General features: G+C 42.8%; 4 protein-coding genes across 7 annotated transcripts in view; all 4 read right to left on the bottom strand.

Moving 5' to 3' along the window:
• The window catches only part of igf1ra (insulin-like growth factor 1a receptor), a 130,464-nt gene extending 73,479 nt beyond the window's left edge, over window positions 1-56,985 (bottom strand). Inside the window, exons 1-2 of the mRNA XM_061678275.1 lie at window positions 56,015-56,985; window positions 38,818-39,384 (exon numbers count right to left, since the gene is read on the bottom strand). Of these exons, the coding sequence (XP_061534259.1) occupies window positions 38,818-39,384; window positions 56,015-56,126 (679 nt within the window). The 5' untranslated portion in view covers window positions 56,127-56,985. The remainder of the gene's footprint in view (window positions 1-38,817; window positions 39,385-56,014) is intronic.
• A 25,874-nt stretch (window positions 56,986-82,859) lies between these two features.
• LOC133403347 (high-affinity choline transporter 1-like) lies at window positions 82,860-101,947 on the bottom strand. Of its 4 annotated transcripts, none has more exons than XM_061678271.1 (10): window positions 101,874-101,923; window positions 101,569-101,667; window positions 101,190-101,392; window positions 100,989-101,102; window positions 95,635-95,790; window positions 93,924-94,072; window positions 93,641-93,787; window positions 84,981-85,134; window positions 84,634-84,851; window positions 82,860-84,558 (listed from the first exon to the last, which is right to left on the bottom strand). In XM_061678271.1, exons 3-10 carry the CDS (start codon window positions 101,371-101,373, stop codon window positions 84,040-84,042), a joined length of 1,641 nt encoding a protein of 546 aa, XP_061534255.1. In that variant the 5' UTR covers window positions 101,374-101,392; window positions 101,569-101,667; window positions 101,874-101,923; the 3' UTR covers window positions 82,860-84,039. The 4 variants fall into 4 exon arrangements, with proteins under 4 accessions (XP_061534255.1, XP_061534257.1, XP_061534256.1 ...); XM_061678273.1 differs by having other exon boundaries at window positions 101,190-101,389; XM_061678272.1 differs by lacking the exon at window positions 101,569-101,667 and having other exon boundaries at window positions 101,874-101,947.
• Window positions 101,948-110,825: 8,878 nt separating this feature from the next.
• On the bottom strand, window positions 110,826-127,699 carry LOC133403346 (high affinity choline transporter 1-like). The gene is made up of 9 exons (XM_061678270.1): window positions 127,463-127,699; window positions 123,353-123,554; window positions 123,155-123,268; window positions 115,747-115,902; window positions 115,464-115,612; window positions 115,175-115,321; window positions 114,475-114,628; window positions 112,283-112,500; window positions 110,826-112,198 (listed from the first exon to the last, which is right to left on the bottom strand). The coding sequence occupies exons 1-9, from the start codon at window positions 127,658-127,660 to the stop codon at window positions 111,674-111,676; spliced, it is 1,863 nt and encodes a 620-aa protein (XP_061534254.1). The 5' UTR covers window positions 127,661-127,699; the 3' UTR covers window positions 110,826-111,673.
• Window positions 127,700-133,450: 5,751 nt separating this feature from the next.
• cfap161 (cilia and flagella associated protein 161) lies at window positions 133,451-143,894 on the bottom strand. Its single transcript, XM_061676763.1, has 7 exons — window positions 143,784-143,894; window positions 140,976-141,065; window positions 140,681-140,895; window positions 140,527-140,608; window positions 139,417-139,575; window positions 139,240-139,313; window positions 133,451-136,819 (listed from the first exon to the last, which is right to left on the bottom strand). Exons 1-7 carry the CDS (start codon window positions 143,874-143,876, stop codon window positions 136,591-136,593), a joined length of 942 nt encoding a protein of 313 aa, XP_061532747.1. The 5' UTR covers window positions 143,877-143,894; the 3' UTR covers window positions 133,451-136,590.
• Window positions 143,895-144,179: the final 285 nt, after the last annotated feature.

Below are 144,179 nucleotides of genomic sequence, written 5' to 3'. Positions count from 1 at the left end.
TTCAACTGCACCCTCCTCCAAGCCATCTAGCATAACTTTGAAATGCTCCCCTACTCCTCCTGACCCCCTCACACCAGCTTGACCACCACAATTGAATGACAATGAATGTGGAACATGGCCGAATGTCATGAGACCCCCGATGACTGATCGGCAGGATCCCAAACCCCAACCCAATTGGGCTAAGAGTCCATTGAGCCACTGGTTTAAGTAATGAATATTTACACACCTAGTAACACATACAGACAGACAATAACAATACTCAGGGGCATATATTATTCTTAATCTGTGAAAAAGTTTAATAAAGTTTTATTGTGTCTTTCTTCTACTCTTTTTTTAGCTGAGTGTAATATACAGCTCCATGCATGCATCGCACCACACTGTCCCCAAGAGGCCAAGGCGCGTACATTAGGAACAGCAGATACAGTCATGGCTTTGCATAAAGAGAGTCAAATGTTTTTCCCCCTGACTGTCTGACATGAAATCAGACTAAAATGTTCCTGTTTTAGGTCAATTAGATTACCGACATTATTTCTATTTGCTAAATGATAGAATATTAAGAGAAGGATTTCTTTAAAAAATAGTCACCCTAGGGGCTACAATGTTTTTAGCCATGGCTGTATTTAGTTTATTTATTGTTGTTTATTTCTATTTTTAATAAATTAGTATTTTACTTGTTACTAATTTTCTGGTTGTTCTATTAAGTTATATTTAAAGTTGAGTTTTGGTAGTTAAATAAATACTAAGTTCTTAAATCAATGAAAAATTGTGTTTATTAATCGTGATTTCAATATCAATCAAATTAATCTTGATCATTACTTCTTCCATAAACTCTCAGCCCTAGGGAGTACCAAGGCTGTTGACCACTCAACGTAGGGCTCTTTCACACATAGGGGAGGGAATATTGCCAGAAACGGCAGCTCCTTTAACCACCAGCATGATCTAACTGACGCAGGCACGTGCAGCCAGACACACAAATACACCCAAGTGCTGTTGGCGGTCGAAAGACGTGAGGACTTGAACAGGAGCCACAATGAACTGAGCTGCCCGGAAGCCACACTGGCTGGAGCTCTCTGATGGAGCGCCAGTCGGAATGCCGACGTCAGCCCGCAAGGATTTGACATGACGTCACAGCTTTGAGGCAGCATTATCATTGTCACAGAGATGCTATAAGCATTTGTTAGCTCTCAAATAACCCTTGAAGCATTCCTGGTGACCACAATATGGCCAACTAAAAGAGTACTGTCTGTTCAATAATAAACCACATTTGGCACAAAACAATTGCTTCCACCAAGGCCAAAAGTAAAAAAAAAAAACATGCCTCTCTGACTACTTTGATTGAGAAAAAAATAAAGTAAAATCACAATGTGCCTGGAGATCCAGTATTGTTAAACTCTCATTCTTTAGATCGTGGTAATGTGCATGTGTTCTCTTCTGGATTGTGTGTGTCGTTATCACAAAGGGCCCCAAGTCATCCATAACTTCGTAATTGTAATAGGATGATTTGCCAAATCTCTGTAATGTCCATTCAACCATTTTCTATAGCCTTTGTCCTCATTAGGGTTACAGATACTGGAGCTTATCTCAGCTGACTCTAGGCAAGAACCAGGGTACACCCTGGACTGGTCACCAGTGGATTGCAGGGGACATGTAGACAAACAACCATTCACGCACACAAAAATAAATAAATAAATAAAAATAAAATGTAAAAAACATCACACCTTATGCAGATTTTAATGTTTCATGCACTCATTTCATTATAAACAAGTGATATTTTTGTGAGGTGCTGATATTATTTTTGTCCACAGGTCATGATCCGCACATTTTACATCTTAGTATCAATGACCATGAACGAGTATTTGAATTTAAAAAGCTAGTCTGTTCTGTCAAGTGACGTGGATGTGGAAATATGCAGACATGTTATTGATGGGCGATTTACTGGCTATAGCATTAGTCACTATGGCTTACAGTGAAGGGCTCATTGAGGCTACCGGCAGGTTTTTTTTAAGAAGGTGGTCTTCATTACTATATTTTGTCACCATTTGTTTAATAAAGCGATTGTAAGAGCAGCAACGGCTGCATCGATCCTAATTCTATCTGTACCACCTGTTATGGATTACAATTCGTTCTAACAACCAGTGGTGTGCTCCAAAAAACACTGCGGGAAGTAGCACTGGCAGAAGAAGAAGAAGACTTCCTACTTCCAGCATGCTTTGCCATGCTTTTTGTAAATATTGTAGTTGTAGTAAAGCAAGCTAAACATTGCCTTTTACTTGCATTTGTTCCTGTCCGTATTCATTTGTTTTCATTTGCCTGCCTTAGCTATACGTTGGGCTGGGTTGTTATGTGTGCATTCTATTGCATAAAACCCTGACTGTGGATTGTGTGTAAAACAGTGGCCTTCCGGTCATGTTCACTATATCACCAAGTTACCTGGTGGCATACCAACTGTGTAAGTTGCTGTTGCTTTTCCTGCAAGCCAAAAGAGCCTCAGTTGTCTTTGTGATGATTAGCACCACACTATATTAAATCATAATTTTACCGGAGACGTGCAGTTGAGTAGTGGTCAAACTATCAAAAATAAATTGTAATAATTACTGAACTGAACACAAAAAAAGTGAACCGTGATATAGTAAGGGACAACTGTACACCAAAAATTACAAGTCCATAGACCATTCTCCTGATCACATGGTGGACCCTTCACCATCTCAGTAGCACTTTTACTGGTTCCACTCTCTCAGGGGCACCCAGCATGAGGAAAAGAAGGGCAAATGGTCCAGCATTCCACAAGCCTACGTGCTACATGACACAACCACACAAGGTCTAGCGCTCTGCAGAGCAAGCAGCTCCCCACCCACCACGACACCCTCTCAGCACACTCTGTCACACTCAATCACAACAAACTTCACCACACCTGGCATTGAGTAGCCCACACATTTTACATTTACTGACTTCTTGGTTTTGGCCTTTAAGTGTCCAAACAAGATTTCAGACCGACATACAATTAAAAGAGCATAGAATTATTGGACCAACAACAGCATGAAAACAATTTTCAAATTGGGGCTGTTGACCAATGAGTAATAAAGAGGGCGCTAATGGGCTTAAGTCAAAGCCCCGACTGCCCACTGCTTTCCTAAGCCTGTTTGACCAGCTGTCTGTCTGCCTGAAGACAGACTCAAAAGCCACTCGTGCACACCCAAACACTTGACAGAGGGACATCTAAGTGCGCCCCGACTTCCTGCCACCCCACCTCCCCATCTGCTGTACCAACTGTCAAAATCCAATCGCAACAACAGCAAAGAACACATATGCTCGACTACTGCCTTCGACTTCAGATCACACTTTGTTCCAGAAACATCTGATGGAGTTTTTATTGACAATGACAGGATATTTGTACAAATGGACAAGATTGTCTCAGCTTGGGGTTGAAGTCTTAAATTATGATCAGTGTAAGAACGAGAAGGACGATAATGTGTATCATATGCTATGGCCTTCACATCATCAGATTTGACCCAAACTGCTAAAGCATGTTCACAGACAATTGTTTATGAGATGGTGATCTGAGTTTCAGTGGATGAAATACGAATTCAATGTACTGTATACCCCAGGTCAACAATTACATTCCTTAGGTTTTTAGATTCAGGGCTGAATTTCTTCTGATAGCTAAGATCTTCTCTCCATCAATGAATCTCCATCTGCGAAGCTAGTATTTTGCTACTCTGCAAAGCAGCTTATAACTTTAATCTGTTAACTGTCATTTTATTAGTAGCCTGGAGCGCGGGTGTTTGAGCACAAGCTCATTCAGCGTGCACGTGTGTGTGTGTGTGCGTGCGTGTGTGTGTGTGTGTGTGTGTGTGTGCCTAAGCAGCGCCATCTCTCCCATAGTGGCGTCGTTATGGGGCTGGCAAGGAACAGGTTCACTCAGTGGAATCAAGTCTGTTAGATCTCCCTCATCATCTGCTCCTTCGATCGCCCTGCTTCCCCAGCCTACGTTTCCACTGGTGCTAACCAGATAGAGCTGAAAGATGAATGACTACATGAATTGCCTGTGATAGCTCGGGGATCTGGCTGTGTGCGTGGGAGGGGAACACTGCAAGGGTCGTGTGAGTGCCTACGCCCGTGTCCGCACATAAAAGTTTGGACGACGCTTGACGGGTATGTCATCCCTATGCTCCCGCTGCCCTCTCGCCCTAATTGAAGCCCATAATGCAACAACGGGCTCTTAACCCCACTTAGTCTCGACACATGTACGCGTCTCTTCTCTCCTGGGCCCCCGTTAGTAAACCACAAGTCTCGCCTGGCCCTCTCGGATTGCTGCAGCTGTCAGAGCAGTCCCAAAGGATTCTGGCCTGCTTCCTCAGTTTACCAAAGAGACACTCCTCTCTGGCCTTCTCGCTCTCTGGCTGCACACATTTTGGTCTTTGGTTCTTCCTTTCCAGTGAGGGGGAAGGGGGTTAAGCTGTTAAGTGGTCAAACTATCAAATACATAAACACAGCTACTACTGCTGCATGCATCCAGGTGTCCCACAACAAAACATGATTTTGCTGAGACAGACGATGATGATGCAATCAAATCAGTGAGCGTTACACAGCCAGGCACCTTTTTCCTACTCTAATCCAGACACAGTAATTGGTAGAAATTTAGAGTTTGTTGAAATCCTGCTGTTTTACCATGAGTTCATGTCATGCAAAAACAAACAGAGAGGGATAGGTCAGGGTTTGCACAAGAACATTTTCCACAACATAGTACTTTGACTTGACTGTACTTGCAAAATAGGAGTTAAAAAAAAAAAAATCAACAACAATAGAATGAGGAGACACATTTGATTCCATAGGAGACTGAGGGCCGATGAGGCAACATGACGAATGTGAAGTATATTATAAGCACAGTCATACCTGTCCTTCCAATTTCTATAGCGATTGTCCTCATTATGATTGCGGGTGAGCTGGAGCCTATTCCAGCTGACCTTGTACAAGAGGCGGACTGCAACCTGGACTGGTCACAAAATAGAGCTGGAGTCCTATTCCATTGTTCCTCACTACGGCATTCAGACAACCGGGACTGTTTTAAACACTCCGAATTTTTCAGGGCACATTTTGACATACAATCATTCATACATTCACACCTATGGACAATGTATAGCACAGGTGTCAAAGTCAAGGCCCAGTGGCCAGATCTGGCCATCGACAGCATTTTATGTGAACTAAGAAATCATAATTCTTGCTAAAAATCTGTAACAAAATTTGAAATTGTCATATGTAATAAATAATAATGTTGAGATATTGCAAGCATTTTTTTTGTTAGCAAACCCTTTTAGAGTAACTTGAACAATAGTTAAACTATTATTCTTAACTTCTGATTTCAAAACTAATTATCCATCAATTTGTTGTTTATATGTATTAATATGATGAGGCGATTAAGCATTTATATGGCTTCAAAGTAATCACGGCCCTCTTAGGAAAACTATAACTACATTATGGCCCGCGACAAAAATGGGTTTGACACCCCTGATTTATAGTATTCAATCAAACTAACACGCAAGTTTATGGAAAGTGGGCGGAGGCCACAGTACCCAGAGAAAACCCATGCAAGATTTGAACCTCAGAACTGTGAGGCAAACATGCTAACCACTAGTTAACTATGATGCCAGTCATCTCTGGCTCCTCAAGTATTGGCAGTGACACATCTGCTTGACCAGTGAGTGAAAGGCAGTGGTTTTCGTGTCATCCAATGGGCACGTTTAGAACCCCCATTGATTTGGTCCTAAAAATAGTATCTTTTATGTTGGAAAAGTATCAACAACAAGTACAGCCTTGCCAATATGCTGAAGTGGGGCAGGCTGCAGTGCATATTTGTTGTACCTTTCTCCAGAAGGTACCACTAATCCAGTTATAGATTTAAGCAAGGGGAATGATTCCAAGCAATCCATCTCCCTTCATCCTGGGATCACCGAGCCAGAATGCTTCCTGTCAACTCAGTGGAGACTTGAAAGGCATCTTCAGTCTAAATATTTGTAGAAATCTGTGGAATTCGACAAAGCCAATTATTCCTGACCTGCCTGCAGTTAGACCTGATTTCTAGCTCTGTTAATATGATCCTGTGTGAAACACTTGAAACTCTGGTGTGAGACACGTGATAGTTTTTGAGTTTCCAGTAGAAGGCTGGCAATGTGTTCTTGCGGCCATGCAGGCAAACTGGCACAATGAAGAGCTTAGTAGTAGATGCCACTGTGGCAGGCCATCCAAAGAACCTCTCAAATATCTCTGGGGTAAGGGAGGAATGTAGATGAGCCAACCAAGAGCAACAACAGTTGAGCCATAGGCACCATGTGACTCCAGAGAAAAAACATTATCATGTTTGGCTTTTTAGCCAACTTTGGTTTGGTAAATTGGAGGCTGGAGGCTATCCTGTCATGTGGGCACATAAACTCAGCGGTGGCTGAGGTAGAAAAATTTACACACTTTTTCACATACTAAAGAAAGAAGGCTAAACCTAACCCTGCTTTTATCATTGCTTAATCACTGTTAGCTCCAAGAAAAATTACTGGGGTGGGGATTTCTATTTCTATTTCTATATATATATATATATATATATATATAGGCTTATTGATCCAAGATGGCGCCTACCAGTGTGGTCGCCTTGGTAACGCGCTCTCTAGTATTGTCTTTGTTTTTGTGTTTTTCGACCGTCTTTGGAGACCTTACACGACTCACTTACACAAGGGGAGACCTGCTAACCATCAAGGAGGCTACTCCGGACTTTCTGTCACCAACTTTCGAAAATCCGCTCAGTTTTTTCCCCAAGTTACTCACCGGAGCGGCGTCCGCGGTTTTCGGCGCATGGATGCGGAAGCGGCGCCACAGAGGAAAACGAGCCGGCATTCAGGTGAAACTCCGCAAGAGAGGACACAGATTGGCGTTCCCGTCGATCCACCTCGCGAATGTACGCTCCCTACCCAACAAAATGGACGAGCTTCATCTTCTGTTAAAGACCAGTAAAGACTTCGGACGTTCCGCGGCCATGTGCTTCACGGAGACCTGGCTTTGCGACGCTGTACCCGATGGCGCCGTCATGCTTCCCGGCTTCAACATTCATCGAGCGGACCGCGACATGGAATCATCGGGAAAAACGAAGGGCGGCGGGATATGCCTCCATATAAACGAAAAATGGTGTACGGACATCACGGTGCTCAGCACACACTGCAGCCCGCATTTGGAGTCGCTGTTTTTGAACTGTAAACCATTTTACTCGCCACGTGAGTTTGCATCGTTTATACTGGCTGGAGTCTATATTACACCGCAAGCTAACACGAACGCCGCATTGCTAACGCTCGCCGAACAAGTCAACGAAATTGAAAAAAAACACCCTGACTCACCCCTCATTATTCTCGGGGACTTTAACAAAGCTAAACTCAACCACGAACTCCCTAAATACAAGCAGCACATCGACTGTCCTACCAGGGAAAATAATACTTTAGACCACTGCTACACTACGGTAAAAAACGCATACCGTGCTATACCTCGTGCAGCCCTGGGCTCGTCTGATCACTGCTTAATTCACTTAATACCGACGTACAAGCAAGAACTTAAATGTGCGAAGCCTACAGTGAAAACAGTCAAAAAGTGGACCAATGAAGCAAAGATGGAACTTCAAAGCTGTTTAGACTGCACAGACTGGAGTGTCTTTGAAAATTCAGCTGGCAGCCTGGATGAATATACGGACACTGTCACATCCTATATCAGTTTCTGTGAAGAGGTTTGTGTACCAACAAAATCATTTCGGACATTCAACAACAACAAGCCGTGGTTCACTGCTAAACTTAAGCAGCTTCGCCAAGCTAAGGAAGATGCATATCAGAGCGGGGACAGGGCCCTGTATAATCGAGCTAGAAACCAGCTTACTAAAGAAATTAACATTGCAAAGAGGATCTATGCAGCAAAGTTGGAAAAACAGTTTAGCGCGAACGACTCGAAATCAGTCTGGCGTGCATTCCAATCGCTGACTAATTACAAGCGACGATCTCCCCAAGCTGAGAACAATAGCACACTAGCCAACGAGTACCTTCTTGAGTACCTTCTATTACAGATTTGAAAAGGACAGTTTCACTCCACACACCCACCCGGCCGCACCCGCGACCACAACCACACCTCTGACTTCTGCGTTAACCATCCATGAACAGGATGTGAGACGCATCTTCAAACAACAGAAGATTAACAAAGCAACAGGACCGGACCATGTGTCCCCATCCTGCCTCAAAGTCTGCGCGGACCAGCTCGCTCCAGTCTTCACTCAGATCTTTAACAGATCTTTGGAAATGTGCGAAGTTCCATCCTGCTTCAAACGCTCCACCATCATTCCAGTCCCCAAGAAACCTGCAATCTCTGGTCTGAATGACTACAGGCCTGTCGCTTTGACATCTGTGGTCATGAAGTCCTTTGAACGTCTCGTGCTGGACCACCTCAAGAGTGTCACAGGTCCCCTGCTGGACCCCCTGCAGTTTGCCTACCAAGCGAACAGGCCTGCGGATGATGCAGTCAACATGGGACTGCACTTCATCCTAGAACACCTCGACAGTGCAGGGACCTACGCGAGGATCCTGTTCGTGGACTCCAGCTCAGCGTTCAACACCATCATCCCTGAACTCCTTTCAACCAAGCTTCTCCAGCTCAGCGTCTCACCTGCCATCTGCCAGTGGATTTACAGCTTTCTGACGGGCAGGACACAGCAGGTGAGGCTGGGGGAGGCCACCTCATCCGCACGCAGCATCAGCACTGGGGCGCCCCAAGGTTGTGTCCTCTCTCCGATGCTCTTCTCTCTCTACACGAACGACTGCACCTCAGCGAACCCGACTGTCAAGCTCCTGAAGTTTGCAGATGACACCACTGTCATCGGCCTCATCAAGGACGGTGACGAGTCTGCATATCGACAGGAAGCGGAGCGGCTGGAGCTGTGGTGCGGGCGACACAACCTGGAGCTGAACACGCTCAAGACGGTAGAGATGATCGTGGACTTCAGGAGGCATCCTTCGCCACAGCTGCCCCTCACGTTGTCCAGCTGCCTTGTGTCAACCGTCGAGACCTTCAAGTTCCTGGGAATTACAATCTCTCAGGACCTGAAGTAGGCGAACAACATCAACTCCGTGCTCAAAAAGGCCCAGCAGAGGATGTACTTCCTGCGGCTTCTGAGAAAGCACGGCCTGCCACCGGAGCTGCTGAGACAGTTCTACACAGCGGTCATCGAATCGGTCCGGTGTTCTTCCATCACAGTCTGGTTTGGTGCTGCTACAAAAAAGGACAAACTCCGACTGCAACGGATAATCAAAACTGCTGAAAGGATTGTCGGTACCCCCCTACCCACCATTGAGGACTTGCACGCTGCCAGAACTAAGACAAGGGCGTGCAAAATCCTCCGGGACCGTCTGCACCCCGGTCACCAGCTCTTCCAGCTCCTTCCCTCAGGTAGGCGCTACCGATCAACGCAAACTAGAACTAGTAGACATTCCAACAGCTTCTTCCCTCTTGCGATCAACTTCTTAAACACCTAACCTATAATTCCATTACAACAAGCTGGCAATTTTTTGACTTGAGTTCGTTGTCACATTTCTGTGGGGCCAATTATGTATTACTCGTGCACTCACTGTAGTTGTCTCGCCATGCTGCACTATTTGCATATACTGGCCACTCATGCCAGAGTAGCATCTGCTCCATTTGCACACGGATTGAGGAGTATCTGTAACATTTGCACAACCAACATTGTCCCAGATGATCGCACTACTCGTCACTTTAAACCGCATACACTCCTTGAAGTCTCAGCGCCCTTTGCACAATGGTCATTTGCAATATTAGTCGTTCGAACTGCTCTAAGTGCTAGAGGACTCTGCATCTTTTTGCACAATTGTTTTTTGTCAATGTCTTTATGTCCCCAAAGTGTTCTGTAAATTGACTGTTTGTTGTACTAGAGCGGGTCCAACTACCGGAGACAAATTCCTTGTGTGTTTTGGACATACTTGGCAAATAAAGATGATTCTGATTCTGATTCTGATTAGTTGGAGGTCCTTGAGCGCATTGCAAGTGACGTTTCAGTAGCTCGCACGCCATCGTAGATTCTTCATTTGAGCCCATTCCCAGTCAAATACCTGTGGTTGGCTCTGAAAAGACATGTCTACACAGGAACATGACGTTGGAGATTAAATGAGAAACCAAACGGTTATTACAGAGCCATGCCTGACATGATAAGTAGTTTGGTTCATGGTGCCTGCCTTAAAGGGCTCATCCATGAATTCCACTTGATGGCATACTGAAACAAAAGCCACTGTTTTCATTGAGCGGTACAGTCCAGTTCAATTTGACGTGGAGCAGTTTGGAACAATAAACCCTGATCTGATATTTCTGCCAACATGATGGATGGAGATAGGAACATCCATTGTTAGCAGTGTGAGAGCATACCTATTATGGTGATTCTTTTGACTTCACAAGTCTGTTTTTTTCTGCCACACATCTTTAACTATTAAAGTGATTGTTTTGACTACATAAGCATGTGACTAAACACAACCTTAACTGTCAGTGTCACTCTTGAATGGAAAAGCATGTTCTTGCCATGCCATGCATAGTATTAACTTTGTGATTGTTTCGACTACATGGCTGTGTGATTGTTTTGCCACACATAGCTTTAACTGTGAGAGTCACTGGTTTCAATGCATGCGTGTGTCATTGTAATGTCCCACAGAGCTGTAACTGCGTGAGTGATTATTTTTACTCCACAGGTGTGTGTTATGCCTCACCTTGCTTTAACTGTGAGAGTGATTGTTTAGACGACACAAGCGTATGGTTGTTATGCCACACATAGCTTTCACTGTGAGGTTGCTTGTTTTAACTACATTGAGCAACACATACAGTGGGAGGAAAAAGTATGTGAACTTTTTGGAATTTCTTACATTTGTGCATAAATTGGTCATAAAATGTAGTCTGATCATCTAAATTACAAGAATAAACAAACGAACTCTGATTAAACTAATACCACAGAAACAATTATATGTTTTCATATTTTTAATGAAAATAACATTTAAACATTCACAGGACAGGCCGGGAAAAGTAAGTGAAGCCTTAGATTTAATGCGGTAGCAATAACCTCAACAAGAGGGTGGTTGTTGCAACAGGACACTGATCCAAAATACAGAAGCAATTAAACAATAGAATGGCTTCAGAAGAAGAAAATACATGTTCTGGACTGGCTCAGTCAATGTCCTAACCTCAACCCAATTGAAATGCTGCGGCATGACATCAAGAAAGCTATTCACCCACGACATCCGAGGAATCCTGTTGAACTGCAACAGTTTTGAAAAGAAGAATGGTCCAAAATTGATCTTGATCGTTGTGCACGTCTGATTTGCAACTACAGGAAACATTTGTTTTGACGTTGCTGGCAAAGGAAGTTCAAGCATATTAAATCCAAGGGTACACTTACCTTTTTTTACCTCTGTGTCCTGTGAATGTTTACATGTTGTTTTCAATAAAAATATGAATTGTTTGTATGGTATTAGTTTAAGCAGAATGTTTGTTTAATCTTGTGATCTAGATGAAGATCAGATGACATTTTATGACTATGCAAAAATTTAAGAAATTCCCAATGTTTCACATATTTTTCCTCCCACTGTAGTTTTAATATACCTTAAGTAATCCTAATACACCGATTGTAATCTTAATATTCCACACGTAGCTTCAATATACACACATAGCCTTAACATCCCATATTTAGCTGGCAACAGCAGTGCCATTGTTGTGACCTCATTTGGGAAAGGAGACAAACTCTTTTCTCATGAATTTTTTCTTCCATTACAATTCATCTTCACTTGCACGTACGTAAAACTATACAATACAATATAAGTTAACCAATATGCATCATGTTTTACAGCGCGTCTTACAACTTCCTGAGACGCATTAAGAAATTATTTTTTAACAGGACTCCGATATTACATCTACGCCCTTGTGAACTGCTATTGAAAACATTGAAACATTGGAGCTGACTTGCATTTTTCTCTTTGTCGTTTTGCATAAGCGGGACAAAAGTTCCCACCGGCTGAGAGATGGTCCTCCCGGAGGCTGAGGACTAGACAGGCGAAGAAAAGAGGGCACTTGCTCTTGAGTGAGTGATGGGGAAATAAAGAGCCTTCTTCCAAGAAATCCTCCCAGCGAGGGTCAGACAGTGACGAGAACCTCGACACCCCCTTACCTCATTTACCCTCTTTCCCTCCATACACACACGCTGTGCCAAACAAAAGTCCTGAGCGAAAACACTGTCTGCATGTCTCACATGTATTCAGAACAACACATAGTTTCACCAGACAGACGTGACAGTGATAAATGAATAATGGAAAAACCGTGACAATATGTAAGAAAATGGATCATCTAAGCATATAATCTCTCCATTGTCTTCCCGCTTTCTTTCTCATTATTGGTGCATTTCCTCCTCTCTCTCACGGACACAGGAATCTCCAGAATGTAACAACACCAGCAGGGAGACCAGCCGCAACACTGAACTTGGCTAACCTAATGGCAAAAAGGAAAAGGAGCATATACACTGTAGCTCCGCTGTAGCTCCGCAGTCTCCACTTTGCCGCAGTGGTCTGTTTTCTTGCTACCCTCAGTTGAATACCCTCTCCTGTTGAATAAAATGATCTTCTTACCAATATTAGAAACAACAAAATTAAAAAATAACCATACCCTATTGCTCCGCAGTCTCAATTTTCCTGCAGCGGTCCAGTTTTCTTGGTGCCTTCAGTCTCCTGTCGAATAAAATTATCTCCTTACCAACTGTTTAGCTGAGAAAAATAGTGGACCCTGTTGTTCCCCAGTCTCCACTCTACTAAATTGGTGTCTTTTCTTTCTACCCTCACTCTGCTCTTGAATGAAATTATCTCCAAATCAACAGTTAAAAGATAAATTAACATAGCCTGTTGTTCCACAGTCTCCACTTTTCACAGCGGTCTATTTGTTTCCAACCTTAGTCTCCTCTGGAATAAAATCATCTCTTATTAACAGTTTGAATGACAAAACTTTCAGATTCAGATTTGGAAAATTTTATTTATTGTCGCTGTGAAATTATGCCAAGGACCCCTTTTTTCTTGGTGCCCTCTGTCTCCTCTCAAATATGTTTTCTTTCTTACCAACAGTTTAGATGACAAAATGAGTGTACATTGTTGCCCCAAAGTCTCCACTTTACCACGGTAGTTTGTTTTCTTGCTACCCTCAGTCTCCTCTCGAACAGAAATGTCTCCTTACAATAAGTTTAAATTACCCAATAAGCGTACCCTGTTAGTCCACAGTCTCTCCTTTGTCGCATTGGTCTATTTGCTTTCTACCCACTGTACCCTCTCAAATAAAATTGTCTCTTTACTGGCAGTTTAATTGAAAAAAAATTGCAAATCCTGATGCTCTGCAGTGTCCACTTTAAAGCAGCAGTCTGTTGGTCTTTCTGTTCTCAGTTGCCTCTTGAATTAAATTGTCTTCTGACCCACAGCCACAAAATAAAATAAAAAACAGGGTGATTCTCCGTCACTGTTCTGCTGTTTGTTAGCATGTTCTAATTTTGACTGATGCGTTCAATGCAGCATGCCTTTTTGCAATTTTTGCGGATACTAATTGGAAGTGGGAGTGGAGCAGCTACTGTTCATTGTAAAAGTGAAAACATACAATCCATTCCCCTAAATAAAATCCTCATGTCTTGTTTACTTCAAGTTGAGACCTTTTTCCTGTGTAGATCCACCGGAGCGAGACGCTTTAAAAAGTCAATTAGTAGATTTACAATCTTTTTGCCTGAGGTCTCAGGCAAAAAGACAAGAACAAATGAGGAGAGTCGTTTACACAGAGTAAAGACCGCCTCCATGTGCAATGAAAAGCAATAGATCCAATAACCCAGAGTCATTATGTCTCGGCCATCGATTCAGAGGCGACGGCAGAAATAATAACTTACACATATTAAACTTGACGCCAAAGTGTCAATACCGTACAGCAGACACCTAATGGCTTTGCCAATGTAATTGTAGTTTTACAGTCAGTTGAGGGCATAATGAGCTGCGATCTTGGCTCTGGTGTTTCTAAAGAGCATGCTATGGAACGCCAAGTGTCCAATGTCAATAAAGACTCAATGATTTTACTTAAGACTAAAATAACACAATAAAGACAATATAAAGACGCTCATAATAGGGGATACGACTTAACATTTATATAAGTCGACAAAAAAAAAAGTCCAGTCGATGTCGACTAGTCACATTATTTATCTGTAATCTTTTTATTTCTAAATCAAAGGAGGTGGGAATGCGATACAATAAGAAACAAACAAATAAAAGAAAAAGTGAGCCTGACTATCAGTGGCCCGAAGTGAAAATAGGTCAAATAAATCAATCTGATTGACTGTAACCTTCCAGCTGTTGTGTTGGAAAACTCCCTCGGCTGATGCACATGACAGAATTGGATGGAGGATGCCAAGCGATTGAGTGGAAAACGCACTGGAGTCTGGAAGTGTTTTAATAAGCTGGAAACTATTTCCAACAGGCTTTACAGCGGCAATGCTGACCGGAGACAAAGGCCTCCATTGTCAGGGCGCGCAGTGTATTTTTCTTCACCCCATCGGATTCACTCACCAAGAGGGGGCAAGGAGCAGGCGACAGACCTGAGAGCGCACATAACCCCCCCATTACCCCATTGTCCCCTTTAGGCTGCTCGTCACCCATCCCTACATGTCTGCACACATAGACGCAGCCGCCTCCACCACAAAAGACAGACAGCGCGGGACCTCCCTCGTTGAGTCATAAAAGGAGCACGCCGCTGTCATAAAAGGAGCCTCCCGTAGGAGCCCACTGCCAATATCCTGATTCAATCTATACAGGATGATGAAACCAGTGTGGGCCAGTCATCGGCGAAGAATTTACACCAGTAAAACCGCCTCGCATTCCCGCAACAGGCGAGTCTGTGAGCTGACCAAAAGGAAAATGAAAGACAGACACAGATGCATTACATCCAGCTTTCTTTGTGTCCACAACATTGGCATCACCTGCACAATCCAAAAAGAGCACAAGTGCAACAAAAAATTGTACCTGTTTTTTTTTTCTCATACTTTAAATCAGGTCCAAATGTCTCTTAGCCCACCTATTTTTTTGTAATCATTTTAAAGTAAGAAAATCTAGAAAAAAATATTGAAAAAAAAAAAACTGGATGAAACTTTTTCTCCTGGCTTTATTTTTGGTCTTTTTAAATTGTATTTCTCTTCTTGCCTTCATATGTTTTATAATTACTCGATATTGAAATTTATTGCTGAAATGTCTTTTCTTGCAAAACTTACACATTGCCATTGAATTTGATTTACTGTAGGTCATACCAAACACGTACAGTGGCTGAAATAAGTATTTAACACGTCACCATTTGTCTCACTAAATATATTTCCAAAGGTGCTATCGACATGAAAATTTCATCAGATCACCAAAACCCAAGTAATCCATACATACAAAGTAGAACAAATAATATCGGAAATTAAATGATCTGAAATAATGTGAAATGACACAGGGGAAAAGTATTGAACACACCAACTTGTATTTATTTAATACTTTGTATAAAAGCCTTTGTTTGCAATGACAACTTCAAGATGCCTCCTGTATGGAGAAACTAGTCGTATACATTGCTCTGGTGTGATTTTGGCCCATTCCTCCACACAAGCAGTCTTCAAATCTTGAAGGTTCCGTAGGCTTCTTCTATGGACCTTGAGTTTCAGTTCTTTCCATAGATTTTCGATTGCATTCAAGTCAGGTGATTGGCTGTGCCATTCATGCAGTTTGATTTTTGTTCTTTGAAACCAATTGAAGGTTTCCTTGGCAGTATGTTTTGGATCATTATCCTGATGAAATGTCCATCCTCATTTCATTTTCATCATCCTCGTAGATGGCAGCAGATTTTTGTCAAGAATGGCTCGATACATTTGCACATTCATCCTTCCTTCAATAATGTGAAGTTTACCAGTACCATTTGCTGAAAATCAGCAACACCACACCATCGTGTTCCCACCTCCGAACTTCACTGTTGGTATGGTGTTTTTAGGGTGATGTGCAATGCGCCATCTCTCCTCCAAACGTGGTGTGCATTATGGCATCCAAAGAGTTCACTTTTGCTCTCATCAGACCAGACTATATTCTCCCAGTATTTAACTGGCTTGTCCAAATGTTGTTCAGCAAACCTTAAACAAGCTTTGACATGCTTTGTTTTTTGCGTGGTGAGCGTGCATACAGGCCATGGCGGCGGAGCGCATTACTCACTGTTTTCCTTGTGACAACAGTACCTGCTAATTCCAGGTCTTTTTGAAGCTCTGCACAGGTGGTCCTTGGCTCTTGGACAACTCTTCTGATTATCAGAATCAGAATCATCTTTATTTGCCAAGTATGTCCAAAAAACACACAAGGAATTTGTCTCCGGAAGTTGGAGCCGCTCGAGTACGACAACAGACAGTCAATTGACAGAGAACACTTTTGAGACATAAAGACATTGACAAAAACAGTCACTGAGCAATAAAGGGCTCCTAGTTATCTGGTAATGCCGGTACAATTATTTTTGTTTGTTTTTGACAACTGTGCAAAATGCACTTAGAGCCGTTTGAATGACTAATATAGCAATAGTCCGGTGCAATGACCATTGTGCAAAGGGCGCAGAGACTTCAAGGAATGTATGCAGTTTAAAGTGACTAGTCGTGCGATAATCTGAGACAATGTTGATTGTGCAAATGTTGCAGACACTCCTCAGTCAGTGTGCAAATGGGGCAGATGCTACTCTGGCATCAGTGGCCAGTATTGGTCAACAACGGATATGCAAGTAGTGCAGCGTGGCGAGACTACTACAGTGACTGCACGAGTAATGTATAATTGGCCCAACAGAAATGTGACAACAAACTCAAGACCAAAAAACTGGCAGCATGTTGCAATGGAATCGTAGGTTAGCTGTTTAAGAAGTTGATTGCAAGAGGGAAGAAGCTGTTGGAATGTCTGCTAGTTCTAGTTTTGCATTGATCGGTAGCGCCTACCTGAAGAAAGGAGCTGGAAGAGTCGGTGACCGGGATGTGGAGGGTCCGAGAGGATTTTGCACGCTCTTGTCTTAGTTCTGGCAGCGTGCAAGTCCTCAAGGGTGGGTAGGGGGGTACCGACAATCTTTTCAGCAGTTTTGATTGTCCGTTGCAGTCTGAGTTTGTCCTTTTTTGTAGCAGCACCAAACCAGACTGTGTTGGAAGAACACAGGACTGATTCTATGACCGCTGAGTAGAACGTGGTCGGTGGTGTGGCTGGGTGGGTGTGGGGTGTGAACGTGTCCTTTTCAAATCTGCAGTAGAAGGTATTCAAGTCGTTGGCTAGTGTGCTATTGTTCTCAGCTTGGGGGGGATCGTCGCTTGTAATTGGTCAGCGATTGGAATGCATGCCAGACTGATTTAAAGTCGTTAGCACTAAACTGTTTTTCCAACTTTGCTGCATAGTTCCTCTTTGCATTGTTAATTTCTTTAGTCAGCTGGTTTCTAGCTCGATTATACAGGGCCCTGTCCCCGCTTTGATATTCGTCCTCCTTAGCTTGGCAAAGTTGCTTAAGTTTGGCAGTGAACCACGGCTTGTTGTTATTGAATGTGAGAAATGACTTTGTAGGTACACACACCTCTTCACCAAAACTGATATATGATGTGACAGTGTCCGTATATTCATCCAGGCTGCCAGCTGAATTTTCAAAGACACTCCAGTCTGTGCAGTCTAAACAGCTTTGTAGTTCTATCTTTGCTTTATTGGTCCACTTTTTCACTGTTTTCACTGTAGGCTTTGCACATTTAAGTTCTGCCTGTATGTCGGTATTAAGTGAATTAAGCAGTGATCAGACGAGCCCAGGGCTGCACGAGGTTTGGCACGGTATGTGTTATTTAGCGTAGTATAGCAGTGGTCCAAAATGTTATTTTCCCTGGTAAGACAGTGGATGTGCTGCTTGTATTTAGGGAGTTCGTGGTTGAGTTTAGCTTTATTAAAGTCCCCGAGAATAATGAGGGGTGAGTCCGGGTGGTTTTTTTCAATTTCGTTTACTTGTTCGGCGAGCATTAGCAGTGCGGCGTTTGTGTTAGCTTGAGGCGGAATGTAGACACCAGCGAGAATGAATGATGCAAACTCACGAGGAGAGTAGAATTATTCTTTGCACTCCTCTGTCAGAAATCTTGCGAGGAGAACCTGATCTCGGCAAATTTATGGTGGTATGATTGGCTTTCCACTTACATATTATGGCCCCTACCGTGCTCACTGGAACATTCAGAAGCTTAGATATGCGCCTGTAACCAATGCCATCGTTATGTTTTGCAGCAATTACTTTGCGATGGTCTTGAGACACCTCTTTGCTCTTACCCATCATGAGATGTGTCTTGACTCACACCTTGGCAATGAGACCTTTTTGTAGGCCATCAATTCAGACTGAATCAGCCGATATTCATTTTCATTCATTTGATTATTGATCGATTTTAGGTGATGTCTTGGCTTTCCATGCCTTTTTGGACCTCCCTTTTTTTTTCATGTATTCAATACTTTTTTCCTGTGTCATTTCACATAATTATACACAACTTGATTTCTGGTTTCATTTGTTTTAATTTCTTTGTATGTATGGATTACTTCGGTTGTCCCAACATCTGGTGCAAATTTCATGTCAATAGCACCTTTGTAAATATGTTTAGTGAGAAAAAGGTGACGTGTTAAATGCTTATTTCAGCCACTGTAAATGATAAGGTTTCGTTTTCAATTTATGTAATAGGTGTCATAATACCATCATAATATACTCTAAGGATTGAGGACTACAGTACTCTTTTCATCCTTTTATTTAGTCTTGCTGAAATTAGCCTGTTATGAAGGCGTTCTGAGCCACTTACAGTGCCACCCTCTCTACAGCGGGGCCAACAGTTCCCAGATATCTTAGCCTATATTTGTAAAATATTTTCCAAAATTGGATAAAAATTATACATTTTTCTTGTTTTAAATTTTTAAAAATCGCATCTGATCTTTTATATCGCCGACAGTACACAGTGAAGTCCGAATTTGGAGGTTATAATTACTGTAACATTGACACTAATTTCCATTAGTACTTAGTTTCACATGAAATGTTAGCATTCAACTAGCAGCCTTTTGTTATATGGTTTGGTTGAACATTTGTTTTAAAATACAATGTAAAATTCTCATTTGCTTTATTGTGTCAGTTTTTCAGTAAAATTAAATTGCGAGTGACGAACAGCTTGCAGCTAGCACACTGTGCCTCTTGGGAGAATTGTGTGACCGAGAGAGCCTGTTATACAATAGTCTCTCATTTCTTGACAGTGAGAGTTACAACGGGTATAAAAAACACTTTAACTGCATTTTAATAGGTTCAAGTGTTTAAAATATTAAAAATGTGTTCAAAGCGTGTAAGAGGGGTACATATATGTAGAAATAATGTTTTTTAGATGGTCTCTCTAATAGGGCTGGGCAATATGGCAAGTTGAGTGTAAAAATTATAATGGAAGTGTTACTGGATGGGCTTGAAGCTAAATTTATTAATAGAAATACATAAAACAGTGAAAAACAAAAGCAAAGATACAATAACAAAATATTTATTGTAGAGATCTCAAATGGGTGAACTGAATAAAAGGCATGTTTTGTTTTTGCATGTAAAGTTATAATGAGGCTTGTCTCAGGTTCACCTCTCATGTTGTGGCTTCATTCACTGATTTTCTGGTAATTCTGAGGCATTGTGGGTTATTTCGCAATAAAGACATGGCAGACATGGTTCAGCGAAAATTGCTTTGATTCGTACAAATGTAACAGTTTTTCCCCTCGTTTCTGGTAGCGGTCATAGAGCACACAGTCCATAAATCAACACAATCAATGAAAGACTTTGGCTTTGTGCTTGCTGCCTTTTTTGATACCCACGGGGGCAAACGCAACTGCCAGGCAAGCTTATGGACCAAATATGGAGGTGTCTGTCTCCACAGCAACAGCCATGTGTGCCTCTAGACAGCCTGGGGGTGTATTTACGTGTCGCGACATGAGCTGATATTTACACGTGGATGCATGTGAAAAGTAGAGAGCGATCTAAGGACTCTGTATGTGCATGTTTTCTATCTATCTATCTATCTATCTATCTATCTATCCATCCATCCATCTATCTGTTGTGGCATCTGTCTATCAAGCATCTTTCCAGCAAGCTATCTATCCATCTACCTATCTATCCTACCAAGCTATCTGTCAGTCCATCTATTTATCCATCCATTCATTTATCTTGCAATAAAGGAATCAAGGAATAAATAATAATGACACTTTCAAATATGTTCCCTCAAATTTAAACATAATGAACGTGCTCATAAAAACTATTTATGATCATCGACTTCAAGTAACCACTCGCCCTGAATCACTTCCTCCACTGAGGCCAACATGACTGGGAACTGACTCACCACTTGAGGATTTTTCTTGTCATTAAACCAGTGGCCGAAGAAGAGCGAGGTGTAAAAACTTTAAAAGCATTCCAGGTCTGTCATACTGCTTCCTGAGCCCCTTCACCAAGCTGAGGGGGCAGCTGCCTTGTTTTTTATGACGTCCACAAGGACTCCAGACGAACGCGATGCCAATTATCCCAACTCTCCTGGGAGCGGCCCCAGACTCAAGCATGGCAAATAGCTCTTCTTCTCCATGCCAGTCATACGTACAATACGACTAAAGGTGCCAATCTAGAGGCTCCTAATTGGACTCAAAGTACAAATAATGCTTCTTAAATTGTATACATCTGGGAAAAAAATTTTTTTTGTTTGTTTTCAACAAACTAACCCATGAGAAGTTGAATTAAGCTACAATTAGCAATGAATGGGTTCTTGTAACCCCTTCTCATGGGGAATCCTTGACTAATTGTGTTTGATACCTTGGGGCGCATTTGGGCCAATTCCTTAGTAGGAGTTTGTCAAAGTACAAGCCCTGGAATTCGCAAAAATGGCTTCTTCGAACAAAAGTGGCTAACTTTCGACATTATCATCAAACGTTGACACGATGCTGCACGCACATTAAATGGCATAGCCAAAAAAGTTTCATAATTGACTGAAGTTTGGCTAGAATAACTGCTTCCTAATGGTTCATTTGGCCGAATTCCCTTGTTGAGGTTCGTCAAAGTACAAGTCCTGGAATTCGCCCCAAAATGGCCGACCGTTTGTTCAAATTCATGCATGGGTCCTTGAGGCTTCTTCGTGTATTTTCATCAATTTTGTGTTGATCAGTAAACTGCTTCTGTGGGCAAACCTTTTGTAGCTTTCCAAGGGGCACTACTGGGGGAGTTTGGAGGAGTCCTGAAAAATTTGTAAATATTTTCACCATGTGCTTTCCTTTTGAGGCCCCCCAAAAGGTGATTCATTCAACAGAAGAAGAAGAATAAACACAAAGATTCAAACTAACAAAACGTATGTCAAACAACAGACATTGGCATGGTCTTACAGCCGAGCAGCAAGTGTAAATTTGAATATAAGTGACTCACAAAGCCAGAGCCTCATGAGGATAGCGGGTGAGCTGGGGTCTATCCCTGCTGACTTTGGACAAGAGATGGGGTACGCCTTGGACTCATCGCCGGCCAATCACATGGCACATATAGACAATCATTCACACTCACATTCACACCTATGGACAATTTAGAGTCTTCATGCAAAGTCAACACATGAAGGCCGGAGCTGAGATTCAAGTCCAAACCGCAGAACTGTCATGCTGACGTGCTAAGCACTAACAACTGTGCTGTGAGGTATAATAGAATTACAGGAATTTAATTGAAAGCTCTATTGTATTTTCTCTTTGACCTTTTCCCACATGTGTGCAATCCAATCTGGTAAAATGATAAAGCATCCCATGGAATGTCAATATTTCATAAAACCAACAGTCTGTTATTTACAAATGGTTTCATAAAATAAGACCTTTTAAGTAAATACGAACAAGTAGGGAAAGAAGTGTGTGTGTGTGGGGGACTGGAACAAAATCCTCATTTAGGTAACATTTACCCAACTCCATCGATTGAGGTCCATATAAAGTAGTTTCTGCAGAAAAACAGAAAATTGAAACCCTACTGTGGATGAGAAAACATTAGCTAGACAAAATTCCAGAGGCTTTCCTGAACAGGAGCATCAACACCATGATCCCACACACAGGGGGAGGAGGAAAGGCGGAAGAGAATAGCATGAATTACATGGGGAGGCAGGTGGAATGTAAAAACAACACGTTTTGCACAAGCAAGCGCATGCCTTGTCTGGACGAACCGAGTCACCTTTTTACAGTGTAAACAGAACACAATAGTAGTATTCCCAGGAACATCTTATTTTCACGTAATAAATTAAACCTACTGGGGTATAGAAGGAAGAGTATTCAAGGCAAGTTGCCTTGATGCAACTTCCTCTGCTGTGAAAATACAAATCACCCCTCATGGGAAGGCGTGTTGGTGGAATTGAGGAGGTCTTCGAAGTATTCTCCCCACCGACTCACAACATCCCCACTATACACAGTGTTGATGGTGCACTGCTTCGCCCTCCTGAGACGCCAGATGGTGGACGAGAATTTCCTCGAAACCGTCCAGAAGTCTTTCTCCATGGCCTCGCCGAACACATCCCATGTTTTTGCTTTAGCGACCACCAAAGCTGCATTCCGCTTGGCCAGCCGGTACCCATCAGCTGCCTCAGGAGTCCCCCAGGCCAAAAAGGCCCGATAGTCCTCCTTGATGCTTGACGGCATCACCAACGGGTTTGGGGATTGCCGCCACGCCAGGCACCGACTACCTTACGGCCACAGCTCCGGTCGGCTGCCTCAGCAATGGAGGCGCGGAACATGGTCCACTCGGACTCGATGTTCCCCGCCTCCCCCGGAACATGAGCAAAGTTCTGTCGGAGGTGGGAGTTGAAAATCCTTCTGACAGGGGATTCTGCCAGACGTTCCCGGCAGACCCTCACAATACGTTTGGGCCTGCCACGTCAGACCCTCACAATACGTTTGGGCCTGCCACGTCAGACCGGCATCTTCCCCCAACATCAGAGCCAACTCACCACCAGGTGGTGGTCAGTTGACAGCTCTGCCCCTCTCTTCACACAAGAGTTCAAGACATGCGGCCGCAAGTCCGATGACACGACCACAAAGTCGATCATCGAACTGCGGCCTAGGGTGCCCTGGTTATAAGTGCACGTGTGGACACCCTTATGCTTGAACATGGTGTTTGTTATGGACAATCCGTGATGAGCACAGAAGTCCAATAACAAAACACCGCTCGAGTTTTGATGGGGGGGGGGGGGTCTTTCCTCCCAATCACTCCCTTCCAGATCTCACTGTCATTGCCCACGTGAGTATTGAAGTCCCCCAGCAGAATGATGGAGTCCCCAGCGGGAGCGCTCTCCAGCACCCACTCTAAGGACTCCAAAAAAGGGTCGGTACTCTCAACTGCTGTTTGGTGCATAGGCACAAACAACAGTCAGGATCCGTCCCCCCACCCGAAGGCGGAGGGAGGCTACCCGCCGAGACGGGGGCAATAAGTATACCCACACCTGCTCGGCGCCTCTCACCGTGGGCAACTCCAGAGTGGAAGCGAGTCCAACCCCTCTCAAGAGGACTGGTAATAGAGCCCAAGCCGTGTGTGGAGGCGAGCCCGACTATATCTAGTCGGAACCTCTTGACCTCGCACACCAGCTAAGGCCCGCAGGGGACCTCCTGGCTCCCCCATGGGAAGAGGAAGAGGCGACCGCAGTGGGACGCAAGGAACAGAGAGAAGAGGAGGAAGCAGGCCCGAGAATCGACAGCGGGGCCCCACCGCTCCCACCAGCAGCCAGAGCGGGGGACCCAGGCGGGTGCCAGCCGGCACCGCCCCAGCACCCACCGAATATGGGCGAGCCACCATCACACCACCATTACTCCCCAGGAGGTCGCCCCAGTGGTTCCCCCAACCCCGAGATCAGGAAAGAGTGAAAAAAGTTCCGCCTTGCTGATCGGTGATCGGCTCCAAAAATCCTGATCGTGTAAAGCTTAGAAAAAGGTGTACTTTCATTCCAATATGATATGTAAAGTCTAATATTACAAATGTATGTATAATACAATAAATTTTCAGTATTCACCCAAGAATCATAACGTCCTTATGGCCGCCGGAACACATTCCTTCTTAGATAGCTACTTTGCATCGTTACGGATGCTAGCTAGTTCCTGCCACGAGCTCTCGCGGGTAGCTCCTGCAGCTGCTAGCATCTCCAGAAATGCCCCACAACAAAGGCAAGCGAACATCAGATGGACTTTCCACTATTATTCAACACCTTGATTCATCCAATGCACTGGACTGAGAGGTGAGCACTCAGCATTAGCCTAGCAGACTTTCGTTGGTTTGACCAGTCCAGGGTGTACGTCACCTCTTGTCCAAAGTCAACTGGGATAGGCTCCAATTACCAGTTAGAAAATTGATGGATGAATAATCACTGTATCATGACATTATAGCTGGTGCAAAATGGCAACAATATTTTGTGTTTCCTTCAGCAAATAGTGCTTTTTTTTTGTTTGTTTTTTGTTTGGTTTTGCTTCCAATTTCATGGAAAATAAATCCAGTTCCAGGGATGTCCAAACATTATCCACTCAGGGCTACATACAGAAAATTGGAAGGTTGAGGAGGCGAGTTTGTGTTTCGGAAACTTGCCAAAATCAATTCAATACACTGGATGTCAACATATGCTAACCAGTTAAATGTATTGAAAGAAAAACAGAGTACACATCTCAGCATGGTGTTATCAGTGACACAGCAAAAAGTTATTTTTATTATAATTAGTCTGAAATCTTGTAACATTCAAAATGTTTTTATTTTAAAAACTGGGATATCTTGGCACATTCAACTCTTATCATTTGTAAAATGAATCATTTTTATTTCTTAAGTAAAAACAATTGTGTGAAACCTTGTAACTCCATCCATGCATCCATTTTCTTTACCGCTTATCCTCACTAGGGTCGCGGGCTGCTGGAGCCTATCCCAGCTATCTTCGGGCGGGACGCGGGGTACACCCTGAACTGGTCGCCAGCCAATCGCAGGGCACATAGAAACAAACAACCATTCGCACTCACATTAGCACCTACGGGCAATTTAGAGTCTTCAATCAACCTACCACGCATGTTTTTGGGAAGTGGGAGGAAACTGGAGTGCCCAGAGAAAACCCACGCAGGCACGGGGAGTACATGCAAACTCCACACAGGCGGGGGTGGGATTTGAACCCCGGTCCACAGAACTGTGAGGCAGATGTGGTAACCAACTGTCCAACGTGCCGGCACCTTGTAATTTTAATAAAAATAAATACAAGTGTGATACAATGTAACTATCCTTGACACCCCCCCCCCCCCAAAAAAAAATAAAATAAAATAAATAAATGTGGGCTGCAAATGGCCCCCCCAGGCCAGACTTTGGACAGCTGTGGTGGCCTGCTAATAATCTACATCCTGTGATTTAAAAAAAAATATTTATGAAAGATGAATGAGGATGGCGGCAGCTCCCAGGTGACACAGCCTTTCCCTGTTCTGCAGGCAGAGCTGGAGTTCCAGTGGAAGGGCATGGTCGGACCTCTAGAGACCTCCATATTTATCTGACACAGTAACAAGGCTGCGGCACGTTGCAGTACAGCTGCAAAGGTTTCCAATGTGCAAACATCACTGCAACGGCTCATCCCCTATTGGGACCCGGGAAGGGATGACGGGTGGAATGTGATCACTCTGTGACTCATCGTTTTAACAGAAAAGAATAATGCCTGCCTCATCAGCAACACTTCACAAAACACACATTTCAAAGTTGTGAGCTGACACCTTCCACTTCAAATCCCCCCCCCCCCCCCCGAGTTCCAAAAAGGAACAACTGGTGATCTCTGTTGTGTTTGTTTTCCACCGGCTTACTGAGGCAGCTCGCCAAGGAGCTGATGCCCCTGCCAAAAGAGCTGGGGCGGCCGCCACCTGTGCCCATTAGCCTGTGTGGTGAAAACTGCACCGGACCCCCGAGGGATCCCTCCAAATAAGAATAAAGAGAAAAAGGAAGCGGGAGGTGAAGGTAATTTTGAACAGCATTAGACAATGTACAGTAGACTACTTCATGGATTATCTTCCGACTTGGACGGATGCAGCCCAAGAGTCATTCCTTCACATCCATACAATGTTCTCTGTAACTGTAAATAATCAGAAGCACTGGCATTCATGCAATTTAACAAACCATCCTTCTCTGTCATTCCGGTCTGTAGAAGGAAAGATGGAAAATGGCACGTTGAGGGCAGACTAAGGTGAAGTTGGTTAGATATGGTTAGGTATTGGTTAGACAAACACAGTCTACTAAACTCATAAATCCATTTAATATAGCGCTTAACCCGGGTAGGGCCGCAGTTTAAATTATTTACTGCTAGTAACAAAATACATAGCTCTAGACATTGTCTATCAGGGTTTCATCTATTAATAGTTCACTTAGAAGTGATATCCAATACAGAAACACAATTTGACGCTAATGAATGTCGGTGCTAAAGGCTAACTCGCTAGCTAACCCATCGTGGTAAACAGTGTTTGTTTTCATTAGGGTCGAGTGTGAGCTGGAACTTATCGCAGCTGACTCTGGGAGAGATGGGGTACACCCTGGACTGGACATCAGCGAATCGCAGGGCACATGTACAAACTCTGTAGACAAAACAAGCATTCACACTCTTACATTAAAACGAAGAGCTCTCATTGAACCTAACATGCATCTTGTGGGCACGTGAGATGAAGCTGGAGTACCTGGAGAAAAGCGACACAAGCACACAGAGGAGGGCCTGCGCAGAGATTTGAACCCGGGATCTCTCAACGGTGGGGCAGACATGGGATACCGTGACTCCTTTATCGGAAATTTTCCAATCAAAATCCACACAAGAAAACAGATCCTGATCAGTGGTACAAACAAGGTATCAGGGTATGAGTAGCCATCATTTTTACACCCGTTTCTAATGCTAGTGTGAACACAACATGATGACAGCTGTCCTGGCTGGCCCATCAATTTTACAGAGCAATAAACTAAAGACAGAGATGCTACTCTCCCTTATTGCAAGTCTGTGTACCACCCAAATGAAAAGCAGCTCCTTCCCTCAGGTAGGCGCTACCGATCAATGCAAACGAGAACTAGCAGACATTCCAAGAGCTTCTTCCCTTTTGCAATCAACTTCTTAAACACCTAACCTACAATTCCATTGCAACATGCTGGCAATTTCTTGTCTTTTTGTCTTGAGTTTGTTGTCACATTTCTGTCAGGCCAATTATATATTACTCGTGCACTCACTGTAGTAATCTCACCACGCTGCACTATTTGCATATCTGTTGTTGACCAATACTGGCCACTCATGCCAGAGTAGCATCTGCTCCATTTGCACACTGATTGAGGAGTATTTGCAACATTTGCACAATCAACGTTGTCCCACACTATCGTAATACTCGCTTGAAGTCTCGGCTCCCTTTGCATAATGGTCATTGCTCCGGACTATTGCAGTATTAGTCATTCGAACTGCTTTAAGTGCTAGAGGACTCTGCATCTTTTTGCACAATTGTCAAAAAAAAAAAATGGACCGGCATTACCAGATAACTAGCAACCCTTTATTGCTCAGTGACTGTTTTTCTCAATGTCTTTATGTCTCAAAAGTGTTCTATGTCAATTGACTGTCTGTTGTCGTACTAGAGCGGGTCCACCTACCGGAGACAAATTCCTTGTGTGTTTTTTGGACATACTTGGTAAATAAAGATGATTCGGATTCTGACATTATTATAGTTATCAGGAACAACTGTTAAACATCGTTTCTTTAATTACGAATTGTGATCTACAAAGTAGGGTTGTCCTGATCTGATCACGTGATCATAAATCTGAGCCCATCACGTATTTTTCAGCTGATCATATCTGCTGAAAAATACAGGCACAGAAATCTGCACAGGCATGTGACGTCACTGCCACATTGGCCCAGCAATGTGTGAATGACTGTGTTGTGGGTGGGGAGTCAGGATGGACAAGAAGGCTGAGAGGCAGACATAAAAACCAACCAACCAACCACCCCACCACCACCACCACCCCTCGTGCTTCCTGCCATTTAAAGCAGGACTGAGGGGAGAACTACCGCAGAGTCAAGAGCCCCTGCAGCTCTGGAAGAGGAAGTTATGCGAGTGAAGCAGATTTATGAATGAGTGGTGCAAGCAAAAGGATGAGTCACGGCCTCAACATTGCGCAACCAGACAGCACCGCAGCTTCTGGAGGCCTCCAAAAGGCAACACTTTTGGGGTCTGACACAGACAGTCATTTTTGTGTGCTCTTGCATACGGTCAAGCTCAATTTAATAGACGGAAAAAGAAAACAGCCAATCAAGCCAGAGAACCTTTGACAGAAGTTATTTCTAGGGTATAAAAAGGAGCAGTTATCAATGCATGCTGTTCATATTTAGACACGCATTACAACTGTGTCATCGTGAATGATTTGCTAACATACTATCAAATTCAAACATATCCAACAGTCAAATTTAAAAATTATTTAAAAGCAACTCAAATCAATCTCTAATTGCTATAGACAGCCCTTATGATTGTTATCTTACAGTAGTGTTCTCTTATTTGCACTCAGATTCTTTACAGGGGTGATTGGTAATACACAGCCAATCTCACCACACACCAAAAGCACTGGCTGACTCACAACTCCTGTCCTGTTGGGCCCTATTTTCTTTTTCAGGCATTGATAAATCATATAGAGTCACACCACTGCATGACTAAGGCCTGGTACACACAAATATTTTTATGTGCGAGACCCCACACAAAGATAAAAAAAAAAATAATAATAAAATAAAATACAGGCCTTCAACAGTTTTGGTCATGTGTGTGGTGTGCTCTGAGAATCTCAACAGAGCAGACCACGCACATAAAGATTCTATTCCACCGCGGATCTCAAATTCTCGCGTGATCACACATAATCTCACAAAACCCAAGAAGAAACACTTCCGGATACACACCGATGTTTTCCGAATGTTCCCGAAGGTTGCTGGAGCCTAGAGCCTTGAAAAATGGCGATGTTCTCACAAAACAACTTGCTTTGGAAGATCCTTTGAGGAACCCACTTTTATACAGTACATAAAACAACATAGGATAAGACATTTTTGTTTCATTGATGGTTGCTGCCATGTTCGTCAGTCTTGGGTGCTTCTTTGATTGGCTACATTCTGTTCCACGTCACCATTCTCAGCGTCATGACTCAGGAGAAGTAGGAGTTCCTCAAACACAGGAAGAGTTTTGGCCGTAAATATTGAACACGTTCATTATTTAAGATTGACAACCCCGACCTATTTCGGACCGTAAAATCTGAACAAATCCACTCTTAACACACATCAAACCGAATGACAATCTTACAGGATAATCTTATAAGATTTAAAATTGTCTCACATTTGACGTAAAATCGGCACAAAAACGAAGTGCTCCCCGGGCACTTCAGCTGCCCCCTGCTCCAGTGTGTTCCACTAACAAGTGTGTGTGCTCACTGTGATGGGTAAAATGCAGAGAGCATATTTTGTGTGCATCCATGCATGTTCATGACAATAAAGGTGATTCTTCTTCTTGTTCTTAATTTTATTGCAAATCGATCAAGAAGGCGACGCCGTAGGTGTTTTGTATTATAAAGATGGCAGTACTGAGGAACCAAAGGGAAAACTGAGTATGTCCTCACAGCATGTGACTTAAACGGACCAATCACGAGAGATGATCTCCGCGGCATTATGCGCGCAGCGACAATTTGTGCCGTGTACGGGTCAAGTGTCGCATAGGGGCGCGACCCAATGCGTCGGTCACGTGACACAATGCGGGCCCTGTCGCCCGCGCGAGCACAGGAGTATAAAGAGGCCTTTAGGTATCGGATGGCGGTAAAAGATTACCCTGAGTGATTATCCTGTTGTGGGAGTGTGTTAAGAGGGATTTTTCCTCCCCGATCTGCTCGGAAAACCGCCGAGACCAACAATTGTTAATGTTAAACCTGTTCAAGGATGGCAAATCCTTATGTGTGTAGTCAACACAGAGTTGGACAATAACCGATTTTTCCTCATCATGTGTGGGATTTCTCACATTTAAAAAATCATTTATGATGTTAAAAATCGGTATGTGTGTACCTCGCTAAAGTGAATAGATTCATCTGTTCACGACGATTACGCTACATAACTGAACCCCACCAGAGTTTGTTTTTCAAATGGGACCACATCAGATGTTCAGACTGGAACACCCCTTGGAGCTATCATCACCATGTCAACACACAGTAAAAAGATGGCTTAGGTGGCTTAGGTTCTAGGTACTGTGTCGTGGAGGGTAACAAAGGAGTCACAAGGCATTACAAACAAGGCCAGCCAGGTCAGAATTACTGGAGAAGGACATGCACATCACGTTATATATGTTAACTTCATGACTCCATTGTATAGGGTACCCAAGTAAAAACACTTGATCCACCGTCTCAAGGGGAGGCCTCGCTCAGAAAAGATGACTGAACAGATTAGTCAGATGTCTGTCCGGTGGCAGGCGTGGATGACGGATGTAGTGGAGGATCTTTGGCATTAACACTGGCAGCCTGCCCACGCTGCCGGCGAAATGGAGCGAAGTGCAAACGGTGGCTGTGTGGGCAATGAGATATGGATGTACAATTGCACATTTTCTAGTCTGAACTTTCAGACGTTTTCCCTGTTTTCTCTAAAGTATTGTCAGAGTTGCGTGGAATGCCTGTACAGACTTTCAGCATACATTTACATTAAGACATTTTATTATCATTATTAGTGCAAGGAAAAACTTATTCGTCGATCGAATTAATTTTCGGATTCCAATTGAAAAAAATAATCCTGAATCCGAATTTTCGCATTCAAATGGAAATTAATGAAATCACGTGTTCTATTCTGACAGGAGCTGCAATGAAGCGAAGTCATCCGGCCACGTCCTTTGTTTACTTCCGCCGCCATTTTACTTACAGTGCATGAGCAATTCTACAGTAGCCACTGTAGCGTTCTCATACGTACCGTATTATGGTGCCTGCTCCCCTGAGATGAGAATCTCCGCGGAACAAAGCATCCGATGAGGAGGAGCTGCCGGAATGTTCATGGCAGACTGCAAGTTAATTCACAAACTTGAAACCTCATATTTCTGTATCGTCATAAACCTAAGACCCCTTGTATACTGCCAACTTGATAGACGCGAGAAAAAAACTCAGCATTGAACGTCTCAGTCGGTAAGAGACACAATAACAAACAACAATGGAGGGAAATCAGGGTGTCCTTTTTTAATTCTTGTTAAAAAGACATTTCATTCAAGGAGACTAAGGGCCGCTGCAGCAAAGTGGAGACCGTCACTGTGGAACATAATACTGCACAGCTAAGGCACAGCAACAGCGTGTGTCTTCAAAATCTTCAAATGACACTGCAAATCTGCACAAGCAATAAGAAACCAGCAAGGAATTACTTGGACTCGGACAAGATTGGACAGGATCTGGCGATATTGAATAAAAATTAGGATAATAATAATAATAATCAGCAGACCAAAACAAAATATCAAAAAGATGACCAGAATTAGTTGAGGCTCCGTATTCCTTCACGACTCAGCGAGCGGTAATCCTACTTGAAAGAAGAAGAAAAAAAAAAGTCTCATTCCAACAAAGCGGAAACACATAAAATTCGTAGCACCCTTTATAACATGCCTGAAGGGAGCACGGTCTCAGTACAGAAAGAATAAATCATGTGGAAGCCCCATAACGAGCAAAAAAAAAAAACCACACAAAATTAAGAATCCTCAACAAACAGATAAAGATCATTATAAAAAAAAACATCTTAAGAAATATTTGCTCAATAGTTTTGGTAAAATATGTTTTTTGTGGCACACACACAAAACAAGACACTACCACATTCCTCCTAGAAAAATAAAAAAAATAAAAATAATTCCCATACTACAAAATGATCTTTGGTCAAAGCATTCAGCCCAGAGATATCTAGTGGCTCTCTGACAAGGAAGATGTAAACATGATTAAATGCAAAAAAAGTCTCTTGGGTCAGTGCAGAAGCTCTTTTAACAGCCAAGGCTACAAAATGCTTCAACGCTGTAGACACTTTCTTTTGGCTTCAAGACAAGGACACACAGACATGCACAAAAAAAAAAGCCAACCAATGATTGTCTTCCTGTGTAAAAATATAAAATTTTCTTACTAACCAGACTCCAAGAGAGAGATTTCTTCAAAGATATCTAAATGAAACATTAAGGACGTGAGGTTACTTAATCACCAATTAACTAATTAAATGATGAAGAGTTTGGAACCGGGGTTTTACCCGGCCCCACCTGTGTGGAGTTTGCATGTTCTCCCCGTGCCTGCATGGTTTTTCTCCGGGCACTCCGGTTTCCTCCCACATCCCAAAAACATGCATTAATTGGGGACTCTAAATTGCCCGTAGGTGTGACTGTGAGTGCGAATGGTTGTTTGTTTGTATGTGCCCTGCGATTGGCTGGCAACCAGTTCAGGGTGTACCCCGCCTCCTGCCCGATGATAGCTCGGATAGGCTCCAGCAAGCCCGTGACCCTAGTGAGGAGAAGCGGTTCAGAAAATGGATGGATGGAAGAGTTTGGAACATACAGAAATTCAACACCATGCTGGCATTGAAACAGGAGTTCAAAACATTCAGAGAGGGACTGGCCAATCTCATTTAAAAAAACATTTTTTTTTTTTATTCCAATAATTATCTAAGGAAATGCAGTCAAATGTCTATCAGTAGGAAAATGAAAAAACATCTATTTGATGACACCCGTGTTTGTGTGGATTTCAATGGGCAGACTTTGGTTCAGTTCTGGACCCAGGCACCTTTCCCTATCACCTCACCTATACACATCAATTTGCTGCATACCTATTGTTACATTATTTTTGACAAGCACTTTGGGGGTATTACAGTAGTTTTATTCTTACCTATGCAACCTTTGGGTTTCACGGTTGTCTTTTTTTAACCTGCACAACTTTGGCGGTATTTACGGTTATTTTACTTTTACCTGCACAAAGTTAGGAGTTTTTATGTCAAAATTTTACCTCCGCAACATTTGACATTTTGACTGCAGAATTATTTTAGCCTACACCCCTTTTTGGCAGATTTCCTGATCGTTATAAATAGTGAATGGCATACTCGTATATAGCGCTTTATCGACACCATCACAGTGCACAAAGCAGAGGCTCACATTCACCTATTCACGCACACATTCACACACCGATGGGCGGCTGCTGTCATGCAAGGCACTTCCATGCTCACTGGGAGCAATTTAGGGTTCAGTGTTTTGTCCAAGGGCACTTCGACAGTAGATAGTGGGAGATGGGATTCGAACCGCTGACCCGTCAGTCACTGCACAACCCACTCTCAACTGATCCACAGCCACCCAATTATGGTACTATATAAATGTATGCATCCAGAAACTATGCAGACCAATCACGTGCAATGTACTGTAACTTCACCCACCTGACACTAGCCGGCCAATTAAATGGTTTACTATCATGAATATTCTTATTGATTTGTGAGTGCAGTGAAAGGGTGTTTGCAAGGCAGGCAAGCGGAGAGGAAAGTGAATTATATTCGTATTATATTATTATCACATATTGCAACAGCCTAGAGCCGTATGCATGTTTTGGGAACGTAGGTGGAACCACGAGTACCCATAGAAAACCCATGCAAGCACAGGGAGAACATTCAAACTTCACACAGTAAAGCCAGAGCTGAGATTCAAACCCGGAACCTTTGGAATGTGAGGCAGACAAGGTAACCACTAGTAGCTTGTTCTGTCCCACATAATTTCTATACGAAAAAAGTAATTTGGATTGTTTCTTATGTAATATTTTGATTTCGTGAGATGGTGAATTTTCATCAAAATTGTAAAATAAAATGTTTTGCAATTTGAATTGAATTGCTGCAATATATTGAGTTTTCCCACATTATTCTTTATTTCATTTAATGAGATGCACCTGTATATAGACCTCTGCCTGAAGAAAGTTTCCTGAACTTCTCTAACTTTCAATTGAGGACCCCTGGTCTAAAATATAGACCTCTGCCTGAAGAAAGTTTCCTGAACTTCTCTAACTTTCAATTGAGGACCCCTGGTCTAAAGGGTGTGAAGTGGTTTGCCGAAGGACCTACTCTGAGAAGCGGGTCTGCCTAATTGTGAACGGCCTCTCGACAATGTAGCTTTGGCCTCATTTAACGGCCCGTCTGAGGCAAACACAGGACCTGAGGGGGGCTATTTGAAGCAGGCCAGACACTTTTTAGTCACGGGATCCCCCCCACTACCGCCCGCCCTCCTGTTTTCCCCCCACTCCAAACTCAAAGCAAACAGCGTGTAATGTCAGAGGATCCAGGGCCTCAGCAAACAAGCCAGTTGGCCGGCGCCGCAGTGACGAGAGGAGGGCTCGGACGAGAGATGTCTGACAGGCGGAGATGTTAACAGCTCCTGATAAGCGGCGTGGAGGAGACGAGCGAGGGGGAGAATAGAGCAGGAAGTAGCAGAGGAGCGACTGACAAGGACAATCCCAGATCCAGGGAGGGGAGCGAGGGTTTACCGCAAGGCTGTTTTTCACTCCTCCCAACCACTTGCATTTTATAAAAAAAAAATAAAAAAAATGTCCTCGAGGTTATTTAAGGAAATTTAGTCAAATGCCCATCTGTAGGCCAAATGCATTTTAAAAATAAAACATCTAGATTTTAAAGCATCAGTTTTGTGCGGGCATGGTCTAAAGCACACATTCTCAATAGGCAGACTCCTTTCTATATGAACCCAGACGTATTAGGAGATCATGTTTGATCAACAATTACTACAGTCTAATTTTTATTTCAGCGACTTTGTTGTTTTTTACACTAATCTTATTTTAACCTGCACAACTTTTGGTTGTTTTAAGGTTGTTCTAGTTTTATATGCGCAACTTTTTCGGTTGTTTTACAGATGTTTTATTTTTATCCGTGCAACCTGGGGTGTTTTACGGTTATTCTATTTTTACCTGTGCAACTTTTAGCATGTTTACGCGAAACTTATTTAAACTTGCACAACTTTTAGGGGTTTTACAGTCGTCTTATTTGAACGTGCATGCCTTGGAGGTTTTAATGGTTGTCTTATTTTAACCTGCACAATTTTTGGAGTTTTTACGGTTCTCTTATTTTTAGCAGTACAACTTTTGAGGGTTTTACATTAGTCTTATTTTAACCCGCGCGACTTTAGTTTTCTTACAGCTGTTTTATTTTTGTCCATGCAACTTTTGGAGTTTTTAAGGTAGTCTTATTTGAGATTTTTACTTTAGTTTTATTTTTACCTGCAGAACTTGTTGCATTTTCCCAACAAATTTATTTTAACATTAACAGCATTTAGGTTTTTCTCAGTTGGAGGCAGCAGAGGAGCGACTTGAGTCTCCTCCGAGTTCTCACTTTGGCAAGAGCTTATTGTCAAGCTAGTATACTTGACATTTGTCTGACATTTCCCCCCTCGGAGGCTCTTTTCATGCGGTCCGTCAGTCACAGCCTGTCCACACATCACTCCCACTCAGGTCCATCGCCCCGATAGAGCATTAACCCGCATTATTGTGTCCACCATCATTTGGCAAAGTGTTGTGTTGTCTGGTCAGTGGACAAACATGTGGCAAGCAGACTTGCACAGTTACTCTGTGAAGAAGCTGTGGAAGGCCTATAGGTTACAGCAGTGTCCTAGGCAGACAACAGGCCTCCTCACTTCATGGAGTGTAATTAAAGAGGAAACTGGGCCATATTGACGAGGAAAACCGCCACATGCCCTTGAAGGAAGGAAGAGCTGCACTGGAGAAAAATAAGCCAATAATGTTGGGGCGTGCATGCGTGCGCAGGAAAGACAAGGTCGTTACATTAAGTCTTTAAAAGCAGCCACCACAAGGAATTTTCAGTTGTTTTTCCCCCTACATTTGTGACATGAAATTCACTTTACAGGGGATATATTATGGGGTATTGACTATTGAATAGCTTGTTCACATAGCTTGTTCAAATTTTCTGGAGTGCGTGCCTACCGATTTCCCTAAATGTACCTGTGAGTGACTCTGTCTGAATTATGTCAGATTGTGATGTAACAGTGGTGTTAACTTACATGATACCACCCCACACTCAGTTTCTCCTCAGCCATGACTTGACAACTAGGCTTGGTGAAGATCCACCCATTTCAAATAACAGGCGAACAACATGGAAACTCTATCGTGTCAAAGCCAATAACAAAAAGCAGAGATGCTTGTTGGATGCACAGACCAGCTTCCGATCAGCGGCGCATACTTGATTGTTCAATGAGGTTGTCAATGTGGTGTATCCACTTCAAGTGTGATTCGGCGGCTTTGTGATGAAGTTCTGTCTCCATGAGTGAAAATGCAGTTGATGTTTTTCTTGTCTTTATTTCACAGTTTGCACTCATTTTTCATGACTCGGGACTCACCAAGTTGCCACCCCCTAGTCGTCATGGTAACAAAAGCTGTTCTCGTGTTGGCAAACCCTGTAGCAGGTGAGCAGTGGTTCATTTGCGTAAGTACCGCCGCCTAAAAACTGACTGATTTCAGCCAGGCTTGAAAAATATTTATCCTTTACAAACGTAAAGTGTGCTATGATACTTAATCCTTGGAATATTTTGACATTTAAGACACTGGAAACAGTTTTAAATTGCAAAAAAAAAGAAAAAGAAAATGCATAATATGGGAATGTGGGATGAATGTCAGCTCCGGCCTTCCTGTGTGAAGTCGGGCTCATTGAAGACTTTAAAATTGTCTTTTAATTGGTTGTTTGGCTATATGTGACCTGTAATTGGCTGGTGATCAATCCAGGATGTACTCAACATCTCACCCAAATTCAGCTGGGATAGGGTCCGGCTCACTCGCAACTCTAATGAGGACAAGCGGTATAGAAAATGGATGGGTATGATAGGTCTCCTTCAAGGTACATTTCCAACTTATTATTAAAGACACATAATACAGCTCTGTTGTTGCTATGGTCATTGTTCAAGCTGCAGTCCGTCCTATGACTGCTTCTTATTTTCCCACAGTGTCCCTCCCTCAAGTCTTTATCGACAGCCTTGAGACTTCAAGGGCCCTCAAGATGAATGCATTTAGCCTGACCTCGGCCTGGGCCTCTGAGAACTGCTTCAAAACATCCTCCTGCATGACGGAACAACAGAGAGTTTCACAATATAATAGCACAGATGTACCTCCCGCACGGAAGAAACCGACAGGACGCCAAGGTCACGTCAACTCAAGAGCACCAATAACAAGATGTTAGGAGTTTGTAAATATGGGAAACATTGAACAACATTTATTTTCAAGCAGCATAAAACTTTGAATTTTATCGCTGATGTTTTATAGGTCAAAAGCTGCATGCGGATCAGCCACCCACATTCACAAATCAACTGAATGCACCATAAAGTCCATCAGGAAACACGGGAGAAGTCACTAGGGAAAGGATGCGAGCTTGAGTTCCACTATCTGTTCTGAGGGCTGCATGGAGGAAAGGACGGGAGTAGTTCTTTGAGACTCGCGACCGACCATGGGAGCAGTAAGCAGGTCTCCAAAAGAAACGACTCAGAAACATTCTTCCCATGGACAAAGGAGCTGAAGGTAAAGACCGAATTTGGAGGGCGAAAAAAACAAAAAAACAAATCGAGATTAATTTATTTAGTAGGCTATATCTTGATGTTAGATATCAAGACTTCTTCCACCAAACTCCTTGGTGATTGGAAATGTCTTTGGGATGATTCCAAATGGACAAATACTGTTTGCGTATAAAGGCTTTTGAAACTAAATTAAAGGACCCCTGACAGAAACCCATCCTTGGCCCCTTTATGGTGCAACAAAAAAAGTGTGTGACCCTCCCCGTACGCTTGAATAATCATTCCTGACCCTGACCTCTAGAAGACAATGTTGCAAACAGCGCATGGGTGGCCAAAGGAAGCAAGTCGAGGAAGGGAAACACAATATGCTTAGAAGAAAGGACTCCAAAACAACATCAGCCAATCAAATACTTGAAATGATTGTCTAACTTTGACGCCATCCTCCACCCAGATTAAATGTAGCATCGCCCATTTGTCGCAGATACCCGCTTCTGCATGGGGCCCATTTGGAAGAATTCTCTCGAAGGATTCCCCTGAGCCCCTCCCTAACATACAAATGTCTTGGTAACTTTCCTTGACACCAATTAATGCTTTTCCATTAGCCAGAGCTTTGCATATTAGGGCCTTAAAGAAAGAGCACAAAACCGCAATGAAAGCAGCGAATAGTTTTTTTTTCTGACATATGATTGAGGATCCACAGAGTAAAACATGAATAGTTGAATTTGTGAAAAGTGAACCATAATTACAGTAGGTGGGGGTTCTCCAAGTCATATGACCCTCCTCTACACATGGCCCGACCACTGGACCAGAGTTAAAACAGGGATGACCCTCCCTGGGATACTTCAATATATACCCCCTTTCATAAATCGTAAAAAGGAAGAAAAAAAGTCTCTAAGGCAAATATTTAACTGACAAGGTCCAGACAGGTAAACTAGCTGTTTTCTTGGCAGAGCAGCGGAGGCCTCTCTAATACCTGCGGCTCTATACCGCTGCACTCCATAAATAGTTGGATCCAATGGAACGAGGAGTACCTATAATGAACAGAGCGGAGATGTTTGCACTGGCTCGGCGAGGACAGAAATGAAGGGAAAACACGGCGCAGCTCGGAGGGATTTGTCCACTGCTGTTCGCTGTGATTCGAAGAACAAAAACCAGTAATAGCGCTTACCTTTCTGGCATCGGTTGGAGGTCCAGCAGCGGTACTCCTGTTTGTTATTGAAGGTTGTCTGCTGACACAACGGGTTGTCCTCCATGATGCCCGGACAGACGTTGTCGCACTCCTTGGCCTTCTTATTCCCACTCACAATGTTGTTGAACTCGGCATCCATGATGAGAGACCAGTCCACCGAGTCCAAGTAGCACAGCTCGGGGTTCTTCTCGATCCGGATGGCCCCGCGGGTGACGTTCCTCAGGTTGTACAGGCCAATGTCCTTCAGGCTGGTCATCTCATAGATCACCAGGGCGTAGTTGTAGAAGAGGTTGCGTCCGCGGATGACACTCAGGTTGGGGAACAGCGTGCTCAGGCTGTCCAGGCCCGGCACGCGGAACAGCAGCAAGTAGTCGGTGATGACGGTCAGCTTGGGGAAGCTGAGTGAGCGGAACACCTCCTGGTTCTTGGTCTTGCTGTTGTTGGTCTTGATGAGGAGGATCTGCAGGTAGCCCTCCACCACCGTGCAGTTCTCCAGGCGCTTGAACTCACTGATGTCGTTCCGGATGTCGATGCTGGGACCGCAGACTGCAAAACAGCGGAGGAAGGCGTGTCAACGAAACAATGATGGACAAATGTCAGCAGAAAGGGAATACAGTGCCTTGACTTAGGACTTTATTTCATTTCAGACTTAGGACTTTATTTCATTCTGCGACCAAGCTCGTAAACTCAATTATCTCCATGAAAACAAATTGAAATGCGATTAATCATTTCCAGCCCCCCCCCCCAAAAAAATAAAGCACTATATTGTATAAACACAAAACATAATAAAAGAGAATGTAAAAAAAGATTTTTTTATCACGTTTAATTACTGTATGTATTGTAATATTCATGTATTGGATGTGTACAGTCCGGTTGGGTGGTTAACCTCCGTATGTGCATCTGGGCATGAGTTGTGGCCTACAGCAGCCCCTTGTGAGTGTTTTCATTTTCTATTTGTGAGTCTGACCCTCTGTCCTGTTAAATAAACGGCTGAAAGTGAAATGGAGACTGTGGCTCTCCTTGCCCACATACGAGGGCCTTACATTACCCTAATTGCTATTTTTTTTCTCACAGTGTATCTAAAGCTTGCTCGTACCTCTTTTTTGGCTCCTAACACGAAGGCTTATAACTCGAAAAACCCGTAACTCAAGGTACAACTGTAATGTTATCGATTCACTAATTCACCTATTTGCCTTTTCTAAGGCTTTTCTGAGTAGTGGTAGTAGTTGTACAGTGTCAAAGAAGTACAGTGGACCCCCTCTATTCGGAAAGATAAGGACTGAACCCAACTGCGAATAGTGAAACTCTGCGAATAATTGACGCTCATTATTATTTTTTTTCTTCCACCAAAAAAACGTGAATAATCAGAGAATCGGGGGAAAAAGTACCACAAATATAAGATGGGCTTTCCATGAATAACTGGGGATACTGTAGGTTCCCTCAAAAAAAAAAAAAAAAACCCATGAATAGGTGAATAGGCATGTGCTTGTATATGCAAATTTTGAGTGCATATTTCAAAAATAAAATCATCTGTAAAACATTTATTTTTAAGGGTAATCTTGTAAAATGAGTTTTGAATTACATTAAAGCATTTTGAGCATCACAACTTGTGCTATGAAAATAGGTAAGTCTAAGCATTTTTAGAGTGGGGCATCAATTATTGTATCAATCCTAAATTCGACTATCATAATTTTTAATCTGAATAATCTTCTGGGAGCGTATAATCCCGTTAGTTTAGACTGCCGGTGTCAAACTCAAGGCCCAAGAGCCAGTTCTGCCCCCACCACATCATTTTAGTGGACTACTAAGGCAAATAAAGTGTTTACTTCATGTTTCATTTCTAAATGGCTTTGCTCTTTTCATTTTGGCATTAAAATCTGGACTGAAATTGCAGTTTTTCTTCACTTCACACAACCAAGCATTTTTTGTTTCCAGCATTGTTGGATGCATAGATTATCGATTATTTGTAAATTAGCAACTCGACCTCACTCACTATTCAAGTGTCTGGGTTTATGCCTAGTACACACATCAGGACTTTTCAAATCTTAAAAGGTTTTTTATCTGTGACAAACCCCACATATGAAAATAAGAAATTCTGGAGTTAACAGTTTTGGTTGTATTGGGTGTGGTGTGCTCCGATAATATCAACACAGAACACCGCACACAAAGATTATTTTCCAGCGTCGATCTTGAAATCTCACGTGATCACACGTGATCTTACGATACCGAAGCAGAAAAAGAAACACTTCCTTTGCGCTGATGATGCCCGAACATTCCCAAAGGTTACTGGACCCGGAGTCTTCTAAAATGGCAATGTCCCCAAAAAAACGACTTGCTTTGGAAAATATTTTTTTGCCATCTGGGGAAAAAGCAAAATCAGGTAAGACATGCTTATTTTTTTTATTTATGATCCTTTCTTTTTATTGAGTGATGGTACTTCTTGATTGGCTACATTCTGTTCCACATCACTATTGTTGGCGTCATGACTCTGGAAAAGTCGACTCTCCCTCACACACATGAAGACTTTTGGTCATAAATATTGAACACGTTCATTATTTAAGATTGTCACCACAGACCTGTTTCGGACCCTAAAATCAAGACGAATCCACTCTTAACACACATTCGACCTGAGGACAATCTTATAGGATAATCTTATAAAACGTAAGATTGCATGCTGTTTGACCTGCTTGGTCGGGAAGGGGCAAAATCGGCACAAAAACAGGCTGGTTGTCTTTATGTGTGTACCGGGCCTTGGGCACAGCTCAGGTGAGGAGTGGCTGATTTGCATGACACGGGACTGCGCCCTCAAAACTTTAGCATGAGGCAAAGGGTGGTATGCTGCAGTTGTTGATCCTTGGGGTGTTTTGACAAAAGCATGCCACATGCATGCTATTATGACACCTGCAAACTGTTTTCAATTGTGAAAAAAACATCACAGGTTTCCTTTAAAATTAGCAACAGGTAATTTGTTGGCTATGGCATCACCTATACTAAATAAATTGATTTCCTCTCAGTAAAACTATTCCAAAATTCATCCATCCATCCATTTTCTGAGCCGCTTCTCCTCACTAGGGTTGCGGGCGTGCTGGAGCCTATCCCAGCAGTCATCAGGCAGGAGGCGGGGTACACCCTGAACTGGTTGCCAGCCAATCGCAGGGCACATAGAAACAAACAACCATTCGCACTCACAGTCACACCTACGGGCAATTTAGAGTCTCCAATTGATGCATGTTTTTGGGATGTTGGAGGAAACCGGAGTGCCTGGAGAAAACCCACGCAGGCACGGGGAGAACATGCAAACTCCACACAGACGGGGCCGGGGATTGAACCCGGGTCCTCAGAACTGTGAGGCTGACGCTCGAACCAGTCGTCCACCGTGCCGGGACTTCCAAAATTCAGACAAATGGAAATTACTTTTTAGATCTGTATTCAAGAAGCTCGCAGTCAGCGTGATAAAGTGAAGCTGTTATTGACGTGTTAAACATGTCGATGCACTCTCAGCATTGTGTAGTAGTAACATTGCGGAAGTCAGGTAGACCTCACTCGCTCGTCGTCACTTGACCGTGTACCTGTTGTTGTCCCACAAACACAAGCACACACAAAGACGTTAACAATAAAGGCGCCATTCATTATGGATGCCATGTGACTCTCCCTTTCGTTGGCCCTATCGATTACGACACATGGGAATTAACGTTGGACTGTTTTCTCATAACTTAATGGGCGCTCAAAAGAAAAAAAATAATTTATATAGTTTTTCCCGTCCCACAGCTTTAAACGCATTTAGATTGATCAAAAACCACTTCAACTTATTAAAACACTTTTTGTACAGTATATCTACATTAAAATGACAAAAGCTTAAAGAACAAGACATCAGCTATGCTATTTGCATTGCATTGAATGCTTTTTAATTTATTTATTTTTATTCAATTAATTCAATTTAGATTTTTAAAAAATTCGGGGGGTGGGAACCCTCATTTGCTATTTTCTGTGATGTAAAATTAACAGTAATTATAATCTACATAATATGTCCATCCCGGTTTGCCACCGTTCTACAATTGGGATTTAAAGAAAATCAAGCAATATTAACAGCATTTTCAAAAGCAATTGAACCATTGAGCGCCCGAGGGCGCTCAATGGTTCACATCGAAGGTCGGCACTCAAAAAGCGACGACGCATGAGCTCCTTGCTTAAACCTGTTATGTTCTTACATAGGCTTAACTGCTGAACAGTTTAACAGCGTGTGTGTCCCAGGAGTGCGGCTAGACTTGACCGAGCTATCAAGTCAAAACCCAGAGCGTCAACATAAACATAACATCCGTTATTGACACGCAAATATGCTTGAATGAGCTGAATTAAATTGCGAGAATGATGACACCACTACCATACAAAGCAAATGGAGTGGGATTTGCTCGCTGCAATCAAACTTGAGGCCTCGGGCTCCACTTCTTTTGTTTCCTTTACAGTTTTCCGGGTAGGAGAAAGGGAGGGAGAAGGGGATGGAGCCTCTCACACAAAGCCTAATTTGTTTGTTCGGAAAGCGAAAGTCTCACCCCCACTTCCTGATTTGGCCATTATTATTACAATCGAGGTTGGTGTAGCAGTCTGGAGGGGCTGGAAAGGCTGCACTGGGCAGTGGTGGGTCGTCAGGGCTAGTGAGGCCTTCTCTGCTGGCCTAAATATTATCAGAAGCACTGACCAACATCAACAAAACTATACATACTATAATAAAGATCCAATATAAAATTCTAATTTGTTCCATTAAATTGTATTCATTTATTATATTATAGTATATTGGTAGAAGGATGATGAGGATGGAGCTGCCAGGCAAGAGAGCTAGAGGAAGATCAAAGAGAAGGTTGATGGATGTGGTGAGGGAAGACATGAGGGCAGTTGGTGTTTGAGAGGAGAATGCAGGAGATCGGCTTACATGGAAAAGGATGACGCGGTGTGGCGACCCCTAAAGGGGCAAGCCGAAAGGAAAAGAAGTATTTAACCCAACCTCAAAGCTAATGATAAAATTGCATCTATGATGCAGCGCCTTAACCTGTTAAGCAAAGGATTTAACAAACTGTGTAGCAACACGTAGACAGAGACTATAACAGGACTCACAGTCATGAAAGGCCATTCAACTGATGTCGTGTGACAAAAACTGTTTAACTCTTTTTCATTCTATTTAATTCTGTCATTACTCTATGCTTTTATAAAGTACAATATTATGGAGTGCTTTTTTCCCCTCATTAAAATACACATTACAAAATGGGTTTTTGTTTTTTGGAGGGGATGACTGGAACAGATTAATTGCATTTCGCTTCATTTCAATGGGAAAGATGATTTGAGATATGCATATTTTGAGTTACGAGTGAGGTCACGGAACACATTTAGCTTGGATGTCAAGCCACTACTGTACTGGCAAAGGGACTATTTCAACCAATCAGATTTTAAATGTTCCCCACAATAACATCAGAATAAAATAGCTACAAGAGAGAAAACACTATAGTACCAAAATGAAAACACAACTTGTGAAAAAAGTTGCAATGTTATGAGAAAGTCCTAATGTTAATGAGAAAAAAAGCGGTAATAATATACTGTAGGTCAGTTTTCTATTGAGATGAAATAGAATCCTAAAAGGAAAGGATGAAGAAGAAGAATGGAAGTAAAAGCCATCTCCCTCTTTCCCTCCCCCCTCTCTCCTAATTAGGCAGGTTAACCACCAAGGAATTCCAATCATTTCCTTGAAACAGGGATGGAGGAGGCCGAAACTTAAACCGGCAGGTAGAATCGCTTTTTTTCCCCCCTATGCTTATAGAAAAATGCAAATAACAATGACATTATTTAAAATAGGTTTTGTGCTATTTTCCCTTCTAATACCAACAAGCTTTGAAACAGTTTATATATATATATATATATATATATATATATATATATATATATAATAACAGCTCTGAAAGAAACACTTACCCTTTTTGGTATTTTGACAATTTTTTATTTTTCTGCTAATGGATGTTTATGAGATACGATTTTAGTGCATTCCATGACCACTCTCGTATCTCAAATCATATTTCCCTGTTGATATTGATAGAAATGCAGTTAATTCGTTCCAGCCTCCCCCCAAAAGAACACTTTTGTACTGTGTGTTTAATAAGGACACTAGCATTGTAACGTTGCCCTTAAAAACAAAGTAATTACAATTAAATAGAATACAAAGTATTAAACAGTTTGTGCATCATGATGAATTTATTACAGCTCCTTCTGACTTATGACTTGACCACCAGGGGCAGTGTAATACAGTCATGCAGACACAAACAAAGAGTTTCAAAACTTTGAGTGATTCAGTAAGCTGCAGTAATAATGTTAGTTGTTTTTTTGCAGAGGATAAAGAATATAGTTTTGGTATTGTCTGTGTACACGTGTTGCTACACCATGTGTTTAAATATCTATTGCTTATTGTGGTGTAACATTGCCACGTAGCTGCTCTTAGTTAGTCCGTCCATGCCGTTTCTTGTTATGTGTGAGCATTAAGCTAGAGGAATTTAAGGCAATGTTATGTGGTTGTTTAAAATACACAACCTGCAATTCTCTTTGTTTTATGTTGCCTTTGCTTTGTTTTTTTGAGTGAGTTTTGTTGATGCTGTTAAAATGTTAAATGATGCTGTTGTTGTTAAGGGAGTTGAGTTCATTGCAGTCATACAACGCTCATATTCATGCAAGTCAAAGCAAAAAGATCGGCTGAACGACAGCTTGTATTTAGAAAAACCCGTGGGGTCGCTCGTATCTCAAGGCACCACTGTATTTGGGAGTTATTTTTATCAGTAGTTTATACAATAAAACTAAAATGTTCATTTTATTCAAACATATACTTATAAATAGCAAAGCTGAGAAACTGATAACTTTGGCGTGGTTTAATTTTTTTTTCCCAGTGCTGTATACAGTATGTGAAAATTATGCCTACATACGTATATTATAATATGTATTTCGAATTGCACTTCTTGATAGAAAATCTATCCTGGGTAATGGTGAAGGGGTAGGATTTAAATAAGTTTTAACTTCTTTCGACTCCTTTTCAAAGACATCAATACACGTTTCCAGGAAGGAATATTTAAATTGTACATTTTTCTTTTTTTTTTGCTTGCTCAAAATAAAAACTTTTAAAATCAATCAATCAAAGCTCCACAATAAAATTGATATTTCTCGTTTTTTTGAAGATCATGTACAAATAAGTGCTTCCTTTCTGAGAAATGTCACTTTTGTCAAGACATATGTAAAAAAACAACCCTGAATAAATTAACATTTTAAATGAGCCGTCAAAATGGATAGCATCATTGGTCGACGGTCACACCGCACTTGCTCAGCATGAAGGGTCCGTGTGGCAGCAGGCAAGGATCCCAATGTGTGCTTACTGACGTCACCGCTCTCAAATAGAATTTTTTTTTATTCAAGGACACATACACAATGAATGGGAAAGCCGGCGGCAAGTGCAGTGTGAAAAAGCCTTAACTCTGCAGAACCTCCACCTTTATCACAGTCAATATCAAAAAGTGATAAAGTTACTGGAAAATTTAAAATCAATGAAGCGCCCATCCCACACGCTCACTGATTGACATACACAGGAAGAAATGTAATGCTTCTCGTCTCTATTTGCGCTTCACACCGCTGAGTAAACAGACCTATCTTGTTGGAGTAATGGGATCTGTCTGCTCATGTTTATGATTGATAAACCTTGACCCCACACCCGCCACAGCCCCTCCTACAAGCTCCGTGTGTCCCTCACAAACTCAAACATAGCCCTCTTTTGCAAGCCTGCATGTAAATTAAAAGCAAGCTTAATGGCCACCTAATCTGATTTGAATTGGGTAAACAGGGGGCTATTTTTAAACTAAATTAGTATCCCTTACAGTGGGCGACGTCGTCAGTGTCAAATATAGACTTCGGGACAGCGAATGTAATTTTGCACTATTTGTCATCACTCCGCTGACACCGAGCATTCTGGGAAAACACATAATTGCATCCTTCGCCGGGTATGCAGCTGTAAAGTGGAACGAGATTAGGAAGGACATTCTTCTCTCGTGCAGTGTTAAGCTCAAGGACAGTCGTTTGTTTTCGGGCATCGATCAAGTCAAGGTGCAAGTCTGCAGCAGCAACTTTGTAGTGCATTGATTCTTTTTTTTCTAACTGAAAATGCATTTAATAAAATAACACTCGGTTGCGAGAGGACAAATAACAACAAACAAATAGCAAATATATGCGTAACAAAACTTGTTAATCGACAAAAAAGGCATAATGTATCATGAGAAATCACTTCTGAGAGTAAAACAGTAATCTTAAATGAGAATGATCGATGAGAATTCTGACGGAAAAAAAGTAATAAAATCATACGGTAAAGTTGTATTGGTTTTGAAAAAATCTTCTTTTCCCATTGAAATCCCATTAATCCGTTGCAGTTTTCCCTCCCAAAAAGTTTTTTAAAAAGGAAAATAACAATCTATAATGTTTTACTTTATCAAAACATATTGTAATAACATAATTAAATATAATTTAAAGAATTAAACAGTTTGTGCATCATGATGAATTCATTGTGGCTCTTTTTTGTGTGTGTGCGACTTGATCAACAGGGACCAGTGTAATACATTCATGCTGACAAACGAAGAAGCGTTTCACAACTACTGTGACTCAGTTTGTTGCAGTATTATTAGTCATCTTTTCCCGTGACTGCTATATTGTTTGTCTACATGCATTGATGGATCGTTTGTGTACAAATATGCATTGTTTAAAGCATTATAACACTGCCACATAGATGCTGTCCGTTAGCCCATCCATGGCGTTTCCCGTCAGCATTAAGCTATTCAAACCAAAAAATGACAGCTTGTATCTCCAAAAACGTGTAAATTGACAGAGGTGGGTAGTAACGCGCTACATTTACTCCGTTACATTTATTCAAGTAACATTTTCCATCAACTGCACTTGTCAGAGAACTTTACATGCACCGTACATTTAACTTTTACTTGAATATTTATGTGAAGAAGGATCGATACTTTTAGTCCGTTACAATGATCAACACGCCATTCGTTACTTTTATTGATTCATTCTTGCGTGTGCGCGTCTATTTTTAGACTCCATCTTCGACTTCTGCATAGGGTGCCCGTTGCGCCAATCAAACGGGATCACTAATGTCATTTGACTCCAATTCACCAATCAGACGACACAAGGCAGTCACATGACCGCACAATAGCCTTCGCGAGCCAATCAAAATGACTCATTTTTGGAGAAAAAAACAGCCGCGTGACTGTTTATTTTACAGACTCCAAAAAACAACAGCTTTATCGTGCAGCTCTTAAATTGTGACTGCCCAAACTTGGATATTCCAGCCCACTTCTAACTTGAGAAAACACCTTGCGGTAAGTTGCAGATGTTTCTATTGTTGCTTTGGCAGTGGATATGGCAAAAGTAGCACTATCCCTATGGTGTCGCACGCGCACACACAATCACTTAGTCCCAAAAACATGCATGGTAGGTTGATTGAAGACTCTAAATTGCCCGTGAGTAAGAATGGTTGTTTGTTTCTATGTGGCCTGCGATTGGCTGACGACCGGTTCAGGTCGCCTCCCGCCCGAAGATAGCTTGGATAGGCTCCAGCGGCCCGCTGCCCTAGTGAGGATAAGCGGTAAAGAAAATGGATGGATGGATGATATTCATGCTCTGATTTATTTTATTTTTTTTAATTTAAAAAATTTTAAAATCAGAAGTTATCATAATTTCACATGTATAATGCGCATTTTCATAGAGGTTATGGAAAAGGTGTAGCCTACACTTTCATTCCAATATGACGGGTACGTATGACTGCATATACCGTATGTACAGTTGTGCTCATAAGTTTACATACACTGGCAGAATTTGTGAATTTTTTTTTTGTTTAAATATGACTGAACAACAACCATCATTCGTTTCTTTATGGTTATGTTTTGTTTAATGATCATGCTTTTCTGAAACGCTTGACAGTTTAATTTGAATCCCATAAAAATAAAATTAAATATGTTATGCCCTTAATGTTTTCTTTAAAGAATTGTACCCATCTTACAAATTCTGTCTGAGTAATCAAACATATGACCACAACTGTGTGTTTTCTCATTTACTAAATAAAAGTAAGGCTGTGAATTTCAAAATAAGAGCAAGTAAATACAAAAGTTCAAAGTTTTCTCAAGTTAGAAGTGGGCTGTTCAAATAAAGTGCTTAACTTCAGAATAATTCTTTGAAAAAATGCTTCATGTTTTGATCATATAGGTAGAAGCAAAATCATGCATTGTAAAAATTCATTATACATAGGTAGAAAGGTTTTCTAGAATTTTGAGTTCAACTTTGGGGGTGCGCATTATACGCGAGAAATTACGGTACTCACAAGTTACTCATTACTTGAGGAGTTTTTTCATGGAGTACTTTCTTACTCAAGTAAATATTTGGATGACTACTTTTTACTTTTACTTGAGTCATATTATTCTAAAGTAACAGGACTCTTACTTGAGTACAATATTTGGTAGCACTATAGTACAAAATTTGTTGTGAGAAAATTATGTCATGAAAATAAAGTTGTATTGTATATATATTGTGTAATACTAATGTTACAAGACTAAAGTTAAACATTTATGAGAAAAAAAATCCCTTAACATACAATTAAAAACAAATAAACTTCTGAGCGTAAACTGCAATATCAAAAGAATGAACTTGTTTTCTTACGAGAAAAAAAAGTGGTGTCATACGAGAAAAAAGCTATATTGGTACAAGGATAAAGACAGAATATTACAAAAAAAACTTTGAAAGAGAAAAATGTTTTGATGTGGGAAAAAAACTTTTCATGTTATAAAAATAAAGTTCAATTGTAAGTGTAAAATCCTAATGTACCAAGAATAAAGTTATGCGTTATGAGATAAAAAAAATCTGTTTTAGCAGCCCCCTGAGGGAAACAAGAGCTATGAAGTAGCCCGCAATGAAAATGATTTTGATACCCCCGTCCACATATGTTAGTTGTGACGTCAGCGGATTACAAACGCACAAAAGAATGCAGCAAGTGTTTTGAAAAGAGTTCAAAAGCTGCACTCGCGGATTCCCACATGTACCACGTCACCATTTGATTCTTCTACACATGTAAGAATGCGACGGAAAAGGAAGAGCCGAGGACGTGGCCGTGTAGCGGGAACGTCACGGCGGACCGGTCCCGTCCCCTCAGCACCTGCCACATCAGCTGGCTCTAATCCTCGGCATACTGGAAGTCATCTGACCGCCGGTCTGGTGGGCCACTTCCCCTCAGCGGACCTCACTTCAAACACCGGGAGTTGGGGGGGGGGGGCGAGCAGGGGCCATACCGCAACCCAAAACAGTAACAAGATACTCAGACACGGCAAAGATCCTCCATCTGTCAGGAAGGCCAGCACGTATGTGAAATATTTCCATTCCACCTCATACTCGATCACTACTTCATACACTGTTAAATAACTAGAAGGATTTGTAGTACGGAAGGACAGTAGTACCTTAACTTGGAAGTTCAAGTCATTTTGTGACCTAGCTTGTAACTTAACTTACCTGTACTATATATCAATGAAGTTTCCACATTGAAAATAATTGAAAGACCATTCATAGTTCCTAAAAATCATGTGATGCTCCAAAAGCATGTGCTTTTAAGAAGAAAGAAAAAAAATTACCATTGTCCATCCATCCATCCATTTTCTTTACGTTATTAGTTATCCTCACGAGGGTCGCGGGCTGCTGGAGCCTATCCCAGCTATCTTCGGGCAGGAGGCGGGGTACAACCTGAACTGGTCACCAGCCAATCGCAGGGCACATAGAAACAAACAACCATTCGCACTCACATTCAAACCTACGGGCAATTTAGAGTCTTCAATCAACCTACCACGCATGTTTTTGGGATGTGGGAGGAAACCGGAGTGCCTGGAGAAAACCCACCCAGGCACGGGGAGAACATCCAAACACCACACAGGCAGGGCCGGGATTTGAACCCCTGTCCCCAGAACTTTGAGGCAGATGTGATAACCAGTCATTCACCGTGCCGGCAAAATTAGCATTGCATTTTATAAAAAACATAATAACAGAGAATAAAGAGAAATAATCTGCTTTTATAACTTGCAATTATTGTGCCTACTGTGGTATTCTTGTGTTGAATGTGTGTATTTAGGGCCCATGACTTTGCTAGAAAGAAAACAATGCAAAAGATAAAATAAAAACCATCAAACTCGTCCTAAAAACTAATTAAAACTAACTGAATTTGAAAAATTAAATTTCAAAATGAAATAAAATATAAAACTAATCCAAAACTATCATGACTTTGGTTTGTCAGGCTAGTTTCAGCAAAGCTAGAAAACCAGCACTCAAAGTATGCTATAATTCTTGATCCTTGGGCTATTTTGTTTTAAAGAACTGTGGAAAAAAAATGCATATGTCTCCCTTCATCTATTTACATGTGAGACATAACACTTTCTATGAGGGCTACAACCAACGATTTTAATAATCAACTAATCTGCTGATTATTTTTTTGATTAATTGATGAATCGGAATAAAAAACGCTTTAAAATGTCCATCCATGTGTTCAAAAAAAGGACATCATTTCAAATTGACTTGATTATAATTCAGTTACTGGTTTGGTCCGTAACGTCAGAAAATAGGCAAACATTTTGATAATTTTTTTCCAAAGTAAAAGATGATGTTTGTAAATGTCTTATTTTGATGATACACAAAGATAATCAGTCTGTTTTATAATTATATTTAAGATAATTATGAATATGTACTGCTTTACTCTTATTATTATGAATATAATTATTAATATTTACTGTTGAGAGGCTGAAATTCTGAGGATTTGGACAATTTTAAGATACACAAGTTCTCTAAACCAATGAATCGATTATCAAAAATCATTATCGATTAATTTGATAAGCGATTTGTTGTCGATTAATCGTTGCACCTCTAGTTTCGAGCCTAATGATCTCATCTTGGACATGAGCTTGGCTTTCAAGTGACACAACGAGAAGTAGCTTCCAGTCATCTTGCACAATACGCCGCAGGCCATAAAAGCGGTTGGCGACGAGGATGCACCGAACCGACCGAGGAGAACGCTCCACTTCAAATCAAGTGTTTAATTAAGCATTGAAAAGCTCAGCTGGCAACCTGGGAGGACAGCGCTTGGCGTCAACTGACGAGCCCACACACGCGCGCACACGCAGACGCACACACACACAACAGAGTAGTAGCACAGGGAACTACAAAAGACAACAAAAACAACTCACGCCCCCAAAAAAAAAAACAACAATGGTTGGGAACATTGGTATCTCATTTTTAGATTTTAAGAGGAAAGAAATTAAAGGCAGCTTCTGCAAAGTGTATAAAGTGGAGTTTAACACTGCAGCATCCAGAGCTAAGGCAGCAGCTGAGTGAGATAGCGAAAGGGTCCGAAAATCATATAAAATTAGGGATGGACGAGCATGGATACCAGCCTTATTTCAAAGTATCGGATACCCCCGCTCCGCTCAAAAAAACTCAATACGTCGACAGTGAGTTTAGCCTTGGTAGATCGCGTGCTGGTCATTTTCTTTTTATTTGAGCACCCCTGGTCTAGTGAGTGGCATCAGGAGCTGTAGTCAGTTTGGCCGGTTATAGTTCAGTGTGAGCTTTGGGACGCGAGTTATGGAGTACCGCAGCTCCTTGTGAGTGTTGTCATTTGTTTTTTTGATTGTTTGTCAATTAACGGCTGAAAGAGTATCTGCAGTTTCATACATGCTTTTTATTATCGCTAAGAAATATTTTTTGTGAGGTGGAGGTATTATATATGGCCACTTGGGTTCGCCAACCACACATTTGACATCTTAGTAACTATAACGTTGAACTAGCGTATATGCCTTTACAAGGTGGGTCTCTCTATTTAGTCACATGGATGGAACTGATGCGGATGTGCTACTGACGGGCGATTTCCAGGCTGTAGTATAAGCCAATCTGCTAAACGTTGCTCTTTACTTGCATTTGTTCCTGTCCGTATTGTCTGAGTGTGTGCATTGTTCATACATCGGGCTAGGTTGCTATGTGAGCATTTTATGTCATGAATCCCTGACTATGTTTTGTGTGTTAAAACATTGGCCTTTCAGTCATGTTCGCTGTAGGGGCAAGTTACCTGTTGACACACTAAATGGTTAAGTTACTGTTGCTCAGTAAAGCTTCTTCTTCTGCAAGTTAAAAGAGCCACATTTGTCCTTGTGTGACTCATTAGTACCGCACTATATTCAATTAGCTAATGATGATTACTTTAGCGGAGACGTGCAGTTGCGTAATTGCACTATAGTTCAATAAAAAAAATCTGCGATGCACTGAACCTGCAATAACGGAACCGTGATGTAGCAAGGGATGACTGTAACTGCTTTAAAAATGTTCAGCTTTCTACAGATTGCTGTTGTTTTGGTTCTGAATGTGAAGAGCTGCTCAGTACACGAGTGCATCTATTCTGGTGTGATACAGGAACACCCCAGAATCCTGGAAAATCCTACACTATTTGATTTATCGCTTTTAACCAAAAGCTGTGAGTTTTTCAAAAAACTAAGCTTGATGAAGCAGTTTTAGCATGTTTAACAAATTAAAGGTGAAGAATTTCAAAGTGGCCCCCATATCCTTTGATTTTTCTGTATGCAGGCCTCGCAGGAAGAATTTGGACACCCCTCCATTGAACCAACCTATTTTAACTCCTTTACACCTTTCTACTACAGTGAAAAGTGGGCTTTCGTTGCCTTTCATTTTCAAAACGAAGTCAACTGATATTGGAGCCCTCATTAAGGCGAACAGAGGTGCTTAGCAACGTGCTAACCGCCTTGTGATTATTTAAACAATCATTCTAGTTCTTCCAGTGCGACGTATCTCTTTCATGAATAATTGAGCGGGGAACACTAGGGAAATGGGGCACCTCACAGAACCCGACAAGAGGACGCCCGTACTCCAATAACCCTGCGATGCTATTGGTGAAACACAGGCGGCCATCGAGTTTATAATCACTAATAGTAGTGGCCAATTAAAGGCTTCACATGCACGCACACGCACGTACACACACACTTCTTACGGTACAATGAACAGAAACACGTCTGTTTTAACCCATAGCTATTTTTAAACATTCTATTTCCAAGGTCTTGTCGGTGCTCCCCCATCACAGGCTTCCTTTTGCCGCATTCTTGGACGCTGCGGCGAGGAAAGTTGACTGCGGTCACAGTTGAAAGGGTGATTAATTCAATTTTATCGGAAAGCTCACATTAGTGAAATGAGCAGAGCGGCAAAATAAAGGAATACATGTTTTAACCGCCGTTGCCAAGCAAATATCTCAGAATTTTCAACTAAAAGTTAAAAGAAGAACAAAAGGCTACTATTAAAACTACTCCTCTCCAAGAACTGATGTATCATGCACCAGGGAGTGCCAAGATCTCTAAGAGATTGCTTGGACTGTATGGGAAGAGAGGAAAAACATGCTGCATTAAACACATCGCACGAAATGACGAGAGCAAAACAAACAACATACATGGAGAAGATTGAGGAGGAGACTGAGGTTTCCTGTCTTTAACACCATGGAGTTATGGAGACAGATCTTAGTCAAGTGGACTCTGAGGGCTGCTGCAGCAAAGTGGAGACTGTGGAGGATAATACTGCCATGAAAACAAAAGGCAGACTACACCGCGGACCTCTCACCGGCCAATCACAGGCCACATACAACACCAGTAGCGGAGAATGAGGGTCTCCTGAATTAGGTGACTAAAGGTGGTTGCAGTAAAGTGGAGACTGTGGAGCATAATACTGCTATTAAAGTGAAAGGGAGACTGCACTGGGGACTAGCTGCCAGCCAATCACAGGGTACATACATACTGTAGAACAACAATTCTCACGAATGAGGGTCTCCTGAATTAGGAAAGTGAGGACTGCTGCAGCAAAGTGGAGAATATGGAATCCAATACTGCAGCGTCCTGAGCGAAGGCACAGCAAACAGTGTCCGCTAACATTAGCATGGCACAGGGCATAGCTCCACATGCCTCCGTTTTGGCTGGTTGGTTCTGGTTTGAAACATCACTACTGCGAAAAACACGCCACATTGAACACATCAGTCAACAAACAACTTTTCGTTTTTCCTCTTCGGGCGAAAGGCAGACGATACCATGGAATGGTTACTCATGTTCTGTAGAGACAGGCAACACCAATAGCGGAGAATGAGGGTCTCCTGAAATCAAAGACTGAGGGCCGCTGCAGCAAAGGGAAGACTGCGACGTATACATACTGGATATTACACCCCTGCGTTTTTGTCATTTCTAGTCATTTCTGTATCCGCAAATGTTACAATGACAAATCTGCTCAACATATGGGCAGCCAAGCAGTGGTCTAAACCTAAATTACGAGACTGAGGGCCGTTGCAGCAATGTGGAAACTGCGGGATAGAGTGAGGGTAACAGCGAAGGGGTCATGTGTTTTTTTTACCTAATCTTTCATCATTTGGAAGAGGGGGAAAAAAGGTGAAATGTGGGTCAACTGTTAGCATGGAGGCTGAATTTTCAACCAAAAGGAAATGATGCACTTCACTCAGGGCAATTTAGAGATAAGAATGTTATGTTGACATAAAACGTGATCTGGTGTTGTCGAAAGGTTGATTCTGCTCGTAGATTTAATACAGCATCACAGTCGATGTGTGACTAGGAGGAGAGCAGATGTGTGTCATTGAACGCAGCAAAATGGCCACATGGACCGGGTGGTACTAACCTTCATCCTCGGCTTTTCAGAGCGAGGTTAACGTGGCGTGTGTGACCTATTACCATATCTATTTGAAATGATCATCATCATCATCATCATTCTCATCCGCATCACAATTATAATAGTAACACATGGTTAGTGAAACGCGACCTTGCGCACGGTGAAAAACAATTCTGCCACGATTGAACGGGGTTTGAACGCACCACCATGGGCAGCCAATACGCATTCCATTTAAAGTCACATTTTTCCATTTATAATAATAATAATAATGTAATGTTGAATGTATATGTAAAGATTTATAACTGATGTTCGCTTTAATTTTAAATTGAGTTTTCTGAATAGCTCGTGTTTACTAAGATGTGTTCCGTTGGATTTAAAAAAATATATAATATTTAAAAAGAAAAAAAGACATACTTACTCTCGCCATATGAGGTCCACATGCACATGGTGGAAAGGGTCGTCAACACAGCCCAAAACAAGACAGTGCTGCTGCCCATTAGTAGTTTGTCAGCCCTCATGTTCCTTATCATTTAAAAAAAATCTAAATATGATAACAATTAATACATTTAAAAATGTAAATAAATCCAAGAGAACGTTAAGACTAACGACAGATCTCCGGAAAAAATGGGGGGAAGAAATAAAGAAAGAAATGTAGTCCAAATGGCGTGAGTTGACTTCTTGTCCACTGGGATTTTAAATAGAAATAAATTAAGGGGTGAAAGGATAAAAAAAAATGTGGGCGAAAAAGGTCGTATTATTTCCTCCAAAGTGCACTGACTGCTATGGACGCAGCAACACGACGATGGTAATCCCCGTCTTCAGTCTCCATGTCTTCTTCCAACAACAACAACAAGGCCTCAGAATGGGGTTCTATCCACATTATATCAGCACTTCAATTCGACTCTCATCACCACCATCCTCATCATCAGCAGGCGTGAAAGCCTCTCGCGTGGAGCAGAGAGGGAAACAAAAAACACCCAAGAAGAAAAAGAAGGGTGGCAACTGCGTGATGGTACTATGGGGTCAAAAAAATAATAATAAATGAATGAAAAGCCTGCCTGGAGGGTGTCTTTACACCGGGAAGCCAAGTGAGCAGCACCGGTGTTTGGGTGCCCGTCGTGGTCCTGCCTGTGGAGGTTGAAGGGTGGGCTTGGGTGGAAATGTGCCACGCAAAAAAAAAAAAAAAAAAAAAAAAAAAAAAAAAAAAAAAACAGAATGGGGCTGGAAAGCGTGGGTACGCTCACGTCTTTTTCCACTACGGACGTCTTTTTGGTTTTTCGTCGTCGAGAGAAAATGAGGGGGGGGGGACAAGTCCACGTCGCAGCTGCTCAAATCCCACGGTGAGAGTGTGCGACTGGGTCCTCCGTGGAATATCTGCTGTAAACAAGAGTCGGCTTCTGTCGCGCGTACACGCACACGCACACGCACAGTGCTTCGGATAAGGTGGCCGGGTGGAAAAAGCGTAGTGGATTTGGGACCCAGAGATGGCTTCCCTTCCCATCGCCGCGACGTCAGTAAAGGCAGCACGATTTGAGCGTTTATTCGGTATACGGCTCTTTTTTTTTCAGGGCACTCGAAGAATAACTAGGGCGTACTGTATGGTGTGTGCTGTGTGTATGTTTGAAAAGGTGCTATGTGAATAAAGTTAGGATTATTATTATTATTATTATTAATTAAGTGCAGTAGTAGATGGACTAGTGTAGCGTTGGTAACGTTTCCATAACTAATGCCACTTTTGGCCTTCTATTATGACCTTAAGATGAATTTTAAGGATATCAAATTTGTATATCCATAATATCCAATAAATGCTCAAACACCTTTGATATCCTACATATCAAACAAATGCTTTCCATAAGGCTGTTTAAGCATTTATTTGATATCAAGGATATCTTGCTTGAGGTCCATGTACGAGTACGCTTTGTCCTCATTAGTAGAACAACTCTGTCTTACAAGTAATGTTTTTTTCTACTATTAGTGCCACTTTTGGCCTACTAGTACGACCTGAAGCTGAATATCAAAGATATCGAATGTGGTATGTATAATCAAATAAATGCTCCACCGGCTTTCTATAAAGAAGTTTGAGCATTAATTCAATATCCAGCATAGAGGTTACATAATACACTCATTGTAAGACACTAGTAAGACAATTTAATGCACTAGTAGACTGGGCTGCACTAGTATAATGACGAGGACACGCTAATAGAATGACTGTGTCTTACTAGTAACATTTTCTCCACGACTAGTGCAACTTTTGGCCTAGTAGTACGCAATTAATCCTTACGAGTGTATTACTGCGCTGCACTAGGAACACTAGTAGGCCCAATTAGTGTGCATGTGTGACACACGAGTAGCCTCCTGGACCCTACTAGTAGCGCCAAAGTGCACACTAATAGTTTTACCTCACTAGTAACATGTAGATGTCCTACCAGTATGCCAAAGTTGTCCTACTAGTGTGCAGAAATGTCATAGTAGTAGTAGAAGGCAGTAGTGGAAATAATGTTACAAGTTCTATTAGTGCACCCTAATTGTTTACTAGTGAGGACAAAGAGTATACTAGTACATGAACCTTAAGATGGATATCAAAGCTACTGAATAAATAATTAAACAGCTTACCATAGCATGATGCCAGAGTAGTTAGCACATCAGTCTCTATTTTAACAAATGTGAATGTGAATCAGAATCAGAATCATCTTTATTTTCCATGTCAAAAACACACAAGGAATTGGTCTCCGGTAGTTGGAGCCGCTCTAGTACAACAACAGACAGTCAATTGACAGAGAATACTTTTGAGACATAAAGACATACAAAAAAACACAGTCACTGAGCAATAAAAGGTTACCAGTAATGTGGCAATGCAAGTAAAAAATTTTGACAATTGTGCAAAAAGATGCAGAGTCCTCTAGCAATCAGAGCAGTTTGAAATGACTAATAGAACAATAGTCCGGTGCATTAGCCCTTATGCTAAGGGCACAGAGACTTCAAGAAATGTATGCAGTTTCTGCAGTTTGTTTAAAGTGACTAGTAGTGCGATAATCTGGGACAATGTCGATTGTGCAAATGTTGCAGATGAGTGGCCGGTATTGGTCAACAACAAATATGCAAATAGTGCAGCGAGGCGAGACTACTACAGTGAGTACACAAGTAATGTATAATTGGGCCGTCAGAGATGTGACAACAAACTCAAGACAAAATTGGCAGCATGTTGCAATGGAGTTGGAAGTTAACTGTTTAAGAAGTTAATGGCAAGAGGGAAGAAGCTGTTGGAATGTCAGCTAATTTTAGTTTGCATTGTTTGGTAGCGCCTACCTGAGGGAAGGAGCTGGAAGAGGTGGTGACCAGGATTGCATGCGCTTGTCTGTGTTCTAGCAGCGTGCAAGGTAGGTGGATACCGACAATCCTTTCAGCAGTTTTGATTGTCCGTTGCAGTCGGAGTTTGTCCTTTTTTGTAGCAGCACCAAACCAGACTGTGATGGAAGAACACAGGACTGATTCGATGACCGCTGTGTAGAACCGCCTTAGCAGCTCCCATGGCAAGCCGTGCTTTCTCAGAAGCTGCAGGAAGTACATCCTCTGCTTGGCCCTTTTGAGGATGGAGTTGATGTTCAGGTCCTGAGAGACTGTAATTCCCAGGAACGTGAAGGTCACGACGGTTGACACAAGGCAGTTGGACAGCGTGAGGGGAAGCTGTGGCGAAGGATGCCTCTCTAAGTCCACGATCATCTCTACAGTCTTGAGCGTGTCCAGCTCCAGGTTGTGTCGGCCGCACCAAAGCTCCAGCCGCTCCGCTTCCTGTCGATTTGCAGACTCGTCACTGTCTTTGATGAGACCGATGACAGTTGGGTCGTCTGCAAACTTCAGGAGTTTGACAGTCGGGTGTGTTGAGGTGCAGTCGTTCGTGTAGAGAGAGAAGAGCAGCGGAGAGAGGACACAACCTTGGGGTGCCCCAGTGCTGATGCTGCGTGTGGATGAGGTGGCCTCCCCCAGCCTCACCTGCTGTGTCCTGCCCTTCAGAAAGCTGTAAATCCACTGGCAGATGGCAGGTGAGACACTGAGCTGGAGAAGGATGGAGGAAAGGAATTCAGGGATGATGGTGTTGAACACAGAGCTGAAGTCCACGAACAGGATCCTCGAGTTGGTCCCCGTGCCGTCGAGGTGTTCTAGGATGAAGTGCAGTCCCATGTTGATGGGTTGCTGGTTGATTGTCTAAGGGTGTCCTGCGATTGGACAGCAACCAGTCCAGGGCAGGGTGTACGCAGTCCCTGCCTCTTGCCCAAAATCCTCTGGCAAAGGCTTCAGCTACAAAACAAATGGATGGATGGATTCCCATTGATGCGACCTCAGCAAAAATGTGTTCCATTTCAGCATCTAACACCTACAGTCTGCTTTTTCTTTCTTTGTATTTAGTACATATGACATATAAATTTTTGTGTGCATTTTACCTATAACCTGGTTGTAATAAAGTGAACCCCTCTCAGCACTTCAGTGGGGCAGCGGTTGCAAAGTTGCCATGGCACAGCCAACCACCACGAGCTCCAAGTAAAATGTGACACGGAGTCTTTCAAAGATAACAAGCAACCCAGAAAGTATGACTGACGGATTTGTCCTGTTTTCTATGCAGGACAGGATTTGTCCGACGTTTTGTATGACGTCGAGGGTGCACCCATGCAGGAGTATTGTGTCATGTACTGTAATTGTGAATTACTTTGGCTTTCATACATTTACTTGTAAAGGTCTTGGATACTAATTCATTCATCAGTTTTTTTTTTATATCAACCCACTTACTTGTTATTGTTATATATTCTATAATTATGAAGAGTTTAATGCAACCTCACTATGACTCAATGTTCTCCATACTGTTAATTACACTGGGTTGCAATTTGATTTTAAATTGTAAATTGCCTAGATTTTTTTCAACAGATTTAAGACTGACATCAAAAATGACATCCGTTTCTCTTGTTTTTAACAACGCATTAATCAAATGTTACAAACTTCTCTTACTGTAAACTGAATAGTAGACAAAAGTAAAATGAAGTGCCCGTACATTGAATGTTTAGTTATCATTGTTAAAACTTCAGGGCATGAAGTTCCGTTTATTTGAACCTCTAAAGCGAAACTACCTGTACATGTAAACAAAAACGTAAAGGAAACGTGGCCATAGTTCAAAAAGTTGACCAGATTGAGCAAAAAACAATGTGATATTTGGATTCAAATCGTTAAAATTGTCCTAAATCAGCTATAAATATTAGACAATAAATGTGTTGTTAATTATCGTAGATAACACCGGTAGCGTTATGTACAATAATTTGTTCAAAAATAATGTAATTTTAGACTAACACGGTTCCTTGAAAATGGTCTACTTTCGCCCTCTACTGTACTTCTGACATCACTACAGTTCCATGCACACAGTAGTTGATATTGTCTCTGTACAAGCATGACAGTGTTTCCCAACCTTTATTGAGCAAAGGCACATATTTTATATTGGAAACATCTCACGGCACACTACCAAACAAAAATATCTCAAAAAGCATAAACTGAAACGTGACGATCTCGTCTCAATCTACTCACAAATTTTACTTGTGAGAACGAAATCTTGGCGACACGGGTTAATTGTACCTTCTGCCAGGTAGTGCAAGAGAATTTCATTATTCTGCCTGTCACTATTTATGTGCCACTGGCATAAAAACATGAATATACATTATTTGGAGTAAATAAATAATTTTTCAGTAATTAAGTGAAACCTGATCATGTCCCACGGCATACCTGATGGTCACTCACAGCACAGTGGTTGGGAATTATATAAACCAATAAGTCATGCTATGTATTTGGAATAATATTTATTACTTTTAAGTGCAAGCGGTACAGTGAGCAACTGGTTAGGACATCTGCCTCACAGTTCTGAGGACCCGGCTTCAAACCCGACCTTTCCTGTGTGGAGTTTCTATGTTCTCCCTGTGCCTGCGTGGGTTTTCTCTGGGTACTCCGGTTTCCTCCCACTTTCCAAAAACATGCACGGTAGATTAATTGAACTCTAAATTGGTGTGAATGGGAGTGCGAATGGTTGTTTGTCCATATGTGGACCTGCGATTGGCTGGTGACCAGTTCAGGGTGTAACCCACCTCCCGTCCATAGTTAGCTGAGCTAGGTGCCAGCACATCTGCGATCCTAGTGATAGATAAGCAGTTCAGAAAATGGATGGATGTACAAAAAGGTCAAATAGATTCATAAGAGGTCACAGAATAGGAATACGTATATACAGCAAATGACATCATTGGATAAATTCTACTGCGGGATAGTATGAGTTGCCTTGAAGGAGACATACAGTTTTGCATTTTTTTTTTCCACATGAATCATCCGATGTCTCAGGAAGGGTAAGCAGTCCGCCATCAACGCTACGTGTAGAGGGGATGGGGCGCTGCTGACCTCGACTCGGGACATTATTGGCTGCTTGGGAGAATAATTCAAAGACATCCTCAGGTCCATCGAAACACCTTCGATGGACCTGAAACACCTTCCAATGCAGAGTAACCCTAAGCAGAGTTTGGGGACCCTGATGTTGCCTAGGTGGTTAAGACGTTCTAGCACTTCTTCAACAGCAGATTGGTGTGGTAGTTCCCCTTTTTAAAAAGGGGTTGTGTTCCAAGTACAGCAGGATTCCAGTCCTCAACCTCCCTGGAACTAGGGACTATTCAGGGATTTTGAGGAGGAGCGTCCACTGGGAACGTCTACCTCAGATTCAGGAGTAGCAGTGTGGTTTTCGTTTTTGTCCTGGCCGTGAAACAGTGGACAGTTGAATGTGTCCCACGAGCGGTCCTGTGGTGGGTGCTGGAGGAGTATGGGGCGGCGGAACGAGTTTGAAAATTTGGGGGGGGTGCACAGTCATTTTGGAGCACTTTTTCCCGCTCCAAGAGATGAAATGAAAGGCCAATGTATCAACATTTCCATCCTCAACTATGGTCAGGAGCTGTGGGTAATGACAGAAAGAAAAAAGTCACAAATACAATACTTGAGTTGTAAAATTTGAATTAAATAGAATAATTGTTTTGGGGGGAATGAACTTGCGGCTCGTGCTGGACCACCTCAAGAGCATCACAGGTCCCCTGGTGGACCCCCTGCAGTTTGCCTACCGAGCAAACAGGTCTGCGGATGATGCAGATAACATTGGACTACACTTCATCCTTGAATACCTCAACAGCGCGGGGTCTTACGCAAGGATCCTGTTTATGGACTTCAGCTCTGTGTTCAACACCATTATCCCTGAATTCCTTTCCTCCAAGCTTCTCCAGCTCAGCGTCTCGCCTGCCATCTGCCAGTGGATTTACAGCTTTCTGAAGGGCAGGATACAGCAGGGGGAGGCCATCTCATCCACCTGCAGCATCAGCACTGCAGCACCCCAAGGTTGTGTCCTCTCTCCGCTGCTCTTCTCTCTCTACACGAACGACTGCACCTCAACGCACCCTGAAGTTTGCAGATGACACCACTGTCATTGGCCTCATCAAGGACGGTGACGAGTCTGCATATCGACAGTAAGTGGAGTGGCTGGAGCTGTGGTGCGGCCGACACAACCTGGAGCTGAACACGCTCAAGACTGTAGAGATGATCGTGGACTTCAGGAGGCATCCTTCGCCACAGCTGCCCCTCCCGCTGTCCAGCTGCCTTGTGTCAACCGTCGAGACCTTCAAGTTCCTGGGAATTACAGTCTCTCAGGACCTGAAGTGAGCGATAAAAATCAACTCCGTCAACAAAAAGACCCAGCAGAGGATGTACTTCCTACGGCTTCTGAGAAAGCACGACCTACCACGGGAGCTGCTGAGGCAGTTCTACACAGCGGTCATCGAATTAGTCCTGTGTTCTTCCATCACAGTCTGGTTTGGTGCGGCTACAAAAAAGGACAAATTCCGACTGAAACGGACAATCAAAACTGCTGAAAAGATTGTCAGTAACCCCCACCCACACTTGAGGACTTGCACGTTGCCAGAACTAAGACAAGAGCGTGTAAAATCCTCTCTGACCCTCCACATCCCGGTCACCGGCTCTTCCAGCTCCTTCACTCAGGTAGGCGCTACCGATCAATGCAAACTCGAACTAGCAGACATTCCAACAGCTTCTTCCCTCTTGCCATCAACTTCTTAAATAGCTAACCTACAATTCCATTGCAACGTGCTGCCAATTTTTTTTGTCTTGAGTTTTGTCATCACATTTCTGGCAAATTATACATTACTTGTGCACTCACTGTAGTAGTCTCACCACGCTGCACTATTTGCCAATCTGTTGTTGACCAATACTGGGCACTCATGCCAGAGTAGCATCTGCACCACTTGCACACTGATTGAGAAGTATCTGCAACATTTGCACAATTGACATTGTCCCAAATTATCGCACTACAAAATGCACTTTAAACTGCATACATTCCTTGTGTCATGGCCCTGTGTTTCAAGTTGTTTTTCTTTGTGTTGCAGTGTCTGGGTGGGCGTGGACATCGGTGACGCACCTGTCATGCATTGTAATCATCAGCCTTTTTAGGGGGCACTGTGACAGTGTGCGGGCGTCGGAATATTCACTCGTTTTTGCCCCGTGTTTGCCGCCGTTCTGACCGCTGTCCAAATTTAGGTTCAATACGATTATACCACACGGACCGTTTGTCGTGTCTCCCTGCGTTATCTGTTTTTGATTCTCTCTGGTTGTGAGTTCCTTTAGTTTCGTATGTCTCGCCATAACATGCGCTGCCATTTAAGTAAAATTGTTCGGACCTCTGACCTAGAGTCTATGTTTTGGGATCTGCCCTTACGGCATTGCCGATCGTGACACCTTGAAGTCTCGGCGCCCTTTGCACAATGGTCATTTAACCGCACTATTGCTATATTAGTCATCCAAACTGCTCGAAGTGCTAGAGGACACGGCATCTTTTTGCACAATTGTCAAAAAAACAAAAACAAATTTGTACCGGCATTACCAGATTACTAGCAACCTTTTATTGCGCAGTGACTGTTTTTCTCAATGTCTTTATGTCTCAAAAGTGTTCTCGTCAATTGACTGTCTGTTGTCGTACGAGAGTGGCTCCAACTACCGGAGACAAATTCCTTGTGTGTATTTTGGACATACTTGGCAAAGTAAAGATGATTCTGATTCTGATTTTGTGATTTTGCCTCAAGTCAGTTGATTATGGTAAAACAAAGCACAAAGATTTTAGGCAATAAAATGGTTTTTTTTATCAACGAACTACAACAACAGGAAAAAAAATTATGTATAAAAATAATAAAATAATTCTTCTACTACCACAATTGTTTCAGAAAAAAAGTCACGAGTGCAAAATAACAAAAAAAAAGCAGCAATGTAACAAAAATATATATATGTCAACATCACAACAGCAAATACCTTCCATTGCACGATATTGTGAAAAATAACGTGAGTAGTGCAAATAAAGTTTAAACTACAACCCTAATTCCAATGAAGTTGGGACGTTGTGTTAAACAAATAAAAACACGGTACCTACTAGTACCTGCACTCTTTTACTACGAAGCCACGCTGTTGTAACACATGCAGAATGTGGTTTGGCAATGTCTTGCTGAAATAAGCAGGGGCGTCCATGAAAAAGACGTTGCTTGGATGGCATCATATGTTTCTCCAAAACCTGTATGTACCTTTCAGCATTAATGGTGCCTTCGCAGATGTGTAAGTTACCCATGCCATTGGCACTAACACAGCCCCATACCATCACAGATGCTGGCTTTTGAACTTTGCATCCATAACAGTCCGGATGGTTCTTTTCCTCTTTGGCCCGGAGGACACGATGTCCACAATTTCCATAAAAAATTTGAAATGTGGCCTCGTCGGACCACAGAACACTTTTCCACTTTGCATCAGTCCATCTTAGATGAGCTCGTGCCCAGAGAAGCCTGCAGCGTTTCTGGGTGTTGTTCATAAATGGCTTTTGCTTTGCATAGTAGACTTTCAAGTTGCACTTACGGATGTAGCGCCAAACTGTATTTACTGACATTGGTTTTCTGAAGTGTTCCTGAGCCCATGTGGTGATATCCTTTACATATTGATGTCGGTTTTTGATGCAGTGCCGTCTGAGGGATCGAAGGTCACGAGCATTGAATGTTGGTTTTCGGCCTTGCCGCTTACATGCAGTGATTTCTCCAGATTCTCTGAACCTTTTGATGATATTATGGACCAAAAATGATGAAATCCCTACATTATTTGCAATTGTACGTTGAGGAACATTGTCCTTAAAGTGTTCGACTATTTTCTCACGCACTTGTTCACAAAGAGGTTAACCTCATCCCATCTTTGCTTGTGAATGACTGAGCAATTCAGGGAAGCTCCTTTTATACCCAATCATGGCACCCACCTGTTCCCAATTAGCCTGTTCACCTGTGGGATGTTCCAAACAGGTGTTTGATGAGCATTCCTCAACTTTCTGAGTCTTTTTTGCCACCTCTCCCAGCTTTTTTGGAACATGTTGCAGCCATAAAATTCTAAGTTAATGATTATTTGCTAAAAACAATAAAGTTTATCAGTTTGAACATTAAATATCTTGTCTTTGTAGTGTATTCAATTAAATATAGGTTGAACATGATTTGCAAATCATTCTATTATGTTTTTATTTATGATGAACACAACGTCCCAACTTCATTGGAATTGGGGTTGTATATTTTTCAAGAATTTAGGTGGGAAAAAATATATATTAAAGAGTTACAGACACCTGTTTTTGGCTGTCAAATGCATTTAACTCATTCACTGCCAGCCAGACGTCAAAGCAGAGTTCCCCATATTGCCAGCTATTTTAAAGCATTTTGACAGCTCTTTCAAGACCCACAGTATATTGTAGAAGTAGAGTAGATACTCTTCTTTAAAAGAAAATTTTATTTAAGGAGACAATGCTCTTTAACTGCTCATCCTTGTCATGGTTTTTAAAATAGATTTGTATGGTCTTGGTCTTATCTCTGTCTCGGCTTATCTCGTTCTTGGTCTTGCCTCGGTCTCGACTCCCAAAATCTTGGTCTTGTCTTGGTGCGTTCTGGTCTCGGGCAAGTCTTGGTCTCAGATAGTATGGTAAAAAAAAAAACCATGGCAGGTAGACTTCTTATGTTCCTCACTTAGGGATGCTGTGATGAGACTCCTGACGTGTGGTTCCTGTTTGTTTCCTTTTAGCAACATGGGTGAGTGGAGGTTACATGATGGTGACTGCAGAGGCTGTTTACTCGCCAGCTTGTTTGAGATTTCAACCCTCTTGCGTATCTTCTCAATTTTCTTATTGGTAAGTATCTGAAATTGAGATTGACCGATGAAGCAGTCTAGCTCAAAGTCAGCTGGGATTCGCTCCAGATCACCCATCATCCTAATGAGGACAAGTTGGAGAGAAAATGGATGAGTGGAAGTATCTGAAACTATGAGGCTTAAAGTAGGCTCGGTGTGGTTTTGAGGCTGCTTTCTTAAATGCGGCATGAGGTCCTGAATTTGTGCTAGGAACAACGAAAGCTCAAGATGTACCACCTCGTGGAAGAAAGCTTGGTCTCAGCAACAGGTCACGGGTCTACCAACAGGATAATGACCCAAAACACGCAGCTAAAAAGAGCCCGAGGAGCCCTGATCTCTCTGTGGAGTGTGGAGAAGGCACACCCCTCAAACCTGAGAAACATGCATCAGTTTGCACTGGAGGAGGTCAAATATCTTTCGGCAGGTTTAAACATGGGTAAGACAATTTTGGACCACACATATAATTAAGCACATGTTGGTACACTTCCCCATAAAATAAAAACTGTGAAACACAAAGGAGGCTCTTTCATGTTCTGTTGCTGCATTATCTCATTCAAGGAGCTGGCCAAAATGCATTTCATCTCATTGAAATACTCAAACCATTTGATTGCATTGATTGCGTCATAAGGTTCTGTAACAAAATATGAAGTTAAGGATACCATAAATTTTGTCCAGGCATTTTCACTAGTTTCCTTTTTAATAATTCAAATGCCCCAAAATAAAGCAATGGCTGATTTTCAAAGCAATAATGACCTTGTAGCATCTTCTTGGCTTAAAACAAAGTGTATTTTTCCCCACTACCAAATGTGCTCAACCCAGCCTCTAGTGAATAAACTCTCTGAGGTTTGTTCTATGCTGCTCAATATTAAAAGTAACAAAATGTTAAAAAATTACTCTGGCCATAAACACTTTGACCAAGCAATAGTCCTGGAGTCATGAGTTGCACCTTTCCAACAGGCAACTGACTGACAGAAAGTGCGAGAAGTCTCGTCTCGGGCACACAATGTACTGCTAATACTTCTTTCACTACACATACGAAATCTGTCTCGTAAAATTACATGACAAAGTAATTCAGATCGTTCCTATAAAAAAAGGAATTGTCTGGCTGGCCTCTGTATGGCTTGAATACAGCAATATAATACATATACCGTATTTTCACGACCATAAGGCGCACTTAAAAGGCTTACATTTTCTCCAAAATGGACGGGGCGCCTTATAACGCGGCGTGCCTTGTGTGTGCACCGAGTTCCAACATCTATAAATGTTGTTGTGTGATGAGCGCTCCACTTTTTTTTTAGCATTTCCTGCCGACACGTTGCTTACACAGAGGAAAAGCGGACGTCGAGCAGCCGCGAGAGAATTCAAGATCAATGAATCCATGGTTCGCAAGTGGAGGAAGCAGGAAAACCAGCTTCGCCAAGTCAAGAAGACAAAGCTGAGTTTCCGCGGGAAAAAAAGAAAAACAAAACGCGGAAACAAGGCGAGGTGGCCCGAGTTGGAAGACCAACTCGAGCAATGGATTAATGACCAAAAAGCAGCCAAGGAGAAGCGTCTCAACTCACCATTCAACTGAGTGCAATAACTCGGGGCTTGCCATCATTTCGGGAGGCTTGACGAACCGCGAGACATCGGTGTAAACAGGGCGTTCAAAGTGAAGTGACTGGCGTGGGAGCCATGGATGACAGATGGTGAACACAGCTTTACTAAGACTAGGAGGCAGCGCCGGGTGAGTTACACCACAATTTGTGAATGGATTGTGGATGCTTGTTCGAGCTTTCGCATGGCAACAAGACTGACTCGAACCTGGCGTGTTTGATTGAGAACTTGCCCAGCTGTTCATTTCGGATACAGAAGATGAGGACTTAGATTGATTTGTTGATGAGGATTGATCAAAAAATAACGTGAGTACATTGTTAAATACTTCAATAAAGTACAACCGAACTCAGTTTTGGCCCCGCTGCCTTGTTAAATACAGTGTTTTAGCGTGCATGCATGCTACCGTATATTTTAAGCTATCGTATATTTTACCATGCCTGCGCCCAATAACACGGTGCGCCTTATGTATGTGTTAAATATAGAAATAGACCCCGTAATGGAGACTGCTCCTTTTAATACGGTGCACCCTATGGTCGTGAAAATACAGTAATAGATTATATAATATAAATTTGTGGAACAAAGGACAGGACCCAAAATGCACGACTCCAATACAAATGGACAGTTTCAAAAGAGAGGTTTAATAAACGAGCAGAGGCCGGTACACAGGCAGGCAATTCGAAAAAGGCAACAGTATCCAAAAAACATGAGGCAAAGAGGTAAGGTCAAAAATCAGAACAGGGTCTAGTCTTACTATGAGTTGGTGTCGTGGAAACAAGGAATGCTGGAATGTGACAACAAGGTACAACGAACTGGTGACCAGTAAGATTGAGACACGAGGTTAAATGCATTGGGGTAATTAGGCTAAACGGGGCACAGGTGGGGAACATGCTCTCAGGAGCAGGTGTGTACGAGACAGGGAAAAGACAACAACCAGAACATACACCCATGACAGTACCCCCCCCCCCTCCCCCAAGCCCCTTAACGGCCGGCCCCAGACGGCCCCGGAGCCCCAGAATGCACAACATGGAAGTCCCGAATGAGGGAGTCATCCACGATAAACCCAGACGGCACCCATGAACGTTCCTCAGGCCCGTAGCCCTCTCAGTCCATCAGATATTGAAACCGCCTCCCCCTTCGACAAGACGACAACAGCCGCCTCACCATGAAGACATGGCCCCATCCACGAAACGGGGGTGAGGAGGGGGCCTGGAAGGCGGGACCAGAGGGTACTCCCAGGCGGGCTTGAGCAGGCTGACGTGTAATGCAGGACCCGCATCAACCTTGGGAGCCTAAGCTTCATGGTGACAGGGTTGATGACCTTTGTGATGGGGAAGGGCCCAACGAACCTGGGACCGAGCTTCCGGGATTCCGCCTGGAGTGGAGTATGCTTGGTGGAGAGCCAAACACGCTGAAAACGGCCAAGAGTGTACTTAGTTACAGTCTCCAACCATTTTCTAAGCCCACTCTGTCCGTACCCTCTCTTTTTATTTCTTTAGGGCAGTTCCCTTGTTACATATGAGTTTCAACAATAAAAAGGTGGGGGCATACATGCTTGTTTCAACTCATGTGATCATGACATAACATTCTTTGTTGTGGTTGAGACAGTAGAAGAATTATATACTTCTTATCAAGACACAGAAAAACTCCTCTCAAATTTGTCCTTGCACCTGCAAGCACATACAACTCATCCTGTGGGAGAAAGGTTTGCAGTGATAAAACATTTCTCTAAGTAGAAGCAAGCAGAAAAGCACAACACATGATAACTTATTTAAATTTTTCCATCAAGCGCTCCCGCTGGGGACTCCCTTCGTTCTGCTGGGGGACTTCAATACTCACATGAACGTGATTGGGAGGAACGGCTGCCCCCCCGATCAGAACCCGAGCGGTGTTCTGTTATTGGACTTCTGTGCTCATCACGGATTGTCCACAACGAACACCATGTTCAAGCATAAGGCATAAGCTGGGTAGGATGCCCGGTGGCGTCCGTTGTGGGGGTACTGTCATGGTCTGGCCCTGCAGTTCCGTTGTTGGAGCTTGGGTGGCACTTTGAGCCCCTCTCGCCATCTCTCTCTCCCCCTCTCCCTTTTCCCAGTAATCAGCACCACCTCGGCCGCGCACCTGTTGCCAATCAGCACTCTACTATGCCTGCATTTAAGCGTGCCTTGATCTAAGACTCCACTGCCAGAGTATTAACGTTCTCCCGTGGTACACCAGCTCTCTGACCAACATGTAAGCTACGCCAGTCGTCGCTACACTTCTGACCTCTGTGTTTCTCCTTGTCCTCAGTACTCCTTCCGTGTTCCCCGCCGTGTTGACCTCTTCCACCACGCCGCCAAGCCATCCGTCTGCCGCACGTTCCCTGTCTCGACAATCCGTCAGTACGCCTCAAGGATCCATCTCCATATCCTCTTCAATAAACCTTTCACCACAAAGCTCTCAACCTTCGCTTGCTTCTGGGTCCAGTGAAAATCGAATCGTGACAAATAGATTACTAGGAAAGTTATTTTTTGTATCAGAATGCTTGAATTAAAGCACTGTACGATTACACTGTGATAATATGGAATTTATTTTGTTTTGTAATATTAGAATAGATACATTGTTAATATAGTCAGCCAAAGCTGCGAGGAATGCAAAGTTATCAATGTCCTTTCAAATCTCAATACATATTGCAGGTTTTAAAAAAATAAAAAATATATCGCAATGTCATTTTTTTTCCATTATCGTGCAGCCCTAGACAGTATGGGGAGCAAAGTACTGTACTTTCAGTGACTCACATGTTGGATGAAAACAAACACGCTGAAGATGGGTCTTCCAGCATGACTGACCCAAAACATAGTGCCAGGGTCACAAAAGCATAGGAAAAAAAAGCGATCGGGATGGCGTTGATGCTTCAAGTTTCAGAGCGGCAAGCAAAGAAATATGAGGGAATTAGAGAGTTTCTATATAAAGGAGTGGGCCAAAATCTTTCCTGAGCCACATGCAAACTTGGTGACCAACTACAAGAAACATCTCATTGCTGTGCTTGCCACAAAGTTTTCTCCAGTAAGTACTAATTAGTTTTGCTTGGGGGCCAAATACTAATTTCACTCAACAGAATGCACGACATTTGATTACTTTTTTATAGTGTGTTTTTATGCATTTCTCAATGATATTCTGACCATTACCATACACCAAAAGAATAGAAATTGTATTCTGATTATTCCCCCCATTGTCGGTCCTTGCCTGAGCACCAAAATTTCAGAACATTATGAAATCCAAACGACAATAAAACTAAACGTGGGCGACTGTTGATTTCTTTGTGAGACTTACAAAATTCAGAAGGTCATTATTCCCCCCACTGTATGTGTAAATGTAATAGCGCTAACAAACCAATGTGCTCAGTGTGAAAGGCCCGCACGGCAGAGCGCAAGGACAATAAGGCAGCCCAGTGCGGCCAGTGCCGACCGTGCCCAACTGGAAAGCTGAAAGTGCCGACGTAGCAGCCCACAAGGAAGTCGGGAGGCTTTCCACGCAACTCGGCAATATGTATTTGTCATCGTTGCAAAAGAAAGCCCCGGCTTTGCTTATTTTAAGGAATAGTACTGACACAGCAGCTAAAAAAAAAAAATTGGGACTTAACTCATTTCACAGCAGGATCTCTGAGTTTATAAACCCATTTGTGAGCTATACTGTAGTTCCATGAAAAATGCTTTGAGGTGTATTTCAGGCTGAGCAGGGAGCAGCTTGAAAGCCTACTGCAGAGACGTCTCTGTACATCATTTTTCTATTGTCCCAAAGCTCGCATAGTGGGACACCGCATTTATTATGACTTCCTCCATTTGCTCCTTGCCCATTTACAGTACAAGTTCACCAAAACAGCACTCAGAAATCACTCCGCCAGCCTCTCTCCTAGTGAAGGAGCTTTCTGACGTCACGGCAACACCACACCAGAATGGAAAATTTTTCTATTCGAGTGCGTGTCGTGTCCCGTCAGCTGCCCTCTGCACTTGCCGTGACACAGGATTCAGTGGTCACGCCCTTTAGCACATACACAACAAATGGGAAAGTCAACGGCCGCTTGCACGTGGCGAAGTGCGGTGTAAAAAAAAAAAAAAAAAAGGCCTTTAAGAATATGGGAGAATATGCCCCATTATGAATATAATGATGAATATATGTTGCAGCACCTGAGGGCAATTAGCACACGAAGATTTAGTTAAGTGGTGAGGAAGTGTGTGGGCACTTTTCTTTTCACAGACACATGGCACAAAGTTGGTGGTGGGGCCATTTCTTCTTTTGTTGGATAACTTTGCCTGTTTATTTCCACAGTGGCCCTGCTCCATGCATCAGTAGCATGCTGACACATTTATTAGCTTTGTTTGTTTTAGTTTGGGCTGGTGACCACTGGTAGCCCACTTTATTCATTGTGTCTTTGTTAATCTATATTTCTACCTTTTTCTTAGGTTAGGGGGACACTGCTGGATACTGTGATTTGGGCTGGTCCAGTGTTGACGACATTTATTTCCTTTTTGTCACGGTCTCCAGTCCTTTTTGTTTGTTTGTTTGACTTTATTTTTGGTGCAAAATAAAGCTTGTGGTATGTCACCTCACCTCTTTTGTTTCATGGTGTCCTTTTATATGTTGCAGTCTCCTAATAAGCCAAATGCAGCCCTATGGGTGGCACAAGTCAGTGCAAACTGTAGGCCGGTCCCAAGCCCGGATAAATGCAGAGGGTTGCGTCAGGAAGGGCATCCGGCTTAAAACCTTGCCAAACAAATATGAGCGTTCATCCAAAGAATTCCATACCGGATCGGTCGTGGCCCGGGTTAACAACGTCCGCCACCGGCGCCGTCAACCTGCGGGGCGCCGTTGGAAATTCAGCTACTGTGGGTCGAAGTCAAAGAAGAAGAGGAGGTGGAAAGCGGGTTCTTCGGCAGAAAGAGAAGAGGAAAACACAGAGCCTAGAACTGAATGTGGGGACTTTGAATGTTGGGACTATGACAGGAAGATCTCGGGAGTTGGTTGACATGATGATGAGGAGAAAGGTTGATATATTGTGTGTCCAGGAGACCAGGTGGAAAGGCAGTAAGGCTAGAAGTTTAGGGGCAGGGTTTAAATTATTTTACCATGGTGTCGATGGGAAGAGAAATGGAGTCGGGGTTATTTTAAAAGAAGAGTTGGCTAAGAATGTCTTGGAGGTGAAAAGAGTATCAGATCGAGTGATGAGGCTGAAATTTGTAATTGAGGGTGTTATGTGTAATGTGATTAGTGGCTATGCCCCACAGGTAGGATGTGACCTAGAGGTGAAAGAGAAATTCTGGAAGGAGCTAGATGATGTAGTTCTTAGCATCCCAGTCAGAGAGAGAGTCGTAATTGGTGCAGATTGTAATGGACATGTTGGTGAAGGTAATAGGGGTGATGAAGAAGTGATGGGTAAATACGGCATCCAGGAAAGGAACTTGGAGGGACAGATGGTGGTAGACTTTGCAACAAGGATGCAAATGGCTGTAGTGAACACTTTTTTCCAGAAGAGGCACGAACATAGGGTGACCTATAAGAGCGGAGGTAGAAGCACACAGGTGGATTACATCTTGTGCAGACGATGTAATCTGAAAGAGGTTACCAACTGTAAGGTAGTGGTAGGGGAGAGTGTGGCTAGACAGCATAGGATGGTGGTGTGTAAGATGACTCTGGTGGTGGGGAGGAAAATTAGGAAGACAAAGGCAGAGAAGAGAACCATGTGGTGGAAGCTGAGACAGGACGAGTGTTGTGCAGCTTTTCGGGAAGAGGTGATACAGGCTCTCGGTGGACGGCAGGAGCTTCCAGAAGACTGGATCACTGCAGCCAAGGTGATCAGAGAAGCAGGCAGGAGAGTACTTGGTGTATCTTCTGGCAGGAAAGGAGAGAAGGAGACTTGGTGGTGGAACCTCACAGTACAGGAAATCATACAAGGAAAGAGGTTAGCTAAGAAGAAGTGGGACACTGAGAGGACCGAGGAGAGGCGAAAGGAATACATTGAGATGCGACACAGGGCAAAGGTAGAGGTGGCAAAGGCAAAACAAGAGGCATATGATGACATTTATGGCAGGTTGGACACTAAAGAAGGAGAAAAGGATCTATACAGGCTGGCCAGACAGAGGGACAGAGATGGGAAGGATGTGCAGCAGGTTAGGGTGATTAAGGATAGAGATGGAAATATGTTGACTGGTGCCAGCAGTGTGCTTGCTAGATGGAAAGAATACTTCGAGGAGTTGATGAATGAGGAAAATGATAGAGAAGGGAGAGTAGAAGAGGTAAGTGTGGTGGACCAGGAAGTGGCAATGATTAGTAAGGGGGAAGTTAGAAAGGCATTAAAGAGGATGAAAAATGGAAAGGCAGTTGGTCCTGATGACATTCCTGTGGAGGTATGGAAGCATCTAGGAGAGGTGGCTGTGAAGTTTTTGACCAGCTTGTTCAATAGAATTCTAGTGCGTGAGAAGATGCCTGAGGAATGGAGGAAAAGTGTACTGGTGCCCATTTTTAAGAACAAAGGTGATGTGCAGAGCTGTGGCAACTATAGAGGAATAAAGTTGATGAGCCACACAATGAAGTTATGGGAAAGAGTAGTGGAGGATAGACTCAGGACAGAAGTGAGTATTTGCGAGCAACAGTATGGTTTCATGCCTAGAAAGAGTACCACAGATGCATTATTTGCCTTGAGGATGTTGATGGAAAAGTACAGAGAAGGTCAGAAGGAGCTACATTGTGTCTTTGTAGATCTAGAGAAAGCCTATGACAGAGTACCCAGAGAAGAACTGTGGTACTGCATGCGGAAGTCTGGAGTGGCAGAGAAGTATGTTAGAATAATACAGGACATGTACGAGGGCAGCAGAACAGCGGTGAGGTGTGCTGTAGGTGTGACAGAAGAATTTAAGGTGGACGTGGGACTGCATCAGGGATCAGCCCTGAGCCCCTTCCTTTTTGCAGTGGTGATGGATAGGCTGACAGATGAGGTTAGACTGGAATCCCCGTGGACCATGATGTTTGCAGATGACATTGTGATCTGCAGTGAAAGCAGGGAGCAGCTGGAGGAACAGTTAGAGGGATGGAGGCATGCACTGGAAAGAAGAGGAATGAAGATTAGCCGAAGTAAAACAGAATATATGTGCATGAATGAGAGGGCTGGTGGGGGAAGAATGAGGCTACAGGGAGAAGCGATAGCAAGGGTGGAGGACTTTAAATACTTGGGGTCAACCGTCCAGAGCAATGGTGAGTGTGGTCAGGAAGTGAAGAAACGGGTCAAAGCAGGTTGGAACGGGTGGAGGAAGGTGTCAGGTGTGTTATGTGACAGAAGAGTCTCTGCTAGGATGAAGGGCAAAGTTTATAAAACAGTAGTGAGGCCAGCCATGATGTACGGATTAGAGACAGTGGCACTGAAGAGACAACAGGAAGCAGAGCTGGAGGTGGCGGAAATGAAGATGTTGAGGTTCGCTCTTGGAGTGACCAGGTTGGATAAAATTAGAAATGAGCTCATCAGAGGGACAGCCAAGGTTCGATGTTTTGGAGACAAAGTTAGAGAGCGCAGACTTCAATGGTTTGGACACGTCCAGAGGAGAAATAGTGAGTATATTGGAAGAAGGATGATGAGGATGGAGCTGCCAGGCAAGAGAGCTCGAGGAAGACCAAAGAGAAAGTTGATGGATGTCGTGAGGGAAGACATGATGGCAGTTGGTGTTCGAGAGGAGGATGCAGGAGATAGGCTTACATGGAAAAGGATGACGCGCTGTGGCGACCCCTAACGGGACAAGCCGAAAGGAAAAGAAGAAGTCTCCTAATAAGCCAAGGAGTCCATAACAGTTATGGTTTCCCAGAAAGGGCCATTACGACTGTCAAACCATACACAATACAGTACTGTAAATGTATAATCCATATATTATTACATACTGTATGCTCAGAGTGGGGTAGTAACATGCTGCATTTAAATATTTGGTACAATTGTACTTGTCAGAATAGATTCAATACAAGGTACTCTTTACTCATACTCGAGTATTTTTTATTAAGAAGGAATCCTACACGAAACTCCCTAACATTGAGCTACATTGCATTCGCTAGTTTTGATTGCGTCACGACAGAGTTGAGACACACACTCAGTTTGAAAGTACAAACATGTTGTGCAAGCATCAACCAGTCACGAGCTTTCATTGAGTGAATCGTACATGGTGAACCACACAAAACACCAATTCAACTTGTGCAATAAGATGATGCAAAACAAGTTAAAACACAGACACAACTACTATTGCACAATGGGGAAATGCAAACAACAGTAACAGTAATGATAAAACATGCAATTAGGTAGCTAATTTCAGGTAAGTTATCATTTCAATTAAATTATCAGAAAATTACAATGTTGCCACACATAATGAAGTTGTGTGTTGCTGTAGGAAAAACCAAGTGTGCCAGTTGCCCATCTCCAGTCTTGACCTTAACTTGCTGGCTTAAAGACTATCTAAAATTGATATCAATGAAACAGGCAACTGCTGTTTTGCAAGCTCTAGGCAATGATCATAAAAATGTTTTGAATCACATTGTGTCATTCTTGGTTAAGTAATAAATGGATGGAGACACGCTACGACATGCATTTATAATGACACGCTGCTATATTTAATTACGCTGGATCTATATCGCTGCCGTTGAGCCGAAAAATCCTAAATCTAAATTTTGTAAATTTTTTTGTAAATTTTTCCAAATTATTGACTGCTCTTAAGTGTGGCGGCACGGTGGCCGACTGGTTAGAGCGTCGGCCTCACAGTTCTGAGGATCCGGGTTCAAATCCCGGCCCCGCCTGTGTGGAGTTTGCATGTTCTCCCCGTGCCTGCGTGGGTTTTCTCCGGGCACTCTGGTTTCCTCCCACATCCCAAAAACATGCATTAATTGGAGACTCTAAATTGCCCGTAGGCATGACTGTAAGTGCGAATGGTTGTTTGTTTCTATGTGCCCTGCGATTGGCTGGCAACCAGTTCAGGGTGTACCCCGCCTCCTGCACAATGACAGCTGGGATAGGCTCCGGCACGCCCGCGACCCTAGTGAGGAGAAGCGGCTCAGAAAATGGATGGATGGATGGATCATAAGTGTTGAAAATAGCTTACTCTCTTTGACAATGCAATCCTAATATTTTTTTGGGCGGTACGAGGATTTCACCCGACGGCAGCAATTTGTTTCTTTATTTCATAGAAAGTGCCAGGAGCTGGAATATAGGTCCAAATTGCACATATACTGGGTATATGTTCCTGTTGCTGTGTGTGTCCATGTGGGTTGCGATGTTGCATTGTAAACAGAAAAAGAAAACAATTCTGAAAAAAGATGGAGATAAGTCATCTCTTCAGCACAGTAGTTGTGACTTTTCTCCACTTTTATTAACAAGTAGTTCTTCTTCTTTTCCTTTCGGCTTGTCCCGTTAGGGGTCGCCACAGCGCGTCATCCTTTTCCATGTAAGCCTATCTCCTGCATCCTCCTCTCGAACACCAACTGCCATCATGTCTTCCCTCACGACATCCATCAACCTTCTCTTTGGTCTTCCTCGAGCTCTCTTGCCTGGCAGCTCCATCCTCATCATCCTTCTTCCAATATACTCACTATTTCTCTTCTGGACGTGTCCAAACCATTGAAGTCTGCGCTCTCTAACTTTGTCTCCAAAACATCGAACCTTGGCTGTCCCTCTGATGAGCTCATTTCTAATTTTATCCAACCTGGTCACTCCAAGAGCGAACCTCAACATCTTCATTTCCGCCACCTCCAACTCTGCTTCCTGTTGTCTCTTCAGTGCCACGGTCTCTAATCCGTACATCATAGCTGGCCTCACTACTGTTCTATAAACTTTGCCCTTCATCCTAGCAGAGACTCTTCTGTCACATAACACACCTGACACCTTCCTCCACCCGTTCCAACCTGCTTTGACCCGTTTCTTCACTTCCTGACCACACTCACCATTGCTCTGGACGGTTGACCCCAAGTATTTAAAGTCCTCCACCCTTGCTATCGCTTCTCCCTGTAGCCTCATTGTTCCCCCACCAGCCCTCTCATTCATGCACATATATTCTGTTTTACTTCGGCTAATCTTCATTCCTCTTCTTTCCAGTGCATGCCTCCATCTTTCTAACTATTCCTCCAGCTGCTCCCTGCTTTCACTGCAGATCACAATGTCATCTGCAAACATCATGGTCCACGGGGATTCCAGTCTAACCTCATCTGTCAGCCTATCCATCACCACTGCAAAAAGGAAGGGGCTCAGGGCTGATCCCTGATGCAGTCCCACGTCCACCTTAAATTCTTCTGTCACACCTACAGCACATCTCACCGCTGTTCTGCTGCCCTCGTACATGTCCTGTATTATTCTAACATACTTCTCTGCCACTCCAAACTTACGCATGCAGTACCACAGTTCCTCTCTGGGTACTCTGTCATAGGCTTTCTCTAGATCTACAAAGACACAATGTAGCTCCTTCTGACCTTCTCTGTACTTTTCCATCAACATCCTCAAGGCAAATAATGCCTCAAGGCAAATAATGTTATTAACAAGTAGTTAAAAACAAGATATCCATTGCAAAGCAGCCCTTTTTTCAAGCCTCCATATTTTCAAGTGCGTAAACGAAGTCACTCTGTATTTACGTCACGACAGCATGCACAGACAGAACACAGGCTGACTATTCCGATTGAACCATTTTTACACCTTTTGATCTGTTCAGGGAAAGGAATATTCTACCCCCGTGAAACCGAATGAGCTTGTTTTTTCTGACTGAGGTGTTTATAGAGAGCATTTTACGCGGTTCGGGCTTCAAACCCAATTCTAATCCGAATACAAGAGCCATATGAACTCGGCTAATCCTGAAAAATCTGACTTTTTGCTTTATTACCTAGCTGTTTTTTTTTGTTGTTGTAATAATTTTAAGTTAATTAAAATATACAGTATATATGAAAACAAAGATAGCATTGCATAACTTTTGCTACATTGATGAATTGGTTTAGTGTAAAGATATTAAAGATGTCAAATTTTTCTGTATGTGGCCCTTGGCTGAAATAGTCTGAAATTCTCTATGGATTTTAATTTCATAAACTTTTTATGTACTTTACGATGAATTTCTCACAGGGTCCCCCCCCCCCCCCCCCATTATTAATATCAAACCTCTGAACTTCAGTTTAAATGTTATGATTTTTCTTTTTAAATGGGGAAGGTTACAGTTTCACAAGAGAGCATTATTTTTTAAAACCTCATGAAAATACATTTACACAAGAGTGTCTGATGATGTAGGTAATTAAAACTTGTTACTGGGCTCCCGCTGATGGGCTAACCTGGGGTGTAGATATCAAAGAAAACAGAACAATTTAGCAACCCAGTCCAGATTAGCAGCAGCTACAGTATTCACTCCAAAACATTTTTTGTTGAAGAGAATGATTTTATCGACCTTTTCAGTGTGTTTTGTTTGAGTGTTCTGGACAGTCTTTTACACACACGTTCGCTTGGTTTAAAATAGATGCGCTAATGCTGTTATTTGCATTTGAGTTGAGACACCAGCATTAACATGATCAGTGGCTCCACATACAGTAGATGAATATCATTAATAACAAATAGATAAAAGGGACCAAGTCACTGATGGTGTAGTGGTGCACTCGCCTGACTTTGGTGCGGGCAGCGTGGGATCAGTTCCCACTCAGTGACGGTGTGAATGTGAGTGCGAATGGTTGTCCGCGTCTATATGTGCCCTGCGACTGACTGGCGACCAGTTCAGGGCGTAGTCCACCTTTCGCCCGAAGTCAGCTGGGATAGGCTCCAGCGCCCCGCGACCCTAACCAGGATAAGCGGTGTTGACAATGGATGGATGGATAGATAAAATGTAATTTGAGCAATTTTTTTTTATTTCAGAAGTGGATATCTTACTGGTAGCCCTTCACATTAGTCTGTACCATAGAAGTAGTTCTCAGTTCTCCAAAAGGTTGGTGAGCCCTTATTTATGTAATTATTCTCAAGAAGGAATTTAAGGACTTTATTTAGCTCTGGAAGTAGGAGAATTATCAAGTGCACTATTTTTAGTAGATGATAAACAATATTGAATATCTTTGCAGTACACCGATGTGGAAGACCCATGACTGGGTTTGCCTTGGACCCCAAATCCCCCAGCAATCCCTCAACTGATTAGCGGATGTCTTATAAGAGCAACTTCTAACCAGGAAGGGGAACTACACAGAACAACTTTGCTCAAAAGCGCAACTGAAGCGATTGCGTGTTCAGTGTGTATAAATAATCCCACATTCAAACTCTTGCGAGGGATGCGAGTCAGAATGTAGCATTGAAAAAAGTGACGCTGCTATGAATGCTCGGCCGCCCCAAGCTTCTATTGTGACGTTAGCAGACGCCAAGCCAACTGCTGAGCTGTTTTCCATATTTAAATTGGGGAAGATGAGCGATCCAATCACAGCAAAGCTCATTTAAGTGTCACATATTATTGTAAAATCCAGCCATCTCAAATGTCACGTGGAAAACGCTACTAGAATGGCTTGAAAAGGGACATTTTGTGCATTTCCCAAATTATCTTGCAAACCCGATAGAAGGACATCAAAGATTATAAATTCAAATAAAATAAATTGATGAAAGGGGACCATTAACATTTGTATTATTTAGTATGCTGAAAAAAACAGGAGTAGCAGGTAAACCAACTGTTAATCCAACCTAAAGAGATGTTAGTTGCACTTTATTGAAATAACGTGTGAATGCATTTGCCATTAATGGTTCTTTACTGTTTATTTATTAAATCCATAATTAATTTGACCTGATACGCTTACTGTGCAGTATCCAGGTATTTATTTCAGTCACACTGGGTGAATTTTTGGCTAAAAAGTTACTCAATTGATTTCAAGCCAATGAATGAACCAATATCGTGCTTGAATCGAATCTGCAACCACGAATCGTGGTACAAATCGAATTGTTGTTAAAATGAATCGTTACACCCTTATTCCTTTTCTTTTCTTTTTTTTTTTTTTTTAATTTAAATCCTGTCCTGTTCAGCTCCATGGACATGCAGAATGGTGGATCTGTATGCCTTTTGTGCTGGAACAGTTTTGCTGTGCGACAGGGGACTTTGAAATACCCCCTCTGCTAATTTTTTATTTTCTTAATTATCCTGATGTTTATTGAAAATGCAGCTGGACAGAAAAAGGTTTTAGGGGACAGACGAGGGACAGAACGGACAAGGGAAATAGAGGTGTGAACCACAGCAGAACAATAATTAGTCTAGATATTTGACCACAAGTAACGGTAACGTTATTGGTTTTGGATAAAAGGTAATTTATTTAAGAAATCAATTTGTCGAATGCCTGCGTTCACTTCCGGGTTAGTTCGATTTACGTTTTAACGTCACAATCAAACTATCTGTCTCGTAAAGGGCACCAAGTCTCTTTTTTTGTGTGTGTAAAATTGAGGAAAAAGTGACGAAAAACCTCTTATCAGTCTCATAATCTGAAGGTTGCTACATTTATGAAATACGAGCCCTCGATCACAGAGGTTTCGTGTACCTCAAAACACACACATAACACAACAAGGAGTGAAATCAGGGACCTGGCAGTCATAGTAACGGGGGGGATGTGGGTTCTCACTTAGCTGCATGGCGGGCCCCCCGGGCTGGATGACTGCTTGGCTTTGGGGCTCCCCTCTCATGACCCGTGGCTGCTCCCTGGGTTCCTTTCCCCCCCTTATCGTTCCGTTGTCGGGTGCCCCTATCCGCCCTCCTTTCCATCAACAAGGAACACCCTCCCACCCTCGGTCTAGGCGGGGACTGGCTGCATCCCAGGCCCTGTAGGTTCGGGGGGAGCGTCTGGCTCTCCTGGGGGTGGAGGGGGGTGGTGTGAGGGAGGGTTGGCTGGGGGCTGGCATTGGGTCCCCGCGGCCCCCACCGGGTGGCCAGTTGTCAGGGCGCCTCGCTTCAGTTGTACAGCCAGGTTCACGACCCTTCTCCTGCATGCTTCTTCTCCTGTCCTTGTCCTGTTCTAGCTTGTCCTGTCCTTCCATCACAGGTGTAGCACGACAGCCCCATAAAACACTCATATTTAATGTTTCATTGTTGGAGATAATGTAATGACTTACTTTTCTCATCCTGTTTACAATTAGTGCTTTCTCTTTTGTCTTTGTTTCTCTCTCCCCTCGAGAAACTTTGTTCTGTTCGACTCTGATTCTCAATAGACTTCAATTATAACACTAAGAAACGACAGCGGAAGCTTAAAAACTCCACTGTGACACAGTAAAACTGTTCTGGCATAAAAGGGATACAGATCTTCCATTCTGCTAGCGACCAGTTCAGGGTGTACCCCGCCTCTCGCCCGAAGATAGCTGGGATAGGCTCCAGCAGCCCGCGACCCTAGTGAGGATAAGCGGTAAAGAAAATGGATGGATGGATGGATGGATGAAATCTTATTGACAATTTAATTAAATCTACGAGGGATCTCTAGGGAAACACACAGAGAAGTACAACTACAAAAAGGAAACATGAATAATGGTGAAAGAAATAAAAATAGGCGTACGTGAAGGGAAATAGGACTTTGTGTGTCGCTGGGCTAAAATGAGCATGAATAGGCTGCAGTTTGTTGCGCTAGTAGCAAGTTGGGACTTGTTTGAAGCTAGTATTTTCCCCACTAATCTTTTCACATTTTGGCACCGGTTGTTGTGCTACTCACAACCATAGATCAGGTGTCCCTCGGAATGGTATTTCTCCGTGCGTCTCAAGAGGAAAACAAAGCAGGTTTGGTTGAAGAAGAAGATGCACAAAAATAAAACAAAAAGAGGTCCCAAAAGAAAGTTGGTGTCCTGTCGTTGTGCAGTCGTAACTTTCCTGACGATTGAACTTGTGCCGGGGCCGTTCTTGCTCTCAACAGCGTGCGTGACCGGTAAGGAATGCCGGTAGTTGGCTGCTGAGGGTCCGCCAACAGATCACGGCTCAAATCAAGACGAACAGTTCTCAAGTCTTGCAGCTGGACCTGTAAAGCTGACGCAATGACACAGGCATCAAGGCATACATTTGGAATATTTCTGCAGAGTTTGTAAAATATCAAAACAGACATTTATCTTCAGTTAAAGAAACCCCCAATGAGAGTCCACACATTGCAGTAATTCTGAAATGCCAGTGCAGGTGTCCGCACAATGTTCCCAGTGGATGAGAGAGAGTCCAACCTTTTGGTCGCTCTGTCACTTCAAAAGAAGGAAAGGCGTCTTTGATGTCTGGAAGCCAGATTTCGAGGGGAACTGTTGATTAGTTTAAGATACGCCAGGTGTCCTTTACTGGCTGTCTTGCACAGCAGGGTGGCAGGGAAGAATGCAGAGTCTATCAGTAGTGGGGGGTTGATATGACATTTGGGCCAGAGTCACTACAGTTACAACAGTCAAATCATGTTCTTATTTGTGAATGTGGAGGGGACACCCGGTGAGGACATGCAACAACTAACAAATGGAACATTTGCACACCGTGCAAGGCGGTTACACCCTTATTCCTTTCACTGCAATATAACATACCACTAATACAACTACTCTATAGAACATATGAAGGAATGTGCCCATAAATATGCCTAAAATCAGGTTTTGCAGATACTATGAGCCTATAAAGCTGTACTAAAGACAAAGTTGTTTTCCTCATTGGAAATTGGTCTCTCCTCCTCTTCTTCTGCTTCCATTTTCTTTTTGAATGCATCCAACACATCCCAGGACTGAGGAATGAGATGGTGAGTGAAACCCAGCTGGAACAGCCAGGACATGGCAATGATAGTTGCCAGAGAAATGAGCACAATCAGAGTCCTGAAGGGAAAGTACTGTGTGATGACACCATCCTCCTCCCTCCAGCCCGGGTAGAGCAGCACAGGAGCGATGTCGAGCGCTGGCTCGCCGCTGAGCCCGCGCAGCAGCAGACCTATCACGTAGCCACTGATGGCGCCGTAGCAATTGGGAGAGCGGAGGTGTACCACACAAACCAGCTGCGGGCCGACAATGCAATAAAGTAAGTCGGTCGCGAGCACCCAGAGCGCAATGATGCTGCTCCTGTTAAAGGCCAGACCAGTTCCAGCCAGGCCCACCAGCAGCACACTAATCCTGAGCACCCACTGCAGCTCCCTTTCTGATGCCTGTAGATAAAAAAAAATATTATGAAAGTGTGTTGCCTCACTCGTACGCACGCATGCATTTACGCACGCACAAACCTGCTTTCTCAAAGTCGCCTTGTATAGGTTTTGGGTGAACATGGAGCCTGAAGACAACAATGCAGAGTCCATGGAGGACATAACTGCCGCTGCTATAGCACCAATTCCCAACACTGACATCCAGTTGGGTGTGACGTAGGACAAAACCAGTGGAAGGATATTTTTTGCCTCCCCGCGCTTATGAGGTGGCGGTAGACCATATTCTGTCTGGTTCCAGTCTTACGGAGTGTAAGACAGCATGGAGGAGGCACAAGAAATAATGGTAATGGGGAAAAATAGTATGTAAGTGGCAGAGTTATTTCTCATCTATAATTTGCATGGTTACGTGTTAAAGGGTGTGTGTGTACCTGTAGAAGCACCCACAGCTCCAATGATTATTGAAGGGATTCCCATAATAAAAGAAAATCCACCAGCAGCAAAACAGGTGACCTGAGCCTGAGTCGAGGAGGACGCTGCAAGAATCCTCTGGAATAGAGCCTGATACGCCAGTCCCCCGAAAGCCTACGGTACAAATAAGTATGGTCAGTTCATCAAGTAGTGTATCATTTATGCATTTAATAACTTCGATCAAAAATGTTCGTATGGGTGTGTTTGCATTTATCTATTGGGATAGAAGGGGTGGGTTTTTGTATTCTTCTTGCTATTTTAATTGTCTATTTTCATCTCTGTGAACCACTTTAGGTTGCATTCCTTGTGTATGAAAAGTGGTATAAAAATAATATTTGATCGATTGATTGATGTGGGCAATGACAGTTAGACCTGGAAAGGTGTGATTGGGAGGAACAGCCCCCGATTTGCGTGGTGCTTTGTTATTGGACTGTCATGAACGGAACAGAGGATAGGACCCAAAAATCCACGACTCCAAAACAAATGGACAGTTTCCAAAAAGAGAGGTTTAATAGACGGGCATAGGTCGGTACCTAGGCAGGCAATCCAAGAAAGGCAACAGTATCCAAAAACATGAGGCAAAGAGGCAAGGTCGATAATCGGAACAGGGTCAAGTCTTACTGTGAGTCTGTGATGTGGAAACAAGGAATGCTGGAACGTGACGACAAGGTACAGCGAACTGGCAACAAGAGGGAATGAGACACGAGGTTAAATTCAATAGGTAATTTGGGTGAACGAGGCACAGGTGGTGAAGATGCTCACAGGAGCAGGTGTGTGTGTGAAACAGGGGGGAAGACAAAACCCAGAACACACACACATGACAGTACCATCCCCCTTAACGGCCGGGCCCAGACGGCCCTGGGGCCCCTGGATGCGCAATGTGTAAGTCCCGAATGAGCGAATCATCCATGATAAACGCAGACGGTACCCATGAAAGTTCCTCAGGCCCATAGCCCTCCCAGTCCACCAGATATTGAAACCCCCTCCCCCTCCGACGAGACGACAACAGCCGCTTCACAGAGAAGACAGGGCCCCCATCCACAAACCGGGTGGGAGGAGGGGGCCTGGAAGGCGGGAACAGAGGGGACTCCCGGGCTGGCTTGAGTAGGCTGACGTGAAAAGCAGGGTGGACCCGCATCGAGCCTCAGCTTCACAGGGACAGGGTTGATGATCTTTGTGATGGGGAAGGGCCCAGCGAACCTGGGAGCGAGCTTCTTGGACTCCACCCGGAGTGTAATATGTTTGGTCGAGAGCCAAACTCGCTGACCCACTTTGTAGTTCGGGGCCGGTGTCCTCCGACGGTCAGCAGCAGCTTTGTAGGGCCGTCCCTGGCGCAGCAGCATCTGGCGGGCTTGCTCCCAGGTCCTCCTGCAGCGTCTCACCAAGGTTAATGTTGCTGGAACTGTGGACTCTGGGGCTATGGCAGGAAACAGAGATGGTTGGTAACCATGCACAACGTGAAAAGGCGATAGACCAGTGGATGCAGAGGGGAGGGAATTGTGGGAGAATTCGACCCAAACCAGTTTCTGAGACCAGGATCGCGGCTCCTGTGAAGAGAGACATCGGAGCCCAGTCTCCAGGTCCTGGTTCAGCCTCTCGGTTTGGCCGTTGGTTTCAGAATGAAACCCAGATGACAGACTGACGATAGCACCTATGAGATTGCAAAACTCCTTCCAAAATTGCGAAATGAATTGGGGACCCCTATCAGACACCACATTCTTGGGGAAACCATGGAACTTGAAAACCTGATTAATCATCAGCTCGGCAGTGTCTTTAGCTGAGGGGAGTTTTGGAAGTGCATTGAAGTGTGCCATCTTAGAGAACCTGTCAACAACTGTAAGAATGGTGGTATTGCCTTTAGAGGCCGGTAATCCTGTCACAAAGTCTACGGAAATGTCTGACCAAGGACGTTGTGGTATTGGCAGGGGTCGCAACTCCCCAGAAGGACGTTGATGAGAGGGCTTGTTAGCAGCACATACCTGGCAAGCATTGACTTAATCGATAACATCCCTCCTAACATTAGGCCACCAAAAGCCCTGTTCGACCACTGATTGCGTCTTGGCAATGCCTGGGTGACATACAGTTCGGTTCGTGTGAGCCCAGTGGATGACTCTTCCCCTTAAGGTCGGAACCACATAAAGCCTGTTTTCAGGGCAATCTTCAGGCCGAGGAGTGTTTTTCAGAGCCCCTTTAACCACAGTTTCAATGTCCCAAACAAAAGCGGAAATGAAACATGACTTGGGCAAAATAGTCTTAGGGTCGGACAAAGGATTCTCTTCGGAGAAAATACGTGACAAAGAATCTGGCTTACCATTTTTAGAACCAGGTCGGTAGGATAACGTGAAATTAAATCTAGTGAAGAACAGAGCCCATCTAGCCTGCCTCGCATTTAATCTTTTAGCAGTTTTAATATACTCAACGTTCTTGTGATCTGTCCATACTAAAAACGGAGTCTGTGCCCCCGCTAGCCAGTGCATCCACTCCATCAAAGCCACCTTGACTGCCAGCAGTTCACGGCCACCAATGTCAACATTTATTTCAGCTGGGGTCAGTTTTTTGGAGAGAAAAGCACAAGGATGTAATTTATCATCCTTGAGAGATTTCTGGGAGAGCACTGCTCCTATTCCGGCATCAGACGCATCGACTTCTACCACAAACTGCTGTTTGAGATCTGGCAAAGTAAGGATGGGAGCGGAGGTAAAGCTCGACTTAAGTTTTTGAAAAGCTGCCTGACAAAGCGTGTTCCATACAAAAGGTTTGTGTGGAGAGGTCACATCATGCAAAGGAGAGGCTATAGAACTGAAATTTCTGATTAATTTTCTGTCGAGGTTTGCGAACCCTAAGAACCTTTGTACATCTTTGCGTGACGTGGGAGTAGGCCAATTAATAACTGCATCGACTTTGCAAGGGTCCATTTTGACTTCACCTTGAGCCAGGACGAATCCCAGAAAAGAAACTGATGCCTTGTGGAACTCACATTTCTCAGCCTTGACATATAGTTGATTCTGCAGTCACTGCTGCAAAACAGAGCGGACATGAATAATGTGAGTCTCCTCATCCGGGGAGAATATCAAAATGTCATCAAAATAAACAAAAACATAAACATTCAACATGTCACGCAGGACATCATTGACAAGGTTTTGGAAAACAGCTGGAGTGTTTGTAAGCCCAAAAGTCATTGCCAAATATTCATAATGTCCCGTTGGTGTGTTGAATGCTGTTTTCCATTCACCCCCCTCCTTTATCCTGACTAGATGATATGCATTTCTTAAGTCCAGTTTGGTGAAAATCTTGGCTCCCTCCAGGAACTCAAAGAGGGTACCTGTTTTTTACCGTGATCTCGTTGAGACCCCGGTAATCGATACAGGGTCGCAGGGTCTTGTCTTTCTTGTCCACAAAGAAAAATCCTGCTCCCGCAGGGGATGAAGATGGGCGAATGATCCCGGCTGCCAGTGATTCTTCCACGTACTCCTTCATGGCCTTGTGTTCCGGCCCTGAAAGAGAGAACAACCTCCCTCGTGGGGCTGTGGTTCCAGGCAGCAAGTCAACAGCACAGTCATAAGGTCTGTGGGGTGGAAGGGATTTGGCCTTGGACTTGGAAAAAACGTCTTTAATATCCTGGTAACATATGGGCACTTGAGATAAATCAGGATCCCCAGATAAGGTCTGTGGATTGTCCTTAGAAACATAGCCCTGAACATCACATGGCGGCTTGAAACAGTTCCGGGTGCAATTGCTGCCCCATGACATAACCTACCCAGAGGACCAGTCAATGTCGGGGTTATGTAATTTCAACCATGGGTTCCCTAAGATAAGGTCATGATTCATGGCGTTAAAAACATGAAAACTTATGCGTTCCGAGTGAGAATCAGGAAATGTCAATGTGAGTGTTTGGGTGCGGTGAGTGATCTTGCCCATAAAACTGCCGTCTGCAGCATAGGTGTTGCGGTGGCGTTTTATTTCAAAGGTTCTAAGGTGCATACGTCTAACGAGGATGGAGTTGAGTAAGTTTGCGTCAGAACCAGAGTCAATTAATACAGGTGGATGAATTTCTTGATCAGGAGAGCATAGTGTCACTTTAGGAAGAACCCGGGCCGGGTCTTCCTTAATGAAATTAAGACTCACCTCTCCCGTACCCTTGCTACCGGCACCGGCAACTTTGACGTGACAGTTGCTCACGGAATGACCCAACTGCCCGCAGTAGAAGCACCGCCCTTCCCTCAGCCGGCGTTGACGTTCTTCAGGGGAGAGACGGAACCTGCCCAGTTGCATGGGTTCATCCGTGGGGATGCTAGCCAGTGGGTTGAGACCGGAACCAGGGGATCTGCCTTGGTTTGGCTGGTCACCGAGGCTCGTCCTCCAAGTGCGCGGTGACGAAGCTCTCCGCCGATCTCCATCCAGCTCGCGATCCAAAAGCCTCTTGTCGATTTTTACAGCGAGAGCGATGAGAGTGTCCAGGTCGGTCGGCAGGTCTAGTGATCTAAATGATCCTTGACGGCGGGGGATAGTCCTTGAAAAAAGGCATCGACTAGCACTCGATTATTCCAATGTCTCTCAGCTGCTAGAATGCGAAACTCAATCGCGTAATCTCACACCCTGCGCTTGCCTTGTTGTAAGGTGACAAGGGAGCGAGCTGCCTCACGATCTGGAGTGGAAAATTTAAAAATTTGCTCCATAGTCTTTACGAAAAAAGCCCATGAATGACACGCGGCGGAATTGCGGCTCCATTCAGCAGTAGCCCACGCCTCCGCCCGACCAGTCAGGTGGGAAATGACGAAAGCGATTTTTGCCCGCTCGGTGGCGAAGGCAGCTGCCTGCAGCTCAAAGTAGAGTTCGCACTCCGTGATGAACGGCTTAATGTTCCCAGAATCTCCAGAGAACCTCTCCGGTCGAGAGAGCTGTGGGCAGACAGCAGCGGAGGTGGCAGGGATGTCGTCAACCTGAAGGATTTTTATCAGGCCCTTTTGGCCTGTGGGTCTCCGCAGGCAGCTGATAGGTAATGGCAGGCCAAGTGGAATGGAGCTTCGGTGATCGCTGAGGCACAAATATGGATAGGAGGAGTGAGGCCATGGAGAAAGGCCATGGAGAAAGACTTCCAGATGGCTTTGAGGAAATTCTGTTCCACCATTCAACTTCTAAGGAGGGGAAAACAGTGCACCATCAACACTGTGTATAGTGTAGACGAGCACTGTTGATCTTGATTCTGGATGTTTTAAGTCGGGAGAATAGTTCGAAGACCAAGGTGGTTAAAATGTTCCTCGGTGGCAGGGACCCAGGGCTGGATTAGAGACACGCCTCTGTAACATCGCATGGACATCGGAAGCATGGGGTACCGGCCCCCTTGATACGGGCTGTTCGGTCCCTGCATGACCAGTGTCAAGAGTTTGGTTCGCATTGCTGGCAGTAAATCATATTTGTTTCCAGTGAGGGTTGTCACTGATTCTGTTCATTACCTTTGTTAACAGAATTTCTATGCACATCCTAGGCGTTGAGGTTCTCTGATTTGGTGACCTCAGTAATAGGTCTTTGCATTTTGCAGTTCTGCTGGCTTCATCAAACTGTGATCTTCAACTCTCACTGGAATGATTCCACCAGGAGGAGGCCCCGGGGACGACCTAAGACAGACTGGAAAGACCATGTCTTCCGGCTGGCCTGCAAATGCCTCGGGATCCCCCAGAAGAGCTGGACGAAGTGGCTGGGAGCGGTAAGTCTGGGCTTCACTGCTTAAGCTGTTTCCCCCGTAACTCGACCCCAGATAAGCGGAAGAAAATGAATGCCAGCTACCTTAGGGCGAGAGACAGGGTACACCCTGAACTGGTCGCCAGCCAATCGCAGGGCATATATAAACGTACAACCATTCACACTTACATTCACACCTATCGGCAATTAAAACTCTTCAATCAACCTACCACGCATGTTTTGGGGATGTGGGAGGAAACCTGAGTGCCCGGAGAAAACACACGCAGGCACGGGTATAACATGCAAACGCCACACAGGCGAACCCCAGTCAACAGAAATGTGAGGCAGATATGCTCACCAGTTGTCCACCGTGCCGCCTGGACATCATCTAACAAATAAAATACAACAATGGGAAGGTAAAGTGGAGGGGTGTACTGTAAGTGTGTGTGTGTGTTGGGGGGGGGTTGCTTGTCTTCTGTGTGTGAGAAAGCGTATGCAAATGTGAAACTCCTTGAAGGCACTCTGTGACATAAGGGCTGTAAGTTTGAGGGTGTCTTGAAAGGTGTTCCAATCATTAGCTGCTGCAAAGTGAAAGGAATTTCAGCCAAATGTTACCTTGGAGCCTGAGTTGGTGAGTTTGAGTAACTCACTTGCTCTTGTGTAGTAAGTGATTTGGGAAAGATAGAGAAGAGAGGAAAAGTAAGATGGGGGTCTTGCCCAGGATCGTCTTGTAAATGAACTGAAGCCAGTGTCTGAATTGGCGCGTGTGAAGGGAGGCTCAGTCCGCCAGTTTGTAAAGGTCACAGTGAGGTGTATTAAAGGATGTATTGGTGACAACTGAATGGAAAAGAATGTTTATTTTGTGTAGAGCTGCCTTCGAAGCCATTTTATAGATCAGGGGTGTCAAACTCATTTCTCCCGTGGGCCACATTGTTGGTAAGGTTTCCCTCAGAGGACCGTTATGACTGTGAAACCGTAAATGTTTCGTTTTGCCTCATCATAGTATTCAGTGGCAGGTTGTCAATACAGGATGCAGCCCCACTGCTGCTAAGTCACCTTGAAAAGGATGTGAAATAATGAAAATGAACATATAATTAAATGTATATCTATTTCCACATGAAAAGAATGAGTAGTATACATTTAGTTATGTATAAAGTTGTTTTGTTTATCTCGTTTAATTTTATGACCCAACTTCCGATTTAGGGTGCATTCATGTTTACTCGTTAAATGTTTGACGTGCAATTGGTTCTCGTGAAATACAAAAGATGTTGCGAGATAGGGCATTGGATTCCATCGCCCTTTAACATTAAACAGGGGTACTGTTAAATCCTCCCACCGCTATCAATTTACTGTAAAAAAAAGGGGGGATTGGTTAACGAAAAAAATGCTTGCAATATTGCAGACGTCATTATTTATTACATATGACGATTTCAAATTTTGGTAGAGATTTTAGAAAGAATCATGGAAGTTGATCCAAATTATTTGTTTTCGTGGGCCACATAAAACGATGTAGCGGGCCGGATTTGATTTTCTCCACACATGCCACTTAGAATTAAGGCCAACAATTTGTATCTTGGTCTCCTCAGACCAGAGACCATCTTATTTCTCAGCATCTTGGAGTCCTTCAGGTGTTTTTTTAGCTAACTCCATGCGGACTTCCATGCGTCTTGCACTGAGGAGAGGCTTCCGTCGGGCCACTCTGCCAAAAAGCCTCGACTGGTGGAGGGCTGCAGTGATGGTTGACTTCCTAGAACTTTCTCCCATCTCCCGACGGCATCTCTGGAGCTCAGCCACAGTGATCTTTGGGTTCTTCCCCACCTCTCTCACCAAGGCTCTTCTCCCCCGATTGCTCAGTTTGGCCGGATGGCAAGCTCTAGGGTTCTGATTGTCCCAAACGTCTTCCATTTCAGGATTACGGAGGCCACTGTGCTCTTAGGAACCTTAAGTGCAGCAGAATTTTTGTTGTAACTTTGGCCAGATCTGTGCCTTGCCACAATTCTGTCCCTGAGCTCATCAGGGAGTTCCTTTGACCTCATGATTCTCATTTGCTCTGACATGCACTGTGAGTTTTAAGGTCTTATATAGACAGGGTGTGGCTTTCCTAATCACGTCCAATCAGTATAATCAAACACAGCTGTACTCCAATGAAGGTGTAGAACCATTTTAAGGATGATCAGAAGAAATGGACAGCACCAGAGTTAAATATATGAGGGTCACAGCAAAGGGTCTGAATACTTATGGCTGTGTGATATTTCAGTTTTTATTTTTTAATAAATCAGCAAAAATTTCAACAATTAGTTTTTTTTCCTGTCAATATGGGGTGCTGTGTGGACATTAATGAGGAAAAATATGAACTTAAATTATTTTAACAAATGGCTGCAATATAAAAAAGAGTGAAAATTTTAAGAGGGCCTGAAAACTTTCCGTACCCACTGTACAGTCATGTAAAATTGAGCTGCAGTTCATATATTTTGGTAAGTATGGTATAAGGTGCATTGTTGATTATAACTAGCATATAAATCACGTATAAAACTACATTCTATTCATACATAGGTCAGTGATACAGGGAAAGTTTGAATATTATAGATTACTACATAGTGGCATTTACAGTAAATATGGTATTGTGACAAGAAAGTGTATTTGGAAATTGGAATATGGTTGATAGGATTATATTTAATTTTTATAGATAAAGGGGTAGGACTAGATACATTTATTCAAGTACCGGTATTTCTAAGCAGGCAACTTATTACCTGTTTATTTGGATTTTGTAAAAAAAATTTTTTTTTGTATTTGCTGATATTTTGTTTTTGTTCCCACAAGTTACCGTATTATAGTTTTTGAAGTATTGTCCTTTTTATTTTTATACATGTTGGAAATAAATTAAAGAGCAACAGTATAACATTTATATCAAGATTACTGATTAAATAAAATTTGATCTGACCATCACGAAAAAGTTATCCATCCACTTTCCTGCATCCTCAAGCTTCACCTCCCCTATCCATGAGTGGATGCTTGACTGGTTGAAATAGGCTGTTTGTGAGGGGTCAGTCACCGCAGGACTGAGAAACATAAATGGAATACAAAGCCACTAAAACAAAAACAAAAACAAACATTGGTTAGTCACAGCAACAAGTAAAAAAGAAAAGAAAACTCTCAACAAAGGCTGCCTTGAAATTCTCCAATGGCACGACCACACACAACCTACAGATTTCATGACAGCTCACCAGACAAACAAATATGAAGGAGAGTTGGATGATATCAGTGTATGCAACTGCGTAGAGGCCTCCTAATAAAGTGTAGATGATAGAGACAGCCGCAGAGATTGGGATGGAGATTGTAGATGATATTTCAAGGACGATGCTCATCATCCCCCCTAGAATGGAAACCACAAGCAATATGAAATCAAAGGTGTATCCGGCTCAATTGATTTAGGGGCCCTCAGTTTCTGCCAGTAATATTGATTATTGATCATTTATTCACCCACTACAAATTCTTTACAGCGTGCAGGTCTGGCAGTATTGTTTACATGATCCTATTGGTAGCCTGACATTTCTTTACCCATCTACATTTTTAACCCCACAAGAGAAAGCACATTCACCTCCAAGAGTGAACTTTGCAAAAAACTTTATGTGAAAAAGCACTGGATGGGATACTGTCAAGTCCTGCTAAGTATCACTAAGTCATCTGGTTTATTATTTTTGGTATTTAAAAAAAACTCTAATTTCAATGTGGTGCAAGAACAAAAACAAAGTAAAACAAAATTAATTCGATACATAAAAATAAAAAATAAATGAATTAAATGTCAAGCAAAAATACTTAAATAATAATGCAACTGAACACAGGTACCTGAAACAAGGTGACAAAATGATTGAAAAAAAAAAGTGTGAATAAATAGCTGCTCTTAAAATGATGTAAATGCATGTACCGTATTTTCCAGACTATAAGTCGCACCAGCCAAAAAAAGCATAATAAAGAAGGAAAACCCATATATAACACGCATTGGAGTATAAGTCGCATTTTGGGGGGGAAATTTATTTGATAAAATCCAACACCAAGAACAGACATTAAAATAAAAATAGAATCGAGAACAACAAGCTGAATAGGTGTACGGTATGCTAACGTAACACATTCAGCATAGTTACATGACGCATAAACAACGAACTGAGAACGTGCCTGGTATGTTAACGTAACATACTAACAGTTATTGAGATAACTACAGCATAAAGAACATGCTAACATGTTTACCAAACTCATTGTCAGCTACAGGTACAGATACACAGGCCTAGAGCGCCCTCTTGCGGTTGTCAATGTGAAAATAACGTGAAATTATATATTTTTTATTAATAATTTCACATATAAATCGCTCCGGAGTATAAATCGCATCCCCGGCCAAACTATGAAAAAAACTGCGATTTATAATCCCAAAAATACGGTAAGTATGTGCAAAAGCTTTGTAATTTCAGAAATATATAAAGAAGCTAACTTAATCCAAACATTTTATTTTATTTTATTATTCTTATTCCTCCATTCTGTTACTTTGAGATATCAGTTTAATTTGTTCCTTGACATCACTCATAACTCAAAACACTATCTCAAATCAGCTTTCCCCATTGAAATGAATAGTTATGCCATTACACCGTCCCAGGGTTTTTTTTAAGAGAAAAATAGCACTCCTACTTTATAAAAACATTACAGTAAAAATAAAAAAATAAAAAAAATAACATACAGTAATGACATAATTAAATACTTTTTGTTACACTTTCTCCTTCAATGCACATGTGCCGCTCATTCTGGTGTGTGTGCCTTATTATTATTATCACCCACAGCTCTTTCAGAACAAAGGTTATGGGCATTTTAATACACCTACACCCGACACTTCTAAAATGATGGCGACGACCCTGCCTATGACAATAGGTGTTAAAAGCAATTACTAACCTAGAGCAGCAAGGATGCAGGCCACCCACAAAATATCACTGACCAGAGCAGGAAGTAGAATTGCTGTCGTGAACAATTGGCCGTAGCGATGCTGAAATGGGTCCAACATGGTGATGTAGCATTTGGACCTCATTGGTTTGGCAAAAAACAATCCTGCTGGAAAAACACAAGACATACCAGAGAAATAAGTGTTTTATAACATCAACAACAAAAATTAGCCGTTAGCTTGAAGCTGCGAGTGAAAGCTATCCCCGCGACGTCAGGACTTGCGGTTAAAATCACTCGAGTACAGTTGCTGCGTAGTACGCCGTTCCTTGCGCAAACGAATCACTCAGCGTACTAGTACATCGCTCCTTAGCGGATCACAAACGAAGAAGTTCAACGAACGAATCTCTCGTGTCTAACGGATCGAGAACGATAATTTCAACAAACTAACCACTCTTCAGTTCCTCAATACACCAGCTAACTGAATGAATCACTCAGTTCGCTTAAGTCCCTCCCCTGAAAGAATTAGTGTTGTTACATTTGAGAACGTTTCGTTCAGAAGAACAATTTTTTTTTAGTGAACGAACTGAACCGGATCAGTTTATGAAATGATTCGTTCTTTTAGCCTGGCCGCCACAGAAACGGAACCGACGTACAGACAAGAACTTAAATGCGCGAAGCCTACAGTGAAAACAGTGAAAACAGTGAAAAAGTGGACCAATGAAGCAAAGATGGAACTTCAAAGCTGTTTTGACTGCACAGACTGGAGTGTCTTTGAAAATTCAGCTGGCAGCCTGGATGAATATACAGACACTGTTACATCCTATATCAGTTTCTGTGAATATGTTTGTGTTCCAACAAAGTCATTTAGCACATTCAACAACAACAAGCCGTGGTTCACTGCCAAACTTAAGCAGCTTCGCCAAGCTAAGGAGGATGCATATCAAAGCGGGGAGAGGGCCCTGTATAATCGCGCTAGAAACCTGCTGACTGAAGAAATTAACATTGCAAAGAGAATCTGTGCAGCAATGTTGGATAAACAGTTTACCACTAACGACTCTAAATCAGTCTGTATGCATTACAATCGCTGACCAATTACAGGCGGCGATGCCCCCAAGCTGTGAACAATAGCACACTAGCCAACGACTTGAATACTTTCACACCCCACACCCACACAGCTGCACCACCAACCACAATCACACCTCTGACTTCTGCGTTGACCATCCACGAACAGGATGTGAGACGCATCTTCAAACAACAAAAGATTAACAAAGCAGCAAGCCCAGACCTTGTGTCCCCATCCTGCCTCAAAGTCTGCACGGACCAGCTCGCTCCTGTCATCACACAAATCTTAAATAGATCTCTGGAACTGTGCAAAGTACCATCCTGTTTCAAACGCTCCACCATCATCCCGGTCCCCAAAAAACCTGCAATCTCTGGTCGGAATGAGTACAGGCCTGTCGCCTTGACATCTGTGGTCATGACGTCATTTGAACGTCTCGTGCTGGACCACCTCAAGAGCGTCACAGGTCCACTGCTGGACCGCCTGCAGTTTGCCTACCGAGCGAACAGGTCTGCGGATGATGCAGTCAACATGGGACTGCACTTCATCCTAGAACACCTCGACAGTGCAGGGACCTACGCGAGGATCCTGTTCGTGGACTTCAGCTCAGTGTTCAACACCATCATACCTGAACTCCTTTCCTCCAAGCTTCTCCAGCTCAGCGTCTCACTTGCCATCTGCCAGTGGATTTACAGCTTCCTGACGGGCAGGACACAGCAGGTGAGGCTGGGAGAGACCGCCTCATCCACACGCAGCATCAGCACTGGGGCACCCCAAGGTTGTGTCCTCTCTTCGCTGCTCTTCTCTCTCTACACGACCGACTACACCTCAACGCACCCGGCTGTCAAACTCCTGAAGTTTGCAAATTACACCACTGTCATCGGCCTCATCAAGAACGGTGATGAGTCTGCATGTCGACAGGAAGCGGAGTGGCTGGAGCTGTGGTGCGGCCGACACAACCTGGAGCTGAACACGCTCAAGACTGTAGAGATGATCGTGGACTTCAGGAGGCATCCTTCGCCACAGCTGCCCCTCACGTTGTCCAGCTGTCTTGTGTCAACCGTTGAGACCTTCAAGTTCCTGGGAATTACAGTCTCTAAGGACCTGAAGTGGGCGACCAACATCAACTCCGTTCTCAAAAAGTCCCAGCAGAGGACGTACTTCCTGCGGCTTCTGAGGAAGCACGGCCTGCCACAGGAGCTGCTGAGGCAGTTCTACACAGCGGTCATCGAATCAGTCCTGTGTTCTTCCATCACAGTGTGGTTTGGTGCTGCTACAAAAAAGGACAAACTCCGACTGCAACGGACAATCAAAACTGCTGAAAGGATTGTCGGTACCCCCCTACCCACCATTGAGGACTTGTACACTGCCAGAACTAAGACAAGGGCGTGCAAAATCCTCTCGGACCCTCCACACCCCGGTCACCGGCTCTTCCAGCTCCTCCCCTCAGGTAGGCGGTACCGATCAATGCAAACTAGAACTAGCAGACATTCAAACAGCTTCTTCCCTCTTGCAATCAATTTCTTAAACACCTAACCTACAATTCCATTACAACATGCTGGCAATTTTTTGTCTTGAGTTTGTTTTCACATTTCTGTGGGGCCAATTATATATTACTCGTGCACTCACTGTCGTAGTCTCACCACGCTGCACTATTTGCATATCTGTTGTTGACCAATACTGGCCACTCATGCCAGAGTAGCATCTGCTCCATTTACACACTGACTGAAGAGTATCTGCAACATTTGCCCAATCAACATTGTCCCAGATTATCGCACTACTCGCTTGAAGTCTCGCCGCCCTTTGCACAATGGTCATTGCACCGGACTATTGCAATATTAGTTTGTGCTAGAGGACTCTTTTTGCAGAATTGTCAAAAAAAATACAAATGTACCGGCATTACCAGACAACTAGCAACCCTTTATTGCTCAGTGACTGTTTTTTGTCAATGTCTTTATGTCTCAAAAGTGTTCTCTGTTATTTGACTGTTGTCGCACTAGAGCGGCTCCAACTACCGGAGACAAATTCCTTGTGTGTTTTTTGGACATACTTGGCAAATAAAGATGATTCTGATTCTGATTCTGAACTGCTGAAGCCTTCTGTCACTCACTTCTGAATCTTTGGTGAATGACCAATGCGCAGCCAGCGTGCAGGCGGGGGCGGGACTTCATTAAACGTACTTCCATGTGATTTCCGATTCGCCGGCGTTGTCACTCACTTCTGCGAATGACCAATGAGCAGCCAGCGTCAGGCAGCGCCGTACCGGCGGGGGAGGGACTTTAGTGCACTGATTGATTCGTTCAGTGAACTGGTGTACTGAGGAACTGAATAGTGATTCGTTCGTTGACCTTCGTTTGTGATCCGCTAAGGAGCGATGTACTAGTACGATGAGTGATTCGTTTGCGCAAGGAACGGCGTACTACGCCGTGAACGTACTGAGTGATTTTAACTGCAAATCCTGACGTACTCACGGGGATAGTTTTTACTAGCAGCCGTTTCTTCAAGCTAACTGCTAATGTTGAGTCAGTCAAGCACATGAAAACAAGTACACATATTTAAAATAAATGTAAATTAATAATAAATGGATATACATATACATACATGTCATTCCCTCTGTCTCTAATGTGATTATTAAATATTTTTACTTGTAATAATAATACATTAAACTTATACAGCAAGATATTCAGCTTTCCACTAATCAGATGACAATAACCGTAAGGTGAGTGAGCAGCCCGGGCGGCGGGGTCTGGTGTCAGCGATGCTGTCCACCATGGTGGAATGGAGAAAAGTCAAAGGTCATGGAAACAAACACCTCAGGTACTTTTGCAGCGGAACACATAGTCCAGGACTGAATCATCCACACAAGCTCGAACGGCCTATAAGGCTACTTTTAGATCAAGAGACACATTAAGCTATGTTTGCTTGCTGTGATGGCCGACTTGAGCACGCAATGTGCGCCATGTGCACTGATTTAACTCTCGAGTGTACGGATTGCTTTCAGTGGATTTCTAATTGTACGATGTCAGCTGCACTTAAAATAGTGTATGATAAATATAAGGCGAAAATAATGCATAGATTGATCGATCATATATTTCTCTTAAATGTTTCATATTAAAGGGAAATAAGAACATGGTTGTATGTTAAGAATTTAACTTTAAAATAGCAGCGACAGCTTTATTTACATATATTTATAGTGGAGAAATGTGAAACAATCTCAGGCTGGTGCCTGATGTTATAGTAATTACAAATGTGTGTTATGTTTTCATTACCTACACTGATTTACAATAGGATTTTTTTCCAAAAGTTTAATACTAAATCTAATTCAAATTACACTACTGAATGCCAAAATAAAAGATGAAGCTTGGTTTGTTATTGAGTGAAATCCAAATGAACTCTTTGGTGGATGAATCCATCTTTTTCAAGTTCGGAAGTGTTTACAATAACATGACAACTAAAATGGAAAAGATAGCATAGCTTCAAACGTAAAGCAATTCCCAATTAATATCACTGCAAATCGAATTATCAAACAAGTTTCATGCTCTCTGTGGGGGGAGGGGTGAATATATTGATGTTAACCCAGAGAACTTTGTAAACATGTCAAAACGACCTAAGCTGTCCATAACACAGGGCAAGCTAAAACAGGAGAATGATGTTCAACGATGATATTTGGCTTTGACGTGCTAATAATGTATCAGTGTAGTCTGCCATTCATGGTGAAATATGTAAATCCGACAAACTGTTGCGTCTCCTTTTGTACATAGCTTGCGTGTGCGACTCATTAACTTTTCCGAGAGCCACTTTATGGTCCTACCACGCTCAATCAGATGATACATGCAATAAGAACAGGAACATAGCCAAAAGAAATGCAGATAACTATGACAATATTGCACCTCAACCCCTGTCCTCATGCTCACCTTTTCACTTGCAATGAAATCTTTGTGAAACAGTCATTAAGTGCGGCTACTCTTGATCTTCTGCTCAATTTCAGCAGTATTAACATGTTCGACAAGTATCTTTTGTATTTCAAATGTTTTTACAATCCATTATTTTTGCTTCTGCTATTCTTTGATCCTAAATTCACACAGATTCCTTATTTTTTTTAAATACTATTCAATTCTGTGTTTTTTACGGTTGAAACAAAAGATGGGAACACAAACACCATTAATCGGTTTATTTTGAGTCGGATTTCCCCGATCAAAGTCTGCAAAGGCCCATTCATCGGCTGTGTATCCTGTGTAATTATCCTATGGTGTGGGATGCGTTAAGACAGAGTGAAAAGCACAAAGGATTCTCATTTTATACTTACCAATAAAAAAATTGAACATAAATGCAATAGGCCCATAAGCCCAAAGGAGACCTTGAGCTGGAGAGTAAACAGCTTCAGCAGTCCCCATAATATAAGATCCACCAACCCATGTTGCTAAAACAAAACACATATGAGAAACAAAAGTTAGGAGTTTAAAAAATGTATCACAGTGAAAAACGTAAGGGGAAAAAAAAGTCTTACCCGTCATGGTAAACACACCAATCACTACATTGATATTGCGGCCTCCGATGATGGCGACTTCGCTCTTTTTTCCAGTACATTTCTTCTCCACTTGCTTCGATTTGCGCGAGGCGAAGATCCCAGTTAGCAGGATAACCAAATAAAAGACAACCACAGCCACAAGTCCAGCCACGTTCACTGCCATGCTTTCCAAACAACCACTGCTGAGGGACACAACACAACAACCACAAGGTTTACAAGCTGGACATGACAGTATTAAGACATGAAAGCTAGATAATGTCATGAAATTGAACAATTTAAATGAATTGTTTGTGTATTTCTACAAAAGCAATTTAAATCATGACTTATTTACGACAATAGCAGTAACATTTCCACTTACAAGCTGCAATGTGTTAGGGGTAGTAAATCCTCCTCTTGCGCAGTGAAGTATCATCACATTGTATGCAAACTACGTGTCCGAGTCGTTACCCGTTTATAGCTTGAAAGTGAATGAGAAAGAATGCATTCCAGAAATGTGTTTGTACTTGTGGATGATGTTAACACATTTTACATTTCTGAGAAAATTAGTCTGAGAAGCTAGCAAGATGCTGTAATGCAAAAACATACACAATAACGAGTTGAAAAGATCTAGGAAATCATATCTATTAATTCAACTTGAAATGAATTGGAATTTGTTGAACTCACCGCTCCGTGAGGCGTTCAAAGGGCTTCTGCTCTTGTTGATTGCTTTTTCTTCATTTGAAGTCTGCCACTCCACCCCTCCCAAGCAGGTTTGTCTTCTTCTGTAATGGTCATCCTGACACCCACACCTGCAACCACCCTAAGCTGTCTTGCGCTTTAAAAAAAATGTGTGTGTGTGGTTGTGTATATATACCTATATATACCTATATATATATACATATACCTATATACATATATATATATATATACGTATATATATATATATATATATATATATATATATATAAACGTATATATATATTGAATTTTATTTTGAAGTTTTATTAAATTTGGGGAATGGGAGTGGTTGACAGGATGGCTTGAATGAGTTGAAGACCAAGAAAGTGAAACGGTGAGAATCGGTTGAGAAATAAGGAAACTATAGCAAAATTTGTAAAAAAAAATTAATTTCGGTATTTTATTATGACAGTTAGTGAAATTTGGGGAATGGTTTACAGATTGGCTTTGATGATCTTAAAAACATAGAAGTTAAAACGGTGCGAATCGGTTGAGGAATGTTGAAGTCGGAGTAAAAAATGTCTTAATTTTGAAATTTTGTGGGTCAAAAAGTGGAAAAATTTGGTGAAAATTGTGAAATTTGTGGTGGGTGGGAATTTTTGGAATGTTGAAAATCAATCCCAAGGTGAACTGAATGAGCTGAACATTTTGAATGGGAACAACGTGAATGTGTTTTGTTGAATGTGCCATTGGAAATGGGCAATTTTTTGGCGCAAAAAAAATTGAATTGCGGGAATAATGGGGATCTAATAAAAAGTGGGTGTGAATGTACTGTATGTATGTGTTCGTGTCAAACTTAAATGTTTTTTTTTTCTCGAAAAAGACCACATTCTGTTTTATTATCCAATAAACCAGTAAAATTCCCTAAAGAATGATAAAGATTCTGACTGAAGGAGTACTTCATGCAGAGGTTCTGTGTTGCGGCCTGAAAGCAAGGATAGGACAAATTTGTCATCAGCATACTTAAGCGGCAGGCGAGTCTGGATAGGTGGCCCTGCAACCCTTGCCGGAAGCGAGTAGAGGAGTTATCTGGAGTCCTGTGAGACCTCCATCCATCCATGAGCCGCTTCTCCTCACAAGGGTCGCGGGAGTGCTGGAGCCTATCCCAGCTATCTTTGGGCAGGAGGCGAGGTACACCCTGAACTGGTTGCCAGCCAATCACAGGGCACACATATACAAACAACCATTCTCACACACATTCACACCTACGGGCAATTTAGAGTCTTCAATTATCATACCATGTTTTGGGATGTGGGAGGAAACCAGAGTGCCCGGAGAAAACCCACGCAGGCACGGGGAGAACATGCAAACTCCACACAGGCAGGGATTGAAACCCGGTCGTCAGAACTGTGAGGCAGACGCTCTAACCAGTCGTCCACCGTGCCGCCTCTCTGTGAAACCTGTTAGTTGTAAAGTCTAGGGTTCAGAATCAGAATCATCTATTTGCCAAGTATGTCCAAAAAGCACACAAGGAATTTGTCTCAGGTAGTTGGAGCCGCTCTAGTACGACAACAGACAATCAATTGACAGAGAACACTTTTGAGACATAAAGACATTGACAAAAACAGTCACTGAGCAATAAAGGGTTGCTAGTTATCTGGTAATGCTAGTACAAATTATTATTATATATTTTTTTGACAATTGTGCAAAAAGATGCAGAGTCCTCTAGCACTGAGAGCAGTTCGAATGACTAATCTCGCAATAGTCCGGTGCAATGACTATTGTGCAAAGGGCGAGAAGAGAAGAGACTTCAGTTCAAATGACTAATCTCGAAATAGTCCGGTGCAATGACCATTGTGCAAAGGGCGAGAAGAGAAGAGACTTTCAGGAGTGTATGCAGGTTAAAGTGACGAGTAGTGCGATAATCTGGGACAATGTTGATTGTCGCAAATGTTGCAGACACTCCTCAGTCAGTGTGCAAATGAGGCAGATGCTACCCTGGCATGAGTGGCCAGTATTGGTCAACAACGGATATGCAAATAGTGCAGCGTGGCGAGAGTGCACGAGTAATATATAATTGGCCCGACAGAAATGTGACAACAAACTCAGACAAAAAAATTGGCAGCATGTTGCGATGGAATTGTAGGTTAGCAGTTTAAGAAGTTGAGTGCAAGAGGGAAGAAGCTGTTGGAATGTCGGCTAGTTCTAGTTTGCATTGATCGATAGTGGCTACCTGAGGGAAAGAGCTGGAAGAGCCAGTGAGCAGGATGTGGAGGGTCCCAGAGGATTTTGCACGCTCTTGTCTTAGTTCTGGCAGCGTGCAAGTCCTCAAGGGTGGGTAGGGGGCTATCGACAATCCTTTCAGCAGTTTTGATTGTCCGTTGCAGTCGGAGCGGACTGATGTGGCGGTACAGGGACAGGCCCCGCCTCAGCTTCTGTACGTGGACCGCGACTGCTGCTGTGCCACCGGGAAGGGCAAGGAAGGTGAAATAGATTCTTCGGCGCGCAGGCTCTTTCGCGTCCCACTCTAACGCTGTCTCTTTTCCCGCGTGCTTTAGGTCGCGGCCATGTTCGGCGATTGGAAGGATCTGATGGTGCGGCTGGAAGTGTGGCACCTCATGCGACGCTTCGCCAGGGGGGTGACCACAGACGCCCACATCCTCTACGGTCCCTTCATGGCCAGGCTGTCCCTGGCCATCTTCGAGTGGGACGCCGAGGACAGGAACCTGCTGAGACGGGCCAAGCAGGCCGAACAGGGCGCGGACGGCGGGCGACCGGTCACTCTTTCGGCCAGGGAGCTGGCCCGACACTGCCGTCGCCGCACCAGAGGGGCCGAGGAGACGGAACGGCTCATCCAGGAGGTGCTGGACCACTTCTGGGAGGCCAAGGATACCATGGGCATGGCTCTCCTCGACCAGGCCAGGACTCGGCACACCTGGGAAACGCAGCGCCAGCATATGGCCTGCATCCAGGACCCGCCCGGCGTCCCCATATACACCAAGGTGGGCGAGGTGACGAGAGGTGGCATCAAGCTTTTTTTTCAATTTCGTTTACTTGTTCGGCGAGCATTAGCAGTGTGGCGTTCGTGTTAGCTTGAGACGGAATGTATACACCACCGAGAATGAATGATGCGAACTCACAAGGCGGGTAGAATGGCTTACATTTTAAAAACAGCGACTCCAAATGCGTGCTGCAGTGTGTGCTGAGGTCCGTGACGTCCGTACACCATTTTTCATTAATATAGAAGCATATCTCACCGCCTTTTGTTTTCCCCGGTGATTCCTTGTCGCGGTCACATTTTCATGTTTTTTTTCTTTGGTAACACTAGTTTGTGACCGCAGGGGCAAGGGCTTGGATTTCCATTTTATGAAGCTAATTTTCAAAGAACAAACATTTGCTCAATAAATGTTTACTCTTTTTTTTTGACAAATCGAGAGCTGGTTCATACTATCTACCATTGTATTTTACTACATATGAAATTTACTAGCGGCACGGTGGGCGACTGGTTAGATCGTCAGCCTCACAGTTCTGAGGACCCGGGTTCAATCCCCGGCCCCGCCTGTGTGGAGTTTGCATGTTCTCCCCGTGCCTGCGTGGGTTTTCTCCGGGCACTCCGGTTTCCTCCCACATCCCAAAAACATGCATTAATTGGAGACTCGAAATTGTCCGTAGGTGTGACTGTGAGTGCAATGGTTGTTTGCTTGTATGTGCCCTGCGATTGGCTGGCAACCAGTTCAGGGTGTACCCCGCCTCCTGCCCGTTGATAGCTGGGATAGGCTCCAGCACGCCCGCGACCCTAGTGAGGAGAAGGGGTTCAGAAAATGGATGGATGAAATTTACTAAATTTGTACCTCTTGGATTGTATGCACCACGGAAAAAAAAGGGAGATGTCATTTAAAGCGAGATCAGAAAATGATCATTTATGTTGTTTGTGCCGATGCACCGAACAGCAGTTCAGAGTGCTCACACTTTTTGGAGTCTTTGAAGGAGGTGCTAGGGAGCGCTCCCGCTGGGGACTCCATCGTTCTGTTGGGGGACTTCAATGCTCTTGTGAGCAATGACAGTGAGACCTGGAAGGGCGTGATTGGGAGGAACGGCCCCCCTGTTCAGAACCAGAGTGGTGTTCTGTTATTGGACTTCTGTGCTCACCACGGATTGTCCATAACAAACACCATTTTCAAGCATAAGGGTGTCCACACGTGTACTTGGCACCAGGACTGCCTAGGTCGCAGTTCGATGACTGACTTTGTGGTCGTGTCATCGGACCTGCGGCCGCGTGTCTTGGACACTCGGGTAACGAGAGAGATGGCGCGGTCAACTGATCACCGCCTAGTGGTGAGTTGGCTCCAATGGTGGGCGAAGATGGTCCCGGTCCGACCTGGCAGGCCCAAATGTATTGTGAGGTTCTGCTGGGAACGTCTGGCAGAATCCCCTGTCAGGAGGAGTTTCAACTCTCACCTCCGGTAGCACCTCGGATAAGAGGAAGAAAATGGATGGAAGGATGCATAATAAAATGTCCCACAGTTTCCATTTAAGAACAATATTAGAACGATGCAATATGATTGGATTTAAAGGACTATTAATCAGTACACTAACTTTTACAACTTTTTGTGGCAAAAACTATTTCATCGATTGTATTACTACTTGTAAGAGAATGAGAAATAATTTCAAATTATAGATGTAAACATATTTCAAAAGTGCAACAACATTGTGCCAAATTTGGCCTCCCCCCCGCTCCCCCTTTCAGTCCAGAAAAAACGAGCAATATCATCTAACCACCTGGCTGAATAACGAATACGGGTGAAACCTGCTACTCTTTTAACCAAATTTCTGTGTCTCTAACTTGAGATTTTCTTAAATAAATATTTGCAGCATTAAATTATTACATTTCATTATTCAATCATTTTTTAACGTGGTAATTATGGGCAAATAACTTCGTATGTGAAGAATACAGCAATAAAACCTGTGTTTGGCACAAGTTGTCAATGAGGTTCCTTAAAAATCGCTGAACCATCACGTCCGTCTGGTTCCAGAACAGACCCAATTGCCCAGCTTGTTGTTGGGTTGACCACCTCGATCCAAGTGGTCTTTGGTCTTCCTCTGGCTCTCTTTCCTCGTAGATTTCACTTTAGTGCCACATGTGCTATGTTTGTTGTCAGCTTCCTAAATACGTGTCCTATCCATCCCCACATTCAGCTCTTGATGTGTTTTTCATTAGAAATTTTGTCAAACTATCCGATGCGTATGAGTTCTGTCAGGCATCTGTCAATGAATGTGGCCATCTCTCACAGGTATACCAAAAAAGTTTATTTATTTCCATAATTCCTTTCGAAAAGTTAAACTTTCATAGATTATAGATTCAGGGCCCAAAATTGAAACAATTTCAAATATGTGTTTATTTGTACATAGTTTGGGCTTCCAGCTCCTAAAACCCACGAAATCAGGAATTCAAAAAATTAGAATACTGTGAAGAAATAAGCCCAAATTTTGCAGGCCATAAATGTTTTCAACTGAGTGTCACACACTAATCATCTGCTAAACTCAAAGCACCTGCACAGGTTTCCCCAGGTGTCATTAAATTGCTTCAGTTTGGTGGTGAGATGGTCTGAGGCTGCTTTTCTACCTCAGGACCAGGATGACTTGCTGTGATTGATGGAGCCATGAATTCTGCTCTTAACCAGAAATCCTGAAGGAGAATGATGGGCCATCAGCTCATGACCTCAAGCTGAAGTGGTTCTGCAGCAGGACAACGATTCAAAACACTCGTTTGGTTTCACACCATAACACCAAGTTTGCTTTTGTTTGGGTTGGACATCCACACTATGAAACAACTACATCAAACAAATGTGTTTTCCAATGTTTTTGGTAAATTGTTGGGACTTGTACTTTCCCTCCAAATTCACAGAAACAATGGCAAAATTCAAGAAAGACATCATCAGTGCTGGTGTCAAATGTAATTTTTCAGGAACATCAATGAAAATGACTAATTTTTCAGGCAAATCTCGTAAAAGGACCCATCCATCCATCCATCCATCCATTTTATTTACCGTTTATCCTCACGAAGGTCGCGGGCTACTGGAGCCTATCCCAGCTATCTTCGGGGGGAGGCGGGGTACACCCTGAACAGGTCTCCAGCCAATCGCAGGGCACATAGAAACAAATAACCATTTGCACTCACATTCACACCTACGGGCAATTTAGAGTCTTCAATCAACCTACCAGGCATGTTTTTGGGATGTGGGAGGAAACCGGAGTGCCTGGAGAAAACACACACAGACACGGGGAGGACATGCAAACTCCACACAGGGGGGGTGCGAGATTTGAACCCCGGTCCCCAGAACCGGAAGGCCGAGTAAACTCCGCCTCCCTCCTTTGTTTCAGGTTTTAGTCGGGCCCAATATATGTCAGCAGTTGCTTCCGGAAGTTCATGTTGTATCATGTTCCATCCGGAGGACCACTTCTGTCCACAGTTCATCATGGTCCCATCGGGGAACCGTATTGTCAGTCCATCCGGGCTACAAAGGATGGTAGCCCTGGTCTTGATAAGCAGATCTCTGCCCATCGGGTTCACTGGAGCCCCTTTTTTCATGAGGACAAACTGATGTTCATGTGTCTGTCCAGCAATTTCAGTCTTTAATGGTGTCGTAATCGGCAGTTATCGGATAGTTATGTTAGGATAGTTATGGTCTGACAGATGAACTAGAGCTCTGTGGCTGATATTTCAACCACACCTTATGAGTTTTGCTCGGTTGAAGCCAGCCTTGTCCAGTTGTGAGGTTGTTCATTGGCTTCTTACTTGGTGTAGACCCTGTTCAATTTCCCCTTTCACTGTCAGACACTGTAAAATTTGATTGTACTCCAGATGACTCATTAGAGGCACCTTTGCGCTATTTCAGAAAATTGGTTAATCATTGTTTGATGCTTCACACATTTCCCTTCATTAGAGAAAGTAAAGCGATACATGGGGAAAAACATCTAATGCAAATGTACAGAAATATATTTGACATATTATAACAACTTTTTCCAACCATTTTGCATGTACAGAAAAGACGTAATCAATTAACTAATAGAGTTGGACAGCCCTAAAACGGCAGTGCACCGGATAACAGCCAACTACTACTACCAGTTGTTAGCCGCTGGTTTGTAACTCATTTGTGCCCGGGATATTCTGTAAATAAAAACTTCGAAGAAACTGTTCATCATCTCCAGCCAGTATTCGGATAACCAACATTCTCACTGCCCGAAATTAAACGAACACGCGGAGGAAAAAGCTGATCATAACAGCAGCAACTGGTAGAATCATTGGAATGATGCCGTTCAGTACTTATAGTGGGGGAGGGCCGACTCACGGCCAGAAAGTATGCCCAAGCACCTATTTGGGCTTGTTTTAAATTGTTGGATCTATCTCACCCAACACCGATAAAAGTGCACAAAAGGAATGAAGACGCTGGTTTCTTTTTCTCATGAGGGCGGCGTATGGGAGATTGTTCAGATTACAGCCTCTCATCACGCTCTAAACAATCTCTCCCGTCGCTCCTGTATATATTTGAAATAGGGAGGTTTCTGATTTACAAGACATAACATTCTAAGCAACAAGACACAACACACTAAGGGGAGGGTTTCAAGGTGAAGACATGGGACCAACACCTGCCACGTCCCCGACCACGTCCTTGGTCAAGGCGCCCTTCCCTCTGATGATTCCTGCTGAGTCATCTTCTTGAAGGCGAGACATCTTCCTTTCTCAAAATCGTCCATCATACTAATGCAAGCTTAGCAAATAAATGATAACTTCTACAATTTATTTAACATAAATCCAGCCCAAAAATCCATAGCTACAACTGGGATGGTGGAAAGGAGTTTTTATGCAATCCGCTGAATGTGCTCAAAACACACCGTGCAAACCTTTCAGGTGTCAATCACATCCATTTCTTCCATTTCTCTCTCTCTCTTCCTCCTCACTTTATCTTCTAAGTCAAACTCCGGGATGATGCGCCGCGACGTCGTGGTCGGCCAGCAAGCACTGTAAGGCAAGGCTGGTCTTATAGCTTGATGGCCATCTCCTTGGCGTAGTGGTAGATATGGGCCAAATGATTACTGCTATGTAACTCGCAATTGCGGCGTATACCACTGATGGAATGGCGGCACTCGCTACTTATATAGTGAGGGAGGGCGAATTATGCCAGAAAGCCCAAGTGCGTGCTTGGGCTTGGTTTCAGCCACCCCAAAAAATCCAGACAACTGAAATGATGAGTTTAACCTTATAGCGCAACAATTCAAAACTAAATTGTTCTCAGTCTTTACACATTTTCAGCACTTACGTTCCAAGATATTTAATGCGTTTAGAAACAAATCACTTTACAGGGTCTTCTGTTTATGTGCATGCATAGGTGCTGTAGTATCAAAATGCATTGCCTTCCCCCAGAACTTAGTCGGGTTACAAAACATTTGTTTATAAATCCAGCCCATTTCTCTATAGCTGTGACTCAACATTTAAATAACCTTTATCAGACTTGATGGTGTAGTCAGACTGAAGCGCGTTACAATGTACAAAACAGTGATATATTTCTTGCCTTGCCGGGAGCTCAGCACCCTTACCTAACCTAATAACAATACTTTTCCCTCCAACTAGATGGAAGAAGATTTATAATTAAGCTGTGTATCCACTTTTGGTTACTTTTTTTGGGGGGGGGTATGACATAATATATTACTAATGTAAGCTCTGGCTCAAAGGTTGAGACAGGGCTCGAGACTACTTTTGCAATGTCATACTTTTTTTTTAGTCAGGTCTCTGCTCACCTTTCCAAGAGAAACCTGAACCTTGGTGTCCTGCTGTGGGGCTTTATTGGCCTACGCACGGTCCTCAATGTCCAGGTTCACGTTTACTCGGTGGCCGAGGTACTTCCACTGCAGTGACTGTGTGCCAACATACTATGAGGAAACATACAGGTACCACACAGGTTTGTCATTGTATTGTATTGTACATCAGGAGTGGGGTACATATGGCCCGTGGGCCACATACAGCCTGCATTAATTTAGAATGGCCTTAGACAGACACTGAAAAAGACTCTCATCCCGGCTGCAACAACGAGACAAAATTGATATTCGTATTGGAAAGATCCTATCAAAGCATCAATGGCGTAGTCTTATTTTGCACATTGTAAAACTAATATAGACCCTTCCAATGTTCTTGTGTCGCCCCCTGCTGTCCCAAACAAGTCATTACAGAACCGCTGCATGGATATCCCAAAAGAATCTAAGACAATGTATAACATGTACAGCGTTTCAAATATCTAATTAGGGGAAAGCTCAATTATTAATACAGAGAACCATTTTTCAAGAACACCCCTTAAAAATAATAGAAAAAAGCCAGTTAGATACTGATAAACACTTGACACTTAAAATAAGTTTCTGAGTAGGACGGTCGCACCACCAATAGTGGAGTCTCGTCCCCGATCAGTTCTTATTGCGTGCAAAGAGGTCCAACAACTTCTGGAGAGGTCAGAGAATACGAATACAATCACATCACATGGATCAGTTCTAATAGAAAACCTATTGAAATGTATGTTAGGGAAAAAGGGGCTATGGATTAAATATGGGGTTCAACAACATTAAAATCAGAATCCTGAGATTTTAATAGTTGCCTTAAATTTTGTGTCGAACAGCCTCTCGTTTCAGGCACCCTGCTAAGCCTTGGGCTCATTTTCACGGGAATATTCAATACTTTGTAGAAGAAACTACAATATAGAAAATATGTAAGAATGTATGCATAAAGACGCCTAAAACAAGGTTTGGCAGACACCGCGAGCCTATAATGCTGTATTAAAGACATAGTTCCTTTCCTCATTGAAAGTTTGTACTGGTCTCTCTTCCTCCTCTTCTGCCTCTATTTTCTCTTTGAATGCATCCAAAACATCCCAGGACTGCGGAATGAGCTGGCGAGAGAAGCCCAGCTGGACCAGCCATGACAAGAGAATGACAGCCGCCAGAGAAATGAACGCAATCAGAGTCCTGAAGGGAAAATACTGTGTGATGACGCCGTCCTCCTCCCTCCAGCCCAGGTAGAGCAGCACAGGAGGGATGCCGAGCGCTGGCTCGCCGCTCAGCCCGCGGAGCAGCACAGCTATCACGTAGCCGCTGATGGCGCCGTAGCAATTGGCGGAGCGGAGGTGCACCACACAGACCAGCTGCGGAGTCACAATGCAGTAGAGAAGGTCGGTCGCAAGCAGCCAGAGTGCAAGGATGCTGCTCTTATTAAAGGCCAGACCGGTTCCAGCCAGGCCCACCAGCAGCACACTAATCTTGATCACCCACTGCAGCTCCCTCTCTGATGCCTGAAAAACAAACAAACAAAAGACATCGACACAAAATCGTGTTGCAGTGCTCATTGTTGAACCAGTCATACAACTCACACACACCTGCTTTCTCAAAGTTGTCTTGTATATGTTTTGTGTGAACATGGATGCTGATGACAGCAATGTTGAGTCCATGGAGGACATAACTGCTGCTGCTATAGCGCCAATGCCTAACACTGACACCCAGCCGGGTGTGATGTAGGACAGAGCCAGTGGAAGGACATTGCCTGCCTCCCCGCGCTCATAAGGTGGGGGTAGACCATATTCTGTCTGGTTCCAGTCTTAGAAAGGAGATATAGAGGCACATACAGAGACAGAGAGGTAAAAATAAATGATGGTAATGTGGATAAAAAGTATGTACGAGGCCTAGTTAATGATCACATTACGAAGCAAGTAAGAAAAACCTCCTTTTAATGACATATCTTTGACGCACATTTAACTTGAATTCCACTGGGAAAATTCTCCTTACACCCTGGCCAGAGATTGGAAACTTGTTTGGTACCTTGCGGACTTACACCCTTAATAACCCATGTACAGTGGAACCTCCAAAACCAAGAACAATCCTAACCGTGACACTGGTCCAACTTCTGATACGTGACAAGTGCCCAAGGCGCAACAGTACATTGTTAGGGAGCTATATGCCTCTGGGATGGTCTCCTAAGGCAAATTGCTATTATGTGATAGGGCAGACTATGAGTGATTCACAAGACCCTTATGGAATGCAGAAAAAACAGCGTACCTCACCCGGTTATGGGCATCCCGGGGCCCCACTATGGTTGAGCCCTCACCCCGTGGGGCTCGATTCCGGCCGAGCGAATGACAGGGGATCACCTCTCCGTGGAACCACCACCCATGCAGGAAGTGCTATGTGGTTCAGGTGACCGTCGAGTGTGAATCGGTCTTCGTTTGCCCAACCTGCTTCTTTGAACATGGAATGTCACCTCCCTGGCGGGGAAGCAGCCTGAACAGTTGGACTCACCTCAACCTACAGTTTAGACTCTGGAACCAAAGTAACTGAGTGGGGTTGGACTTTTGACCGGTTTTCTGGCTATGGATTGGATTAATTACCGGTAAACAAGAGGCTTTGGGAAAGAGTTCCTCTGACTGTGGTCTGTGCCTAAAAGTAGTTTAGAGTACCCAGTTCTTGGAAGTTCCCCAGTGGGGTACGGCAAAAGCACGCCCGCCAGGTGATTCTGCTGTGAGATTTCAATGCCCATTTTTGCAATGACGACGTAACCTAGTGATTAGAAGAACTGCATCCTCAATCTGAACCTGATGTTCTTGGATTTCTGTGTTGTCTGAACAGAAAGGCATAATGGCATAGTATAGTGTACCCGTTTGTCACAGGGGGTTGCGTTACTGACCCACTCGCAATAGGCTAAATAGTTGTCAATTAATTTCATAATCGATTATTTGTTGCACCTCTATGTTAGATATATGCATGTGCCTTTTAGAGGCGGGGCATGGTCGGGCGGCGTGTGACATCGACGAGTCTGCCTGCGGGTGTCTGGACGTGAGCTGTGGCCGACAGCAGCTAGTGAATCACATGATCCTCTGTGTTTTATTGTTCTCCCAGCGTTCAATGCATGGCGGAAATAGTCATCGGTAAATGTGGCTCTCCGTTCCTATATGCAAGGGCATGACAGGAGTAAGGATACTCTAAAACCCATGAAAAAAAACAATCCATTAAAAATAGCAGTATAGCGGGGTTGCGAAAAATTAGGCAGGGGAACACTGTGGTCATCAGACCTGTGAAGTCGTTGACACCCCGGTGAAGAGAGGGGCTGTCAGGTGGAAGAAATGGTAGGGGGACTTGCACTTGGGATTGGGATCTGGCAGACCCAAGTGCAAGGTGAGATTCTGACAGGAACATTTGCCCTTCAATTGTAGAGGACCCACTGTCCTAATTTGGATGTTAACAACAGTACTGTATGTACCCACAAAACATGGGTGTAGGGTTACGATCGCAGGACGAGATAATCTTGCTGCAAATGTTCTCAACTCCCGCTTCCATGCAGTCTTATTGAGGCGTTTGACTGTTCCACTTTACTGTCACCCTGTCTTTCCTTGCACATGCTGGATGCACGTGAAGTGGAAAAAGAAGATTAAACTCTTCCCAACCAAACAATAGCCACCGAGATGATATTGTCAATCCGTGATGGTCAGATGGCATGCATGCACTATTGTTGCCTCAGTGTATGCAACCTCTAATACTACGCATGATGGGGTGGGTACAGGATGCGTGTGTACAGTACCTGCAGATGCAGCCACAGCTCCAATGATCACTGAGGGGATTCCCATAATAAAAGCAAAGCCAGCCGCAGCAAAGCAGGTAACCTGAGCCTTGGATGAGGAGGCTGCTGCAAGGATCCTCTGGTATAAAGATTGGTACGCCAGTCCCCCTAAAGCCTACAACATACTGTACATAAGTTCATCCAGCATATTAGTTATGCAACTTTTTACTAAATATATGTGCGCCTGCTCCAGAGCTCAGGTTTCAGTGGATTCTCAGTGTTTAGCTGTCGGGAGGTCTATACGGCCACAGGAGCAAAACAACAACAAGAAAAACTGATTTATCTCCATTCACTGCCAAACAATCATCACAGATGATTGAGAATAAACTTTACAAGTTTGACTTACGCATGGAGGTCAAACTCGAGTGGCTAAATTTGCACTGTGGAAGTATGTCCTTTTTACCACCCCCTTCACATAAATAATTAATAAATACATCTTTGGTATAGAGAGCTCTTATTACATTTACACATATGTCCTCGTTGCAGCTACCGCAGACTTTACAATCTATGTTTCTGGTGCTTTTTTAAAAAAAAAATTTATTGCTCCTGGAAAACAAAACAAAAAAATTGTGACATACACGATTGTTATCATGCAGCGACGATCGATAACAACAGAAACAATTTTTGAAAAAACATCATAAAATGAATTAAAATATCTGACCAACATGAGAAAGTCATCTGTCCATTTTCCTGCGTCATCAAGCTTCAGCTCTCCTACCCAAGAGTGGATGTTTGACTGATTGCAATGGGCTGCTTGTGCAAGGTCAGTCACCACAGGACTGAGAATCATAAAGGGAATACAGAGCCACTGAAACACAAAACAAACACGACTTAGTCACAGCAGCATGAATGTAATGTGCGTAGAAAAACATTTTCAAAACAAAGGCTGCCTTGTCATTCCTCACAGATTGACCGCAATCACGCGACGTTTGTAATCTCTCTTAGCTCACCAGACTGACAAATATGAAGGAGAGTTGGATGATATCCGTGTACGCAACCGCGTAGAGGCCTCCTAAAAAAGTGTAGATGATAGAGACAGCCGCAGAGATCAGAATGGAGACAACAGATGATAGTTCAAGGATGATACTCATCGTCCCCCCTGGAAATGACACGCAATATTATGTCAAACAAAGAAAAACAAACAGCATTAGTGGCAAGACACACACAGATCAGAGCTACAATCATCAATCACATTAGAATGCGAATTAAAAGCATTAAAATTTAATTACTAACCTAGGGCAGCAAGGATGCAGGCAACCCACAAAATATCACTGATCAAAGCAGGAAGTAATATTGCTGTAGTGAACAATTGGCCATAGCGATTCTGAAATGGGTCCAACATGGTCACGTAGCGTTTGGACCTCATTTGTTTGGCAAAAAACAATCCTCCTTGAAAGACAGAAAACAAACCAAAGTAAACTGTTTTGAAAATTTTCAGTTGATTAAAGAGCCTTGGGTTATTTAATATTCAAACTTTGACTGAGAAAACAATGACTTGAAAAACTGAAATCAATTTTGTACTGGGGTTCAAGTTCCATGGAATTCAATAGGAGCTGAGCACCAAGTCAGTAAATTCATGGGGGTCTTTTATACATGGTCAACAAGCTTTCACACAGAAAAAGAAAACAAATGTGTTATTATTTCTGTAAATGCCATGCTTCAAAGATGACAACGCTCTCCTCTGCCCCCGAGGGGTGTTCATCAGAAATTACCCCAAGAATGTGAAAGTCAGATCAAATGCCGTGGCCTGCCAACAATCCTGACTTCAACCTGACTTTTGTGGTTGAGTGACCAGTAAGCCCACATTGGCTGGATCAGGACGATTCCTGGTTGAGGGCTGGAATGCCGTCCCACAGCTGTGTGTGCCCAGCATGAGGAGCTGACATGCTACAGAGGAATGAATTGTCCTTCTTAATCATGACTTAAAATCATCCCGTCCACCCAAGAATACCAAACAGAAGTCAATAGCAACCGTTGGCCCAAAGCAGTGAAGATAAAAATAATGCTTATATTGAGCTTTTGATGATGCTCAAAGAGTATCTATCTGACCACCGCCATACATCCAACCACATTGAATCAAGGGCAATGTGGGTCAAGTGTCTTGCCCAGAGACACGACGACGACTCCAGCGGGGATACGCAAACAGCAACCCTCTGGTTTCAGGGCATACAGTGGGGCAAAAAAGTATTTGGTCAGCCACCAATTGTGCAGGTTCTCCCACTTAAAAAGATTAGAGAGGCCTGTAATAGTCATCATAGGTATACCTCACCTATGAGACACAAAATGAGAAGAAGAAAAAATAAATACATAAAAATAAAAACAATTTAAAAGTCACAGTCTGATTTATTAAGAATTTATTAGAAAATTATGGTGGAAAATAAGTATTTGGTCACCTACAAACAAGCAAGATTTCTGGCTCTCAGAGACCTGTAACTTCTTCGTTAAGAGGCTCCTCTGTCATCCACTCGTTACCTGTATTAATGGCACCTGTTTGAACTCGTTATCAGTATAAAAGACACCTGTCCTCAACCTCAAACAGTCACACTCCAAAGTCCACTATGGCCAAGACCAAAGAGCTGTCAAAGGACACCAGAAACAAAATTGTAGACCTGCACCAGGCTGGGAAGACTGAATCTGCAATAGGTAAGCAGCTTGGTGTGAAGAAATCAACTGTGGGAGCAATTGTTAGAAAATGGAAGACATACAAGACCACTGATAATCTCCCTCAATCTGGGGCTCCACACAAGATCTCACCATGTGGGTTCAAAATGACCTGCAGAGCGCTAGGACCAAAGCCTGCAGAGCGCTAGGACCAAAGTAACAACGGCTACCATCAGTAACACACTACGCCGCCAGGGACTCAAATCCTGCAGTGCCAGACGTGTCCCCCTGCTTAAGACAGTATATGTTCAGGCCTGTCTGAAGTTTGCGAGAGAGCATTTGGATGATCCAGAAAAGGATTGCGAGAATGCCATATGGTCAGATTAAACTTTTTGGGTAAAAACTCAACTTGTGTTTGGAGGAGAAAGAATGCAGAGTTTCATCCAAAGAACACCATACCTATTGTGAAGCATGGGGGTGGAAACATCATGCTTTGGGGCTGTTTTTCTGCAAAGGGACCAGGACAACAGATCCGTGTAAAGGAAAGAATGAATGGGGCCATGTATTGGGAGATTTTGAGCGAAAACCTCCTTCCGTTAGCAAGGGCATTGAAGATGAAACGTGGCTGGGTCTTTCAGCATGACAATGATCCCAAACACACCGCCCGGGCAACGAAGAAGTGGCTTTGTAAGAAGCATTTCAAGGTCCTGGAGTGGCCTAGCCAGTCTCCAGATCTCAACCCCATAGAAAATCTTTGGAGAGAGTTGAAAGTCTGTGTTGCCCAGCGACAGCCCCAGAACATCACTGCTTTAGAGGAGATCTCCATGGAAGAATGGGCCAAAATACCAGCAACAGTGTGTGAAAACCTTGGGAAGAGTTACAGAAAACGTTTGACCTCTGTCATTGCCAATAAAGGGTAGAAACAAAGTATTGAGAGGAACTTTTGTTATTGCTCAAATACTTATTTCCCACCACAATATCCTAATAAAGTCTTTAAAAATGAGACAATGTGATTTTCTGGATTTCCCCCCCCCCCCCCTTATTTTGTCATTGGTGAGGTATACCTATGATGAAAAGTACAGGCCTCTCATCTTTTTAAGTGGGAGAACTTGCACAATTGGTGGTTGACTAAATACTTCTTTGCCCCACTGTACCCTTACCCCTGAGCACCACACCATGGGTGTAACACACATGGGCCTTACTGCTTATCCCACAAATTTATTTGCCTTACCAATGGGGCACGATCAAAAAGGGTATTTAACACGTTCTAGAAGAGATGTGTGGTATACCGTAATGATCAGGGTACAGGGATTGAGCCCTGCCGTGAATAGGGAAAAGTAATTGACACGCCTGCCCCCCCCCCAAAAAAAAAATCTTTAGAATTGCCTAGTTTAAGTTTAAACTATAAATAAACCACAAACTATCATCCCCAAACACTTCAATCATTTCAAACTCATTTTACAAGAACCTTAAAAATAATTGATTTACAGATTATTTGATTTTGAAAAAATGCACATGCACTTTGGTGCCATCTTGTGGCATTTTAGAGCATTATAGAAAGAGCACAAAAACCTCAAAGAGGCGAGAGGTTCAGTGAATAGCTGAGGATAGTTCCCACACGACAAAAAATAAATAAACGTGGAAAGGTGAATCTGTGAAAAACGAAACGCAAATAGGCGGGGGTTCACTCTAGTTCATAATAGTGCCAATTGTTTGGTTAATAATTGTTGGTTGTTGTCAGAAGAAGGGTCTCAGAGATTAAAGGTATTTAATGTAAGCACAGCTCCTCTGTAGGTCCTGATACTGCACCTCCTTCTTTGGAAAATGACAATGTTGTGTCATATAAACACACTTCATCTTATTCTCATTGGCAAATTTTATTAGCAAATAAGCATTCAGGTAGGGCTGTGGAAAAAAAATAACTTGGCTAAGTTGAGCACAAAAATTTAGTCGAAGCAAACATTTCTGCCTCAAGGAAATTAAAAAAAATATTAATAAAAGCATGGCGGCACGGTGGCCGACTGGTTAGAGCGTCAGCCTCACAGTTCTGAGGACCCGGGTTCAATCCCTGGCCCCGCCTGTGTGGAGTTTGCATGTTCTCCCCGTGCCTGCGTGGGTTTTCTCCGGGCACTCCGGTTTCCTCCCACATCCCAAAAACATGCATGAATTGGAGACTCTAAAGTGCCCATAGGTGTGACTGTGAGTGCAGATGTTTGTTTGTATGTGCCCTGCGATTGGCTGGCAACCAGTTCAGGGTATACCCCGCCTCCTGCCCGATGACAGCTGGGATAGGCTCCAGCACGCCCGCGACCCTAGTGAGGAAAAGCGGCTCAGAAAATGGATGGATGGATAATAATAATAATAATAGGCGCCCGACTGGTTAGCACATCTGCCTCACAGTTCTGAGGACCGGGGTTCAAATCCCAGCCCCGCCTGTGTCGAGTTTGCATGTTCGCCCCGTGCCTGCGTGGGTTTTCTCCAGGAACTCCGGTTTCCTCCCATATCCCAAAAACATGCATGGTAGGTTGATTGAAGACTCTAAATTGCCCGTAGGTATGAATGTGAGTGTGACTGGTTCTTTGTTACATTCAGGGCAATGTCATGGCAGTATATCCAAAGAAAGAGCCTTCCATGTCCTCAAAAGTGTTTGATCAGAGCATTAGCAAGAAAGGAGTCCCACAGAGGTTGTGGCAGAAAAAAAGACAGAAAAAGGAAGTAGCAAACAAAGGGCCTTCAACTGTACTGCTGTCACTATCGCCGGGTCCTACTGCCGCCCCGACATAAACTGCCTTTTTACCTAATGTAGCAGGAACATTTAGTTCTTGGGGCCTTTGGTTCCAGTGAGAGATGAGAAGCTGCCTCACAGCAGCAGGACAACAGGAGGAGCATGGTCCAATGACTGAAAGTGAGTGAATAAAGTTTATTTTGGAAGAGATAAGCTGCTGATAATATCTGTATCCACAATGTGGCATTTGCCATCAAAGAACATCTCATCACCCAACTTCATGAATCCCCAGTAGGTATTAACACGTCACATGACCCTAAAATCTGAGCCCCATGATCAACCACATGGCCACTGCTGTGAGGGACTATTAACCAACACTGGATTTACAGGTCAAATATGCCATCGGGCGCACAGTTCCGCAAAAGAAACGCAAATTTATTGACGTCACCCCAGAGAACTCTGCATACGTAAAAACGACCAAAAGTGTCTAGAACACAAGGAAGAGGAAGGAAAAAAAGGGGGGGGGGGTGGTGAAAGCATGACATGTCAGGTTGTTGCAACCTTAGGTTTGTCCCATTAGCTGTCGTAACAGCCATTACTCGCATGATTTGTTTGGCAGTAACTATAGAGTAATAAATCAATTTTCTGTACCGCTTATCCTCACTAGGGTCGCGGGCATCCTGGAAGAAAATTTTCTATTTTATATTTGAAATTGTGTGGCATGTTATCTTATAAATTAAAGGCAATGTTAAAAACAATTGGTATTTGACTTTTTTGAAAGCTTATTTAAATCACTGATGAAGGGCGGTGCTGTACAAAATCTCGCCTAGGGCGCCACATTGGCTGGATAGAGCCATAATCCAGGAAAAACAAATGGGCAATGATGAAAACAAGGGATTGACAATATAATCCTATTTAGGGTTACAAACGGATGGAAAATTTCCAGTAAATTTGTATGGGATTTTAAGATGTGAAATTTTGGAAATACTCCAAATTGGAAATTTATTGGAATTAACTGGGAAATGAGGGTAATTTAAAATTAAGCCGTCATATTCAAGCATAAATCGAAACATTGTTTTGTCATGAGCACATATCAATGCAAAATAGATCGCGCTCTTCTCCCACATGCCATGACATTACAGTACACGTTAAATGCTCAATTTTTCTCTCTTCACTCGAGCAGCAGCATACCTCAAATTTTGACTAGCAAAAAAATATTGACCAAGTGATGGCTTGTCCATTGAAAAATCTTTAAGAGGGGTATTTGTAAATCAAGGTGTCACCGTCCTTGCACGGAATCTGGTTGTTTTAGTCAAGATTATACTAAAATGTATTTTGCCCAATTATATTTAAGTTCCCTAATAAATGTTGAAAATTCCTGTTTTATTCCCGTTGATTCCCACAAATTCTTATGGAACGTTTTCAACTTTGAAAATTCATGGAATTTTTCAACCATAAGCTAAGTTAATTAATGCTGATGTTGCTTAATTGAGTGAGAATTCTGACAATTGTGTAGAATTGATTGTTGGTTAACTGTGTCCTCCAGAAATTGAGGTAATGGGCCTCATTCACTAAAAAATGCGTACAAATGTTCGCAGCTACGCGTATACACAAAATCAGCGTCAGATTCATGACACGTGCATACTGGGCAATTTTCTTCACAGCACCGTGCGTATGTTAGTACACCAGTATTCATTGTAAATGACGGGCTTGAGCCCACGGTCTGCAATCTGCATAAACCGCGCCCCAATAAAACAGCATCCATCTGACGCATCTCAGCCAATGCGTGACGGTTTTTCTTACAAGAGGCTGATCCAAAACTTTAATAAGATTCGTAATCTTTACCCTATATTTGACTAATCATTTCTTCATTTTAGGAGCAACTTTCTAATTTTGAGGAGCAATTTTTTGCAGCTTAATCACACAGGGATTCACATTCACAAAGCTTTTTGCGTCCTAGATCATTTTTGTGCGTCTAGCACGCGGGACGCACATCAAACGAGATGCCTGATCATTATTAATTGATTCGAAAGTTAAATTGGAGAATGTGGCACAAAACATACATCTCTATACAAAAACAATTTAAAAGCAGCGCAAATGTTAAAATACATAGTAAGGAATAAATATAACACAGCTGGGAGGCATTTGTAGTTGATAAAAGTCATCAAATTAGTGTTGGAAGTGAAGCAATGAGCCATATATGCCAACCGGAGTGCGTCACACTTCAACCATGCCAGCGGCGATGCAGATCAACTTACATTACATTTGCACAAGCAATATCACAGAAAAATATAGAAATCAAATTATCATACGGATGAGAAAGGAAAAACTTGCTGCTCAATGAGTGACAACGTTGGACTGCATTCAGAGAGCTGCACACATAAATGTACTGTACTAGCGTCCTTTTCTTTTTATTTAGGACGGCCAAACCATTAGCAAATTCCTGGTTTGAGTTATTATTGCTATAGTTATTATTATTGTTTTTATAAATGACTGTACATTTTCCAAAGTTGAGTTGAGTGGGTAGGTACCAACCATGCACAAGTGGGCAGATACTTGAATAATAAGCAGTGTGACTACGTGGCACCGATGCCTGAAGCGGATCGGCTCAATTTTTCTGCCTTCTGCCTTTCATCGGCTATTGCATACAATCACCAAACCACGTAGATGTCAAACTTAAACCAGGTCACAAACTCATTTTGACCGATGCTATGCATAAAGCAGTGGGGAATTTTTTTTTAAAATTTGATGGCACCTTTAACCACCGTGCTACAGGGTATGCTAGCCATCAAAAGAAAGTTTTGTGAAATTCCAATCCCTAATAAAAATCTACAAACGACTAATTTATCACACAAATGTAGAACTTATTTCGCTTGTTAAACTAATGATAATAATTAATTTAAGTAATCCCTCTTCTGGCGGCACGGTGGGCGACTGGTTAGAGCGTCAGCCTCACAGTTCTGAGGTGCGGGGTTCAATCCACGTCCCCGCCTGTGTGGAATTTGCATGTTCTCCCCGTGCCTGCGTAGGTTTTCTCCGGGCACGCCGGTCTCCTCCCACATACCAAAAACATGCATGAATTGGAGACTCTAAATTGCCCGTAGGCATGACTGTGAGTGCAAATGGTTGTTTGTTTCTATGTGCCCTACGATTGGCTGGCAACCAGTTCAGGGTGTACCCGCCTCCTGCCCGATGACAGCTGGGATAGGCTCCAGCACGCCCGCGACCCAAGTGAGGAGAAGCGGCTCAGAAAATGGATGGATGGAATCCCTCTTCTCATTTTTATGAGAAACGATTCCCGCTTTGGATACTCACCTAACAGGAAATTCAAAAGAAATGCGAGAGGGCCAAAAGCCCAGACGAGACCTTGAGCTGGAGAATAAACAGCTTCAGCAGTCCCCATAATGTAACCTCCTCCAACCCATGTTGCTAAACAAAAAAACAGATGAGAAAGAAAAGGTCATTGGTGAAATTAACGCCCTAGTAAGTGACCAACGTGAGAAGAAGTCTTACCTGTCATGGTAAAAACACCAATCAGGACGTTGATGTTGCGGCCCCCGACGATGGTGACTTCGCTCATTTTGTCAATGCATTTCTTCTCCACTTTCTTTGATTTGCGTGATGCCAAGATCCCAGTTAGCAGGATAACCACGTAAAAGGCAGCCACAGCCACAAGTCCAGCCACATGCACCGCCATGCTTGCAAACCAGTAACTCTGGCAACAAACATAACCCAACAATAAAATGAGCCGCAGATGGTTAAACATCATTTCATCAATTACACTCCAGATTGAATAAATGCCCCTGTGTTTTACTATTCACAAAGTACGGTGGAATCATGTTTTAATTCTATGTTTGGTCCTTTGTGATTTGTGTTAGGTCTGATTTAGTCTATTTTGGCACCTGGTATCAGCAATTGCATCACATCACAGCAAGGATCAAATTGTTTGTTAAAAGGAATGTATGGCGAAACACTTAGAAAAACAAAGAGGTAAATTAAGATCATAAATCATCGAAGTACTGAAAATATGCCCCCCCCACTCCCAAACTCATTGAATGCAGCATTTCAGTTCAATATTCGTAATTTTACACAGTATTGAAAAGTAGAGTTAAGGGAGCCGATACGGATACTGATTATTAAAACAAATATTGGCATTAAAATTTTCAATAATACAAACGCCAACAATTAACTTCATTGAAATGCCTTCTAGCATATGTTCATTAAACAGCATTTTAGATTTGCAATATGTTAAAGTTTTTTTTTTTTTTTATTCTTAGAAATTAGAAATCTTTGCCTTAAAATTCTAACAAAAAGTGCAGGGAGCTGCGAGGCTCATAAGCAGGTGCTATAAAGATAAACGAAAACAAACAAATTAATATCTCCCTAAAGTTTTCTAAAGTAAATAAAGTTTTCCAAAATGGCAATATACAGTGGGTACAGAAAGTATTTAATCGAAGGAAAGTTGAATGCGGCCAAGTACAGGAAAATACTGGACGAAAACCTTCTCCAGAGTGCTCAGGACCTCAGACTGGGCCACCTTCCAACAAGACAATGACCCGAGGCACACAGCAAAATTAACGAAGGAGTGGATTCTCCGTGGCTGTTCTTGAATGGCCCAGCCAGAGCCCTGACTGTTGTTTAACACATCTAGATGTAAATACCATGAAATAAAAGCTGGAATTCTGAACTTTTGTCTCATATTCATCTTCTGATCTGAAACCCAAATGTCTTCAGTATACAACAAAAACAAAGGAATTGACCTTGTTATTCCAATACTTCTGGAGGGGACTATCTTTGTTTTAAGTTCAAACAAAAACAAAGTGCAGGGAGTTCCCAGGATCAGCAGGATCTCTTATAAAGTTTATAGAAAATTTAAATAAATAAATAGTTCCCTGAAGTTTACCCAGTTTTAAATTGATCTCTTATAGGCTGTCAGATTTTAAAACAAGGGCCAATGCCGATTTGCGTCGAAATGCTGTATCGGGGTGCTGATACTCAGCCCGGCCGACAAGTCACTCTATTCCTATTCAGAAACAAACCGAATAATGCCGTAGTGTCTGCAAAGAATTAAGGGGAGTCCAAATTACTTCTTTAGGTCAATACCGGTTCATTACTTTTGGAGATAAAGCATTGAAATTGTTCAAGGGCAGTAAACATTCCACTCAAAAGGTTCGAATACGACTGTGGACAAACAAGGGCTGCTCCTCTGCTTCCCGAGCATTGTGAAGGGACCCTTGAGCAAGCCACCAAACCCGAAAAGAAACAACACTTTTTGCACGGTCCCGCCCCCTCACTCGCCAGCAAGTGTGAATTAGTTCTTTGTGTTGTGCAAAGATAAAGTATCCAAACAATGGAGGCCAAATGGAGAGCACTATTTAGCAGCAGTGAGCACAGCGATCTATTTCTTCAGTCTCAATGAGTTTGGTGGCTAAGAAAGAAGCATGGATCGCTAGTCAACAGGAAGCCGGTCGAGGCTGCGCACCTCTGCTCTGGCACTCCTCCCGAATCAGAAGAGATGTTCCGAGACGCTCCCATCCCTCGACCGTACTGGACTGCTCGCTTCTCTCTCCAGAGCACCGCATGACATTTTCATAATCATCAACAAGCTATGAACTTTTTGACTTTTTGATATGGCTTGTTTGATGTGAAGAGGAGTTTGGCAGTGAGCCTTTTTTGGGGGATGGATCTACATTGTCAATGTCCTAAGTCAGTTAAGTGAACTAAGTGATTTCTGATTTGTAGAAATCACTGGCTCACAGAACGTCTGGCTCACAGTTCTGAGGAGCGGGGTTCAATCCCCGGTCCCGCCTGTGTGCCTGCGTGGGTTTTCTCCGGGCACTCCGGTTTCCTCCCACATCCCAAAAACATGCATGGTAGGTTAAATAACGACTCTAAATTGCCCGTAGGTGTGAATGGGAGTGTGAATGGTTGTTTGTTTGTATGTGCACTGCGATTGGCTGGCAACCAGTTCAGGGTGTACTCCTCCTCCCAGATGATAGCTGGGATAGGCTCCAGCACGCCCGCGACCCTCGTGAGGAGAAGCGGCTCAGAAAATGGATGGATGGATCTCAATGTTCCTTTTCTGTTGTAAACAATCATGATTATAACAGTAGGTAACTGTGACTCTTTTTTATAGTTCTCTGAGGGCCATTTATGAAACAATATGATGCAAAGACTGGAATTTTTTTAATTATTGTATATAATGGGGGATTACTTCAGCTTTACAAAAACCCCACTACACGGAGTCATAAAATGTCTGCGATACAGACAGAGCAGCATAGCCGAGGACTTTGTCAGGGAGGAGTAAAATGATACTAGTTGACATTTTGCTACAGGGAGCCAAACTGCCAACACTGTTGAGCCGTAGTCGATGACTGGGAGCTTTGTTTTTTTTTGGGGGGGGGGTTTACAATATAAACACGCCAGAAGGCAATCGATTAAATTAAGTGATTCTTGATATGTTTGAACAAATGAAGGTCTGCACAACTAACTCAATACAATCATTTGATAAAGTCCCCATAGGGCCAAACTAAATCGAGGAAAAAAACTATGATGCACAGATCGGACCAAATGATTATTATTGTTTATATTGTGGGGGTTCTTCGGGCACAGGGACTTCCAAAACCCTGCTTCAGGGTGTCATAAAATGTCCACGATACAGCCAGACTTTTTACTCTGTCAGGGAGGAGTAAAATGATACGGTCAAATTTTCCATCCATTCATCCATCCATCGACAAGGGTCACATGTGCGCTGGAGCCTTTTGCAGCTGAGGCGGGGTACAACCTGGACTTGTCGCCAGCCAATTGCAGGGCATATAGAAGGGACCATTCACACTATGGACAATATTGAGTCTTCAATGACCCTTCAAAACATGCATGCGTTTGGAATGCGGGAGGAATTCAACTATACACAGGCTGGATCTGCGATTCGAACCCCCTCTGCTGTGAGGCAGATGTGCTCACCACTTATTCACTGTGCTGCAGTCAAATTACGTTGCAAGTGTTTCACTTAATTTTTGCCAAACTGGCAACCTTTCCCTCTCCTGTGGTCGGGGGGGGGGGGGGGGGGGGGGGGGGGTGACTATGATTTTGTGTGAGTCCTGTGAGTGAGTCATCATCATCATGATCAGAAAATCACATTTCAGCGAGTAGGAAGTCCCGCGGGGGTAAAATAATCCTCTCTCTCCTGACCTAATGCCTATGCAAAGGCCCTGCTTGCTGGTTCTTTGAAGATTAAGCCATCGCGTTTTTGCGATGGCAAATCATTTGTTTGACGAAGAGCTGCCACTTTTCCCTCATTCACTCACACATAGAGAGAATACAACCTAATTTTAAAACTAGGCCCAACTGGTCAAGGAAATTGGCTGCTATTTGAGCGTTTTAGCGACAATTCGTGTACGTCTGGCGTTTATATATCTATCTATATACATAGATAGATATATATATCATGGCCTGTGTATGTATGTGCGAGACGCTACAAGGACTCAAATGCGCGTGCGCATGCTTAAAAAAAAAAAAAAAAAACATCCAAAGATGAGCTCCATCCACCTGTCGGCGTCAAAAGATTCAACATAAATGCTCGCTTCTAACATGTCCGAGGTGGGGGTCCACGTCAAAACTCACCGCTCCGTGAGACGACGAAAGGTTTGCTTTTGCTGCTGCTGCTGCTGCTGCTGCTGCTGTTTTCACTTCCTGTCTTTTCACATCTGCCTCCCCCCCTCCACCCCGTTCCAGGTTTACCAGCTCTTCTAAATTCGACTCTCTCCGCTCTATTGTTCGTCCTCGGCAGCTTGCCCAACCAACCAAGCGTGCTGCGTTCATATGGCGTCACTCCGAGTGGAAATTTTCAGAAACATGACGCCGGAAAGAGTGGCACTGCCCACGACTCGCTGGGTACTTGCGACGTCATCGTGTCGACATCAAAAGGGCGCGTTCACACAGCTTAGATGTTTTAAGTGGGGGGAAAAAAGAAGCTTTCTTTTTTTTTTTTTTTTTTTTTATATAAATAATCGGCCCATGATGGCAGCATCATGCACATAGCCCTCACTAATAAAACCACAGGTTACAAAAATGGTCACCAATTTCTTTGAAATGGAGAGCTACTTCTAAAGTACTGATTAAAGGGCAGTTTTGGTACACACTTCAGAAATAGCAAAAGGTACTGCCATTACTGTACCTCTAACATTTTTGTAATAGTGATATTCATCTATGTGAAGACACTGTTCGTGTTAATGATTTCCCACAATAATCAGCAACTGTCTTTTAACAAGGTAGGAAACCGATGAAGCACTTCAGTTTTTTTTTAATCACTGTGTTTACATTTTCAAGCGATCACTTCTACATTCCTAGAAAATCCCAATGTCCAATCAGTAGTGGGCTATTCTAGAACAGTCCCACTAGCTACTGATGTGGTCCTTGAGGGCTGGAAGCAGGTTGGTAACCACTGGGTTACAAAGCAACAAAGACACACCCAATCCACATCGGGAGTTCTGGTGTTGACTAGATTATTTTATTATTAATTCTTTAATTTATGATGATAATGTTTCTAAGGTACAATACTCCCAAGCTAGTAAAATATTGTGAAGGGTACAAAAGCAGAGCCTTTGAGAGTTAATTGTAGAGGTACAATAATGGATTTTATCTGAGAATCCAGTATAATATTCATTTTATTATCATGCAATTCAATAGTTCAATAATTACATTTTCATGATTTAATTGAAATAAAATTACAATTTTATTTTCAGGAATTTATAGCCAACTGGTTAGCACATCCGCCTCACAGTTCAGAGGTCGAGGATTCAAATCCTGGCAAATCCTGGTCCACGCCTTCCTGTGTGGCGTTTGCATGTTCTCCCCGTGCCTGCGTGGGATTTCTCCGGGTACTCCGGTTTCCTCCCGCATCCCCAAAACTGAGCTAGGGAAACAAAAGAGTGGCCAGGACAGCGTAGCGGCAGGACAAAGGAAACAACAAAGCAGGCAGTGCTATTATGGGGTGTGGTAGAGTGAAAGTAGCTGCGCAGTGCCACTCGGCCTTAGAAAGACAATTCGCTGTCAATGTGAGTCGTTGAGAAACGAAGCGCTGTGTCAAGAACTCAAGAGAGTGACTCGAGTTTGAGTTGAGTTTATGTCAAGGGAGAATATGCTTGCGAATCGTCCCCACGCATGTATCTCAGCTATCCTGAGGAGGGCCCGGCCCAACCATCAAGTGAAATACGGCAGCCCCACATTACCACACAAAGAAGCCACAGGACCCCGAGACAACGGGGCGGTCAGCCAAGCCCAACGAAAGATCAGATGCCGGTCTCCAGTGGGGAGAGGGGCACCGCTTTAAATGAAGTCACAGTGGGGAATCTTTGTGTCACTGAACTTAAAAGTCATCTAGGAGTTGCTCAGTATTTTTCTTCAGGATTTGTTTAAAACGCTTTATTGGTAACATATTGAGCCAGACCTCACCCCCTTAGCCCAGGCTCCCCAGTTCTTGAGAGCGAAGGGAGTCCTGACCAGCTCTCCGTTTAAAGCAGGGGTCTCAAACAAACTTAATTTCTTTATGTATTTGTTGATTGATTGTTTTATGAGTAGTTTTGTACAGAAAACAGTTATACAGTTAACAGTACAGTATGTTCCATACAAATTGACTACCAAAGAAGGGATGTACCCGAGGAAAGTTATACACAACTTGTTTACACCCGGGTCCTTGTTCATTTTATTTTGTGTTTGTTTATTTATTTGTCGATTGATTGATTGTTGTTTTATTAGTAGTTTTGCACACAACTTGTTTACACCAGCGTCCTTGTTTATCTTATTTTGTGTTCAAAAATAAAGGAGACTTTTGAGAAGATTGGATTTGTTAAAATGGCTAATTTAAATTGCACGCGCGTGCATGTGCGCCGAGGCTGCGGCCCAGCCTCAGCCGGACTCTGCCTCCAGCGGCCCCAAGGTAAATTGAGTTTGAGACCTCTGCTATATGGTGTCATTTGCGTGACTTCCACTATAGCTCCATCTCGTGGCTGTAAATATGCATGACTGGTTGGTTTTTAATTTCCTCTCTCTTTTAGGCGCCTGACGGATATTTGTAATTATCCATTCTGAGTCAATTATAATAATAACCTTCTGAACAAGCATCCGATTTAACAATCAAACCATATTCTGTGTTATCAATTACTCATTTTACCCACAACAATATACATTTCTCAGGCCCGACTGTGGCAGCACTCGACAATATACAGTACAGTACTTTGGCCTTCTGTCTGTTCGCCCCAATAAAGGACACAGCTCACTAAGGTCCTTGTCAAACCATCGGGGATGATTAACCTTTATCTTTTTGTTTGCGATGATACAAAGTTGCAGAGGTGGCTGCGTGGACAAGTTCAAGAATTTATTTCCACAACCCTATTTGCCATAAAGTATTTGACGTCCCAGGTAGGTGAAGGACAGTCACGTGAAGAGCAAAGTCTAATCCTCTTTCAATGCCACGCTTTCACGTATCAGGAGACACAATTTAGATGGGGTCGGATTGGGTAAATGCAACCTCGGAGGAACAACACGAGTAATGATTATTCATATAACAACTAGTTTTGCCACAGCACCTGAAACCTCCCAGCCAGTGACGCAAACCTGAATCCGTATTTATATTATCCACAGTAATGCCGAAGTAGTTTGCACATATATCGGATTTACTGTATAGCCGTATGTAATTTAGGCATACATTGATGTTGTGCAGATACTGTGAAGTTAGAAAGCTGTATTAAGGACACAGTTATTTTCTGCATTTGAAATTTATATTTGTCTCGCCTCCTCTTCTACTGCCTCCATTTTCTCTTTGAATACATCTAACACATCCCAGGACTGAGGAATGAGCTGATGAGAGAAGCCCAGCTGGACCAGCCATGACAAGAGAACGACAGCCGTCAGAGAAATGATCAATTGGGGCCTTGTTGACTTTAATCCCAGGGGAAAATGCTCATATTTGGCCATATTGCCAATATGTCGTAGCCGGTTTAACTGTGTATGGCAGACTGCGTGTACCTACAGTTCAATTCTGATTCTGATTGAGGTGTTGTGTCACTGTCTAAAACAGATAACTGGATGAGCCAAACTTTTCTTCAATTAAACCACAACAAAACTGAGATAATTGTTTTTGGCAACCGGATGCACCTGACCTCAATTTTGACCTTCATCGCAAAGGCTGTGAATACCTGTCTTTTGTTTTTGTTTTAAACATTCAGACTTCTGAAGAAAACAAATGAATGCAGTGGAATTTCATTTTTGAGTAAGGCTGTAATATGACAAAATACGGAAAAAGTGAAGCGCTGTCAAAACTTTCTGCATGCACTGATACCTGTTATCCACAATGTGGCATTTGCCATCAGAGAACATCTCGTCACCCAGTTTTATGAATGCCCCAGTAGGCATTAACATGTCACATGACTTTAAAATCTGAGCCTCCTGATCAACCGCTTGGCCGCTACAGGATTGTGGTGGAAACGGAGTTGCAAAGCTCTTGGGCCGTGTCCAAAATGAGGGATAGAGAAAAAAAAAATTCAGAACTCATGACATGCTTTTAGGAATCTGAAAGAAAACTCAAGCAGGGACAAAGAACTTTAAGAGGACATCACCTTTTGAGAATTGAGTGAAATGCCTGTTCCTAACGAAAATCTTTAAAAAAAAAAAACAACAATTGAAAATCCACAAATAACCAGGAACTCATTTTGATGATCACAGTACAATTAGCTCATGTCACCTGCTTTATTATTATTATTTTTATTAAAGGTTTGTTTATTATAGCCTACCGTAAAGCTAATGAATACCAAAAATTCACCATCAAGCAGGGACAGGCAACAAATGCTATTTTCTCAATATTCATCTTTTAAATTGAGTTAAAAATGCAATGAGATCAACATGGAGGACACTTTGCATGATTAAAAAATAAATAAATAAAAGGATTTCAAAAAGGATTCCCAATTCAGATACTCACCTAAAAGAAAATTCACAAGAAATGCAGAAGGTCCAGAAGCCCAGACAAGACCTCGAGCTGGAGTATAAACGGCCTCAGCAGTCCCCATTATGTAACCTCCACCAACCCATGTTGCTAAAAGGAAATACAAATGAGAAAGAAGTCAGTGTGTATATTAAAGCATCATTAAATTAGAAATGTGAGAGAAGAAGAAAATAAGTCTTACATGTCATTGTAAACACACCGGGGAGAACATGCAAACTCTACACAGGCGGGGCCGGGACTTGTACCCTGGTCCTCAGAACTGTGAGGTAGATGTGCTAACCAGTCGGTCACCGTGCCGTCCAAACTAGTTCATGATTTTTTTGGTTTTGTCCTGTTCAGCTGTTAGGTCAAGCAGGAGGATCTGTATCCCTTTTATGCTGGAACAGTTTGACTGTGCCACAGGGGTTTTTAAGGTGCCGTGGTTCTTTGTGTTCTGATGGATTTTAATTGAAAATTTCAGTCGGACAGAACAAAGTTTTAAAGGGGAGTGACTGAGAAAACAAAAGGGATAGACACTGAAAAGATAACTAAATAATATTGGAAGAAAAGACAACTAAAGAGAGGACACTAGCTGTAAGGAAGCTGGGGAAAGTAAATAATTATAGGCCTCGTACAGTGACACATTAAATGTGAGTGTCGTATGGGGCCGTAGTGCTACACCCTGTGAAGGAAGGACAGGACAATATAGAACAGGACTGGACAGGACAAGGACAGAAGGGGAAGCATGCAGGACAGAGGTCGGGGACCCGGCTGTACGACTGAAGTGTGGTGGGAGTGGCTATGTAAATTCTAAACATCTATAGAAACAGAGTGCAAGTGAGGGGATACCCAGGAAGTAACGCAGTTAGAGTTATTTAATTGCAATGAGTGAGTGTCCCCGCAGCAAGCGAATAAGTCCCCGAGGCGAGTATCTGCGGACACTTGCAAATGAAATGACACTGTCTCGCATGCACAATAACCGTCAGAAGTGTCCTGTAATTACTCTGCCTGAGCCCACCCTACCCTCAAAATACTGCCATTTAATTTCCCCAGCTGCAGCTTTCACCCTACAATCTCAAAAACATGAAGGAAAACTTAAAAGGGGATATTTTTTTTTAAAAACGAGAAATTATAACAAAAACAGGACTTTTATCCTTAATGGCCAAACAAAAATATGCAACACAGTATGACAGGAACGAAGGTGAAAGGTCATTGATGCATTCCTCACAGCTCTGGCTAAATATAGTACCAAAATAATTTATTTATTATTATATTACACAACAAAATAAATTCATATTATCACAGTGTGATCATACAGTGTTTTAACTAAAACATTCTGATACATATAATTTCCCGAGTATTCCATTTTTACAATTATGTACTGTATTATAAAAGAACATATTCAATCCCATTTACGCAGTGTCCCTGAACGCACCTCGCGCACTCACACAGCTGCCTCGTGACTGCCAGGTTTCATTCTGAAGAGTGAAATAGGAACTACAGCAGGTGTAAAGTACAATCTTTTAATCATGGTCAAACAGTTACAGTTGAGTCCCTGTATATTACAGTACTCTAACATTGCAGCAGACCCTGCAATGTGACTATTGCACACACGTACATAGTGATGACGATGCTCAAACACAATATCGTGCAGCCCTCCTGAACAAAGAATTTAGATGAGAACTGGACTAAAGTATGGCCAGGCTCCGGGCCAGATACGGCCCGATCTGTTATATGGTGGTGGAACCATACAGTACAGGAAATCATACAAGGAAAAAGTTTAGCTAAGAAGAAGTGGAACACTGAGAGGACTGAGGAGAGGCGAAAGGAATGCATTGAGATGCGACACAGGGCAAAGGTAGAGGTGGCAAAGGCCAAACAAGAGGCATATGATGACATGCATGGCAGGTTGGACACTAAAGAAGGAGAAAAGGATCTATGTGCAGCAGGTTAGGGTGATTAAGGATAGAGATGGCAATATGTTGACTGGTGCAAGAAGTGTGCTAGATAGATGGAAAGAATACTTCGAGGAGTTGATGAATGAGGAAAATGAGAGAGAGGGGAGAGTAGAAGAGGCAAGTGTGGTGGACCAGGAAGTGGCAATGATTAGTAAGGGCGAAGTTAGAAAGGCATTAAAGAGGATGAAAAATGGAAAGGCAGTCGGTCCTGATGACATTCCTGTGGAGGTATGGAAGCATCTCGGAGAGGTGGCTGTGGAGTTTTTGACCAGCTTGTTCAATAGAATTCTAGTGCGTGAGAAGATGCCTGAGGAATGCAGGAAGAGTGTGCTGGTGCCCATTTTTAAGAACAAGGGTGATGTGCAGACCTGTGGGAACTATAGAGGAATAAAGTTGATGAGCCACACAATGAAGTTGTGGGAAAGAGTAGTGGAGGCTAGACTCAGGACAGAAGTGAGTATTTGCGAGCAACAGTATGGCTTCATGCCTAGAAAGAGTACCACAAATGCATTATTTGCCTTGAGGATGTTGATGGAAAGGTACAGAGAAGGTCAGAAGGAGCTACATTGTGTCTTTGTAGATCTAGAGAAAGCCTATGGGAGAGTACCAAGAGAGGAACATGTACATTTGGGTTCAAGATCGTCTACATACTGGCAAATTAATCATTACAGAAATAAAAATGTGATTTTGGTGATGCTTTTCATTTATGCCAGTTGTGGTATAAACTGTACATTTAATGTTACATTACATTCACATTTAATACATTTGCAGGGTTCCAAAGCAGTATTTGTATAACTCTTGACAGCTACTGTATAGTTATGTTTAGAGGATTGTGTTTAAAAGTTGAGTAAAAGCTCAACATTTGTATAATAGCTTTTATTTTCAAAAACACAAATAGGGACCACTGCTCATTCTATTTCAAATGGGAAAAAAAAAAAAAAAAAGTATTTGAATGTGTTATTCCTGTACAGAAAGGGAAGAAAATGGAACATTAGACCATGTTACATTTGTCAATATGCATACCATTTACTGTGCAAATTGAAAAATGCTTGAACTCATATTTAATTGTACAACTTTTACAAGAACTACTTTACATCTGCTCTGAACTGCTATTCCAGCCCAGGACATTCCGGATTCACGGTTTGTTGACAATGCCCATGTGAAGCCAAGCTCTCAACATGAGACCCCCTCAAAGTCACAAAATCATGCAACACAGTTCTCAGAAACAGTGTTGATACAGCTAATATGACTTCAGTAATTCACAGGAATGCATTTTTCAGTTTTTCAGTTAATATTTCAAAAAGGCCTAATGTTCGCTTTACTCTCTGTAGAAGAAATAACACATTTTGATACATTTAGTTTTGGGACAGAAGGTGCAGCATTCCCACTGCAATTACAGAGACCCAGGACCAATGGAAAAACCCAACAAAGACCAGATGCAAGCATGGAGAGGACGCCAAGGTCCAACCAATGCCGACTGGCGACCAGTTCAGGGTGTAGTCTGCCTTTCGCGTGAAGTCAGCTGGGATAGACTCCACCGCCCCTGAACAGGATAAGTTGTGTTGAGAATGGATGGAAGGTGAAGCTGGTTTCCCAAGGGCAATTTTCTTTTCTTTCCAGGGGGCGCTACTGTGTCTTATGGCGGAGGGTGTGTGTGGGGGGGGGGCTCTTGAGGACCCCTAAAATACCAACATTTTCACGAGGATACACACACCCTTGGAAATGTCTGTGAGTTTTGGGTCATGTTGAGGCCCCCAAAAGTAGATTTATTTGTGAGAAAAAGCATAATAAAAATCCATTCATGCATCCATCCTTGCACTTGTTCTCATTCGGGTGGTGGGTGAGCCGGAGCCTATCCCAGGTGACTTTGGGCAAGAGGCTAGCACAGGGTAAATATAGACTAAAAACCACTCTCACCTATGGGCTATTGAGCCACCAATAATTAGGTTGTAGTAACTCAATTCTCAGATGAAAACTGGTCTAATCCAAGGTTTTGTTACATTTTTGACATACGAGGGCAGTCTGTTATTGCACTCTTTTGTGAAATATTGGCAGAGTTGTTTAGGACTTAGACCACTATTGCACTCAACATTTAGTTGGAGTCATTGAGTTGCAGCCATAAACCTTTCATCACTGCTGCACAATCACAAAAAGGAATTTGTCCAGTTTGCTCAATTTAGAGTCTCAAAACATTATTGAGCCATACCCAAGTAGCTAAGATTGCATGGGGATCCCGGTTCAAGCCATCGACTGACAGAAAATTGTGGAGAAAAAAACACCCCTCAGATTCGTCAAGGTGTGTACAGAGCTGGAGTAGATGACAATAGACCATTCACCCACAACATTCCTCGAAGCTGGGTACACCTTGGACCAGTCACCAGCCAATTGCAGGGAACAGACAATACACAGACTACCATTCACACTCATATTTACACCTATGGACAATTTAGAGTCTGCAAGTAACCTAATATGCATGGGAAAGCATGATAGGACGGGTTTTCCAAGCAAGTGTCAAGGGTATCAAAGTACCTCTAACACCCCAGTGACAGGCCATTGTACCCCTAAAGGGATGTTTTTTTTCAGTGTGCTGGAAGCATGCCTCACCATGGGCCTCCATATCACATTTTCTATTATTATTTTTGAAAATCACAATAGATGACCACCCCGTGTTTGACAAAACATATCAAATTCTTAGAGCAACAAACATTCCTGGGGAACAAATCTGTGTTTAAAAAAAACAAAAAACAAATGCAAAGTTGGGGGGAATCATCCAAGCATAGAACCTTTTTTTTTTTTTTTTTTTTTAAAGAAACAAATCACCTGTTTTCCCGATAATTACATATGCTACATGTGATATACTCTGTTGGACTGTCATCCCGGGGCAACGATACAGAGTTTCCCTCCGACTTCAGGCGATTGAGAAGCAGGAGGCCCTCCCCGGCTGGGTCAGAGGTGCACAGGATCCAGTGGTTGTTGGACTTTTCAGCTTTGTGGGCGTCCAAGAAAGTATGAGCGGTCACCTCGTACTCATTGCCGTATGTGGTCCTGCCGGGTGGACAAAAAGGAATGAAAGACATCGAATGGGAAATAAAAATATTGCACTCGGGAGTTGATTAAAATGTATTTGAAAAATTTGTTGATTATAATAGTCGTAGTCATGGCACTGATTTAAAAAAAAAAAAAGAAGCAGGGTGGTCCTATAAGGGTGAAAAAAGAAAAAGAGGTTCAATTCTACACAGTACACCAGGAGTGGGCAAACGTTTGTGCCGAAGAGCCCTATTAGATTTTTAAAACTGACAGATTGGCCGGGTCATTCGTAGATGAGGTTAAAAAGTGTTAAAATGTACATAAAAAAAAATTAAAAAAAAAAATATATATATATATATATATCATAATATTAAAATAATTAAATGAAAATATATTTATTTAATAAAATCAACTAATCAATTATTTAATAAATATATCTTTTAATAATAAATACATTTTAATTAAGCACTATTAGGAAAATAAATTAATGAAACAAATAGTACAGGACTCCTGATTGTGTAAATGTTCACAGTGGTCTTAATTAACTCATTCCCTGCCAATGTCGTCCAAAGACATCATTCAGAATTAAGCTATTCCCTACCAATGCCGTCTAAAGAAGTCAATGGCGTTTTTTTAATGGAGATAGGTGGGGGAGGGCCTTGTGCCGTTTATGTGTGATCGTCAAGTCTCTGGATAACTGCAATGAGGAATGGCACACCGTAGAGGGCAGCAATGCCTTGAGGTGAACGTCCCTTCCTCAGAGGGGCGGGGACGAGGAGACAATGAGAAGATGCAAGCATAATGACGGAAAAGAGAAGACAATCGGAAAAAAATCTTTAAAAAAGCTTTCGGTACTCAAAATGTATTGAGCCAAGGCAAGAAAAATATTCCTGCGCCCGACAGGAATGATGCCTTGGATCATGCAAGGGAATAAAGAATGACGCTCCGAGCCGATCGTTTTGTTGCAAAGCTGTCGCCCAAAATGCCGGGCCATATGGTGAGATGCGCTCGGCCGCTTGCCAGCTGATTATCTGCCGACCAGGATTTGAGTAAATGGGATCCGCAATCATCAGATGAATGAACTCCCTCTGGATCCCCTGGAAGCAGCTGAGCTTCATCCTGAGCTTCCTCCGGATGATAACTGGGACGAAGGTAACTCGTTTGCAGCTAGCGTTAGCCACATTTAGCGATAAAAGACTCTCCTTCACTTCTTGTGCCATGAACAATTTAGTCCCACTCGTTCACATTACAATGTAACATCTGTTGCCAGTACTGATTTCAATTTTCCATTTCCAGCTCGTCCATCTTGCAGTAATTCAACACCAGCAAGTCAAACGCATTTTAGGATTGCGACGAAGAAAAGTAATGTGTTTTTTTTCCCCATGCAAAACACATAAATAAAAAGTATTCTCTAGTAATCGTAAGTCTTTTTTTTTTTAAACTTACAGGATATGCATCCAGAGCTTGGGGCTTGAAAAATGAGTGACATTGCTCGAAAATGCCTGGCAGTCTGTAGGTTCTCTGCTCAGGCAACGGCTGGCAGTGAATGAGTTAAACAGGGTGGGTTGTATGTGTATGTAATTTTCCTCCCCGTGGACTACAGCATAAAGTTTGGCTATGGTGGAGGTCTGGCAAAAATGTCAGTTTCTTGGAAATCCATTACAAAGATATTGTGGAATCTTGCACACAAACAAACAGAAATGTACCAAACAGATCTTAAATTAATTAGACCACCTAATATAAGACCACCCTAACTAATGTGGACTCTTTCAATTTCAGTGAGCTCTAGATGATTAAGCATTTTTGAACAAGAATTTCACATTGAATTCAACATTTTCACTGGTCTTCTCTTAAGGCCTGGTACACACACACACAAGGATTCATCAAATATTATAAGATTTTTATTTATTTTTTTAAATCTCCTACAGACCCCACACATGAAGATACAAAATCAGGCATTTAACAGTTTTGGTTGTAGTGTCTGTGGTGTGCACCAATAATCTCAACACAGAAAACTACAGATTTCTGGTCCGCCTCAAAAATGGCAAAACAAAGCAACGCAAAATCGAAAACGACATGCCGAGAGGAGGAAATTATAGTAGCCTTGGGTCTATTTTTTGCAGTAAAATCCCCAACTATTACAATTACTATTTAATTTTTTTTATCTCACCATACATTCCACCAACAACCCAGGCTTAATTTAGGCTCCTCCCTGACATAAAAAGCTCATCTCTCAGATTTCTCTTGACACAAACTACTGTACGACTCTCCTATTTAGACAGGGCTTTGGTTGCATGTTATGGTGTTTCAGGAAGAACACAAAAAAACGTGAATAGGTAAGTTTTTTTTGCAACTTAGTAGCATAAGTTCCACAGATAAAAACACAAATAGGGGAATTTGTGAAAAGGGAATCACGAATATGCGGGGAATTACTATACCCAAGGATTAGATGTTCCATAACAGCCAGAGCCTGGTTTGTCTTGCAGTGGAGGACGACCACGTTGACGTTGGCCTGTGAGACGAGAAGGCAAAAGCCAACCTTGTTAAGATAACGTACGGTACAAAGCAGTGGCAGAAAATGCAAAAAAAATGTTGAGTCGGACAAAAATACTCACGGGTACAGGCAGACCCTCGTGCTCGAGCCTCTCCTGGGGGTCAAAGTGCACCACCTTCCACCAAGATGGAAAGCATTCGCTCTCCTCCAAATTGACTTCCTGGAGACGAGACCTAAGGGCGGACTTCCGGAATGTCTGCACATCACTTGTCAGGTACAGCTGAAAAAGGAAAAAGTGGTATTGTCGTTGTTACATCTACAGCACAGTCAACCCATTAAAAGCCTCACTCAATTTGTCACATTACTGAAACGTGATTTTTTTTTTTTTCTTCAAAAAGCTAACACTGGGTTACAAAAAAGTTTTTGTTGTCTGTATTTTTTCAACTGATTTAGGACAATTGTGGATCGCTGAATCTAAAAATGACATCCGTTTCTCTTGTTCAGGTCAAGTTTTTATGCAGTTGATTTTTTTTTACTAAATCGATGACATTTCTGTGACATTATCAGTTGATTTTTCTTAAATATTTCTCATTTGAGATAGGTTTTTAAGAGAGAAAAAACATTTTCTCTCACGTTCCCAGGGTGAATACTCCTGATATAAAGCCAAAATACCTGTACATATAAAGAAAAAAAAAAATTCATAATGGCTTCCTTTCCTCAGGAAAGCAGCCCGGCCTGCTGACTTCCTGACACTACGGAGGAGATTATTTTCGGACAAGTTCAGGTTTCGAAACCATACAACATTACCAAAAGGATAAAACAGATTCAATAAAACTTCTGTTAAAAAAAAAAAAATTTTTTTAAAAAGCAAATAATTTGCATGTGTGGTTTATGTTATGCAGTGGAAATGCTAAACTTCTATATTTTGAAATTCAATTCTAAAATAAAGTTTTTTTTAAGAAGCTGTTTAGGTTATGCAGTGGTAATATTAAATGTATATATTTTTTATTACATTAACAATAATGACAAATAAACTTGTTTTTACATTTTAATTAAATTGTTTTAATTTAACATCGGAAAATGTAATAAAGCTATAACAGTTTATGTATTGAGGTAATTTTTTTGTATATTATTTTAAATTACATTAAAAATGACTTTTAAAAAATGTAAAAGTATAACAACTTATCTATTGCAGAATTAATGTGTGTGTTTTAGTGTTGCTGTTACTTACACCCCCGGCGAAGCCACTTGTTGTTTTCAAGGCAAAACTTTGCTCATAATGCAGAGTTGCTCCTTCAGGAGTGCCATCTACACTGTTGTCACACACACACACACATTACAAGATTCGGCCAATACAACACTAGTGTGTGTGTGTGTGTGTGTACCTGGTAATGATGAATGCCGTGCGCACACTGGGCTGAATGTTTCTCCCAGCACTGACTCCACACGGACCTTTAATGCCAGGAGAAGGAATCTTGGTCATGTGTTCAATGTACGCGTTGATGCCGAGCGCAAAACATTTGCCATCTACACCGATGTTCACCAACATCACAACATCTCCAAAGTGCAGCGCATCATCTGTGGTCACACTCAATTCCACCTGTACACACGTGGACATCATCATCATCATCATCACTAATGTTGTGTTGCTATTGTTGTCGCAGATGTGCATGATGGTACCGGACTGAGGATGTTGTGCTTGAGGAAGTCGACTCTCTGTGCAGTCAGCTCCCCCTTTTCTCTTTTACCCAGGTACTTGCTCCTCACATGCTGTAGTGAGAATACACATCAATATTGAAATGAGGGATGGACAATTTACATACATAGGTTACAAAATTTTGTTTTTTTGTAAATTGTCTATGTTTTTTCAAGTGATTGTCAATTTTGCATCACTGAATCCAAAAATGACATCTGTTTCTTGTTTTCAGGTCAGGTTCTTATGCCAAGTTGTTATTAATCAAATGTTACAAACTATGCTTACTGTAAATTGAATAGTAGACATTGATAAAAGTAAGTACCTGTACATTGAATGTTACGTCATCATTGTTCAAAATTCAGGTCATGAACTTCTATTTATTTGAACAGCTAAAGTGAAAATACCTGTACATGTAAAGAAAAACGTGGCCATTGTTCAAAACGCTGACCTGACCAATGTGATATTTGGAGTCAGCACATCAAAATTGTCCTCAATCAGCTAAAAAAAAAAAAAAAAAATCTCAAAACAAGAAAATTGTTTGGCCGCGCCGATATTTGGCATTTTGAGAAATATTGGCTTTTTTTGTTAAAAAAGACGGTCGGTAAGAGATCAATTTAAAACTGGGGCAACTTCAGGGAACTCCAGTGCAGGCACCAATTGTGCAAGTTCTCCCACTTAAAAAGATGAGAGAGGCCTGTAACTTTTATCATAGGTATACCTCACCTATGAGAGACAAAATGAGGAGGGTGAGGGGTAAAAAAAATAAATCTGAAAATCAGTCTGAATTTTAAAGAATTTATTAGCAAATTATGATTGAAAATAATGACTTGGTCAATAACAAAAGTTCATCTCAATACTTTGTTATATACCCTTTGTTGGCAATGACAGAGGTCAAACGTTTTCTGTAACTCTTCCCAAGGTTTTCACACACTGTTGTTGGTATTTTGGCCCATTCTTCCGTGGAGATCTCCTCTAAAGCAGTGATGTTTTGGGGCTGTCGCTGGGCAACACAGACTTTCAACTCCCTCCAAAGATTTTCTATGGGGTTGAGATCTGGAGACTGGCTAGGCCACTCCAGGACCTTGAAATGCTTCTTACAAAGCCACTCCTTCTGGATCATTGTCATGCTGAAAGACCCAGCCACATTTAATCTTCAATGCCCTTGCTGATGGAAGGTGGTTTTCACTCAAAATCTCCCAATACATGGCCCCATTCATTCTTCCCTTTACACAGATCAGTCGTCCAGGTCCCTTTTCAGAAAAACAGCCCCAAAGCATGATGTTTCCACCCCCATGCTTCACAGTATCTATGGTGTTATTTGGATGCAACTCAGAATTGTTTCTCCTCCAAACACAACAAGTTGAGTTTTCACCAAAATGTTCTATTTTGGTTTCATCTGACCATATGACATACTCCCAATCCTCTTCTGGATCATCCAAATGCTCTCTAGCAAACTTCAGACGGGCCTGGACATGTACTGGCTTAAGCAGGGGGACATGTCTGGCACTGCAGGATTTGAGTCCCTGGCAGCATAGTGTGTTACTGATGGTAGCTGTTGTTACTTTGGTCCCAGCTCTCTACAGGTCATTCATTAGGTCCCCCCCTTGTGGTTCTGGGATCTTTTCTCACCGTTCTTGTGATCATTTTGACCCCGCGGGGTGAGATCTTGCATGGAGCCCTAGATCGAGGGAGATTATCAGTGGTCTTGTATGTCTTCCATTTTCTAATAATTGCTCCCGTAGTTGATTTTTTTCACACCAAGCTGCGCACCTATTGCAGATTCAGTCTTCCCAGCCTGGTGCAGGTCTAAAATTTTGTTTCTGGTGTCCTTCGACAGCTCTTTGGTCTTGGCCATAGTGGAGTTTGGAGTGTGACTGTTTGAGGTTGTGGACAGGTGTCTTTTATACTGATAACGAGTTCAAACAGGTGCCATTAATACAGGTAACAAGTGGAGGACAGAGGAGCCTCTTAAAGAAGAAGTTACAGGCTGTGAGAGCCAGAAATCTTGCTCATTTGGAGGTGATCAAATACTTATTTTCCACTATAATTTTCTAAATAAAGTCTTTAAAAATCAGACAATGTGATTTTCTGGATTTTTTCCTCATTTTGTCCCTCATTGGTGAGGTATTCCTATGATGAAAATTACAGGCCACTCTCATCTTTTTAAGTGGGAGAAATTGAACAATAGGTGGCTGACTAAATACTTGTTTGCCCCACTGTATTTATTTATAAAAATGTTCAGTTACCTTTACAAGAGATGCTGCTGATCCTGGGAACTCCCTACACTTTTTTTTTGGTTTAAACTTAAAGCAAAGATATGTGAAAGATTAACTTTTCTGTTATATTGACATTTTTGAAAACTATTTCCTGTAGAAAACTTTAGAGAGCTATTCATTTCTTTTTCAAACATGCTGCTGAGCCTGGGAGCTCCCTGCCATTTTTGTTAGAATTTTAAAACAAAACGTTGCAAATATGAAGAAGCTGTTTAAAAATCATATGCTTAAAGGCATTTAAACAAAGTATTGGAGTTTGTATTATTCAAATGTTTGATGACAGACAGAAAAATGAGGAAAAAAACTTGAGCACTAGATAGATATTTAGACGAATGGACAGACACGTGTCCATTAAAACATATTTTGTACACAACTATTGAGAGGGAAACTTGCTTGCTAGTTTCTACCGTCACGTCCAAATGTACGTCGCCTACGAGTTCGACGATATCGGTCCTTGTAACACTTGTCGAGCTAAAACACCAACACGAATACCAAATAAAGCTTTCTTTGGACACAAACCTCTTCCAAATTCTGCTCCTCGTTCCAGTTGCCAATTTTCACGTTCGTACGATAGGTTTTAAAGTTGGGCATGGAGGTCATTTTGTTCGCCATGTTGTCGCCGTTTGCTCAGTGGCCACCCTTAAGCTACGTGGCTCCGTGTGGCGGTTTCTATGGCAACGCCTATCCAAACCAAGCTCCCGCCGAGCGCCGGTAGAGGACGCCAAAAATCCCACACGTCGGACGTAAACCAAGCGACGTCATTCACGCATGCGTCACTCCTTCACGTAAGATTGTGCAGTTGAGCGTCAAAGGCGCGCCTGATGTGACGTGCTGGAGTCCAGGCGCCCCCGCCCACTTGGAAGTGACGCTGTGTAATACTGACCTCACTGTTACTGCTGCTTCATTCCAACTTTT

Source organism: Phycodurus eques, chromosome 5 (genome assembly GCF_024500275.1).
Source record: "Phycodurus eques isolate BA_2022a chromosome 5, UOR_Pequ_1.1, whole genome shotgun sequence".
Lineage (NCBI taxonomy): Eukaryota > Metazoa > Chordata > Actinopteri > Syngnathiformes > Syngnathidae > Phycodurus > Phycodurus eques.
Note: the sequence above shows the minus strand (reverse complement) of the source record. Positions and strands in the feature narration are given on the sequence as shown.

What these genes read in the sequence shown, in the direction of transcription:
- LOC133403347 (XM_061678272.1), bottom strand. Translation starts at nt 101,373, where the DNA reads ATGGCAGTGAACGTGGCTGGACTTGTGGCTGTGGTTGTCTTTTATTTG. An exon ending in TGGTGTGTTTACCATGACGG is followed by an intron (nt 101,103 to 101,189) that starts GTAAGACTTTTT and finishes GTTTTGTTTTAG; the next exon opens with CAACATGGGTTGGTGGATCT. An exon ending in TGGATAACTTTTTCGTGATG is followed by an intron (nt 85,135 to 93,640) that starts GTCAGATCAAAT and finishes TTTGTACCGTAG; the next exon opens with GCTTTCGGGGGACTGGCGTA.
- LOC133403346 (XM_061678270.1), bottom strand. Translation starts at nt 127,660, where the DNA reads ATGAACGCAGCACGCTTGGTTGGTTGGGCAAGCTGCCGAGGACGAACA. An exon ending in TTTCGTCGTCTCACGGAGCG is followed by an intron (nt 123,555 to 127,462) that starts GTGAGTTTTGAC and finishes GTTTGTTGCCAG; the next exon opens with AGTTACTGGTTTGCAAGCAT. An exon ending in CTGCATCCTTGCTGCCCTAG is followed by an intron (nt 115,613 to 115,746) that starts GTTAGTAATTAA and finishes TGTCATTTCCAG; the next exon opens with GGGGGACGATGAGTATCATC.
- cfap161 (XM_061676763.1), bottom strand. Translation starts at nt 143,876, where the DNA reads ATGGCGAACAAAATGACCTCCATGCCCAACTTTAAAACCTATCGTACG. An exon ending in AGCACAACATCCTCAGTCCG is followed by an intron (nt 140,896 to 140,975) that starts GTACCATCATGC and finishes ACGTGTGTACAG; the next exon opens with GTGGAATTGAGTGTGACCAC. An exon ending in ACGGCATTCATCATTACCAG is followed by an intron (nt 140,609 to 140,680) that starts GTACACACACAC and finishes GTGTGACAACAG; the next exon opens with TGTAGATGGCACTCCTGAAG.